Source organism: Crinia signifera, chromosome 12 (assembly GCF_055691185.1).
Source record: "Crinia signifera chromosome 12, ASM5569118v1, whole genome shotgun sequence".
Taxonomy (NCBI): domain Eukaryota; kingdom Metazoa; phylum Chordata; class Amphibia; order Anura; family Myobatrachidae; genus Crinia; species Crinia signifera.
Window position 1 is genome coordinate 20,361,760 of NC_139228.1, and position 103,670 is coordinate 20,465,429.

At 47.5% G+C, this 103,670-nt stretch overlaps 3 protein-coding genes, 1 long non-coding RNA gene and 1 pseudogene across 5 annotated transcripts; 3 read left to right on the plus strand and 2 right to left on the minus strand.

The window, feature by feature from the left end:
* The first annotated feature begins 9,139 nt into the window (after positions 1–9,139).
* On the plus strand, positions 9,140–33,670 carry LOC146050443 (acyl-coenzyme A thioesterase 1-like). 2 transcript variants are annotated; one of them, XM_083167453.1, is made up of 3 exons: positions 9,140–9,816; positions 12,761–12,963; positions 29,100–33,670. In XM_083167453.1, the coding sequence occupies exons 1-3, from the start codon at positions 9,360–9,362 to the stop codon at positions 29,700–29,702; spliced, it is 1,263 nt and encodes a 420-aa protein (XP_083023579.1). In that variant the 5' UTR covers positions 9,140–9,359; the 3' UTR covers positions 29,703–33,670. The 2 variants fall into 2 exon arrangements, with proteins under 2 accessions (XP_083023579.1, XP_083023580.1); XM_083167454.1 differs by lacking the exon at positions 9,140–9,816 and adding an exon at positions 10,900–11,013 and having other exon boundaries at positions 29,100–33,669.
* Positions 32,129–64,106, minus strand: LOC146050445 (uncharacterized). The gene is made up of 3 exons (XR_014466310.1): positions 63,357–64,106; positions 42,063–42,102; positions 32,129–33,060 (listed from the first exon to the last, which is right to left on the minus strand). It is a non-coding gene; the product is annotated as an uncharacterized LOC146050445 (long non-coding RNA).
* Positions 48,467–48,585, minus strand: LOC146050817 (5S ribosomal RNA; annotated as a pseudogene).
* Positions 63,392–67,363, plus strand: LOC146050442 (acyl-coenzyme A thioesterase 1-like). The gene is made up of 3 exons (XM_083167452.1): positions 63,392–64,156; positions 64,942–65,144; positions 66,532–67,363. The coding sequence occupies exons 1-3, from the start codon at positions 63,628–63,630 to the stop codon at positions 67,132–67,134; spliced, it is 1,335 nt and encodes a 444-aa protein (XP_083023578.1). The 5' UTR covers positions 63,392–63,627; the 3' UTR covers positions 67,135–67,363.
* Positions 67,364–71,818: 4,455 nt separating this feature from the next.
* Positions 71,819–81,148, plus strand: LOC146049393 (acyl-coenzyme A thioesterase 1-like). The gene is made up of 3 exons (XM_083165915.1): positions 71,819–72,478; positions 75,896–76,098; positions 78,367–81,148. The coding sequence occupies exons 1-3, from the start codon at positions 71,941–71,943 to the stop codon at positions 78,940–78,942; spliced, it is 1,317 nt and encodes a 438-aa protein (XP_083022041.1). The 5' UTR covers positions 71,819–71,940; the 3' UTR covers positions 78,943–81,148.
* The last annotated feature ends 22,522 nt before the right edge of the window (positions 81,149–103,670 follow it).

Here is a 103,670-nt window from a genome sequence, read left to right on the forward strand (position 1 = left end):
AATACATTTTTCTCATCTGTGTTTGCAGGTAGGAGCAGAAAGTGGAACCCACAGGCACCACACATAGGACACACAGGACAAGCTCACTAGAACTTTATATTGAATTTACTACAGAAGAGCTCTTAAAGAGGCCCTGCAAAATCCAAACAAATCACCAGGTCTGGATGGGATTCAGCCGAAGGACTGGAAAAATAGCAGAAGTAGTACCAATATTCAAAAAAGGAAAAAAAGGGACGGCCCAGCAAATTTTAGACCTATAAGCTTAACATCAATAGTGGGGAAATTATTTGAGGGAATTTAAGAGATGGTATCTAAAAACATTTAGAGATGCATAATATAATCCGTAATAACCAACATGGGTTTGTAAAATATTGCTTGTGCCAACCCTACTTTAATAAGCTTTTACAAGGAAGTCCAGAAGAACCTAGATAATGGAAATGCTGTAGACATGGTCTTGGATTTAGCTAAAGCTTTTTATACTATGCTGCGTAAAAGGTAGATTATTTAAATAGAGAACAGAGTGGTTTTACGTGGTGCAGCTTCAGGTTGGACACCAGTACAACGTGGAGTACCACAGGGCTCGGTGCTAGGGCCTCTCATTTAACATATTCATTAACAATATAGGGGTGAGATTACTCAGCAAATTTTCCATCTTTGCAAATGATCCAAAACTATGCAGGGTGATTAGAACAGACAAGGATGTCTTCATGCTTCAGAGTGATCAAAAAAAAAAAAGTGGAAGAAAAATTGGAAAATTAGGTTTATTGATGAATGCAAGGTTGCGCATATTTGGTGACAGTGGGGCATACACTGGGTGACAGAGGTAAATGCAAGTTTGACAGAAGGGTATATAAATGGATGACAGAGTTGTATAGACAAAGTGATACACAGATAAAAGAACATATACATGGGTGGCAGATGGTGAAATACATGGTTGATGGACATATACATGGTTGACCGAGGTATACGCAAGGTGACAGACCTATACATGGTTGACAGAGGAGTATACAGAGGGGCATATATATATATGGCTCAGGGATCCTTAGCTGGTGTGCATATGCGGTATTGCCTACTAACACAGTAATGCCCTTTAGTCACATTTTGCCACACAGTAGTGCCCACATTCACATTATGACACATAGTAACGCCCCTTATTCACATTATGCTCCTGTACATTAGGTTAAATGTTGCTGGGATTACACTCTGTGGGGGGGTAGGTGAGTACGGGAAGGATTACCCTCCAGCAAAGACCAAGCTCTTCTATGGGACACATCAGCCTTGGAAGGGGAACTGCAGGGAGCTCAGATTACACCCTCGGTAGTATACACAGTCCCCACCCCCATATTACACACCAGTACACAAAGTTCTCCCATATTACAGTGCAGTCAGGGCTGGTGCTAGGGGGTTCGGCGCCCTCCTGCAAACTATAAATTTGCGCCCACCCAAACTTTACAAAGGGACAGCGCACACCAAAAGAAAAACGTGTGATCTCAAAAGCAAGGGGAATGGCCACACAAGAGTACTCCCACTCCAAATTACACCACATAGTAGCACAATTTTGGTGCCATGAGTTTAAAAAAAAAGAGAGAGTTTGCGCTGTAAGCGCACGCAAAAATGTAGGAGTGTGGCTTCATGAGGAAGCGGTGTGGTCACATAAAAGTACCAATTACACCGTTATCCCCATAACCCATTATGCTTCACACCTCAATTCCCATTACACATTATACCACACACTAATGCAAATTATACATTATGCCACACATCATGATGCCCTTTACACCATATGCAGCACACTATAATGCCCATTACACATTATGCCACACACACCTTAATTGCCCTTACAAAATATGCCATGCACCATAACACCCATATGATATTGACACACATAATGCCCCGAGAACTCCTGCATATGCCCACATTTGAAGGGCTGCTTATTCATAACGCCCACACAAGTTGCCAAAAGTAGTTGCTCTACTTATACATAGTGCTCACACCAGTTGCCGATATTAGTAGCACTGTGTAACCATATGACCACACCAGTTGCCGACAGCAGTATCGCTGCCTACACATATGCTCACACCAGTTGCCGACATTAGTAGCGCTGTCTACACACATGCTCACACCAGTTGCCGACATTAGTAGTGCTGCCTATAGACGTGCCCACACCAGTTGCCGACATTAGTAGTGCTGCCTATAGACGTGCCCACACCAGTTGCCGACATTAGTAGTGCTGCCTATAGACGTGCCCACACCAGTTGCCGACATTAGTAGTGCTGCCTATAGACGTGCCCACACCAGTTGCCGACAGTAGCGCTGTCTACGCACATGCTCACACCAGTTGCCGACATTAGTAGCGCTGTCTACACACATGCTCACAGCAGTTGCCGACATTAGTAGTGCTGCCTATAGACGTGCCCACACCAGTTGCCGACATTAGTAGTGCTGCCTATAGATGTGCCCACACCAGTTGCCGACATTAGTAGTGCTGCCTATAGATGTGCCCACACCAGTTGCCGACATTAGTAGCGCTGTCTACACACATGCTCACACCAGTTGCCGACATTAGTAGCGCTGTCTACACACATGCTCACACCAGTTGCCGACATTAGTAGTGCTGCCTATAGACGTGCCCACACCAGTTGCCGACATTAGTAGTGCTGCCTATAGACGTGCCGACATTAGTAGTGCTGCCTATACACGTGCCCACACCAGTTGCCGACATTAGTAGTGCTGCCTATAGACGTGCCCACACCAGATGCCGACATTAGTAGCGCTGTCTACACACATGCTCACAGCAGTTGCCGACATTAGTAGTGCTGCCTACACACATGTCCACACCAGTTGCCGACATTAGTAGTGCTGCCTACACACATGTCCACACCAGTTGCCGACATTAGTAGTGCTGCCTATACACGTGCCCACACCAGTTGCCGACATTAGTAGTGCTGCCTATAGACGTGTCCACACCAGTTGCCGACATTAGTAGTGCTGCCTATAGACGTGCCCACACCAGATGTCGACATTAGTAGCGCTGTCTACACACATGCTCACAGCAGTTGCCGACATTAGTAGTGCTGCCTACACACATGTCCACACCAGTTGCCGACATTAGTAGTGCTGCCTATAGACGTGCCCACACTAGTTGCCGACATTAGTAGTGCTGCCTATAGACGTGTCCACACCAGTTGCCGACATTAGTAGTGCTGCCTATAGACGTGCCCACACCAGTTGCCGACATTAGTAGTGCTGCCTATAGACGAGTTCACACCAGTTGCCGACATTAGTAGCGCTGTCTACACACGTGCTCACAGCAGTTGCAGACATTAGTAGTGCTGCCTATACACGTGCCCACACCAGTTGCCGACATTAGTAGTGCTGCCTATAGACGTGTTCACACCAGTTGCCGACATTAGTAGCGCTGTCTACACACGTGCTCACAGCAGTTGCAGACATTAGTAGTGCTGCCTATACACGTGCCCACACCAGTTGCCGACATTAGTAGTGCTGCCTACACACATGTCCACACCAGTTGCCGACATTAGTAGTGCTGCCTATACACGTGCCCACACCAGTTGCTGACATTAGTAGTGCTGCCTATAGACGTGTCCACACCAGTTGCCGACATTAGTAGTGCTGCCTATAGACGTGCCCACACCAGATGCCGACATTAGTAGCGCTGTCTACACACATGCTCACAGCAGTTGCCGACAGTAGTAGTGCTGCCTATAGATGTGCCCACACCAGTTGCCGACATTAGTAGCGCTGTCTACACACATGCTCACAGCGGTTGCCAACATTAGTAGTGCTGCCAACACACATGTCCACACCAGTTGCCGACATTAGTAGTGCTGCCTATAGATGTGCCCACACCAGTTGCCGACATTAGTAGAGCTGTCTACACACATGCTCACAGCGGTTGCCGACATTAGTAGTGCTGCCTACACACATGTCCACACCAGTTGCCGACATTAGTAGTGCTGCCTACACACATGTCCACACCAGTTGCCGACATTAGTAGTGCTGCCTATAGACGTGCCCACACCAGTTGCCGACATTAGTAGTGCTGCCTATAGACGTGCCCACACCAGTTGCTGACATTAGTAGCGCTGTCTACACACATGTCCACACCAGTTGCCGACATTAGTAGTGCTGCCTACACACATGTCCACACCAGTTGCCGACATTAGTAGTGCTGCCTATAGACGTGCCCACACCAGTTGCCGACATTAGTAGTGCTGCCTATAGACGTGCCGACATTAGTAGTGCTGCCTATACACGTGCCCACACCAGTTGCCGACATTAGTAGTGCTGCCTATAGACGTGCCCACACCAGATGCCGACATTAGTAGCGCTGTCTACACACATGCTCACAGCAGTTGCCGACATTAGTAGTGCTGCCTACACACATGTCCACACCAGTTGCCGACATTAGTAGTGCTGCCTACACACATGTCCACACCAGTTGCCGACATTAGTAGTGCTGCCTATAGACGTGCCCACACTAGTTGCCGACATTAGTAGTGCTGCCTATAGACGTGTCCACACCAGTTGCCGACATTAGTAGTGCTGCCTATAGACGTGCCCACACCAGATGCCGACATTAGTAGCGCTGTCTACACACGTGCTCACAGCAGTTGCAGACATTAGTAGTGCTGCCTATAGACGTGTTCACACCAGTTGCCGACATTAGTAGCGCTGTCTACACACGTGCTCACAGCAGTTGCAGACATTAGTAGTGCTGCCTATACACGTGCCCACACCAGTTGCCGACATTAGTAGTGCTGCCTATAGACGTGCCCACACCAGTTGCCGACATTAGTAGTGCTGCCTATAGACGTGCCCACACCAGTTGCCGACATTAGTAGTGCTGCCTACACACATGTCCACACCAGTTGCCGACATTAGTAGTGCTGCCTATAGAAGTGCCCACACTAGTTGCCGACATTAGTAGTGCTGCCTATACACGTGCCCACACCAGTTGCCGACATTAGTAGTGCTGCCTATAGACGTGTCCACACCAGTTGCCGACATTAGTAGTGCTGCCTATAGACGTGCCCACACCAGTTGCCGACATTAGTAGTGCTGCCTATAGACGAGTTCACACCAGTTGCCGACATTAGTAGCGCTGTCTACACACGTGCTCACAGCAGTTGCAGACATTAGTAGTGCTGCCTATACACGTGCCCACACCAGTTGCCGACATTAGAAGTGCTGCCTATAGACGTGTTCACACCAGTTGCCGACATTAGTAGCGCTGTCTACACACGTGCTCACAGCAGTTGCAGACATTAGTAGTGCTGCCTATAGACGTGCCCACACCAGTTGCCGACATTAGTAGCGCTGTCTACACACATGCTCACACCAGTTGCCGACATTAGTAGTGCTGCCTATAGACGTGCCCACACCAGATGCCGACATTAGTAGCGCTGTCTACACACATGCTCACAGCAGTTGCCGACATTAGTAGTGCTGCCTACACACATGTCCACACCAGTTGCCGACATTAGTAGTGCTGCCTATAGACGTGCCCACACTAGTTGCCGACATTAGTAGTGCTGCCTATACACGTGCCCACACCAGTTGCCGACATTAGTAGTGCTGCCTATACACGTGCCCACACCAGTTGCCAACATTAGTAGTGCTGCCTATAGACGTGCCCACACCAGTTGCCGACATTAGTAGCGCTGTCTACACACATGCTCACAGCAGTTGCCGACATTAGTAGTGCTGCCTATAGACGTGCCCACACCAGTTGCCGACATAGAACACTCACTCTTAACTCTCCTGGCAGCTGCTCATCCTCTCCTGTGTCTTCAGTCTTCTTGCTCCCTCATAGCTCCGCCCCTTCGGTTCCATGTAGCCCCGCCCCATCCGGTCGATTAGCCCCGCCCCTTTTCGCACGTACTACTGCTGCGTGCTGAGCACTGCTGACCTCTGACCTGGCCTGATCTGCTTCCTGTCCTGTCATTAAGTGTGACAGGCGCAGCCGGCAGCCACAGAGATAGACAGCAGGGGATGCACAGCAGGGACAGCGCCTCTCCTGCCCGGCGCCTACCTGCTTTGCATCCTCTGCTGAGCTGGTAGCGCCGGCCCTGAGTGCAGTACACACTGCCCCCATATTAATATACAGTATACACACCCCCATCCCCATATAACAGTACAGTATACACAACCCCCATGTTACCCCTCAGTACACACAGTTCCCTCATATTAAAGTACAGTACACATAGTCCCCATATAATAGTACAGTATACCCAGCCCCATATTACCCCTCAGTACCCCAATATAACAGTATATTATACATAACCCTCATATTACCCCTCAGTACACAAAGCACCCCAAATTACAAAACCCACACCCAGCGGCGTAGCTAGGTGCCATGGTGCCCGGAGCAAGGTCATATTTCGCCTCCCCCGGTAATGAATTGGGGGCGTGGCTAACATGTGTTGGCATGTTACATTTGAAATATATGACACTGTGGCAGAATCTGCTGCGCTATATAAGACGCTGTAACGGAATCTGCTGCGCTATATAAGACGCTGTAACGGAATCTGCTGCGCTATATAAGACGCTGTAACGGAATCTGCTGCGCTATATAAGACGCTGTAAAGGAATCTGATGCGCTATATAAGACGCTGTAACGGAATCTGCTGCGCTATATAAGACGCTGTAACGGAATCTGCTGCGCTATATAAGACGCTGTAACGGAATCTGCTGCGCTATATAAGACGCTGTAAAGGAATCTGATGCGCTATATAAGACGCTGTAACGGAATCTGCTGCGCTATATAAGACGCTGTAACGGAATCTGCTGCGCTTTATAAGACAATGTAACGGAATCTGCTGCGCTATATAAGACGCTGTAACGGAATCTGCTGCGCTATATAAGACGCTGTAACGGAATCTGCTGCGCTATATAAGACGCTGTAACGGAATCTGCTGCGCTATATAAGACGCTGTAACGGAATCTGATGCGCTATATAAGACGCTGTAAAGGAATCTGATGCGCTATATAAGACGCTGTAACGGAATCTGCTGCGCTATATAAGACGCTGTAACGGAATCTGCTGCGCTATATAAGACGCTGTAACGGAATCTGCTGCGCTATATAAGACGCTGTAACGGAATCTGATGCGCTATATAAGACGCTGTAAAGGAATCTGATGCGCTATATAAGACGCTGTAACGGAATCTGCTGCGCTATATAAGACGCTGTAACGGAATCTGCTGCGCTATATAAGACGCTGTAAAGGAATCTGATGCGCTATATAAGACGCTGTAACGGAATCTGCTGCGCTATATAAGACAATGTAACGGAATCTGCTGCGCTTTATAAGACAATGTAACGGAATCTGCTGCGCTATATAAGACACTGTAACGGAATCTGCTGCGCTATATAAGACACTGTAACGGAATCTGCTGCGCTATATAAGACACTGTAACGGAATCTGCTGCGCTATATAAGACGCTGTAACGGAATCTGCTGCACTATATAAGACGCTGTAACGGAATCTGCTGCCCTATATAAGACGCTGTAACGGAATCTGCTGCACTATATAAGACGCTGTAACGGAATCTGCTGCACTATATAAGACGCTGTAACGGAATCTGCTGCGCTATATAAGACGCTGTAACTGAATCTGCTGCGCTATATAAGACACTGTAACGGAATCTGCTGCGCTATATAAGACGCTGTAACGGAATCTGCTGCGCTATATAAGACGCTGTAACGGAATCTGCTGCGCTATATAAGACGCTGTAACGGAATCTGCTGCGCTATATAAGACGCTGTAACGGAATCTGCTGCTCTATATAAGACGCTGTAACGGAATCTGCTGCGCTATATAAGACGCTGTAACGGAATCTGCTGCGCTATATAAGACGCTGTAACGGAATCTGCTGCGCTATATAAGACACATATGAGAGATTCACCCCCCCCCCCTCCTCCCCCACAAATCCCCCAAACCCCATGATTATTCACATAATTATTTATCTTTAGTGAAAAACTAAAATCCACCTTGAGAAGAGCAGGGTGGCAGCAGAAACCAGAGAGATCCCCCCCCCCCCCCCCCCCACCCCACCAAACCCCCAGACCCCATGATTATTTCCTTAATTCTTTATCTTTATTTAAAAAAAAAAAAACTAAAAAATCTACCTTGAAGAGCACAGCACAGCCATTCTGTGTCGAGGCAGGAGACTGGGAGGAGTCTTCCTTATTTTTGCTGCTCAGCGCTGCCCGGGAGTCGGCCCGAGCAGCAGCAGCAGCAGCTTGGTTAGGGACTGGAGCAGGGAGTCACGTGACCCCATCGTTTTCGCGGCGGCAGCCAGGCCGGGATCAGGTGAGCAGGGCAGACGGGCAGGCGCCGGACATGGCAGCCGCCGGCGCACGCTGCCCTGCGCGTGTGAAATAAATGATTGCAGGGCAGCAGCAGGACTCCACTTCATTTGCGGAGGGGGGCGGCCCCCTGCGCCCAAACTGCGCCCGGAGCGTGTGCTCCGGTGGCTCCGCCCTCCCTACGCCACTGCCCACACCTACATATTACAGTACAGTATACACATCCCCCTCCCCATATTACACCTCAGTACACACAGCCCGAATATTATAGTACAGTATACACAACCACCAAATTACACTACAGTATACATAGCCCCCACACCAATATTACCCCCAATATATACAGTACCCAAATATTACAGTACAGTATACAGCCCCCCATATTACCCCTCAGTACACACAGCAGCCCCATGTTACCCACAGTACCCCCATGGTATAATACAGCATACACAGCCCCACCCCCTAATACAACCCAGTACCCAGATATTACAGTACACAGTCTCCGCTCACATATTACCACCCAGTGTACACAGCACCCCCCCCCCCCCCCTCATTACAGTACACAGTTCACACTCATATATTACCACCCAGTGGGCCAGATGCACTAAGCTTCAAAAGGGATAAAATGGAGAGTGATCAACTATAACAGTTCCCCCTATTGTGCAGTACATTCTCTCTGTCATCCAAGCCTCACATGTCACCTGGAAATAAGTGACAGTCTGCAAACTACTTCCCACTGTAAAAGCGTAATCAGCAGAGCTTGAATACACCTGTCAATTGGCAGATAGTTTGAAGCCTGTCCCTTACTTCAGTGTGAGCTCTTGCAGCCTGGCAGAGACCTGAGTGACCGTGTCGGACAGACAGGAGACAGAAGAAAGGACTCAGCGCAGCTGTGACCCCCGGCACCCTCTCCTATCTGGCACCTGGGTCACTTGCTCCTTTGGCCCCCACTAGTTTTGGCCCTGGTTACATAACCCAGAGCAGTTGCTTTATTCCAGATTCCGTACAGTCTCCATACTGGTGACATGCCTGCCATCTCCCTGCACGTCTCCCCTGATCGCTGCCTCTTTGATGCCCCCCTAGTGCTCTGGGCATCCGGACTTACCCCCAGGCAGGACGTCACCCTTCACACCACGCTGACCGATGAAGGAGGGCAGATCTTCTCTTCCCTCGCCCGCTACAGAGCTGGGCGTGATGGGGAGCTAGACCCGACCTGCAGCCCGGCTCTGGAGGGCGACAGCTTCAGCGGCGTAGAGCCCGAGGGGCCGCTGTGGGCCTTGGAGCCCCGGACTCCACTTTGGAGGCTGATCAAGAAAAACGTGCTGACGCCCTTCCAGCTGCGCTTCTCCCTGCACCAGGCCCACGGGGAGCCGGGGCCTCTCCTAGCATCAGCCACCCAGGAGAGGAGCTTCATGGGGGAAGGGGTTACCCGGGTGCCGGTGCGGGAGGGGAGCGTGCGGGGCAGCCTTTTCCTGCCAGCCGGTGAGTATGAGATAGAAAAACAAGTTGTTTTCACCAGCACACTGAATGATATCAGCAATCACATTTAAAGACCATATGGTAGCTAGATTCAGAGATCCTGGTTACATACTGTATATTTGAAATTACATAGGTAAGCCTCCAAGCCATTCATCAAGGCTTCTCTGAGTATTGGGACTTTGGGAGTCTCTATTGCTATATCTACGTGCTGTGTGCGGCACTCCAATAGCTCAGCATAAGCCAGAAAGCCCAGAGCAGCACATCACAGAGAAAAGTGTTAATACGTGTTAAAAAGCCATAGCTATGTACAAAAAGTGATGAATGTAAAAAAATAGTAATAGTAAAGAGATTATAGGCCTAATTCAGACCTGTCTGCTAGGCTGCGTACACTCCCAGCCTAGCGAACAGGTCAGGGCTGCCCGCCACCCCGCAGAATGCCTGATCTACGACACCCCCCCCCCCCCCAAATTCCATCTCCGCTGATTCCCCTCTCTAACATGCGAGGAATGGGCTACAAATCATTTGATGGTTGCTGATCTCCACAGCCATCGCCACGCCTGCGTTCTCAGGGGAACACTCTGTCCAGAGCAAACGGCATCACACCCCAAACCCATGTTATCCCCATCTGGGTACTATAACTAGTATAGAGCAGCTAGATATAGCAATAGGGACAGTATAACTAAACAGGATCATTTTGACTTTTAAATTGTCAATTTAAGGGGCAATATTTACTAAAGTCTAGGGTTTTAGAAGTGATGTTGCCCATAGCAACAGCAAATCAGATTCTACATATTATATTCTAAAAGGTGCTATATATACAAGTATAATCTATAGCTTCACTTCTAAATACCTGCCCTTTAGTAAATGTACCCGTAAGTCTGCAGCCAAAATCCACCATTGCCACTTCTCTGCCCCCCCCCCCCCCCACTCCAACACCCCATTTCTTCCGCACTCCCTATGACATCACAGGCAAAATCTACACCTTTCACCTGTCTGTCTTTCTCTTTCTCCTGGATTCTCTGGCATCTGCCCCCAACATTCCCCTGACACAGCAGCCAAGAAGAGGGATTAATGATCTACTTTCAGCACAGTGTAAGGGTCATTCCTCTATACTGCCTCTCTGCTGTCTTCTACACCCGCTTCTTCTCTATGCTCATTGGGTCTTCGTGACACCAGATCCTGCCACTCCTATTATCTAAGGTCAGTTAGGGCTCTGTTCCTGTGCAACCCTTATATTGAGAACCTAATTTCTACAGTTAGGGGCCCATATATTAATGATCAAATATTTAATGCAATCTGGACACAATATTAGCACGCAGGATTGTATTGCAATATGCAAGCATGTCAGCTAGATGGCAGGGCCATAACTAGGGGGGGGGGGGGGAAGGGGGGTCCTAGGGGGTCATACAAAAGCTTCGACAGCTAATCTGCTACCTTCTGTGTTTGTGAGAGAATGAGATGTAGTTGCACTCTCTGCCAGCAGATGGCAGTGTTTCGGAGATGATAATGATATCAGGCAACGTTCGAAGGTGTTGGACTGTTGTGCGAGTCGCCCTTTATTTAAAGCAGCAATCATCTACAGGTGGGTAGGGGTCATATGGTAGACAGTCATTTCTCCGCGGTCGGAATCCCGACTGCACAGCGGGGGGAGCGCAATGAAGCCCCTTGCGGGCTCGCCACGCTGAGGGCACCGTGGCAAGCTGCGCTCGCCACCTATTTTATTCTCCCTCTATGGGGGTCGTGGACCCCCACAAGGGAGCAGTCGGGATTCCGACGTCGGAGTAATGACTGTTGGAATCCCGACTGTCGGGGAGCCATCCAGCACCCATCAGTGTACCGCGTGCGCTTGAAATGTTTTGGGAAATATTGTATTCGGTACTTGTGTATTAGCACAGTGCCCACTAAGCAAAATGCTTCTGCGTAAGAAAATCGTATCGCATGCGTTTTTTTGCGTGCAATGCGATTTTCCTATGTAATTTATTCACTGTTCTCTTGCCGCGGGGGATGCGATCGCACCGCAAGCAAAATCACATGCAATTTTATAGGGTGCGATGCCATTTACTTTACTATACACTTCTATGAGATGCAATGAGATTTAGGCACCCCACCACTATCCACGCCACCCCAAAGCGTGGGAGAACGCGTCCTCCCAACTTTTTCATACCCCCACTATCCACGTCGGTGTGGAGTTGATTTTATATAGTGTGGCGAGCCACCGAGCCCGAAGCGTGGCAAGCCCTGCAAGGGGACGCGGAATACTTGTAATGTAATCCACGTCCGCTCGCCACGCTTCAGGCTCGGTGGCTGGCTGCGCCTGCCAACTATATAAAATCAACGCCACGCCATCGCATTCTCCGCAGTGAATAAATTACATAGATAAATTGCATCGCATGCGATCGCATCGCACGCAAAAACCTGCATGCGATGCGATTTTCCTACAGTGCCGTACATATGCAAATAGGGCACCGTGATAATACACAAGTACCTTGTATTCTCCTCCTCAGCAGTGGCGCTGCAGATGTAGTGATATGTGAGGGGCGGGGGCTGTTTGGCACTGCTGTATGTGTGTCTGAAGGCAGCTGCGGCCTTCCGCGTATGTGCCGCGCCGCACCTTGCGCCCGCTATGCACAGGCCGAGCGTCGGCTACACAGGACTACACTGCACGCAGACGCCATTGGACACACATAAGCAGAGCCGAGCCGCAGGCCAGTCAAGAGCTGTTCCTGGGCCGCCTGTTGCCCACCCCTGCCCTACAGGTTGGTTTTGTCTTGCAAATGAGTGCTGCTTAAAAAATACGGACAAACTCTCACATTACATGTAGCCCTGCTGCATATTTATCAAATGCTCATCAGAGCCGGTATATTGTGAGACAGGTGCGTATTGTGATATACAGTATAACACCCCTGGGCAATATGTCAGATGACTCATTTGTGATTGATGCCTTCAGGGACTGGACCATTTCCTGGAGTTATTGAAATCCAAGGGATTGGCGGGAGACTACTGGAATACAAAGCTAGCTTGCTGGCTAGTAAAGGGTTTGCCACCCTGGCATTGGCTTACTATAACTATGACGACCTCCCAAAAGAACTGAACGATCTTCATTTGGAGTACTTTGAAGAAGCGGTGGCCTATATGTTGCAGCATCCCCAGGTGAGCCACGTGACAGGTCCTGGGCGCATTCAACTCAATGTGATTTATTTTTTAAAGCCTTGATTAGATCTAGGACAGATATGCCATTGTGTGGCTCCATTATGTATTCTTCATAGGGCTATCAGGTTGGTAGGATACAATTTAGAAATGCTCACAACAGGTTCTAGTGTTCACTCTAGAAATTTTTTAGGGCAGGGTGCTGACCACGGGAAGGGCACATTTTCCAATCGCGAGGGCACATTTTAATTTAAAAGGTCAAAATGGTGAGACCTGAGCTACAAACCATCAGCATGTTTATGCTACAGTATATAATCCACCTTGTGACACCTGAGCGTCACACCATCAGCACATTTATGCTATATAATCCATCTTGTGACACCGGAGCGTCACACCATCAGCACATTTATGCTATATAATCCATCTTGTGACACCTGAGCGTCACACCATCGGCACATTTATGCTATATAACCATCCTGTGACACCTGAGCGTCACACCATCAGCACATTTATGCTATATAATCCATCTTGTGACACCTGAGCGTCACACCATCAGCACATTTATGCTATATAATCCATCCTGTGACACCGGAGCGTCACACCATCAGCACATTTATGCTATATAACCATCTTGTGACACCTGAGCGTCACACCATCAGCACATTTATGCTATATAACCATCTTGTGACACCGGAGCGTCACACCATCAGCACATTTATGCTATATAACCATCTTGTGACACCTGAGCGTCACACCATCGGCACATTTATGCTATATAACCCATCTTGTGACACCTGAGCGTCACACCATCAGCACATTTATGCTATATAATCCATCTTGTGACACCTGAGAGCGTCACACCATCAGCACATTTATTCTATATAACCATCTTGTGACACCGGAGCGTCACACCATCAGCACATTTATGCTATATAACCATCTTGTGACACCGGAGCGTCACACCATCAGCACATTTATGCCATATAACCCATCTTGTGACACCTGAGCGTCACACCATCAGCACATTTATGCTATATAACCCATCTTGTGACACCGGAGCATCACACCATCAGCACATTTATGCTATATGGTATTTAGGATATAAATGCTTGAGCACAGGTGGCTTAACTATTACCTAAATTAATTTGATGTAACTAGTTATTTCCTAAGTTAATTTGATTCATAAGAATTGATATCAATAAAACATGGACCATCAGGGTGTCTTAAAGGAGTGAGTTTGGGAACCACAGGGGCAAACGCAGGATTTTCAGAAGGGGGTTTCCAGAGGTGCAGAGCAAAGTACGGAGATGGACACTTAGGTGACCCAGTATATGTTTTGATGTCCCGCGGGTGGTAGGGGGTATTATATCAACCGCTCAGCATGTAGGGCCTGGATCAGTAATTTCCACTAATTACACCTTTACTGCACAGATGGTGGGAGATGAGGTGGGAGAAGGGGGCATTGGGCTGAATGAAGGGGCCCTGATACATTACTTCCAGGGTGGTAGAGGATGTTTAATATGCAGAGGAGGGGTGTATAGTGGAGTGGGCTTATTATTCATAATTTCCTGGTGGGAGGACAACTTGCTTAACTGCAGATATCTCCAGTTCCCGGAAATAGTTTTTTTTTAAATTTTAATGGAATTAAAAACTAGAGAATCCCACCTACCAAATGGTGTTGGGGATGAGGGGATCAGAGTTCAGGAGGCAGAGCATTCTGCCAAGGAGTATATAAAACTACATACCAGGTGTGTGGAGCTGGAGCAGTAACCAGCTGCTTGAAGGCTGATATCTCTGGTTCTGGGAACAGTAGAGACAAGTTTCTAGTGTCATTCAAAGGGGGGGAGTCACAGATTTTGGAATATATCCTCAGAAAAACTCTATGTCAGACAGAACCTGAAATATCTGACTGGGAACAGCAATTAACAGGCTTGGATGGGGACCACTGCTTTGAAGTCAGATATCTCCGGTTCCCAAGGTCCGATTTTAAAAATTCTTGTACTCTTGGAAAGAGGTGACCCTCAGCTTTCAGACACTGGCCCTTATATTCCTGGGGGGGTTTCTGGGTACTCGGAAACCCCCCCTGCGTGCGCTACTGAACCACTGGACTAACCTAACCCAGACCCTGTCATATCAGCACCTATGGCTGTCCACTCCATCAGGCACCATCTAGTGGCCACAGGCACACACAACACATGAATTCCCCCCATTGAAGCAGCATTCACCTTTTTTTATAGGATGGTGGGGTCAGGTAGGTATCCTGCATCTACAGCAATAGCTGCAGTAACGGCCAGCTGTACCATAAGAGTAGGCATGTGCTGCGCTATATAAGACACTGTAACGGAATCTGCTGCGCTATATAAGACACTGTAATGGAATCTGCTGCGCTATATAAGACACTGTAACGGAATATGCTGCGCTATATAAGACGCTGTAACGGAATCTGCTGCGCTATATAAGACGCTGTAAAGGAATCTGCTGCGCTATATAAAACACTGTAACGGAATCTGCTGCTCTATATAAGACACTGTAACGGAATCTGCTGCGCTATATAAGACACTAACGGAATCTGCTGTGCTATATAAGACACTAACGGAATCTGCTGCGCTATATAAGACACTGTAACGGAATCTGCTGCGCTATATAAGAAGCTGTAACGGAATCTGCTGCGCTATATAAGACACTAACGGAATCTGCTGCGCTATAGAAGACACTGTAACCGAATCTGCCGCGCTATATAAGACACTGTAACGGAATCTGCCGCGCTATATAAGACACTGTAACGGAATCTGCTGCGCTATATAAGACACTAACGGAATCTGCTGCGCTATAGAAGACACTGTAACCGAATCTGCCGCGCTATATAAGACACTGTAACGGAATCTGCCGCGCTATATAAGACACTGTAACAGAATCTGCCGCGCTATATAAGACACTGTAACGCAATCTGCTGCGCTACATAAGACGCTGTAACGCAATCTGCTGTGCTATATAAGACGCTGTAACGGAATCTGCCGCGCTATATAAGACGCTGTAACTGAATCTGCTGCACTGTATAAGACGCTGTAAGGGAATCTGCTGTGCTATATAAGACGCTGTAACGGAATCTGCTGCGCTATATAAGACACTGTAACGGAATCTGCTGCACTATATATAAGACACTGTAACGGGATCTGCTGCACTATATAAGACGCTGTAACGGAATCTGCTGCGCTATATATAAGACACTGTAACGGGATCTGCTGCGCTATATAAGACGCTGTAACGGTATCTGCCGCGCTATATAAGACACTGTAACGGAATCTGCTGCGCTATATAAGCCGCTGTAAAGTAATCTGCTGTGCTATATAAGATGCTGTAACGCAATCTGCTGCGCTATATAAGACGCTGTAACGGAATCTGCCGCACTATATAAGACGCTGTAACTGAATCTGCTGCACTATATAAGACGCTGTAAGGGAATCTGCCGCGCTATATAAGACGCTGTAACGGAACCTGCTGCGCTATATAAGACACTGTAACCGAATCTGCTGCGCTATATATAAGACACTGTAACGGGATCTGCTGCACTATATAAGACGCTGTAACAGAATCTGCTGCGCTATATATAAGACACTGTAACGGGATCTGCTGCGCTATATAAGACGCTGTAACGGTATCTGCCGCGCTATATAAGACACTGTAACGGAATCTGCTGCGCTATATAAGACGCTGTAAAGTAATCTGCTGTGCTATATAAGATGCTGTAACGCAATCTGCTGCGCTATATAAGACGCTGTAACGGAATCTGCCGCACTATATAAGACGCTGTAACTGAATCTGCTGCGCTATATAAGACACTGTAACGGAATCTGCTGCGCTATATAAGACGCTGTAACGGAATCTGCTGCGCTATATAAGACGCTGTAAAGTAATCTGCTGTGCTATATAAGATGCTGTAACGCAATCTGCTGCGCTATATAAGACGCTGTAACGGAATCTGCCGCACTATATAAGACGCTGTAACTGAATCTGCTGCGCTATATAAGACGCTGTAACGGAATCTGCCGCGCTATAATAGACGCTGTAACGGAATTTGCCGCACTATATAAGACGCTGTAACGGAATTTGCCGCGCTATATAAGACGCTGTAACGGAATCTGCTGCGCTATATAAGACACTGTAACGGAATCTGCTGCGCTATATATAAGACACTGTAACGGGATCTGCTGCACTATATAAGACGCTGTAACGGAATCTGCTGCGCTATATAATACATTGTAATGGGATCTGCTGCGCTGTATAATACACTGTAACGGAATCTACCCCCTCCCCTCCCCCTGGCCCCACAAATCCCCCAAACCTCGTTTATTACTATGTTTACGAACATTAATTAGCTGTAAAAGTAAAAAAAATAGGATTTTGGGTACCTACCGGTAAATCCTTTTCTCGTAGTCCATATGGGATACTGGGTTCACTACTATGGGGATTGAGACCTCCGCAGGAGAGACAGGCACATAAAAGAACTTTCAGTGTGGGTGCACTGGCTCCTCCCCTCAATCTCCCTCCACTAGTCAGTTAGTGCAAAAACTGTGCCGAAGGAGAGTATGTGAGGAGTATGTGATAATGTACTGTGGTGAGATTCATCCAGCACACCCAAAAGAACAAAAACATCTAAGAGGTGAATCCTAACATCTTCAGAGGACACCTGTAACTAGAACAATCTATATACATATATATATATATATATATATATATATATATATATATATATATATATATATATATATATGTATTCCATCCTATAGAGAACAAGGCAACAAGCCTAACTGAATTATGAAGTAGAATCAGTCAGCAGAATAGCCGCACGAGGCGGGCTCCCAGTATCCCATATGGACTACGAGAAAAGGATTTACCGGTAGGTACCCAAAATCCTATTTTCTCTACCGTCCAATGGGATACTGGGTTCACTACTATGGGGAGGTCCCAAAGCTACCAGAACGGGCGGGAACGTGCGGAGTCTGCTGTAGAACCGCATTCCCAAACTGGGAATCCTCCCTGGCCAGGGTGTCAAATTTGTAGAACTTTACAAATGTATGTTGACCTGACCAAGTAGCGGCCCTGCAAAGTTGCATGGCCGACACCCCTCGAGCAGCCGCCCAAGAGGTACCTACCGACCTGGTTGAGTGCGCCTTTACTGAAAAAGGAAGCGATAAACCAGCTGATGCATAAGCCTGTTGGATAGTACACCTTATCCACCTGGCAATGGTACGCGTTGAAGCAGGTAATCCTTTCTTTTGCGCATCATAAAGCACAAAGAGACTGTCCGTCTTTCGGATCCTAGCTGTGCACTTGACATACCCCTTAAGGGTGAGGACCACATCCAAGGTATCTGGTATATCCGGGTGTGCCGCGCTAGAAGGGACCACAATAGGTTGGTTAAGGTGGAAACCTGACACCACCTTTGGAAGAAATTGTGGTCTAGTCCTGAGCTCCGCCCTATCGTTGTGGAACACAAGGTAAGGGCTCCGACATGATAAGGCCCCAAGCTCGGACACCCTCCTGGCCGAAGCCAGCGCCAGCAGTACAACCGTCTTCCAAGTAAGGTGTCGCAGCTCAGACTCCTCCAGTGGAACAAACCGGGCTGATCTTAAGAAAGTAAGAACTACTTCCAAATCCCACGGTGCAGTGGGAGGCACAAAGGGAGGCTGAATCCTCAGAACCCCTTGTAGGAAGGTCTGTACTTCTGGCAAGACCGCAATCTTCCTCTGGAAAAACACTGACAACGCAGAGATCTGGACCTTTAAGGATCCCAATCGGAGTCCCTTCTCCAATCCAGCCTGGAGGAAGCGTAGCAGACTGTCGAAAGATGGCCGGAGGCAGGTCATTCTTCTCGCACCAGGCAATATATTTACGCCATATGACATGATAATGAGAAGCCGTCACCGGCTTTCTGGCTTTTATCATGGTAGCGACAACAGAGGGATGTAGACCCTTGTGGACTAAGATCTGCCGCTCAACCTCCAGGCCGTTAAACGTAGCCGCTGTAAGTCCTGAAAGACGAACGGGCCCTGGAGGAGCAGGTCTTTTCTTAGGGGCAGACGCCACGGGTCTTCCACTAGCATGGCCTGAATGTCCCCGTACCAGGCCCTTCTTGGCCAACCTGGTGCCACCAGTATGGCTTCTGTCCCTTGATGCCGGAGCCGCTTTAGCACCCGTGCCAACAATGGGAGCGGTGGGAACAGGTACACCAATTGGAAATCCCAGGTCCAGGTGAGAGCGTCCACCGCTATCGCCCCTGGGTCTCTGGTCCGTGCACAGTACATCTCTACCTTGTGGTTCAATCGTGAAGCCATCAGGTCGATCTGAGGGAGCCCCCACAGATCCACTATGGCTTTGAACACTTGAGTGTGAAGGCCCCACTCTCCCGGGTGGAGATCGTGACGACTCAGGAAGTCCGCCTCCCAGTTGTCGACCCCCGGGATGAAAATTGCAGATAGGGCCTGGACATTCTGTTCCGCCCAAGATAGAATCTTTGATGCCTCTCTCATGCAAGGCATGCTCTTGGTACCACCCTGTCGATTTATGTAGGCCACAGTCGAGGCATTGTCCGACTGGACCTGGACCGCCTTGCCCTGTAACAATGGAGCTGCCTGTAACAGGGCATAGTAGACCGCCCTCAACTCCAGCTTGTTGATATGAAGGCCCGACTCCAGTGGGGACCACCGACCCTGGAGGCGGACTCCCTGTGTCACAGCCCCCCAGCCCCTCAGGCTGGCGTCCGTGGTTACCAGAATCCAGTCCTGGATCTGGAAACGTCGGCCTGCCAACAGATTGGATGAATCTAGCCACCACTGTAGCGAGACCCTGGTTCTTGTTGCAAGGCCAATCCTTCTGCGCATCTGCAGGGGGGAGCCGGACCATTTCGTCAGAATATCCAATTGCAGGACCCTGGAATGGAAACGGCCAAATTGTATTGCTTCGAATGAAGCCACCATCTTGCCTAGGAGCCTGAGGCAAAGATGGATCTGTACCAGGGGAGTCTGCAACACCTCCCTGACCAGCTGTTGTATCGCACTGACCTTTTCCATCGGCAGAAAGACCCTTTGTTCCGATGTGTCCAGGATCATGCCCAAAAACACCATCCTTTGGGTTGGAACCAGCGATGATTTGGACATGTTCAGGATCCATCCGTGGTCTCTTAGCACTTGCATGGACAGATTGAGGGCACTGCTCAAAACTTCTGCCGACCCTGCCTTTATTAGCAGGTCGTCCAAGTAGGGCACGACATTCACCCTTTGAAGCCTGAGCAGTGACATCATCTCCGCCATTACCTTTGTGAACACCCGAGGGGCTGTCGACAGGCCAAAAGGCAAGGCCCGGAATTGGTAATGGTCATTCCCTAAGGCAAACCTGAGCTAGATTTGGTGTGGGGGCCAGATTGGGATGTGTAAATAGGCGTCCTTGACGTCTATTGAGGCCAAGAACTCCCCTCTCTCTAGACCGGCGATCACAGACCGCAAGGACTCCATCCTGAACTTGAACACACGCAGGAAGGGGTTCAGTGATTTTAGATTCAGGATGGGCCTTACTGAGCCGTCTGGCTTCGGTACCAGGAATAAGTTGGAATAATATCCCTGGCCTTGCTCCGTGCTTGGCACTGGTACAATTACCTGAGACTGAAGGAGCCTGGTAATGGCCCCCTGAAGGAGAACCTGATCCTCCTGGGATGCTGGAAGGGCCGACCTGAAGTATCTTCTGGGAGGGGGTTTGTCGAATTCCAGCCTGTAGCCTAGAGAAATGAGACCCCTGGCCCAGGGATCCAGGCCGGAGGCGTCCCACACCTGGCTGAAATGCAACAATCGCGCTCCCACCGCGAGAGACTCTCGTGGCGGGAAAATCCCGTCATGCTGCAGGCTTAGAGGAAGTCGCGGCATTGGGACGGTCCTGGGTACTGGAGGTGTTAGGCTTCCTAAACTTGCCTCTCATGCCTCTGTTGGCATTGGAGGCGCCCCTTGCCTTGGAGCGAAACCTGTTCCCACGAAAGGACTGCTGGGAATTACCTGTGAAGGCGCGTTTTGTCACTGTGGGAGCTGATGGAAGGAAGGTAGATTTTCCCGCCGTGGCCTTGGAAATCCAACCGTCTAATTCACTTCCAAAAAGCCATTCTCCTGTAAAAAGAATACTCTCCACACTCTTTTTAGAATCCACATCCGCAGACCACTGACGTAGCCACAAGGCCCGTCTGGCTGAAACCGCCATGGCTGAATTGCGCGCGTTTATTGCGCCCAATTCCTTTTGCGCCTCACACAGGATCTTAGCGGTGTCCTGAATGTGACGCAGGCTGTCGCCAATCTGGGCCACAGTCATGTCACCTAACAACCCTTCCTGAATCTGGGTTGACCAGGTATGAATGGCCTTAGCCATCCAGCAGCTGGCAAGAACTGGGCGCTGAGAGGCCCCACTAGCCATGTATATGGACTTGAGGGTAGCTTCCAGCCTCCTGTCCGCCCCGTCCTTAAGGGTGGATACACCTGGGACTGGTAGCAACACCTTTTTGGAAAGGCGGGAGACGGATGAGTCCACTACCGGTGGCTCCTCCCACTTTTTCCTGCCCAAAGGTTCAAAAGGGTAAGCATTAGTAAAACGCTTTGATAGAGTAAACCTTTTATCAGGGTTCTGCCATGCCGCCCTGAAAACAGTTTCTAACTCTGCCTGCTCAGGGAAGTACACTGGTTGTTTCCTCTGAGTCATGAAGAAAGGATCTCCTTCTGAGGATGCTTCCACTGGGAGATCTAAAACATCCCTAATGGCCCTGATAAGGGGCTCAGGACCATGTACTGCTAACTCAGGGACTGGTTCCTGCAGAACCTGCTCCTCTCCTTCCTCCAATATGTCCTCATCGTCATCATCTGAGTCAGGGGCCATTGCAGCAGCCGGCCTCTTTTGGGGCTGTGCGGGAGGAGGAGGCACATTAAGGGTATGAAGAATATCCACCCTGGCAGATAACATGGACAATTCCCTCTGAACCCTCTGTGTTTGCTGAGTGTTAGTGGAAAGCTGTGAAGCCACAGAATCCAACAATGTCTTTATGTTGGAGGCCCAAACAGGCTCCTGCTCGTCTGCCTGAGATGGTCCCACAAGCTGTGGGGGCACCCCACTGATCTGAGTGTCAGCACTACTGGGCTGTGGTGACATACAAGCCTCACAAGTAATTGGGACTGTGATTTGGGCACAAACTTGGTGCTACACACCATGCAAGTAAACTTCTTCACCATGATGAGACAGTACCTCTGTGCACAGCAGTACAACTCAACCCCCACGCAGTCACACACGTGCACACACCACACCACTGGATGTTAACAAACAGACTATGTGCTTGTTTTATGTGTGTCTTGTAACTAATCAGTGGGGAAAAACAGAGCAATGGGGAACCGAGTGCACCCTTATAACCTGAACTCACAGATATGGGTGAGCTAGTAACGCTATACACAGTGATATGAGCAACACAGTGTCTACAAACAAGCCAGATAGCGCAGCAGCGCTAAATCGCTATAAAACCTGCTGTCTCTGCCGTGCTGCAAGGACCCGGATCCACCACGCCAGTGAGGAGCCCTCTGTAATGGAGTCTGGCAGCGTGAAGAAGCAGGAAGTGACAGCGCGCGCCCAGCAGAGCTTGGTCCCGCTCTGAGTGAAGCCCCGCCCCCTGTACACGGAGCTGGCGCTTCAATAAGTTTATACTGACGTGCAATAACGGTATAATATATAACATATATAACCTGAGGGGTATCCCTGGTGGTCCAGCGGCAGCACCCCTATGCCAGTCACCAGATGCGGGGTTCACGCGGTCCCTGCGAGAGGGCCGCCATTACTGCCCGTCATCCTGCCGCACCTGAAATGGCTGCAGGGTCCCCTTGTGGGACCCCCAGCCTGTACTCACCACTGAAGTCTTCAGACCTGTCAGGGGTGTGCGGTGGCTAGGGGGCTTGCTCGCCACAGCGCAATGCCGTGCGGTGACAAGCCCCACGCAGGACCGAATTGTCCTGTAGCAGGGTCAGCTCTGCACCTGAAGAGGTCGGGGACTGACCCTTCCCCTGACACCCATGAAGCAGGACAGCTGTGTGGTCACCACAGCGCCCCAAAATAACAAACTTTTAAAATAAATGTAGAAAAAACTCTGGAGCATCCAGAAGCACTGCCTCTCCTGAGGCATATTTTTCAAAACTGACTAGTGGAGGGAGATTGAGGGGAGGAGCCAGTGCACCCACACTGAAAGTTCTTTTATGTGCCTGTCTCTCCTGCGGAGGTCTCAATCCCCATAGTAGTGAACCCAGTATCCCATTGGTAGAGAAATAAAAACAAATCCACCTTGGACCAATAGAAATCCTTCTCCTTAAGGCTGGTGACTCTGGAGTGCTGCTGCGCTGCCCGGAAGCCGGACCGAGCAGCAGCCGGGCAGGAGGCAGGCGCCGGGCAGGAGGCGGCACATGCTGCCGCCGTTATGTTAGTGTAGAAACTTCCATGGATCATTTGCAGAGGGGAGGAGTGAGCTCCGGTGGCTCCGCCCTCCCTACGCCTCTGCTGGGCATAGATACTATACAGCCGCCATACCCAGCAACCAAATGAGGTGGGAAGGGCGGTCACTGCGAGTGTCATACCTGCTGTTGGTGGCTTCATGCGCCGCTATATACCGGGAGAGACCTGCGCCAACACTAACACGGCGGGTCCAGCATGTCCCCGCCCACTTCCTGATCGGCAGCGCTGTGAAACCAATGGCAGCGCTGCCTTGCGGTAAGACCGTAAGAGACGTCCCGCATTGACTGCAGGGCTGAAGGGAGGGGGGGGGGGGGAGTGTCCACTCCACACGCTGCCGCGCTAGAAGCTTACACTGTCAACGGGAGGAGAATTCTAGCGCGGCAGCAGCTATTAACTTGTGCAGGGCGGGCAAAAACGGGCAGGGCGGAAATCTGCTGCTTTAAAAGGGGCAGGGCGCAGCGCCCCATAAAATAAGCCGAGCGGGAACACTAGGTTCTCACCACTTAGTATGAAGAGGTGCTTGGAGAGTTAACAGCTGCCCAGGACCACTCTGGCAGGGACACATGAAAGTAATGTGGAAGATCCAGTCCAGGTTTTAGAGTTGCAGCAGTAGCAAGAAAACTGACGTGATCAAGGTTGGGCTGATTATAAGCACCTATGGCTTCCTAATAAAAGTGTTTCCAGGGCAGGAGGTAATTGCTCTTGATGCTGGACTAGCTGCCCAGGTGATAGGCTGGCGTGTGGGCTATTGTAGGGACTACTGGAGTATTCTAAAGAGAGTTTGAACTATGCTGGGATTATCTGTATGCTGCTTGCTGTAACTATACTTGCCTATGCTGTGTACCTGGTACGCTGTGACCTGCTACAAAAGTAAAGACCAAGACTTCATCTTGATCTAGTTCAGGCATGTCCAACGTTGGCCCTCCAGATGTTGTGAAACTACACATCCCAGCATGCTTTGCCACAGTTTTGCTATTAGAGAATGCTAAAACTATTGCAAAGCATGCTGGGATGTGTAGTTTCACAACATCTGGAGGGCCAACGTTGGACATGCCTGATCTAGTTGATCCTTGTCACACCACCTAATGTTCTAACGCTTAAATAGAAATTGTCTCTGGTATATAGGTTTCTGCATGAATGCTGTAAATATCAGGGCAGTACCCAACATCTAAAAAAGCTGTAGTACTATGGCCCTTATTCTGGTTGGTGCGGCCGGAGCCGCACACGGTGCTCCGGCCGCACAAACCAATCCCCGCCCACGAGACGGATCGCCACGGCCGTCCGTGCACGGACGGCTGGCGATCCGCATAAAAATGGTGGGGCGTACGCCTCCACCATGGTGGGAGCTGCCCCCTGCATTCGATGGTCGTCGACCATCGAAGGCAGGGCCGCACGCCACAGCAGCTCCCGCAAGCTGAGACCACACGGACAATCGTCCGTGTGAAAGCTTGTATGGGGGCTGAGAGCTGACATCCGGCGACGTCAGCTTTCCGCCCCCATCAGTGGCGTCATACCCTCATTAGCATGCATACGCCCCGCGTTTGCATGGGAACGCCCATGAAACGCGGGGCGTATACATAGGGAAATGAGGGTATGAAGCCCCTCACGCCCCTATACGCCCCCTTTGCGGCGGACGAAATACGTCTGCGGCGAATGGGGCTGCACATGCGCAGATTGACCTCTGCGCATGTGCAGACTAAAAACATCGGCGGTACGGCCGCACGCGGGCCGTACCGTCCGATTCAGAATAAGGGCCTATGTGTGTATGGTTACATTGGACTCGTATATGTTGGAAACCTTGGTCAAAGCCAGTTATTTACTATGCTTCTAAAGCAAACCTTCCTCTTCCATACAACTGCTAGAACTGTGCCGTGAACCATGCTGCTCCGAACATCCCGTGTCACTGATACTTGTATCCGTTGCTGTTGGTAATACCTGTATTTATAGTTATGATATCACTGCTTATGCCTGATGACATCACATCAGTGCTCATTAGGAACATTTAAACTGCAGCCTTGTTCTTTGATACGGACATAGAAGATTTGAAGGAGTTTTTATGGGATTGGGGGTCTGTTATAGCACACAAATGGACAAGACAATGTGCACTGCAGGTGGGGCAGATGTCAAATATGCAGAGAGAGCAAAGGGCACACCGAGAGATTTGTGGCAGAGATTCATAATGGGAGATTCCGTATGAGAGATTTTGCTTGAACGGAATCTCTCAGATGAGCCCATACACCTTCCTCACTGCTTCAGGGCGGCTAAATACTGTCACTATAAACTATTGTACAGAAACATTTGCAACTCTATTAGCTCCAAAATTAAAGCATTCATCCAGCTCAAACATATATGCAGTGGTGATATGGGGTCCCCCCCCCCAAACATATAAGCGTTGGTGATATGGGGTCCCCCCCCCCAAACATATAAGCGTTGGTGGTATAGCATTCCCCCAAAAAACATATAAGCATTGGTGGTATAGCATCCCACCCAAAAAAACATATAAGTGTTGGTGGTATAGCCCCCCCCAAAAAACATATATAAGCATTGGTGGTATAGCGCTCCCCACAAAAAACATATATAAGCTTTGGTGGTACAGTGCTCCCCACAAAAAACATATATAAGCTTTGGTGGTATAGTGCTCCCCACAAAAAAACATATATAAGCGTTGGTGGCACAGAGGGGGGGGGGGGGGATAACTACATAGTCCGGAGTCTTCTCCCACGTCCTCAGCAACCGCAGCTTGCACTGCGTGAAGACGGCTGGTGGGCGGAACAGGCCGGACGGGCAGAGAGGCAGGACAGATTCAAAGAACTTGCTCTGAAGGTCCTGCTCCCACTTCCTCACCAGCCAGTAACTTGGACCGAGTGAAGACAACGGGCGGACGGAGAGGCAGGTGGGATTCAGATCACTCGCTCAGAAGGCCCTGCTCACCGCCTGCTATGCTGGCGATGTTCTGAGCGAGTGCTCTGAATTTACCAGCGGGGCTGTTATTAATTGCAGACAGATTCGGGGCTGTGGGGACATGCTTTTGAATTGGGCCACACACACACACACACACACACACACACACACACACACACACACTGCGATTCTCTGCCATTTTCTGAGAGATTAATTGAAATTATGTACAATCACTCAGGAAATGGCTTAATATCGCCCCTGTGTGTGGGGCCCTTCACATATGGTTGGAGTGTGTTCAAACTGAAATCTAAATTGCATTTTAAGAATAAAGCACCCAGTATTTACTCTGCACAGAAACAAATTAACTAACCCAAATCTAAGGGTGGGATATAGGGGGTTATTCAGGTTGATTCGCAAGGCTGCGAATTTGCAGCCTTGCGAGTCCACCAAACCCCGCCCGGCGAACGACCGCCCCCCTGCCGCCCCCTCAAAGTGCGGCTTCGCCCCGAACAGCTGCGAATGGATGTTTTGCATAAACATTCATTTGCATGGCTCGGGTAACCGCCCACATCTTTCGATGGTCACCGACCATCGAATGATGTTTAGCGTGCACGCATATATAAGTGACTTTTCAGTTGCGTATATATGCATGCACGCTGGCGTGGATACGGCCGGGCAGCTGACATCCGGTGATGTCAGCCACCCGCCCCCCACACCCACGTCACTGCCTTATTACCATGAGAACGCCCAGCGTTCTCATGGGAATGCCCATGGAACGCTGGGCGTTTCTATATGGTAATGGGGCAGCCCGGCGCCCCCCGCCCATTCCCCCCCCCACGCCGGCATGGGTGCGTGCACCCGGCGACCCAAAAGGCCGCCGTGGGTGCACGCACCATACGCCTGCACATGCGCAGATACCCGCCTGCGCAGACGCACGTCGGTACTGCGTGCAAATGCACGCAGTACCGAACGGATCTGAATCAGGCCCATAATGCGTTGCAAGTCCGTCAGCCGCGCAGGATGCTGGCAGAACGGGCCCCTTTAAAACAAAACGGTACTTGTTACCTAGAACGGCCCCGCCGATTTTGATCCTAGGCATCGCACGGAAAAAAATCGCGTCGGTCGCATCGTATGCGGCCAAAAAAACGCATGCGATGCGACCGACGCGATTACCGCGATTTTACATAGGGAACAATGTTAAATGGTCCAATTGACCCGATTTCACATAGGGAACAATGTTAAATGGCCCACAGACCCCAAATAGCCACCCTGAAGTGTGAAATGGCCCCCCCAATTGTTAACGCCACCCCACGATCAACGCCAACCCAAAGCGTGGCGAGCGGCGGCGGTACGCGTCCTCCGACCTTTTCATACCCCCACTATCCACGTCGGCGTGGAGTTGAGAATAGAAAGTGTGGCGAGCGCAGTGAGCCACCGAGCCCAAAGCGTGGCGAGCGCAGCGAGGGGACGCGGATACCTTCACAGGTATCCGCGTCCCCTCGCGGGCTTCACAGGTATCCGCGTGCGCTCGCCACACTTTCTATTCTCAACTCCACGCCGACGTGGATAGTGGGGGTATGAAAAGGTCTGAGGACGCGTACCGCCGCCGCTCGCCACGCTTCGGGTTGACGTTGATCGTGGGGTGGCGTTAACAATTGGGGGGGCCATTTCACACTTCAGGGTGGCTATTTGGGGTCTGTGGGCCATTTAACATTGTTCCCTATGTGAAATCGGGTCAATTGGGCCATTTAACATTGTTCCCTATGTAAATCGCGGTAATCGCGTCGGTTGCATCGCATGCGTTTTTTTGGCCGCATGCGATGCGATTTACCTTTTAACTTTCATTTCTATGTGAAATCGCGGGCATCGCATCGGTCGCATCGCATGCCATTATAATGGAATGCGATGCCCGCGATGGGCGCCGTTCTAGGTAACAAGTACCAAAAAAAAAAAAAAAACATAAGTGCCAATTTTAAATTAATACCCTTAAGCAGAAGGAGGTACAAACATTTGGGAGGTTACGGTTTGAGTATAAAATGGTCTTCTGCCTCCGTATAACATATGAAGAATATCATTGCGGACATCAAAGAGCTTAGTATAGCGACTCAGAAGTAGGCCAAAAAAATTCCCTGGTATTCTATATATGACTGCATCCACTGGAAAGTTGAGGCTAAGGATTTTAATTATTCACCAGGCTTTGAAGAATTCAGTGAAGCGAGCCACTGAGCCCACAAGGGGATTCTTTGCGCTCATCCCCCAGTCGGAGCACCGGCAGTCAGGATTCCAACATCGGGATACTGACCGTCGGGATCCCCCCTGACATCCCACCATACCACACCCTCTCAAAGGCCCAAGACATTCTAATTTACAGAGCACCTCTATGTATAACTTTTGTTTTTGGTTTGGTGAATTTTGGTTTCCTGGACCCATTTAAACCTTGGCATTCATTCGCATTGCGGCTCCCACCCTTCCAGGCATCATTGCCCTAATTTCTGTTTCCATACCATGGTGCTAATACGGCTATCAGCTGGTTGGAAATGTCCTGGACCTATGGCACTGTACTGTACTGTACTTATGGATGGTTTGGGCACAAGACATTAGACACCTTTTGTTCTGCTTATTGGGGGAGAGGAAGAGGTTCATGATCACCTGCCCCATGTATAACTGTGTATCTCATATAATAATGCCAGTTGGAGTCTCATTCTGTTTTCCCTCTATTTTAGGTGAAGGGTCCAGGAATAGGACTTCTTGGCCATTCCAAAGGTGGAGACTTGGTGCTTTCCATGGCCTCATTCCTTAAAGGCATAACAGCCACTGTTGTCGTAAATGGTTCTGTAGCCAATATACGCACAACCCTTCACTATAAGGACATCACACTTCAACCTATTGGCAGGGATGCAAAGAAGATTAAATACCCGCAGCCAGGAGTGGCAGATATCAGAGAGGCATTACACAGCCCATTGGAGGAGGCTCACCGTAAAAGCCTCATTCCGGTGGGGAGAGCAGATTGCAAGTTCCTGTTTATTGTGGGGGAAGACGACCGGAACTGGAAGAGCGACTTCCATGCTGAGACGGCTTGCAAGCTTCTGGAAGAACAGGGGAAAGAAAAGCCAGAGGTTGTGTATTACCCCAAGGCTGGTCATTACATAGAGCCACCGTATTTCCCATTGTGTCCTGCCTCCATGCACAAGCTTGTGGGTATGCCCGTGGTGTGGGGAGGGGAACCAAAGTTCCATGCTCGGGCGCAAGTGGATTCCTGGCAGAAGATACAGGATTTCTTTCACAAGCACTTACACCATCAGAGTGACCTGGTTAACAAACTATGAGTAGTACAAGTGTATGCAAATATCTATCTATACCCTGCGTTATGCGGAGAGAAGGCCTTACACCATCGGCAGGAGATTCTGTCTCACTGTTATTTTTATCTGACTAATTCGATTTTTACAATCCATTGTGTGATATCTATGTCTTTAAAGGGATGTGAATCACAGGGTTAACATTAGGGTGGCCAATCCCGGGATCGGCGGGATCCCGGGATTTGGCCCCCAAAACGCCGGGATTTCAATCCCGGGATTGGAATTTCCAATCCCGGGATTTCGGGATTAAACTGCGCATGCGCAGTTTAATGCCGGGCAGCGTCTGAGCACTCAGACGCTGCCCGGCTTCTCCCATACCCCGCAGTGCGCAGCGTGACGAGGTCACGCTGCAAGGTCACAGCCGCACATCCGCCTCGGCCACCGAATCGCACGCCCACCCAGCGCTCCCGGCCACCCGCTCACCCAGCACTCTCGGCCACCCGCCCAGCGCTCCCTGCCACCAAGCCCTCCCACCCAGCACTCCCTGCCACCCCGCCTTATGAGACTTCCTACCCGCCCATTCAGCAACCCAGCTGCCGGCTACACCAGGGACCAGGCTACCGGCCGCCCGCTCAGCAACCTGTCTCCACAAATGTAAGAAAATATGCGGGCGGCCAGGGTGTTTTTTATTATTAGGGAAGCCAATCCCGGGATCCCGGGAATCCCGGGATTGAGCATTTTTCAATCCCGAATCCCGGGATTGAAAAAATGCCCCGGGATTGGCATCCCTAGTTAACATTGTCTACGTCAACAAAATCAACATGGGAAAAAGTTAGACACATGAAAAATGTGCGATATTGGGGGATGTTCTGGTTCACTTTCAAAGGCACATTCACTCTCTAATGGACAAAACTATGTGCACTGCAGGTGGGGCAGATGTAACATGTGCAGAGAGAGTTGGGTGAGAGGTGTTCAAACTGATATCTCTATTGCAGTGTAAAAATAAAGCAGTCAGTATTTACCCTGCACAGAAACAAAATAACTCGCCCAAATCTAACACTCTCTGCACCTGTTACATCTACCCCACCTGCAGTGCACATGGTTTTGTCCATTAGAGAGTGAATTTGCCCTTGTGGGTGAACCAGAATAACCCCATTGTCCATAGGAACTAATCTGGTCCTATATATTATCTGCTAGATTAATAAGAAGTAGAATCTGGTTGCTATAGGCAACATCCCATCTTCAATAGAATTCCTGTCTTAGTAAATGTACCCCTAATGGTGTAATTTCTGATTACAGACTCTACATTGTGGGAGTTATTCAGATCGGATCACATGGCTGCGAATTATCGACTGTGCAAGTGTACTGCTCACAGTATACATGCGCGAGACATTCCTGCAATAAAATCCAGTGTCTTTTTTTAAATCGCTGTCTGTACACAAGTTGATTGACAGGAAGCCGGTAACCAAGTGTTTTCTGGGCGTGTCAGGGAAAACGCAGACATGCCCATCCGTTCTCAGGGAAGTCATGTGACATCAGCTCCGGCCCTGATCAGCCTGATTCTATGGCACGAGATGAGTAAGTCCTGGGCTATACACAGACTGCACACACTGGGAGATCATTTGATGGTGCATGGCTTGCGTAGGAATTTGCAGATTTTTGCAGGCTTGCACTAGGTGGGATTTCACTGTGGCGAGGCGGTAATTACCTGATCACACCGCTCTGCAAATTAGCAGCCCAGTTCCGGTCTGAATAATCCCCTGTGTCTTGTATATCACCTGCTGATGTAAAGTCAAATAGAACTAAAACATGTAAAGGTAATATTAACCCTGATTATCCATCTAATATACAGAACACATGTTAGTAAATGTGGGTTTTTCGGGTTGGGATCATTTGGTCTACAGCATGATGGTCGACAGTCATTAGGTCAACATGGGAAAATGTCGACAATGTTTCTCGGTCGAAAGGTCATTAGTTCGACAGGTCATTAGTTCGACAATGTCTATGTCGACAGTGAAAAAACCCATGTCGATCTTTTGACTTTTTTTTTACCTGAATGTCAACACAATCGACATGGACACAGTTTCAAGTGCACCGCATCCTCTCAAATCGCTCGCTGCACTGGCGATGCGTCGGGCACTATTTTATTCTCCCACTACACCCTCATGGATGGTAGGGCATGAAATACCACCTGTCAGCACATGTCGGCTCAAAAAACAGTGAAAAACACCATGTCGACCTTTTGACCTAGACATTGTCGAACTAATGACCTGTCGAACTAACGACCTGTCGACCTAGAACCATGTCTACCTTTTCCTATGTCGACCTAGACCCATGTTGACCTAATGACTTGAGAATAATTTTGTGGTGCTGCGCTCCGTTAATGAAAATTCTACAGTCTGTTTTAAAATGAATAAATTGTTGTTCTTTATTTGTAATTAATAGAAAATGTGTATGCGGCAATAGACCTTTTCAATACAAACGCCTGACTTGAAAGACAGAAATATTGTATTCCTTCAAGGTTCTTACAATTGCTCGTGGTGAATAAATACAAGAAAAGAAAAAATGAAAAAAATCAATAAAAAAAAATGAAAATGAAAAAAAATTCAGAAAAAATCAACACAAGTGTGTCGTCAGTTATCTGTCCAATAAATTGGACGGTGTGTACACAGTTGTCACAATATTTTGCAATAATTGCAGTAAATTCAGGGTTCCTTGGTAAGAAAAAAAGGTGTGTTTGTACTTAGTCTGTGCTTTAGAACAATGTCAAGCGGCGTCCCGCTATTTGTATTCCTCCTGTCACTGAGTTACCGGTTAATGCTGGTACCTGTAGATTGGCGTTCGTGTTCGGTCACGGTTTTTCTCGTTTGGGAGGTGGCTTGGGATCGCAGGGTCCTGGACTTGGGTGCTGCGCCCGTCTACTACGTGGCACCGGCAGGTCCGTGCGTAACACGGCTGACCGGGCTGCAGTGAGGCAGACGCTGCTCCCTGTCTAGAGATGGAGCGGCTCACCGTTTCTGGATGGAGATCCTTCACGGTGACCGTTCGGTCTCCTTTACAAGACCCTGTATGACCTGCCTGGCTCACCCTCCTTCCGATACTCACCACTGCCGGTACACTTGGTATCCTTCAGTTTCGCTCAGGTCTCCGCTGCGTGGCGGTGTGTGCACCCACCGGCCGCTTCGACGTGGGATCCTTCCAGATGCTGCTAGCTTGGTTGCTAACAGGTATAGATGTGGTAGTAGTGTATATCCTCCAACGCGTTTCGGCTTCTGCCTTCTTCTAGGGAGATTGAGTGTGGAGTCAGTGGTGTCAAGGATACTAATGACTGTCGACTGCTGTAGACCAAATGACCGCATCCCGGATTTTTCACCCTGGGAACACATCACTGAAGTATACAGATTTTCATTAATAGGAATTGATTGGAAAAACCGGTACTTGTGTAGTTTCACGGCGCCAGCATGGCGCCGTGCATCTGAGTCCCCTTGCGGGGTTTGCTTCGCTCGCCCACGCTGCGGGCTATTTAAAGTCAACTCCATGCCAACATGGATAGTGGAGGTATGAACTATCCATGTTGGCATGGAGTTGTTACTTTTTTTAACATAGTTTGTGGCGAGCGTAGAATGCCATGCTGGCGCCGTGAAACTACACAAGTACCGAAAAGCCTTTTAGCGTACACACTGAACAATATCACTAACATTATGTGATGTCATCGGGTCCCCGGTCTGTACATGCAGTCGTGAACGATATAGTCAAATAGAGCGGCATGGCATGTACAGACGACGGGAGTTGTTAATGACTCGCGGGAGCGCGCATCATTTGTAGCATACACACTGTGCGATATTTTAAATGATATCACTCAGAAGGGCAAAAATGGGAGATATCATATACATGCATAGTGTGTAAGCACAATCAGACAGACATACAATCTCTGCACAATGCTTACTTATATTACTAATAGACAAAACACTATAAGGCAATACACAATATTTACTAAGCTGAAGTTGTGTCTTTAAAAAAAAAAAAAGAAAAACTGCTACAGTACAGAATAAACTGAAGAAAACAAACAACCATGGACATTTAATAATTATGCTACAAAGTGTTCTGGATCAGTGCTACAGAAGTGTTCTGGATCACTGTAATCATTAAAATTCCGTGACTTATCAGGTCATGTATAAAACATGGGCAATCATTTACACTGCAAAACAGGTCTGATTTTGCAGTGTGAAGGATTGCCGCTTTAAAAAACCCTGGAGATTTCTTACCAAATCTCTCACTTTCTGAATCTCTCATCCTGTTATATCTCACCCCTGGTGTCTGCTAATATCAGTATTACGCTGGGTACACAGATATATCTACAGACGGATCGGGAATTGTGTTCTCAGTACACACAGTGGCGTAGCTTTGTTTGGGGTTCCCCCCCGCCGTTAATGGGGGGGCGTCCCCCTCCCCCGGCTGCCCGTGCCCCCTCCCCCCGGCTGCCCGTGCCCCCTCCCCCCATTGCCGCATGCTTACCTGTCCGCGCGTCCCGGCTCCCATCCTGGCTTCAATTAATTCTATGCAGACGGACCACGATAAAATGGCTGCCCCCATACCGCAGACAGTTTCAGAGAACATTCTGCTTTATGGGGCGGCCATTTTATCGTGGTCCGTCTCCATAGCATTGATTGAAGCCAGGAGGGGACCTGGGACGTGCGGACAGGTAAGCCTGCGGGGGATGGGGGGCGGGGGGATTACTATAGCACCGCAGCCCCCCCCGGCGCCCCCATATGCACAGCGCCCCCCCGCGACCGCGGGGGCTGCGGTGCTATAGCTACGCCACTGCCTACACACAGGGGGTTATTCTGCTTGATTCGCAAGGCTGCGGATTTGCAGACTTGCAAGTCCACCAAACCCCACCTGGTGAATGTCCGGCAGCATGGGTTCAACCGCAAAGGCTGCAAATGGATGGTTAGCATAAACATCCATTCGTATGCTGTGGGTAACCTCCTACATCTTTTCGAAAGATGTGGAAGGTAGCTGCCAGCCCCCACACCCGCGTCACCGCCTCATTACCATGAGAACGCTTGGTGTTCCCATATGGTAATGGGGCTGCCCAGCGCTCCCCACTCGCTGTGTAGGGTGCGTGCACCCACTGAGCAAAATGTTCACAGTGGGTGCTCGCACCCTTTTTCTGCACATGCACAGAAACGTGCATGTGCAGACCCACAACATCGGTCCTCCGTGCGAATGCACGTGAATAACCCCCCACTGTCTGATCCGTAGGGACGGATATTACAATGCACCCGCCCACTGAGCTGCCAATCACCGGCGGCTGTTCTCAGCATGGCTGTACGAGCGGTTGGCAGATTGCCCATACATACAGCATGATGCGCCGATATATCTTTAGATATATCTGGCATTGACTGTGTTGCACAGGTGACGCAATATATCTTTCAATGCCGCCATTCACTGATATATCGCTTATACACACTGACCGATGGATGGTGCACCGATATATTGGCTGTTCAATCAAATGGCCAATATATAGGTCAGTGTGTTCGCACCTTAAGGCAGGTGTAGTACTGCCTTCCGATGTTAGTAGACCGACATCGGAATCCCGACAGCTAAAAAAACACAACTTAAAGGTGCCCTTCTCATTCGTTGTGGTCCATGACCCCTATAGAGCGAGAATAGAACCTGTAGCGAGCCCGCTAAGGGGTTCATAGCGTTGGCCTCCCTGTTGAAGTCCCAGCAGTTGGGATTCCGACGTTGGTCTAATGATAGAACCCCGACCAGGGCCGGACTGGCCATATGGCACTTCTGGCAAATGCCAGAAGGGCCGATGGCCTTGTGGGCCGATTTTGTGCAGCCAGATTTAGCTGCACCCCGCCAGCTGCACAACAATAGCCCCGTAGCTCATGTCACCGAGAGCAGAGCACACAGATGACCAGGAAGGGAGAGGAGAGGACGCTGAGGACGCACCACCCCAGTCAGTAGCAGCACGTTCTGCTTGACCAGTGTTGCCAACTCTGAAACGTAAAACAAGCAACTGATGACCAAAAAACAAGCCCAAAACAAGCCCAATCTAATCCTAAAAAGCCCCAAAACAAGCCCAACTTACATTTGACTATAGATAGGTAGATATTTTACGTATTATTTATACAATCTACATGTAATGTCTTTACAATGATATTTTATCAGCACAAAACTGGCTTTTAAAGAATACTATAACACTTCCTGCTTCGCCCCATTAATGAGGTGAAGCAGGAAGGGACATTGACAAACATCTTGTCTGCCGAAGCGGGCGAACACAAACTTGCGCGCCGACTCCTTCCCCATGGCCGGCTGTACTGGGCATGCGTGAGATCTCGCTACTACCAGCGCAGCCCGAAGCCAGCAGCAGGGACAGTGATGTCACTGTTTTGGGTATAGGGCTTCGTCACCCTGCAGCTGTTGAAGCAGATAGCGGCAGGGGGCGGAACAGTCAGCGCTGTGGACCGTTCATGCATTTACCTTACATAGCGGCCTGTGCACACCAGCTCCTTCTTACATGGGGGAGAAGCGGGATCAGTGCACATAACATGCGCTGATACCCCCTTCTCCCCCATAGAGCGCCTTCATACAACTGCCCCAATATGAGATATTTTACTTTCATTTTTTTCTCTAAAGAAAAATCTCAAGTGAACATTGTCCTTTGTACACACTGAGAGATATTTACCATACACGGTGCGACAGGCGATGTACGTTTTGTACTAGATCGCATGCGTTTTGAATGCGCTGCAATGCAATCTAGTGAGCACATACTTTTTGTGCTGTGCGATGTGAGCGGGATAAATTGTACCATGCGTGGACATCTTAAGAAAAGATAGAACAATCTTACTACAAGCATCATTGCTAAAATCAGATTAGCCCTATGTAATACCCTCACCAGTGACGAGGTGTTAAAATGCAGAGAATATTGAGCCCCAATGGAGGCATGGGATATTGGTTGGCTGGTGACAGAGACACCGTAGTGTCAACTGAGCAATAAAGTTTCCCCTCTTATGCACTGGGGATACAGGGTGCCCGCGGGGAAGGGAGGATAAAAAGGACTGCAGCCGCTGCTGGGGGTTAAACAGCCGACCGGGGGGAGAAAGACTGGAGAGCTGCGCAGTAAAGCAGCGGTGAATAGCGTTGCTGGGGACTGATTTACCGTGTGTGATTCCCGACGGGGAGAACCGGGTCCCAGGGGCGTCCTCTTCTGCGGAGACCGGAGGGAGTAATAGCTGCCGGTGACCGAGTGTCCGGGCCGTGACATTTCGGTCCGCCTGGAGGTGTGACCCCGCTTGTCGGGTGATCCCGGGACTGGCCTGGAAGAAAACCTATAGAGGCGGCGCAGAGCAGCGGAGGTGCGGCCTGCAAGAAAATTGACCTACGGTAGGCAAGCCCTGTTGGGAGGAGTCTGTGGTGACGCACTTAGGCCCTCCCCCCCCTGCCAATGGCTTGGGGAAAGACGATCAAGCCCTGCAACATAATAGCTCATCTATCTTCCCTTGAGAGGGTAATAAAACCATCCCAAGACTTAGTTTTATAGCCGCAGCTTCCAGAGCAGCGCCCAGCTTGAAGACGAGGTACTTATAAAGCCACCTATTCCAGTGACAGAGACAGTGACAGGCATAGGACAGGATGTATGTCACCCACTGTCATAGGACCCGCCTGCACTAGAGAGTGACATTAACTGCAAATAGCAAGGCTAAGAGAATTAGGTGGCGATATATAGAAGATCGGTCCACAGAGTGTAAAGATGCAGGAGCGCCCTATTTAATGTGATAGGGTTACAAAATGAAAGTACAGTCGCAGCAAAGAGCAGACATAGGAATACAGATAGAGGCAGTTGAACTAGTGATCCTTTCCTGTGAAGTATAACAAGTAGCTGTAAAATCCACAGGATATTTGCCAGACAGGAGTCGTACCCCCCCTGTGGGACACTGATCTCAGTTTCTGCAAGTACCAGTCAGGCAGGATAAAGCAAAGCTTCTCATACATTGGAAGGATATAAATTGACACAGGAAGGGTACATTGTTCCTCAACTGTATTTATTAAAGTCTAGCAATCCATTATACCCCGGATTACAGAAGTGTACACTGTAGCGAGAGTATTACTACTTCAGAAAGGAAATGCATTGAGGGTCTCAGCTTGTAGCGTGTGCCTATTACTTTGTTATTTATTGGACTATTCCACAAGACTTATGAGCATCTGTCCACAGAGTGTGTACTGTTATAAGTGTTTTTTTGAATGCATAGGTGAAGATTGTAATTGTGAGGTTATCATACTCACTGTAAATCTGTAATTACTATATTTTATTAGGTGTAGTAATTAATGTACTATTTTAGTCCGTCGGTACCCTCTTATTCTCCATAGATGTTTCTATCCCCCAAATCTGTGTGTATTTCCAGATCAGATCGCTCTTGCCCTAATATGGTCTGCCAGGAAATACCCAGGAAATAATTCACCAAAAGGTTATGTCCCATTACCATACTTTTGTTCCTGCTATCACAGGAGGGTGTTAGCTGAGGGACAATCTTCACAGGGGGTGATCCAATTCCCCTGCTACCAACAGGAAATGTTCACAGGGGGTAATCAGGACATAATGTAATCCGACTATGATTGTGTCTCTACCTTCAGCTCCTTTGTGTCAATACCAGACTTAGTGGAACCCGGCACCACAGGGGGTGATCAGCCCATAACGTAATCTTGTGTTGTATTGTATCTTGCTCTGCATATCCCTGGCCACTTCCAGACTTACTGGAACCGACCCAGCAGGGGGGGCAGCAGCAGATGTACAGCTGGATATTACCTGGGGGGATGTGTCTGACTCTTGAATCCACCAATCAAGATCCACTGCAAGCCCACTTTTGGTTTGTGAACCGTGGGAATTTGAGAAGTTTTTAAAATGACTTGCAGACTAGCCAGGGAGAGATTTGATGGACTGTCCTGGACTAAGAGGTTATGCTCTGTCTAGGTATCGTGTGGACTTATATGCTATCACTGCGGTGTGGGATAAGTGATAGTTTGCCCTGTGGAACTGATCTGGGACTGTGACTATACAAGGACTGTCTGTTTGGGCCTGCTACCCGACAACGTTTATATGCTACCTTTGCCTCTTTTTCCTGTCTTCATCTACTTTCGTGTGCTGTGATAAAAATAAACCATATTTTGGTTTCATCTGCTCGGTGTCTGAGTGATTGAGGAACTCGTACCCTCACATTTGGCGGCAGCGACAGTGGGATCATTCAGACACCAACCATCGAGCACAGAGGACAGAGGATCAGACCATATGTAAAGAAACGGAAAATGCAATAAGGTGATGTTCAGCAAGTGAGCAGGTGTCATTCCTGTGGAAGGGGAAAATGTTTCCAAGGAAAGAAAATCGATGCCTCAAGACCCCTGGAGCGGAGGAGCTCAGGGACGGAGGTTCTTCAGTGTATCGGCAGGCTGGGAAGCCGGATCTGTTATTTATTGTCAGGAAAATGCAGTATATCTGGGAGTACTGGGAAGAAGCTCAGCAGATGGTCAGCGGGTGGAGAGTATCCAGCATACAGGACAAGTTGTGTTACCTGGGGGATGCATTCCTGCACTGTAAAGGTCAGGCCACCTCGTGGAATCTGCTGGGGGAGCCAGAGTTTGTAGAATTCACAGAGGAAGTGATTGCTACAGTTACCCAGATGCTACAAAGAGGACAATATTCTGAGGCTGAAGGACAAGTCCAGAATAAATTGATGCCCCAGATAGAACCAGAGGAAGGGTCTAGAAGGGGGCTACTGCAATCTGGGCAGACAACCGAGGGGTCTGCCACGGAATTAATTGTTACCGCAAGAGAAGGGTCGTTGTCAGGGGGGCCCCTAACTGCCCTTGAAGAAATGAGTATGGAAGAGCTGATAGCAGAATGTCAGCTGCGAGGTATACCCATCCAATTCTGCACTCGCGGGGAAATCCTTCAGCAGATCCTTCTCGATCAGGGAGATCCTACAAAAGCATTTACCGATTATCGGGCATGTATCCTTTATTTCGGTGCACAGCTGAGTGTGTGGGAACAATTGGAGTGTCTGGAGGAGTGCTTTATTGTGGCAGAGGAAGAGGCGATTGATCGCAGGCTCCTGGATACCCCAGCATGGCAAGATCAGTGTCGCAGGGGGCGTGATGAAAGGCACCGCCTGCAACAGCTTCTCCCACAGCCTAGGGGAGAAGCTGCTCAGTGTTCTATACAGGGGAAGGTTATCCCCAAAATGAAGGAAGTGAGGCCTCTGAGCCAGGCACCCCGGGAGGAGCTGCACTACTGCTTCCCTTTTGCTGAGGTGGGAGATGCAGAATTATTAACCTTCTGCCAGGGGATCTATGAGGACTGCGTCCAGGAGGAGATCACCGTGGTTAGAGGAGTATCCGACAACATCCAGGCCACCAGCACACCAGTCACAGATGACGTCGTGTTTCGGGCTGCCCAGCATACTCAGCTGGGGAAGGAGGCTATCGCGGAGAAGGAGGTGTGCGCAGAAGTAGCTGCAGGTGAGCATCTGGCTTTTAAGGGGACAGAGCTGACACAGCCTGTCCTGCAGCCACCAACGGAATTGTTTGTGATGGAGGGTCCCTCCTCAGCCCTGGACATTGAGACCAAATGCTGGACTGAAATTTGCCATGCCCCTAGTTTGGGTTTGGGGGAGGAAGGACATGACGGGGTGGTGGAAGTGCCAGGGCCAGAGCCCCTATATTGGCCTGCTGTTTGGCCCCTGTTCCTTGGGCAAGAGGGGGAGGTGGAAAGTGGTCCCTGCCCCATTGTGCCCGAGGCAAAAGTATTAGTAGGTTACAATGTTGCAGAGGGGGGGTACCCAGAATCCGAAGAAGAGGAATCGCTACATCCCTTGTTAGTTCCAATGTATGACTTAGACTGTAATCATGCCCTTGCTGGTTCTGCAAACCAGCCGCCTTTTACAAGATGGGTTTGGTATGATGTCACCCTGTGGGACTCAGGTGGTAAATCCAAACCCCAGATTCTCTGCTCTGCATCCCGCTATTCCAGGTTGTTATTGGTTCCAGAACAGCTTGGTACCGGGACTACAATAGTAGGGGAAGGAATGTGAGGTTATCATACTCACTGTAAATCTGTAATTACTATATTTTATTAGGTGTAGTAATTAATGTACTATTTTAGTCCGTCGGTACCCTCTTATTCTCCATAGATGTTTCTATCCCCCAAATCTGTGTGTATTTCCAGATCAGATCGCTCTTGCCCTAATATGGTCTGCCAGGAAATACCCAGGAAATAATTCACCAAAAGGTTATGTCCCATTACCATACTTTTGTTCCTGCTATCACAGGAGGGTGTTAGCTGAGGGACAATCTTCACAGGGGGTGATCCAATTCCCCTGCTACCAACAGGAAATGTTCACAGGGGGTAATCAGGACATAATGTAATCCGACTATGATTGTGTCTCTACCTTCAGCTCCTTTGTGTCAATACCAGACTTAGTGGAACCCGGCACCACAGGGGGTGATCAGCCCATAACGTAATCTTGTGTTGTATTGTATCTTGCTCTGCATATCCCTGGCCACTTCCAGACTTACTGGAACCGACCCAGCAGGGGGGGCAGCAGCAGATGTACAGCTGGATATTACCTGGGGGGATGTGTCTGACTCTTGAATCCACCAATCAAGATCCACTGCAAGCCCACTTTTGGTTTGTGAACCGTGGGAATTTGAGAAGTTTTTAAAATGACTTGCAGACTAGCCAGGGAGAGATTTGATGGACTGTCCTGGACTAAGAGGTTATGCTCTGTCTAGGTATCGTGTGGACTTATATGCTATCACTGCGGTGTGGGATAAGTGATAGTTTGCCCTGTGGAACTGATCTGGGACTGTGACTATACAAGGACTGTCTGTTTGGGCCTGCTACCCGACAACGTTTATATGCTACCTTTGCCTCTTTTTCCTGTCTTCATCTACTTTCGTGTGCTGTGATAAAAATAAACCATATTTTGGTTTCATCTGCTCGGTGTCTGAGTGATTGAGGAACTCGTACCCTCACAGTAATATTCACCGGAAGTTAATTATAGGACCTATGAAAGTTATGTTGTGTCATGTAAAGGTGCAGTTTCTAGCTTAAACGGTTAAATGATATAAAGTCATTTTGCATAACCTGTGTACGTTGTAAGGTTATACCCTCTACCAACCTTTTATGTTCAAACATATATGTCGGTAAGAAATGTTAATGCAACATGTTAAAATAGTTTTGGCAAACTTCAATAAGATGCATTGTAGACAATAGCGTATTGTGATCTAACCTGTCAGTATTTAAAAGTCATTGTTGTTAGATTACCCTGTTTCCCGCATAATTATAATAAATCTTTAATTACAAGACCAACCGTCTGTACTTACCTGCAACGAGGAGAAGCATCGCAACGGTGATATCCAGAACCTGAAAAGAGAAAGGTAATCAAGTGTAAGAAGAGAATTGCAGCGCATTACACCTACTGAATACACACAAGCCGCAACATAGATAATGGGAGTCATTACCATTTCTATAAGCCTAGTTCTCACCACGAGGCTGAAGTTGGCTTCTTATTCGGCCAGCTTCTTATTCGAGCTCCAGCTTCTTATTCGAGCTCCAGCTTCTTATTCAGGACAATCACTTTTACAAGGGTTAATGAATCTTGGACCACAAATTTGACTGCAGAAATCAACACAGGGGGGTCACGTACATATGACCCACTAGCAATTTCTTTTGACCAACAAGGATTTGGGCAGAAAATGGGCACAAAAATGGGCATGGGTCCCAGATATAATTTTGAATAAGTAGCTGGTGTCCTGCAAGGGTTAAACAGCGTTGGTCAACAAATATTACACTGAAAACCCGCACAGGGGGGTCACTTACATATGACCCACTTGCCATTTCTTTTGACCAACAAGGATTTGGGCAGTAATAGGGCACTAAATTGGGCATGGGTCCCAGATTTCATAATTTTGAATAAGTAGCTGGTGTCCTGCAAGGGTTAAACAGCGTTGGTCAAAAAATATTACACTTGGAATCCACACAGGGGGGTCACTTACATATCACCCACTTGCCATTTCTTTTGACCAACAAGGATTTGGGCAGTAATAGGGCACTAAAGTGGGCATGGGTCACAGATGTCATCATTTTGAATAAGTAGCTGGTGTCCTGCAAGGGTTAAACAGCATTGGTCAAAAAATATTACACTGAAAACCCGCAGAGGGGGGTCACGTACATATGACCCACTTGCAATTTCTTTTGACCAACATGGATTTTGGCAGAAATAGGGCACTAAAGTGGGCATAGGTCCCAGATTTTATCATTTTGAATAAGTAACTGGTATCCTGCAAGGGTTAAACAGCGTTGGTCAAAAAATATTACACTTGGAATCCACACAGGGGGGTCACTTACATATGACCCACTTGCAATTTCTTTTGACCAACAAGGATTTGGGCAGGAAATGGGCACTAAAGTGGGCATAGGTCCCAGATTTCATCATTTTGAATAAGTAGCTGGTGTCCTGCAAGGGTTAAACAGCGGTGGTCAGCAAATATTACACTGGAAACCCGCACAGGGGGGTCACTTACATATGACCCGCTTGCCATTTCTTTTGACCAACAAGGATTTGGGCAGAAAATGGGCCCAAAAATTGGCATGTGTCCCAGATATCATTTTGAATAAGTAGCTGATGTCCTGCAAGGGTTAACGGCGTTGGTCAAAAAATTTTACACTTGGAATCCACACAGGGGGGTCAGGTACATATGACCCACTTGCAAATTATTTTGACCAACAAGGATTTGGGCAGAAATAGGGCACTAAAGTGGGCATGGGTCCCAGATGTCATCATTTTGAATAAGTAGCTGGTGTCCTGCAAGGGTTAAACAGCGTTGGTCAAAAAATATTACACTTGAAATCCACACAGAGGGATCACGTACATATGACCCACTTGCCATTTCTTTTGACCAGCAAGGATTTGGGTAGAAATCGCGCACTAAAGTGGGCATGGGTCCCAGATTTCATCATTTTGAATAAGTAGCTGGCGTCCTGCAAGGGTTAAACAGCGTTGGTTAAACAGTATGACACTTGAAACCCACACAGGGGGTTACTGACATATCACACACCAAAAATTTTCTATGACCTACAGGCATTGTGGCATCAAAATAGGCAGTAAAGTTGGCATGGGCAACAGATTTGTTTGAATGGACAAAGTAGCTGTAGTTTGCAAAGGTTAAACGGGTCTGGTAATATGTATACCATACATTAGTGTATAATCAGTTTAAATTTGATATACTTTAATATAAATCAGTGGTGCAAGTAATGGGGTGCGGCGTGGTACGGCGTACCTGTAAGAAATATATTGCAGGTCGCCGTACCACTTTCCCCCGACCCGCAGCCGATGCGTTTGCATGCCGGCTCACCTGACAGAACGGAAGCGATATGACAGCCGGGCAGAGAGTGGTGGGCTGCCCGGCTGTCTTCTGAGCAGTCCACGGCTATTTGAAATATTGCCAGCCAATAGGAGATCGCGGCCCGGCAGCCAATCAGGAGCAGCTCCTATTGGCTGGTGACCCAGCGCTATATTTCAAATAACCATGGACCTGATCAGAAGACATCCTGGCTCGTAACATGCCCGGCTCGTGAATCACGAGCCAATCGGACTTGCCGGCACGTCATTTTAAATAGCTGCGCCGTGGAGTCGCAGACAGATGGACCTGCTCTAAGAGAGACATCTGGGTTTCCACTGCTCTGCCCGGCTGTCGCCTTAACCACACAGTGGCGCAATGTATTTTACCCCTAGCACTGTGCATGTTACCCCTGGCACTGTGCATGTTACAACTGGCACTGTACATGTTACCCCTGGCACCGTGCATGGTACAATGCATGAAACCCCGGCATCGAGGAAGAAAACCCTGGCAACAAGCAAGAAACCCCTGGCACTGAGCATGTAAACCCTGGCAATGAGCAAGAAACCCCTGGCACTGAGCATGTAACCCCTGGCATCGTGCAAGAAAACTCTAGCAATAAGCATCTAACTCCTGGCATTGTGCCAGAAAACCCTAGCAATGAGCATGTAGGTAAGTGGCACTTATGTGGCATAATATGTAAGAGGCACTACCGTGTGTGATATATTGTGCAATGGGCATTACTGTGTGTGGCATAATGTGGAATGGGCATTACGGTATGCATAATCCCCTGTCGTACAAAGCCAGGCCCTAAATTCTTTGGTGCACACTATCCTGTTTTTTGGGGTATTGGGTTGTTTTGCACTGTGGGGCATAATTTGCAAAAAGGGTGGCATTATGTGGCCCGCATTATTCTTTTCACAGGTATGTGAGATAGGGCATAAATTTAGAGATTGCAGGGGGTGACAAACACCCTACCACCCACCCCGGCTGTGACATATTGGGGGGGGGGGGGGGGGGAGAGGCGGTGGGGAAGTGTGTTCCACCACATCACCAGGACCACTTTAAGCATTGGTGTGGGGCATAATGTGAAGTGTGCAATACTGTGAGGGACATAATGGGGGAAATTTACTAAGGCTAATACACCTAAAAAATTTGTATAGTAAAATACGAATTTTTAGGAGTATACGTATTTTCAGGATTTACTATCCTGAAAATACGTAAATTTATATTCGTATTTATGGCACATTCGTATTTGTATTTACAAATACGAATGTATACGCCATCGGAAAACCGAGATTTATGTCTTACCTGTTAAATCTCTTTCTTCGAGGACGTCAGGGGCCACAGGGATAACAATGGGTTAAGGAGTGAGGTCACGACCATTCCAGCACCAGAAAGGTTTAAAACTTCTGGACTGCCCACAGACAGCCCTGGCTCCTCCCTCCTATACCCCGCCTCCTAGGCTAGCTTACTTTCAGTTTTTCCCAAAGCCAGGCAGGAGACAAGATAGAAGGAAGAGAAACCCATACAGTAACACATTCAACAAATATATGTGTGTGTGGTTGCTCAACAGAGAAACCATAACTGTGACATGTATTGCTCAACAGAGAAACCATAACTGTGACATGTATAAGTACCTCAACAAAGGAACTTTTAACCAAGTTCACTCACGGAGGAACTATGAACTTCAATACCATGAAGCAGGCGCGGCAGGGAGGGATCCCTGTGGCCCCTGACGTATTCGAAGAAAGAGATTTAACAGGTAAGACATAAATCTCGGTTTCTTCTGCGGCAGACGTCAGGGGCCCCAGGGATAACAATGGGATGTCCTAAAGCAGCCACCTAAGGGTGGGGACGCGCCTGTGCCGCGGCCAGTATATTCTGGCCGAATGCTGAGTTCTGGGAGGCAAACGTAACAAACGCAAAAAAGCGTAAGAAATCGTTGGCAGACGACCAAGTTGCCGCCTTGCCAAGTTGCTCTGCCGTTGCACCACCTGTAAAAGGCCGAAACACACCCACAGATGTAGTGGAATGAGGCCGGACCCCCGCAAGAACCGGGAGTGAGGTGAACAAGGAATCCTGCTTGATAAACGACCACAGATATCGGCTGGCCATAGTCTGCATGGTAGCAGACCAGCCCCTCTTATGAATTCTCTAGTGAATAAAGAGAGAGTCAGATGGCCAAAGTATTCCAGCGTGATGAACATAGACGTGCAAAGCACAGACCATCTCCAGTTGATTGCTGCCTAGGAGAGACCCCCAGCCTACGAAGGGCAGGGATCACTATCTCCTGGATGACCTGAAATTCAGGAACCACCTTGTGAGGTGTAAAGTAACATTTCAAAGAATCCGTTCTATGAGAATGAAAGACCATGAAGGGCGATTGACCTGACAGAGCCTGCCGGGCAGACACTGTTAAAGTTGAGTTGCACACACGCCATTTTAGGATAGTATGGCCGCCATTTTGGTTCGCAGAGTTGCGCAAATAAAGTATACATACCCGAGTCTGTGTGACAAAGTGGACCAGAAGCGCAGCCATACTATTACACATAAATTCATAATACCATACTTACCCCAAATAAAATATAGTTAATTAAAGGTTTAGAGCACTACACATAGTTTAATGAACATTACATACTTCTGTCTGTATAATGTTTGGTATCGTTACGTTATGTTTCTTATGCGCAGTGCTCCGGTCATTGCAAATAATTCGCAATTCATACGGTCCGATAGTTACGGACAAAATCTATATTCCAAGGACTATTTCTGTTAAAATGTGTGTGACAAAAGAATCTAGATATAACTGGTTCTTGTTGCTATTTACAACCCCCGACGACGATGCCAACACACAAAGGACTCCAAAGTTCACTCCCCCTGCACCTATCCAAACCAGGTGTAATACTTTGCCCCAATCACTGAGGACTGGACATTCGAACCCTGACCAATGGGAATGGCCTCTGACCTCCCCATTCTGACCCTATAAGATAGCTGACCCTGGGCGGCCTCGGTCACTTTGGCACTGCTGATATCCCCTCACCAACCCAGGCTATAGTTCTACTTGAATAAAGCGAGCTCCGACCGGACTGCGCTGCGCTATTTCCTTAACGGTAACATTTGTATTCCCCTTTTATGTAATGTGGCTGATTATAATTGTATCTGTTTCTGATTCTTTGTAAGTGTTTTAAAGTACTTATTATTGTTAGACAATTGTATCACGTGTTACCCTGTATTTTCTTCTTTCTGTAATCCCCCTTTGTCCGCTAGGGACTAAATACACTATTTACGGAGAATCTTATCTCCTCACTTGTTATACCGTGGTCTCGTCTATTATTCGCATCTAGCGATAAGGTGTATTACGGACATTGTCCTTAAAGTGTATTCGCAGATTAGAGACAAAGTACTGCGAAGGGATCTCCTATTATTGCATTGATTCATCCGTGTATAATACACGGTAAAGGTACGCTACGCTGCGCTACGTTTTGTTCGCATGTAGCTAGGAGTAAAGGGTACGCAGGTTACGGACAAAGTAAGTAACCTACGCTTTTCACTTATTGTTCTTTGATCATATAAATATCGATTTTAATAACACCCAGCAGCAACGGTCACAGGAAAACCTTTGTTTCAGTTAGCCTCTAAAGGGCCTAAAGAATCAAAGAAAGATCCTATCAAACCACCATGTTTGTAACAACCAGAGGTTGGATCTGCAGGACCCGCTGCCAGAGAGAGCGGAGATCGTACCACAAAGCTCATAGCCTGTGGAATACAAAGGAGAGATCCGAGCCCTGTCCCTTTAAAGAAAACAGGCAGAGGCCAGCCCCCACTACTTCTACCGAAAGGACAAAACCCTAGACAAACGGTAAATTCTGGGAGACGTCATGAAGAATAATAATCACGCCAGCTGCGATAATAACCAGCCAAAGAAGGCGGATGGGCCCTGAGCATAAGTGATATGACCTTGAATTCAATCCCGTGGCTCTTAATAAGGTTGTCTTAACAGCCCTGTGAGCGGTTCTGGCCCCAGAGGCAGACAGATGAGAGATACCCCTGACAGGGTTTACAGATCCGAGAACCAGATTCTCTTGGATTAAGGTGCCCCCACCTCTACTTTTAATGTACAAATTACTTTGAGGAGAAGCAAAAAATGGGGAAAAGCCTACCTCCGAACGAAATGCCAGTGGACTGACATAACCTGCAGTGTCTCGAGACCTGGACCCATACAGGGTAACCTGGTAAATTTGATGCAAAGCCATCAATCCACCATTGGTCCACCCCAATGGCCTACCAACCCCAGGAACACCTCCGAAGGAAGGGTCCATCTGCCGGTATAGTTTTGCCATCAAGGCCGGGATCTTGCGCTGCACCCATTGGAAGAAGCGGGAGGCCTAAGCCTACAGCGCCTGGTATTCCCAGACGGTCTCCCATGCAAGTACTAACCAGACCTGACCCTGCTTAGATTTCAAGATCAAACGAGATCAGGCGTGTTCAGGGTGGTGTGGCCATAGGCTCATAGCCGGCCCATTCAGAGTGTCACCCTAGTGACTGATAAAAACTACCCTTTTTGCACCACCCGACTGGACCTGCACAAGGTGACCTTGAAACCAAGGTTCTGCCTGGCAGAAAACCCACAGGACTGTTACCTTAAGATGTACTGTTGCTTGTATAAAACACGGATTTATCAGTTTAGGTTATAATGTATGTGTATGTAGATACATTAGAAAACAAACAGGAAACTATATCGAACCGCTGTTTGAATGTAAGAAGCGAGAATGTTGGCCCAGCACCACTATATATATCCACATATATATATATTGTGTATGTACATGTATATATATATATACACATGTACATACACAAATGCCTACAAACATAAACATATGCATTCATGTACCCCTATACAATAGGTCGTACAGATAAGAGGCAACATATTGGTATATAGCATATGGTGGCGCTGAAATGAACAAGGCCGTCAACATTGGCAACCAGTAAAACTTCTACCAAAGTGAGATTGCGTCCCTGAAGGGATGCGTAGTCAAGGCCATATTAGCTTTTAATTATAAAAGCTACAGCCAGTGTTACTCCGCTAACATAACTTAAAGGAGAACCATAAGAAATGACAAACCGAATTGTTTGTGGGAGAAAACGGGAGTACCTGGAGTAATCCCACGCAATTACGGGGAGAATATACATAAACTCCACACAGTCAGGGTAATGGCGTTGTTTGAATGGAACCCATGTTATCTACAACAGCTGGTGATCCCATGTAATCTCAAACGAGATTGGGCATATCCAATGTGGTATGAATATAGATTGACATCAGTGCCGTGAGGTAGTAATGTTAACCATTACACAGTTCGTACTGCACCTCAACAGCTGCATCTCCCAAAAATGCTACCCCGCTGGGGTGCAAGGCTACTAGAGGCCTGGAGGAATACTAAGTCAAATTATCTCAAATGTGCGATCTACATGTTACATGCATGTGATCCTAATGTAAATCCGACTACATAGTCAGATCCCACACTGGATTGTATTGTGTGTACACACCACAACCAGCTCTATATGTGACAGTGCAATGTTCCAACTTCCAATGACCAGGAATACCGAAGGTTATCCTGTGGAGAAATTACACTTCAGAGTCCACAGTTGGTGACGTTTGCCATAGTGCCCTGTCAGAGCATGAAATAACCCCTGGTATTGTGGGGACTGAATCATTATAGCCGTATGTTTGTAAAACAGGCCTGGATGTGCCGACAGGGTTTCAAAGTTAGCAAAGGTGTCTTACACAAAGTGTCTGGACCAGAACTGTAATGGCGTGCACACACTGTTCTAATGACTTGCTATGGAAAACTTTGCTAACTCATGAGTTAGTAACATACAAGTCATGCTATCTGCATTAGACATTGCTGCCCTTGCCTTCGATTAATGGAGTGACCTCTGTGTCACTCTGATAGCAGGTTATAAGACTTCCTGCTGTCCTCTGTATGACCTAGCTGGCAGCAAACTGTCCCCCCATAAACTGTAATCTGAGAACACAGTATCTTTCTGGAAGAAAGCAAGAAGGGGTTTTTATTTTGTCAGCCAGCAGATACACATTGCACAATTAGAGGCTTTCACAGAGGAAAAATACATCAGGGAAGGCAACAGGGACATGCCTCAGATGACAGTGTAAACGGAGTTATACACTTTCCACCTGCCAATATATACAACACACACACAGAGAGTAGGTATAGGTAACCAGAGATAGAATAACTGGATAAGAGAGACAGTATAAGGAGATGAGCTGCCCAGGCCATCAACAACACCATGGTATATATCACAGGAGTGCTATGACCTAATTTACATACAGCCCAATACTGTCCCACTATGCTCTAAACCCCACTGTCTGATCACAGAACCTGGGGGAGCTACTGCATTCAATACGCAGTTAACCAGGACAAGCTTGAGCACAGCCCTGGCATTAGCAGTCAGGAGCCTCCAGCAGCATGCAATGGCGGCAATTTTTTTTATGTTAAAATGACCGCCAGAACCGTGTGATAGCTGGGAAATTGCCATGGTCTCTGGGAGCTGTTAAAGTCGAGTTGCACACACGCCATTTTAAGATAGTATGGCCGCCATTTTGGTTCGCAGAGTTGCGCAAATAAAGTATACATACCCGAGTCTGTGTGACAAAGTGGACCAGAAGCGCAGCCATACTATTACACATAAATTCATAATACCATACTTACACCAAATAAAATATAGTTAATTAAAGGATTAGTGCACTACACATAGTTTAATTAGAAATACACGATTGTTTCTGTACATGTTTGGTATCTTTATGTTCAGTGTCCCGTGCGCAGCATTCCGGTCGCAGCCAAATATTCGCAAGTCCTATGGTCTGATAATTACGGACAAAATACCTTTTATATGTACTTTTATCATGTGTCCTGTGTGAGACAAAGGAATGCAGTTGTAACAAATTCCTGTTGCTGTTTACGACCCCCGACGACGATGCCAGCAAACAAAAGGACACCTTCCCCCCCCCCCTGCACTTCTCCAAGCCAGATGTAATACCTTGCCCAATCACTGAGGACTGGACATTTGAACCCTTGACCAATCGTAAGGGCCTTTGACCCCCCCTTCCTGGACCCTATAAGATAGCCATCCCTGAGCTGGCTCGCTCTCTCTCCTTGGAACTGCTGAGTATCCCCTCACCATTAACCCGGGCTATAGTTCTATTTGAATATAGCGAGCTCCGACCGGACTGCGCTGCGCATAATTTTATGACGGTAACATTTGTATTCCTCTTCTGTGTAATGTGGCTGGTTATGATTGTATTCTGTAATTGTTTATCTTTCCCCTAGTAGTATTTGACTTGTATTAGTATTGTTAAGGACATTGTATCACGTGTTATCCTGTATTTCTTCTTTCTGTAACCCCCTTTTGTCCGCTAGGGACTAAATACACTATTTTGAAGAATCTATCTCCGCATTTGTAATATCGTGGTCTCGTCTATTATTCGCATCTAGCGATAGCGTATATTACGGACATTGTCCTTAAAAGGTATTCGCAGATTAGAGACTAAGTACTGCTAAGGGATCTCCTATTACTGCAGTGATTCAAGCGTGTACAATACACGGTAAAGGTCCGCTATGCTTTGTTCGCACGTAGCTAGGAATAAAGGGTAAGCAGAGTTACGGAATGAGTACGTAAACTGCACATTTCACTTATTGTTCTTTGGCTATATAAATATCAACATTGATAGTTGGGGGCTCGCGTCCGGGCCACGTGTTTTAAAGTATATTAAGTGTTTAGTAAGCTGTACTTCTGCCTGCCACAAGTAGTTTAACGGGGTATAGTGTCTTGAGTTGCTTGTTCATTACAGTATATGTGCCACGTGCGATAAGGTTCGCACACGTGGAGGCAAAGGCCTGTGTTTATTATAGTACATAGAGGATCCCTTCTGTGCAAAACTATAACTTTTATTGTTAGTTACTGAATGGCCAGGGACTCCGCCACGTGGCGATAAGTTCTGGGCCTTTTACAGTAACGTGAAGCGTCTATTGTGTATTACGCAAGGTGCGCACGCACGTGCTTACGTTGGGAAATTTTCGCATTTTTGTACGTAATTTACGGATTAAGTGCGGGATTTATTTCGCATCTTTATACGTAACTTTCGGACTGAGTTAAGGGATTTATTCCATATTTATGAGCAATTACTGCGTGTAGCGAAACCCGAGCGCGACCTTGCAAATACACTGTAGAACACGTGGGTGGCCGATTCATCGGCGGCCTGTGAACAGGTTTAACAAAACGCACGTACATACGTGGCTGTTCACTGGCACTGCGCATGCAGCACACATAGGAACCCAGAGGTGAATAGTATTAAATCACTAGCTTTATTTAAAACAGTATAGTAACATACTGTGGATAAAGCGGTAATTAATAAGAGAAAATTAGTTTTTCTTTTATTGTTCATTTTTCCCAAAAACAAACAAATCAAGCATTACTTTAATAGATTCCTATAGCCATTAAAAGGGATTTATACCTGCATAAGTATCTAGTGAGAAACTACCAACCTGGGAAGATTTTCTGTACAGAAATATTGCAAGTTTAAGCGTAAGACCAAGGTGTAAGTAGCACCCAGTGTGAAACAATCATTGGGTGAACGGGTGTGTGATGACACGACTCAGCGCAGTCCAGAGTAGGACAAGGTTTAAGATATAGAGGCGCACGTGACGACGTGCCCATAGGAACTGCCCCTTCCGTGGACCTACCTATTTTGATCCCTTGGAAGGGTACAAGAATCTAAATCGGAACCCAGTGATCTGATTAGCCACTTTAGAAATATACCAGTTTTGAGGATACAGGAAAAACAAGTTTTTTTGTGTTCTGCAAAACTCAGCCGCACCCCGCAAGTCGTGTAGTTATGCGTTTCTGACCGTAAGCGAGTAGTGATTGAGTACATAACCTCGCAGAGTGGGCTTCACGCTTAAGTGCGGAATAGTGTCACTCTGTTGGGGAGGAGTGTTTTGGGAGCTACTCAAGGACAAATGACCCACCGGTTTCTGCTAGCTGTGAACGTTTATTCCTGTAACAATGGGGAATAACGGGTCACACAGGGATGCCGTGCTAGTTAGGGAAGAATCAAGCCGACCTAATGGGTCGGCAGCATTCATAATGTGCAGGAAGCACGGTGAACAAGCAGTTGTTTACCAAGAGAAATGGAAAAAGATGACACAGGGCAGCAAGTTAGAATTTCCCAGTGTTGGTAGTTTCGATCCAGAAGTCTTATCAGCAGTTAGAGATCAGATATGTTTGCTCTTGCCACTCGAAGAAAGAGTTGAACAGAATGAATGTCTAAAATTGTGGCAGAAGGAAAGTACAATTCAAAGGGAACATAGTTATCTGTCAGATGCAAGTGTAATCAGCCACAGGAACACGAATGTTTCTACCCCCCAATATGTAAAAAAGGGAACAATTCAAGTCCAAAGTGAAACCAAAAATAACCTGAAAATGAATAACCTGTATACTGTTTTTACCCCCTATAAGCAAGATACAGATCCACAGGAGGGATTCCTGACATCAGCCATCCCTTGCGAAGCTAGCGGAAAGGAGAGAGAGGCTGAGACAGCCCAAGCCGCTGCTGCCATCCTGGTCGAGGAGATGGCTGATGCCAGGAACACAATTGGAGACACAGGTAAGTACACACAACACAGCACAGAGATAGTTATTCCTGGGATGTTGTCCAATGGTGCAGGGGGGGATACAAATCCACCCTCTGCACACAGTGGAACCTCCTTGTGGACGGGGAGGCAGGGATGAGGTAATGCCTGTAAGGGATCGCGACATGCACAATACGTGGACACGATTGGAACGTCGTTCAATCATCAAAAATTTCCCTGATCCCAGCAAAGATCTGGCAAAGTGTCAGAAATTTGTAAGGGAACGAGGAAATTCAGATGAGCCCACCAATAAAGATTGGCGATACATGTTGAGAGCTTGCCTCCCTTCACACATAGATGTCCCGAAATTCATTTGGGACAGTGGTGTGGAGGCGATAAGATTTTAACTGAACAGGGCAACCAGGAAAATATACGCCTAATAAATATACAATTGGGTGTATATTTCCCAGCGACGGTTGAAAATACTCTGATGTTCACCATCAAACAAAAAGATGGTGAGTCTACCAGCGGATATTTCAACCGTGCTTTACAGGCGTTGCCAAAACACTCTGGTATCCCCGACCCCAGGGACAACATACATCTTAAGGGAGTGATTGTCTCTGTGCTGATACAAGGTCTTAGGGAAAATTTGAGAACAAGCATAGAAACCATTTTCCCCAACTGCAGACAGATGACAATACATACTTTAAAGAAATCTGCTGTTGATCTAGACAAACGATTTATGACAGAAATACAGACAAACGGCATGCAGAAACTGATAACAGCCGATAGTCACACTTTTAGTAAGGATCCAACCAAAAACATACAACACCCAAGGCAAGACACGGTAAGACGGAAACAAACCGTATGTTTCAACTGTGGAAACAAAGGACACCTAGCCAGACATTGCAGGGTAAGTAACCATAGGAAACATAACACATATGTAAGTGACTGGGAGACACAATGGGAGGAGACAGGTAGGTCTCAACACATAGCCGTAGCCCCACCTAGTAGCCAACGCCGCCCTAAGCATGACACATATATGCAAGCAGGGAATAGGACATACATACACCCCACAACCAGGTAACATGACACAATATCTGAAGGAGGAGCCTCAGATATGGGTAAGTGTAATGGTTTAAACGCAAACGTTTTTTTTAATTAAACCCGTTAACAACATTCCCTCCTGATCTAGGTTGTGCCAAGCAAATGGCAGTTACAATTGGGGTAACAGGAAAAGTGCAGCATTACCATTGGTAAAACAAATAGAGATCATAATCGGGCCCTTGCATATCAAATACTCTGTCTTATTGACTGCAGTGGCTGCGATTGACCTTCTAATTACAGAACTACCTTGAAAAAAAGAAGTTATGTCTGCTTCTTGGCTCCAGAGGATTCATAACGTAGAGACAACAGGACCAGTATGCACGAACTAGATGCAAAATCGTTAGATATACCCCCATGACTAATGCTGCACTGTACTGTTATAGATTTTTTTTAACCCATCTAAGAATGGGTTAAAAACTACAGCACAAATACCGAGTTCCCTTTGAACTAAAGATGGGCAGGACACAGGATTAATGGCAACGATAGCTTCAATAGAAACCCATTTAAAAACAGAGAGCATAGCGCCCCAAAGTACAGCTTCACCATTTGAAACCGGAGGTCGAGCTGGAAAAATACCCAGTGAGATAACAAGGTTCCCAAAAGAGAACTTTTTAGCTAATACCCATAGACACAGCCCATAGTCACAACCCCACTGGGTAAGAGAAAGGAGGGAGGGCTTACAAATCAGAACAGGAGTTGAAAAGGGTGAGAACCAAATAGTTGAGAGCCAATTCCCCCATAGTGCCAAATCCTGGTGTCATCAAAATAAAAGAGAAATTTCTGTTGCAATAAATGTACACATTGTTGTCATTAATTTTTCTACCCTTTTGATTTTTTTTCTCTCTTTTTCCATTTTTTTCCCCTACCCTTCTGTTCCAGAAACTTTAGAGAGCCACAAAGCCCCTCCCCCGGGTCTTGCGGGATTGCACACTGTCCTTACAGCCCACAAATGGTTTGATACCGATACAATGGGTCAATGATCTATTGTTATGTCCTTTCTCATCCACAACACCAGCAGATGGCGATAGACAACTTCTGGTGTATCCTCCTGAGGCAGGACATAAGGTATCTCAGGACAGATTGCAGTTGTGCCTGAACGGGGGGGGGGGGGGGGGAGGGGGGAAATCTGGGACACATTAGTAACCACAAACACACAAACGATAGAAAAGTAGTTCGAAAAATCTGTCGCACACCCAGCAGAGAAATACCTATTATGAATATGCAGTACCCCATAAAGCAACACGAGTGGACAAGAGAGTAGTCACAATATTTTTCAGTAAATTTTGAACAAAGTCCCAGTAACTTTAAGCATTGCTCCTTACGTTACCCAGGGCAACCACAGCCACCATCTTGTGAAAAGCAGTCCAAGATGTGCACAAAGCATTCCCCTTCAACAGAGAATGAAAAGGGTTGTAAAACGCATTTACATATGAATAGGTGCAATCACAAAACCCATGTCCTCACAGACAGATGTGGATAGTAAAGAATGAGAAACAGGCCTGATTACAGCCTTTGCCCTGGGTATGACTGACACAAGAGACCATGTGATTTGGAATACTAGACATCTGTTGAGTGTGCGACAGATATAGTGACGTAAGAAACCTGGTGATGCCAGCCTGACCAATGTCGTACTGCAGTGTACAATTAAACCCAGTTACTCGAGCACTTCCTACTTGTCTACACAGTGTAGTTGCCATAGCACTACCGGTAAACAAGACTGAGAATGTGGTGTTGGGGTGTGTTTTAACTGGTTATGCTCCTCATATAGTCTGGACACTCCTAAAATTCTGCCTAAACATGAGAAAAATATTCAACAGCCAAGTTCACTAAATGGGAACTTGCATTAATGAATTTTATAAATGTTACCAGTAACATGGGTAATATTGTAAACCCAGCAACACTCTTACCAGGTGTGCCCTTCAAGGCACAAAGGGTGGGGGGTTGATGCTGAGGTTGCTGGACTGGTGGAAGTTAGTGGGAGCCGAGACGAATATGATTGCATGACATGTTTGAATCAGACCTTTGCAGCATGCCCCCAAAGGGTGGTAACAACCTATTGGAACAGGTAATTCATTTTATTTTATTTTTTTCCTCCCTCGTTCTTTCCACAACACTGAGATTGGAAAATCGTACACTGGCTATACCGTAATAGATGGAGAAGGCACAGTAGAGGCTGGACCCCTTGGACGTCTCACTCAGCAACAGCAGCCTCATTAGTAGTGCTGCGGGCTGAGAGAAGAAAAAAAAAAAAAAGCCAATATTTATGCCGACTCCAAGTATGTTTGTTGGGGTAATGCAAAAGATTTTGGGCCCTATGGCGCCTCAGAGATGTTTGTTTCAGTAGCTGGCACTCCAGTGGCGCAAGCGTTGTAAGTTCGAAAGAATCCTGACAGCCACACAGCTGCCGGACAGAATGGCTGTTATCAAGTGTAAAGCCCACACCTTCGATAAGGATTCAGTGTCACTTGATAATGAACATGCTGGCAAGGCAGCTGGGTGAGCCATGCGCTCTGCGGATGTTTGTGTTCCCCCTGTAAATGTCAGTGTATTCACATAGAAATGCAAGATTTGTGTCCCCTGCAGGAGAAAGCAGTCTGGAAGCCGAAGGGATGTCGACAGGAATAGAAAGATGGACAAGGAAAACCAGTGACTCTGAGAACATGCCAAACTGTCAGGGCAGAGATAGCCTATGGCCTGACTTGCCTTGGCAGGGAAGGTATGTGGAAATTAGTCCGAAATTACTGGTGTGCCCACAGACAGGTAAGACGACAGGGTCATGCCTTACTAGTCTGGGGAAAGATACTGGAACGGCTGTTCCCACAGAGCCATCTCCACATCCCTCCTCCAACAGGATCCTCTGCAGGTAATACAAATCGACTTTGTACAGTCCACTCTAGAAGCGTCTTAGTTATTGTATTTACTTATATTTTTTATATATATATATATATATATATATATATATATATATATATATATATGTGTGTTGATGTTTGTGTGTATAGATATGGTAGCCCAGAAGCACCCCTGAGTACGCAAGTGTATATGAAAGGTTTTAAGTCATGTGTAAACCTCTAGGGACTGATGGTACGCCCCACAACCTCTTTTTGTAGTAGTAGAAACACTCTCAGAACTCCACCTCAGTTGTCCCCATCGAAACATTGCTTGGCGGGCAGCCACACGTTATGGTAATCCCACAAGAAGATCCTAGACCACACCACGAACTGACCCATGTTTCAAATATAATGCAAATGATGTATCCACACCTGGAAAACTGCAGCAAAAGGACTTTGTTGACACCTGTTGTGAAATGTCATAACCATGAACCAGGAGATGTTGTTGTTTCCCATGCTTTGCCATATACAGGTTGCTTGATAGACCTTTGAAAGGAACCACCCCAAGTCTTGTTGACCAGCACTACCTCAATAACAAAGTCGCAGAGAGAGAGATTCGGGTACGTTCGTCATACTGCCAGAAGACCAGAAACCCAGAAGGTCCTTACATTCAAGAGCGAAAGAAAGAAATCGCTAGAGGCACCATTTCGGGAGGACTGGAGAGCAGCTAAGGTCAAGCAACCTGTACAAGCTACAAAAAGGACTGTGACACACCCCACTGGTAACAGGTTGGAAGGATCACTAACAAGTTTTTTTTTTCCTTTCTCAGTTTTTCTCCATTATTTTGGGTCCTATTTTTGTCTTTCCCCCCCACTATCCGTTCTTATCCCCAAAGTCAAGGATACTGCTTTCGCACTGCTGCCAGGTATTGGGCAGACGATACAGAGTTCTGAGAGTGTGTTACCCGTCCCAGTTTAGGTCAAGATAGAATCTCTAAGCTTGACACGTTACCCAGGATCGGATGTTTGATAGTAATAATACCAGCATACTTAAAAGTATACCAAAAAGAGAGACAACAAAGAATTCAAGGGTCTGTTGTCACAAACAATGCCTACCAAAGGATGCCATATCTGAAAAACAATTGTATATAGTGTAACCTCCCCTGTTTTTATTTTTATCCCCCCAAAAAAATTGTATATTATCCTTCGTCACCCTGAGTAGATTGTTCGATAAATGTGGCCCCTCATTTATCCATAATCCTGGATTGGCCTAGCGCAGATGGTTTACTCCCCTTCTATGTAAAATTCAAGGATCCCAAAATTATTGTTAGGATTATGAATTTCTGTGTTTTAGGAAAAAAAAAATTTTTTTGTACTGTGACAGTTTGTATTTACTGTCAAAGGGTGGACTGTTAAAGTCGAGTTGCACACACGCCATTTTAGGATAGTATGGCCGCCATTTTGGTTCGCAGAGTTGCGCAAATAAAGTATACATACCCGAGTCTGTGTGACAAAGTGGACCAGAAGCGCAGCCATACTATTACACATAAATTCATAATACCATACTTACGCCAAATAAAATATAGTTAATTAAAGGATTAGTGCACTACACATAGTTTAATTAGAAATACACGATTGTTTCTGTACATGTTTGGTATCTTTATGTTCAGTGTCCCGTGCGCAGCATACCGGTCGCAGCCAAATATTCGCAAGTCCTATGGTCTGATAATTACGGACAAAATACCTATTATATGTACTTTTATCATGTGTCCTGTGTGAGACAAAGGAATGCAGTTGTAACAAATTCCTGTTGCTGTTTACGACCCCCGACGACGATGCCAGCAAACAAAAGGACACCAAAGTACCCTTCCCCCCCCCCCTGCACTTCTCCAAGCCAGATGTAATACCTTGCCCAATCACTGAGGACTGGACATTTGAACCCTTGACCAATCGTAAGGGCCTTTGACCCCCCCTTCCTGGACCCTATAAGATAGCCATCCCTGAGCTGGCTCGCTCTCTCTCCTTGGAACTGCTGAGTATCCCCTCACCATTAACCCGGGCTATAGTTCTATTTGAATATAGCGAGCTCCGACCGGACTGCGCTGCGCATAATTTCATGAGGGTAACATTTGTATTCCTCTTCTGTGTAACGTGGCTGGTTATGATTGTATTCTGTAATTGTTTATCTTTCCCCTAGTAGTATTTGACTTGTATTAGTATTGTTAAGGACATTGTATCACGTGTTATCCTGTATTTCTTCTTTCTGTAACCCCCTTTTGTCCGCTAGGGACTAAATACACTATTTTGGAGAATCTATCTCCGCATTTGTAATATTGTGGTCTCGTCTATTATTCGCATCTAGCGATAGCGTATATTACGGACATTGTCCTTAAAAGGTATTCGCAGATTAGAGACTAAGTACTGCTAAGGGATCTCCTATTACTGCAGTGATTCAAGCGTGTACAATACACGGTAAAGGTCCGCTACGCTTTGTTTGCACGTAGCTAGGAATAAAGGGTAAGCAGAGTTACGGAATGAGTACGTAAACTGCACATTTCACTTATTGTTCTTTGGCTATATAAATATCAACATTGATAGAGCAAACCCTGCGGTAAGCTCCCCTCCTGACTAGCTCCGTCCTTACAATGGCGTCCCTTTTTGAAAGGGTAGCCGCGCCATTAGGCTATACTCATATGCCCAGGCTGGCTGGACTTGCAATGAGTGCAGGACACCAATATAGGAGTCCCTGTGTCACTATCGCTGTCCTCTAAGATTGTCCAAGAGGCAGCTAAACTGGTACAGCTAGCACCTATACTTCTGACATGATGGTGTTAACACAGTTATGAGACATAGCACAATGCAAATACTAATGAAAGTGGCACTGAGCTCCGCAAAGCACAAAGGCCGGCAGGAGCATAAAGTACTGTACCCTGTGCTCCAGTAGGAGAGGTACAGGGGAGATTTGCCCAAATGGCCTGGCTGTGAAGAGGTGGGCCCCGGACTGGCAAAGTGCTCTCCGTGTCCCTCTATCACTATGCAGCAGGCAGGCAGGAAGAGATCAGGGCTGGAAACCACGTGGGTATATCCTAGCTCCTGTCTCCGGGGGAGGGGCTGTGTGAGGAGAGGCTCCCTCCCCCTACTAGCAAATGGCCGCCGGGATTATATGACTCATGTGGCGCCGGTAAAATGGCGGGGATCCGGCGTTTGCCGGGCGGCCCCGCTTACCGACGCCACTGCCCACACTCAAAGTCTCCCTGGTGGTCCAGCGGGACAGAGTGCACAACACTATGAGAGGCGGCGGTTCTGCGGCTTGCTAGTGCAGCCCGGCGATCCCCCTCGCCGAGCTGCTCAGCCGCCATTAGAAATGCGCACGCGCGCGCTCCCAGCGGGGAGCGCGTTACCTGTAAGCGGTGCTCACCGCTGATGTCCCGGTCCCCGTCGCGGCTGTGATCCTCAGTGCTTCAGAGCCAGCCAAACACCTCCGCTGTGGGAGCCACGTGGGTGGTGTTTGGCTGCCGGGTCCCGGGTGATGGAGCGCAGTGCAGGGGTCTAAAAGACCCCCGGCGCTGCTGCTCTGTCACTGACTCCAGTCAGTGTAAAAATAAGTAAAAAAAAAAAAAAAAAATTAAAAACGAAGTTTAAGCTGCTTTAATAGCAGCCCTTTCAAAATGCGTGTTGGCTCCTGCCAGCACAACTAAAACTGAAAGTAAGCTAGCCTAGGAGGCGGGGTATAGGAGGGAGGAGCCAGGGCTGTCTCTGGGCAGTCCAGAAGTTTTAAACCTTTCCGGTGCTGGAATGGTTGTGACCTCACTCCTTAACCCATTGTTATCCCTGGGGCCCCTGACGTCTGCCGCAGAAGAAATACGAATAGGAATCACCATTCAAATGAATGGTGATTCCTAATTTACTATTTATGTAAAATATGGCCGCTAATTAGCGGTAAACGGCCGCTAATTGCCGACCAAATACGCCAGGAAAATACACTTCATTTTCCTGCTGTATTTGGCAGACGCCTGCATGGATCAGTCCGTGAGCCCCGTGAGTATAATTTGCTTCCACAGGTCTCCCCTTGGAAGAGCAGTGGAAACCCGGCTGTCTCTCTTAGAGCAGGTCCATCCGTCTGCAACTCCACGGTGCAGCTATTTAAAATGACGTGCCGGCAAGTCCGATTGGCTCGTGATTCACGAGCCGGGCATGTTACGAGCCAGGATGTCTTCTGATCAGGTCCATGGTTATTTGAAATATAGCGCTGGGTCACCAGCCAATAGGAGCTGCTCCTGATTGGCTGCCGGGCCGCGATCTCCTATTGGCTGGCAATATTTCAAATAGCCATGGACCTGCTCAGAAGACAGCCGGGCAGCCCACCACTCGCTGTCATATCGCTTCCGTTCTGTCAGGTGAGCCGGCATGCAAACGCATCGGCTGCGGGTCGGGGGGAAGTGGTACGGCGACCTGCAATATATTTCTTACAGGTACGCCGTACCACGCCGCACCCCATTACTTGCACCACTGATTTATATTAAAGTATAACAAATTTAAACTGATTATACACTAATGTATGGTATACATATTACCAGACCCGTTTAACCCTTGCAAACTACAGCTACTTTGTCCATTCAAACAAATCTGTTGCCCATGCCAACTTTACTGCCTATTTTGATGCCACAATGCCTGTAGATCATAGAAAATTTTTGGTGTGTGATATGTCAGTGACCCCCCTGTGTGGGTTTCAAGTGTCATACTGTTTGACCAACGCTGTTTAACCCTTGCAGGACACCAGCTACTTATTCAAAATGATGAAATCTGGGACCCATGCCCACTTTACTGCCCTATTACTGCCCAAATCCTTGTGGTCAAAAGAAATGGCAAGTGGGTCATATGTAAGTGACCCCGCTGTGTGGATTCCAAGTGTAACATTTTTTGACCAACGCTGTTTAACCCTTGCAGGACACCAGCTACTGATTCAAAATGATGACATCTGGGACCCATGCCCATTTTAGTGCCCTATTTCTGCCCAAATCCTTGTTGGTCAAAATAAATGGCAAGTGGGTCATATGTAAGTGACCCCCCGTGTGGGTTTTCAGTGTAATATTTTTTGACCAACGCTGTTTAACCCTTGCAGGACACTAGCTACTTATTCAAAATTATGAAATCTGGGACCCATGCCCACTTTACTGCCCTATTACTGCCCAAATCCTTGTTGGTCAAAAGAAATGGCAAGTGGGTCATATGTAAGTGAGCCCCCTGTGTGGATTCGAAGTGTAACATTTTTTGACCAACGCTGTTTAACCCTTGCAGGACAACAGCTACTTATTCAAAATTATGACATCTTGCACCAATGCCCACTTTAGTGCCCGATTTCTGCCCAAATCCTTGTTGGTCAAAAGAAATTGCTAGTGGGTCATATGTACGTGACCCCCCTGTGTTGATTTCTGCAGTCAAATTTGTGGTCCAAGATTCATTAACCCTTGTAAAAGTGATTGTCCCGAATAAGAAGCTGGAGCTCGAATAAGAAGCTGTCCGAATAAGAAGCCAACTTCAGCCTCGTGTTCTCAGCTGTGTTTGTCCCTTATCTCTGTGCTGAATAACTGAATACAGAGAAGCCCAAAATAAAACAAGCCCAAAACAAGCTACTAAAAAAAATTATAAGCCCAAAAACAAGCAACAAGCAACCATCAAAAAAAATAAGCAACTCACGAAAAAAACAAGCCCAAATCCGCTTGTTTCAAGCTGACTTGGCAACTCGCAGAAGCAGCTCTTCTTATACGTGTTATCCCATGACATCTACAGGCTTCACACTGCATGTTCTCATGGTGCAGGACTTGTAGGGGGAGCCGGCCCAGAGAAGAGGTGCCGGTGAGGTGCCAAACCCCGAGCTCCCATACATGTCTCATGCGTGCAGCAGCGTGCGTCCTCCCAGTCACCTCTGCGTGTGGCTCGGTGCCCGGGGCAGCAGACAGAGAGCACAATGCTGCTGCGCCCTCTCCGGCCTGGGATCCGCCTGTTACCCCGCTGCGTGTCCCACCGCTCCAGCCGCCCCATGTCTGCCGTCTCCCTGCACCTCTCACCGGGCCGCTGCCTCTATGATGCTCCCCTGAGGCTCCAGGCAACCGGACTTACCCCCGGGCAGGACGTGACCCTCCACACCGCACTGACCGATGAAGGAGGGGAGATCTTCTCTTCCCTCGCCCGCTACAGAGCTGGGAGCGGCGGGGAGCTGGACCTGACCCGTAGCCCGGCTCTGGAGGGCGGCAGCTTCACCGGCGTGGAGCCCGAGGGACCACTGTGGGCCATGGAGCCCCGGACCCCACTTAGGAGGCTGGTGAAGAAAAACGTGCTGACGCCCTTCCATCTGCGCTTCTCCCTGCACCAGGCCCACGGGGAGCCGGGGCCTCTCCTAGCGTCAGCCGCCCAGGAGAGGAGCTTCATGGGGGAAGGGGTTACCCGGGTGCCGGTGCGGGAGGGGAGAGTGCGGGGCAGCCTGTTCCTGCCAGCCGGTGAGTATGACATGGGCCACACATGACTTATTACATTATATGGCCCCCTGGTAGCCCACCATGCCATGTTACTGTCATATCTGCTGCAGCTACATGCATGCCAGTCACACAGGATGGCAGGCAGGACCCTGTGTAACCACAGCGACTACACGTACCACATACTCTGCGGCTGGTACACACCAGACGACATGTCACCTGAACCCACAGATCGCAGCACCTACTGGGCACATCATCTACTATGTACCCATGATACCCACGCTCTGAAGATAGAATACACCAACCTAAGGTCCCTGAGACAAGTCACCCTAATGGGGATACGGTCAAGAGGTTGACATGAGTTTTTCACGGTTTTTTTTGAGCCAGCATGTGCCGACAGGCGGTATTTCATGTCCCACCATCCACTAGTGTGTGGTGGGAGAATAAAATAGTGTGCTGAAGCATGGTGAGCACATCGAGCCATGCGAGGGGACGCGGTACAAAAAAACATGAAAAACCTCATGTCGACCTTTTCACTGTCAACCTTGCCATTGTCAACCTAATGCTTGTGTCGACCTTCCAACGCTGTCAACCGTATCCATATTGACCAATTTCAAGTGTCATCCTTCAGTGGTCAACCTAAATAGCATTGACCTCGCGACTGTATCCCATTATTATACTACAGGTATTGGTTTATCAGGCAGCGATAGTCACAGGTGGTATATTATACATAGGTTGATCAGAGCCAGCATAATGTGTAACACCCCATGGCAACGTGTCAGAGGGCTGATTGTCAGTTCTACCTTCAGGGACTGGACCATTTCCTGGAGTTATTGAAATCCAAGGCACTGGCGGGGGACTACTGGAATACAAAGCTAGCTTGCTGGCTAGTAAAGGGTTTGCCACCCTGGCATTGGCTTACTATAACTATGAAGACCTCCCAAAAGAAATGAAAGATTTCCATTTGGAGTACTTTGAAGAAGCGGTGGCTTATATGTTGCAGCATCCCCAGGTGAGCCACGTATAGAATTACATAGGTACCGATAGAGCAGACTGCTATGTGTTAGGAAGCTTCATTAGACAGTGATTGTCATTTACTGGGTGACCTTCCTCCCCACAGACAAGTACTAGGACGGTGGGATTCTCACTGCTCCTTGCGTTCCCCATCTATAGTGTGCGTCTGGAGACTTAGCAATTCCAATGGCCCTGAGACTTCTGTCTGTTGCTGCTTAAGGTGCCCACCCACTAGAAAGATCTGCGATGGTAAGACATGCACATAAATTAGCCTTGATATCTTTTGTCCATCCTGGACAAAAGATTTCAGGCAAGTGCATATCTTTACCAAAAATTTCTCTTAAGATCCCATGTGCGTTCCTGTGGATCTTTTGCAAAATTTTTGATCTTTCATGCAGCATGTAAGATCAGAAGATTTAGCAAGATATCCGCGGTAGCACACATCCGATCGAGATAGGCCGATTCTGAGTGATCGTCCGGTTTTTACAGCAAAATCGACCTATCAGCAAAAAAATCGTTCCAGTGTGTGGGCATCTCTACCTTTTTAATAGACCATTAGTTATGACATCATTACTCATAGCTGTGAGTTCTGATGTCATCACATCATTGTTAATTAGGAAAGTTTATAACAACAGTCATGGCTCGGCTGAGACTTCCAATATCCGTAAAATTTAGAGCAGAACATGCATTATTACAGTTACAGGAAGACCAACATCTTCTAGTTAATAATATTATGTTCTCCGCGCTAAAAATAAGGGCAAGACTGATATTTCAATGCAATATTTTAATAAAAATGAATAACATAAAAATTAATAGTGGCAAGATCATGGAGGTGTTTGGGGGCTTTGGCTGTCCGATGTGGGCAAACAGGGGCTGCAAGCGGCAGTGTCATGGAGGTGGTAGTGGGCTATGGCTGTCCGATGTGGGCAAATAGCGGATGCAAATGGCAGTGCCAACAGACCCATTAATTAAGCAAATGTACTTAAAATTATAGTATAAATTGGCTTCAAGGATAAAAATAAAATAGTGTGGTCCACACTATCACCCTCCAGGCCCAAGATACACCATATATAACTTTTATTCGGGGCTTGTTTATTTTTTTAAATGAAGTGAACTTGCTATTCATTCTCGTTACCAATGCCACACTTTCAAGTTCTGTTTTCCATACCTTGGTGCTTATATAGCTATTGGCTGGTTGGAAATGTCCTGGACCTATGGCACTGTACTGTACTTATGGATGGTTTGGGCACAAGACATTAGACACCTTTTTGTTCTGCTTATTGAGGACGAGGAAGAGGTTCATGATCACCTTCCCCATGTATAACTGTGTATCTCTGATATAATAATGCCAGTTGGAGTCTCATTCTGTTATCCCTCTATTTTAGGTGAAGCGTCCAGGAATAGGACTTCTTGGCCATTCCAAAGGTGGAGACTTGGTGCTTTCCATGGCCTCATTCCTTAAAGATATAACAGCCACAGCTGTTGTAAATGGTTCTATAGCCAATGTAGGCGCAACACTTCGCTATAAGGACATCACACTTCCACCTGTTGGCATAGATCTGAATAAATTGAAACACCTGCAGCCAGGAGTGGCAGATATCAGAGAGGTATTACACAACCCATTGGAGGAGGCTCACCGTAAAAGCCTCATTCCGGTGGGGAGAGCAGATTGCAAGTTCCTGTTTATTGTGGGGGAAGACGACCGGAACTGGAAGAGCGACTTCCATGCTGAGACGGCTTGCAAGCTTCTGGAAGAACAGGGGAAAGAAAAGCCAGAGGTTGTGTATTACCCCAAGGCTGGTCATTACATAGAGCCACCGTATTTCCCATTGTGTCCTGCCTCCATGCACAAGCTTGTGGGTATGCCCGTGGTGTGGGGAGGGGAACCAAAGTTCCATGCTCGGGCGCAAGTGGATTCCTGGCAGAAGATACAGGATTTCTTTCACAAGCACTTACACCATCAGAGTGACCTTGTTAACAAACTATGAGCAGTATTAGTGTATGCAAATATCTATCTCTACCCTGCGTTATGTGGCAGGAAGGCCTTACACCATCTGCAGGAGATTCAGTGCACCTAACTGTCATTTTTAAATGACTAATTACACGTTGCTGTTCTACTATTCCAGTGTCTGATTTTTAGCTCTTAATCACAGCAGATTTACAATAACTTTTATTTGTATATTTATAGAAATAATATATATGCATTTACTATTCGTCTCCAGGTTGTAGTAATTATTTCTAGTACCCATACTGTAATCAGAGACACCCAGCCGCTGTTATGTGACCACCATAAAGGCTTGGGGGAAATAGATCTGGTGCAACGTTAGCAAGTTACTAGCAGATTACTGTATATACCATTAATTTCTGATGATAAAGCATAGGCCTCAGGGTTTGTGGACTGTATTAGCAATGCTGGAGTGTGTGTCACAGGTTTCATATGTATCCTCTAACATTGGAGCACGAGGCCCTTATTCTGAATCGGACGGTACGGCCCGCGTGCGGCCGTACCGCCGATGTTTTTAGTCTGCACATGCGCAGAGGTCAATCTGCGCATGTGCAGCCCCATTCGCCGCAGACGTATTTCGTCCGCCGCAAAGGGGGCGTATAGGGGCGTGAGGGGCTTCATACCCTCATTTCCCTATGTATACGCCCCGCGTTTCATGGGCGTTCCCATGCAAACGCGGGGCGTATGCATGCTAATCAGGGTATGACGCCACTGATGGGGGCGGAAAGCTGACGTCGCCGGATGTCAGCTCTCAGCCCCCATACAAGCTATCACACGGACGATTGTCCGTGTGGTCTCAGCTTGCGGGAGCTGCTGTGGCGTGCGGCCCTGCCTTCGATGGTCGACGACCATCGAATGCAGGGGGCAGCTCCCACCATGGTGGAGGCGTACGCCCCACCATTTTTATGCGGATCGCCAGCCGTCCGTGTACGGACGGCCGTGGCGATCCGTCTCGTGGGCGGGGATTGGTTTGTGCGGCCGGAGCACCGTGTGCGGCTCCGGCCGCACCAACCAGAATAAGGGCCAAGGAGAGGAACGTAATTTCGCCCACATTGCAGCTACAGAGGAAATCTATTTGTATGCAGAGGATGCATCTCTATGATCCCATTGTCCATGTTCGTACCTTTAATTTCATAGTCCTCATCATTATCAGAATAAGAATCACTTTATTATCCATGTATACTCTCGTATACTAGGAATTTTTTGTGGATACAGTGCAGCTTCAAGTAGGGTACAAGAGGGGATAACAGGACACATTGCGTCAGTTGCGCATACAAATGACAATTCACATGTTATGATTTATAAGGTTAGACAGAGCAGTCAGGTGTTTAGATTAGCAGTATCTTACAGTACATTGTTCAATAGCTGAATAGCTGTCGGGAAGAAGCTTTTTGCGGTTCTTGACGACTTGGCAGGGATGGACCTGAAGCGTCTACCTGATTGAGGAGAATATCAAACAAGTTATGGACAGGGTGGAGTTTGTCTGCCATGATTTTCCCAGCGCGCTTCTTGACCCTGCTTATTGTTCCCTTACAGGGCGAGGTCCGTCCCAATAATCTCTGCTGTCCTCACCACTCTTTGCAGGCTTCGTTTGTCAGATTCATTGGCCCGTCCATACCAGATTGTAATAGAGGAGCACAGAACGGACTCCACGATAGCAGTGTAAAAGAGCTGCAGCAGCTCCTGCGGAATGTTGAATGTTTTCAGTTGCCTCAGGAAGAACACAATAGTGCACACTTGGCAAGCCCTATCATTTGTAAAAGCGATCCTTCTGTAGAGTTTGCACACTACAATTCCATTAATATGCCCTCTCTATACTTGGCTTATGTGAAAATTGGTGCTGTATCCCACTTACCACAACCCTTATCTGCCAACCAGATGGTTGCCTTCGCTACAGTACTAGAAAAGAGACCTAACAACTGGTAATCCCACTTTTTGTACATTTCTACTGTGACCACTTCTGATCAAATATTAAGAGTAAAATTTAATAGGATAAGAGATTGGTAAGAAATCTCCAGATTTTTTTAAAGCGGCAATCGTTTACACTGAAAAAAAAAAAAAAAACAGTTTGATTTTGCAGTGTAAATGATTTCCGCTTTAAAAAAATCTGGTGATTTCTTACCAATCTCTCACTTTCTGAATCTCTCATCCTATTAAATGTCACCCTATGTTTTGTTCTTTTAATCTGTCCAAGCTGGCGGAACGCATTTCTAAGGAAACATAAAAGTCTAATCTGAGTACCGGGTCTACATTGTGTCCTGTATGTACTAAGGTGCCAGAAAGCGCTCAGACTTAATCATTCAATCCAAGTGTATCTTCTCACCAGAACATCCAGTATTCTGGTTCTGTTTTTCTTCATTGACTAAGTTAAAGCCATATTGTAAGGAATTAAAAATAATTACATACGAATAGCAAAAGCAAACATATTGGCATATTAAAGACAAAAGAGAATAAAGTAGCGCTTACAGATGAGGAATAAAAAAATCACAATTTATTATACATAATCATTGCAATAAAAAACATGAAATAAGATTACTTCAGGAATAAATGAAAATGGGGGAATAGGTTTAAAAGAGAAATCTCTATCAGAGCCCTCTGGTTGCCACTGTTCTGTGTGGTTTGAGGATCCGCTCCTATGTAAACCCCTGGATGATAGAACATGTATAGGAAACTTTTCAAATTGGGAAATCAGCGCCCATCTGACCACCCTAGGGTGGCCTTGTTCTTTCACCATATTCCCATATTACATCCGTCTTCAATAGAACGGTCATCTTTGTAAATATGGCATCCGGTCACAGCAGTCCTCAACTGGGGGTCAAGATGCTCAATATCTCCAAACTGCAGTCTGCAGATGAGGAATTAAGGTGGGTACATACCATACAATATATTAACCAATGTTACAAACTGCTATCAAATTTCAGCAGTCATCTAGTCATGTGTACCCTCAAATACATCTAAATTATCAATTGACGAATTGAGTGGTCGCAACATCACGTCTGATGCGCTGCACATTAGAAGGGATTATGCTGCAAACAATGCATGTAATTATACAGTATATTGTGTAGTGTGTATTGCGATGCAATATATTTAGTTACATCATGTGGATGGGTTGCACCATCATTCAGGCGTGCACATTGTTTAAGTCAGGGTTCCCAAACTCAGTCCTCCCGACAGCCTGAAGGTCCAAGTTTGAAGAATATCATGCTTGCACATAGGTGGTATAGTCACACTGTCTGGGCTACTGGTTAAGTCACCTGTGCTTAAGCACGGGAAGCCCTAGAACAGGCATGTGCAAACTATGGCTCTCCAGCTGTTGTGAAACAACAAGTCCCATAATGCTTTGCCACAGGTTTGCTATTAGGGAATGCTAAAACTATGGCAAAAGCATGCTGGGATATGTAGCTTCATAACAGCTGGAGGGCCAGTTTTGACATGCCTGCCCTACAACCTAGACCAGGGGTAGCCAACTCCAGTCCTCGGGAGCTACCAACAATTAACGTTTTCCAGGGCTCACAGAATCGTAAGAGAAGTAATTAGCTCCATCTGTGGATCATTTATAATGTGTCAGTCAGTAATGAGTGCACCTGTGTACCTGTGAGGTGATCTAGAAAACGTGAACCATTGGTAGCTCTCAAGGACTGGAGTTGGCTAAACCACTGATCTAGACTGTATGAGTGCCATAAGGAACTAGTATGGGATCCGCTGCAGTTAGTGCTGCACGGGAGAGGGAGCAAAACACGAGACAGATGGGACGAAAATACTGCAGCTGCTGTCACTATAAAACTGACCGGGCGAATGGGAGAGCCTATAGCAGTGGTTCCCAACCCTGGTCCTCAAGTACCCCCAACAGTGCACATTTTCCAAGTCACCCGGCAGGTGCACTCATTATTCAGGCACATTTGAAAAGATCCACAGGTGGAGCTAATTGTAGCACTTGTGATTTTGTGTGGAGACCTACAAAACATGCACTGTTGGGGGTACTTGAGGACCAGGGTTGGGAACCACTGGCCTATAGTAATGGTGGTGTATTTCTATAGTAATACAAGGGCATACTTGCCTACCTGACCCTCTCCATGCAGGAGAAAATGCTCTGCTCCTGGACTTCCCTGGTAATGTATGATTGCCATCACCTGTGGTGAAACACCTTTACCTAGCTCCCCACAGGTGATGGCAATCATACATTACCAGGGAGGTCCAGAAACAGAGCATTTTCTCCCGCATGGAGAGGGTCAGGTAGGCAAGTAAGCAAGGGGAAAAGCTAGAACCTGTTGCACAGAATGTGATGGCTCTAGATGCTGCAGGTGCTAATTAACTAATTAATTACAAAATAAAAAGTTGAAATCATATAACTATATAGTATACTAATGTGATACACACGTCATTTATAATGCAATAATGGTTGCATTGTGTGGGATACACACATAGTGTTACAACTTCTGCTCACAGCAGTACAGGCAGCACAATGTAGCCTGCAGCAATGCAGTGTAATGAAAATACCACCTAACTGGATTACAATTGTATGTGCTCTGCTATCGGCTGAGTTGGCCTCTCTGTGTGTCACATGACTGGCTGCAGGATGACCGTTGTATGCGCTCTGCGATCGGCTAAGTTGGTCTCCATGTGGTCACATGAATGGATGGCAGCGGGATGACAGGTGTATGCGCTCTGCGATCGGCCGAGTTGGTCTACTTGATAGTCACATGACTGGGTGACAGCTGTATGCGCTCTGCGATCGGCTGAGTTGGTCTCCCTGCTGCTAGCCTTTTGCTGCTGCACTAGCGTAGGGAGTATGCTGTGTCGTGCGACCCTCTGGGCTGCGGGGCTCCGGAAAGGGCCCCATAGTCACACAATTAGGCGGCAAGTGTCAGTGTGTGTGAGCCCCCAGGCCGGGCTGGCAGATGAGAAGCTGCAGATCACGGTGCAGGGTCTTGGACCCCGAGAGCCGGTGACAGTGAGGGCAGTGGTGGAGCAGGACAGCTGCCTGTATGACTCTTGTGCCCACTATCAGGCTGACAGCTCGGGCACAGTGCAGCTGCACAGGGAGGCTTCCCTTGGCGGTGACTATACAGGGGTGCTGCCCATGGGACTCCTCTGGAGCCTGGCCCCCTCTGTCATGGAGAAGCCCTACCAGAGACTGGAGCACAGGAGTGGGCATAAGTCTCCCATGGGCATGGAGGTGCTGGTTCACAGGGGGCACCTGAGTCCTAGAGCTATACCCAGGGAAGTGGCAGCTAAGGCAAAAGTCCAGAGATGGTTCTGTGCCCCTGGGGTGAGAAGGATCAGACTCAGAGAGGGGGCAGTCAGGGGCAGCCTGTTCCTCCCTCCAGGTAACTGCATCTGCAATGCTAATTACTTATTTCATTAATTATGTTATTTCTGCATTGTAGATTAGAGCAGAAGAACAAGCAGCATTTGTTTTACTTGCTGGTGAAATAGATGTGCAAGTATAGCAGATGTTCAATAGACATAAAGGTGCATAGAACATAAAACACAAAAGTGACAACTTTCTTTTCAATTGTATCACTAATACTTTTAATGATGGTTTCTGATTGTATTTCTTTCTAATTTATTCTTTGCTTTTGCAAAAATATTACATTTCTGCTATTGATATGAAAAGCTTGGCTTTCTTACTTCAAACGTGGAACCAGTAGTGGCTCCCAGGACGGGTCTAGGCCTCCGACAGGTGACCCACCACTGCTTCCAGTATATTTAAGTGTGAAAGGTGACATTTGTTACAGTAGTCATTTACTATGATTGATAGGTCATAGGGGCGACTCATCAAAGTTCGACATACAAGGTCAAACACTAAAGGTTGACACCTGAAATAGGTCGACAGGGTTGGAAGGCTGATACAAGCATTAGGTCGACATGAGTTTTTTCAAATTTTTGGTCCCAGATGTCGACATAGTTGACATGGACACAGTCTAAGTGTACAATGTAACCTGGCATTTCTAGCTGTGCACTATTATATTCTCCCACCACGCTGTAGTGGATGGCAGGGTATGAAATATCGCCTGTCAGCACCAGTCTGCTAAAAAAAGTGAAAAACTCATGTCAACCTCTTGTGTCGACCTTCCTATTGTCAACCCAATACTTGCGTCAACCTTCCAACCCTGTCAACCGAAACCATGTCGACCGATATCAGGTGTCAGCCTAATCCCTATCGACCTTCATAGGGTCCACCTAGTGACCATATCCCAAGGATATGGGCGGTGTCTAAGCTGCTGCTCTGGAGGGAAGTGTAACGACCCTCTAGAGCAGGGGTGTCAAACTCATGGCCCTCCAGTTCTTGTGGAACTAAACGTCCCAGCATGCCTTGCCACAGATTTTATATAATGGATTGCTAAAACTGTGGCAGGGCATGCTGGGACGTGTAGGTCCACAACAGCTAGAGGGCCATCAGTTTGACACTGCTGCTCTAGACAAAAAGGAACAAGTATGAAATTGGAGAGCAGCACTGGGTTTCACTGAGGACATAAAACAGGCACATGTATCTTTTAAGCAATATTTAATAGTTGTGAAAAAAACAGATACTGTACGTATAATATCTGAGCTGAAATAGACACATAAGAAATAATATAAAACATAATGCGATAATAAAAATAAATATTGGATCCTGAAGCCATGATTGATTAAGTATATGGAGCAAAATCTTGTTTTGGGTCAAAATGGTATTGCAGTCTCTTTATAATGTACTCTTTGATGTTATCAGCAATGGGCACATAAGCATTTGCCAATATTATAAAACTCTGATATAATACCCATCTTGGGGTGTGATAGTTACCCTGAAGGTATTTCAAGTCCGGCTGAAATGGTCCATGTGTAAGCAAATGGTACTTCACAAAGCAAACAGCAGAGACAGTAGGGTTCTCATCCACAATAATGGTGGCACTGATCTGGAGTACGGTAAGGTTCAGAAAAAACGAAAAGCAGGTTTGGTGTCTAGGGCTGCTGAGGAAGGTGTTAGCCCTAGACACCGAAACGCGTTGATATTTTCTATTAAGGATCCAATATTTATTTTTATTATTGTATTGTGTTTTATATTATTTCTTATATTATATGTGCAGTATCTGTTTTTTTATAAACATTAAATATTGCTTATAAGATACATGTGCCTGTTTTATGGTCTCAGTGAAAACAAGCCCTGCTCTCTAATTTTTTTTTTTGTTTTACTATTGACCGTATCCCATTTGATCTTCAGTTGCAGCCTGTTTTATGTCCTCCAGGTGGCGCTGTTGTTATAGTTTGGTCAAATGGCAAAACGTTTGCTTTCTGAAAACACGCCAGTATAAATCATGAGTTAATAATTAATATTGGTACATAGACCATACATTTTACAGGGTATACTTCTGGGACTGTAAACATCTGGGATCTGGAAAAAGGGAGCATGAGTCTGTGTTAGCTATGGAAAAAAAATGTATTAAGACAAAACACATTGTAAATCAACAGAAAACTGCAGTCAAATCCTATTTAATTTACAAATATTCTCAGTATAAATTGATAATAGGCCACACAAATAACTGCCTGGCATTAGGGACTAGGTCTTGGTAACTGCTGAATTACCTGTTCCCAGGTTGGTAACAATGTATTTAATCAAGTGATTCTTGGGTCTGCAAATCAGAAAATCAGAAAACCAGCCAGCAGACATAATCCTGCTGGCTGGTGAGTCATCTGGTGTTATTTTCGAGAACACGGAAAAAAAGAACACACCAGCCAGCAGGTTTATTCCTCTGTTAAAAATAAGTGCCCATCTCCCTCCCTTATTCATTTAACTATGTTTGGGATGGGTGCAGATTCCACCAGGGCCATCTTAACGTATAGGCTTAATGGGCAGCTGCCCATTGGCCCCCAATTTTGGGGGGCATTCAAGCAGGAGTGAATTGGGCTCTTTTGGCAACTGCCTCCTGAGCTTCTTAGAAGGCAGTGGAGAATGATTGTGAATTATACCTCTTTTACACCAAAATGCTGGATTCGACCCGATATTACCAAGCCAGGTCAGATCAGGGATTTGCTCCGTTTACACTGCGGTGCCAACCCGCAGTGTAAACAGGGGTGGTGCTTGGAGATGACATCATCTTCAAGCGCCGGGACCACCGATCGCTGTGCTGGGGGCAAGTCCAGCACCAAGGTAAGCTGCTGGGCTGCCCCCAGCCCCCGTCTGGGTAGTGAATGGATGCCGCACACAGGCATCCATTCACCTCCTCCCTGCCCTCGCTGCGGTCTACCGGTTAGATTCTTAGTGTTCATTCTAGCACTCTGCATCTTTCAAAACCCATGCAGTTCCTCTTCCCTGCCTGGCGGTGTCCCCTTCAGCTGTGGTGTAACACAGATCTGGTCTGCAGATCAGTGCTGAAATACAGACCCAGTGCTAGAAGCTCCACAGCAGAAAGCGACACCCCAGGTAGGGAAGAGGAACTGCACAGGTTTTGGAAGATGCATGGTTCTAGAATGAACTCTAAATATAGTGTAAGTGTGTGTTTTAACCTGACCTGTTTTTAGAAGAGTAAGTGATGACATTATTTTATACACAGTGACCATTGTTTCATACTAGTAAGCCCGCTCGATGCTAATGCTTCGAGAGCTAGTCTGCTACCTTGTACATGCACAAACACTTGCCTCTGTGTTTGTGCATGTGTGAGAGAAAGAGATGTAGTTTCACTCACTTCCAACAGATGGCAGTGTTTCCTAGACACACTATATATAGAGGATAGGTGGCTAACAGCAAGTTTTCATTCTGTTGCTAGGTGAGGGTTCCTTTCCTGGAGTGATTGACATGTTTGGGGATGAGGGTGGCTTGGTGGAATATCGATCCAGCCTGCTGGCCAGCCGTGGTATTGCATCTCTGGCATTACCCTATTTCGCCTTTGAAGACCTCCCACCTGCAATGACGGAATTCCACCTGGAGTATTTTGAGGAAGCTGCTAAATTTCTGTCTCGGCATCCCAAAGTAAGTGTGTGTAGCGCTAATCTGTTACCGTCTGGGGGCCTTTACACTAATTTGAGGTCCATGTTATGTAATCTACAAATTGCTGTTGAAACTTTGGTATTTCGATGACGCAGCTCAGCTCACTGGTCTTTATATACTTCTTATGTGTATATGACAAATTACATTGCATACTAGTATCCTTCAGTAAGGAAAATAATGAAAAGGAAAGAAGACCATCGTGTTCAAACTCTAAGATCTCCCAAGGGTTAAATGACCCGGATGAGGTTGCTGCCTAATTATAATAAATTAGGATCCCCATACCTCCCAACTGTCCTGTTTTCCATGGGCTGGCAGTATCCCGGGGGGAGGGGCAGTTGGGAGTCCCCCCCAGCCTGAAGGGAATAGTCTATTCAGCGACGCAGAGGGTGAAAAACGAGGGTGTGGCTCGATTGAGCCCTCATTTGCATAGGACATGCCCTCATTTACATAGGGCACTCCCTCTTTCAGACGCGCATGGCGGAGCCACACAAGTGTCCCTCTTCTGCAGATTAAGAAGTTGGGAGGTATGGGTCCCCAATGACCTGAAATAGTTATCCTATTTACTGCTGAGTACACTACCGTTTACTAATGCATTATGGTTATAACCCTGTATAATTTTTTATTCTGCTAGAAATTTGTCTGACCCTTTTTTAAACGTATCCGTTAAATCTGCCATCACAACCTTCTCAGGCAGAGAGTCGCTGGGTACTGAAATTCATCTCCTCTAATACCCCTTTTACACCAAAATCCCGGATCAAACACGGGTCCAAGCCAGGTCAGATCCGGGATTTTGGTCCATTTACACTGCTGTGCCAACCCACAGTGTAAACGGGGGCTGCGATTGGAGATGACATCATCTGCAAGCGCCGGGAACCGCCGATCGGAATGCCGCCCTGGGGGCAAGCCCAAGCACCAAGGTAAGATGCTGGGCTGCCCCCAGTCCCCGTCTGCGAGGTGAATGAATGCCGCACACAGGCATCCATTCACCTCCTCCTTGCCACCGCTGCTGTCTGCAGAGTACAGCAGCAGCAACGGAGGCTGTTTGCACCCCCACCCCACCTCCATACTGACCGCAGGACACTGCGGTCCAGAGATTGGGCTTCCCCTATTGCTGTAAATGGGAGCCGGGTCGATGACCCGGCATACCCGTTTACACTGCCCACTACCCAGGTCCTGCCCATGTTCTACCCTGGTCAGGACCTGGGTAGAAGTTCAGTGTAAAGCGACACAGGTAAACCTCTTTTACACTGCAGCTGACCCGGGCTTGGCTAACCTCACAACCCAATGACTCCAGACCCTTTATTAATTTATTTGCTCTTCTATTAACCTTTTCAAGTTCCAAGATTTTTTATTTTTTTTGGAATGGAGCCCAGAATTGTGCAGCATATTCTAGATGAGGACGTACCAACGATTTATAAAGTGGCAAGATTACACTGCCTTCCTTTGCCTCTATGCCCCTTTTTATGCAAGCTAATACCTTGTGGAAATATTAAAGGATATTCTAACAGGCGCTAAGATGGGACTGATCTCTCATCCAGCGGTTGTAAAACAAAAAGGGGTAGTCCCAGAAATGTAAATAAACGGCGCTACTTTGAGGATATATTTAAGAATTAACCAAACGTCGGTCTATAGATTATATAATGCATTTCATTAAAATACAACACACAAAAATGAAAAATATTAGAAGAGAAATAAATTAATGTATATGCTCCTATTAGGGCAAGGCAGACATTTAGGGGTGATTCAGGCTGTTTTGCAAAGGTTTGTTAATGGACAAAACCATGTGCACTGCAGGTGGGGCAGATGTAACATGCAGAGAGAGTTAACTTTGAGTGAGTTATTTTGTTTCTGTGCAGGGTAAATAATGGCTGCTTTATTTTTACACTGCAATATAGATATCTGTTTAAACGCACGCCACAAAATCTAACTCTATACATGTTACATCTGCCCCCAGGGCCGGCGCCACCACTAGGCAGCTCTAGGCATTTGCCTAGGGCGCCGGCACCTGGAGGTGCAGTTCGCCCCTCACCCCCAGCGAACTGTATAAAAAATTGCTGCCCCGGCGTCCCTGCAGTGCTGGGGCGGTCAGGGGTGTCCGTGCCGTAGGGGTACCTGCGGCGCCGTCATGTGTATAAAGCTGGCTGCGGCCGGCGGGGTCCCTGTAGTGAATAGCAAATAACTAGCGCTATGTATAAAATGTTGAAACCCGTCACCTTTCCAAACCTGTGCTTGTCTCCATTCTCTGTATAGGTGCGAGGGCCTGGGATTGGCGTCATCGGGACAGGAAAGGGAGCTGACCTGGCTCTTTCCATGATCACGTTCTTACCCCAGGTGGTGGCTGCAGTTAGCATCTCCGGCTGCTGCGCCAACACAGCTGCCAACTTGACCTACCAAGACTTCACCATCCCGGGGCTGAGATACAACATGAGCAGGGTCAGAATTTCAGAAACGGGAGTGTTCGATGTCTCTGAAGCTCTTGATGATCCCTTGGATCCAGCGAACAGCCAGTGCCTCATCCCTCTGGAGAGGGCCCAAGGCTCAGTCCTGTTTATTGTTGGGGAAGATGATTTGAACTGGAAAAGTTCTGTCTACGCAAAAGCAGCCGTAGCGCGCTTGCAGGAGAGCGGAGAGACTCAGTGTACTCTGCTCTCTTACCCTGGGGCTGGGCATAGGATAGACCCCCCATGCACCCCCTTCTGTCCGGCTGCCATTGATAGAGTTCTGGGGGTGCCTATTTTAGGAGGCGGAGAGATGAAAGCTCACTGTCAGGCTCAGGAAGATTCCTGGCAGGAAATTCAGGATTTCTTCTACTCGCACTTAACATAAGACACAACTAAGTCTATTGCTGTCAGTAGGGAGAAGTACCTCTATGAGGTAGCACTGTACAGGGCAGGGTCAATACTGGCTGTTTTATTCTTACACTGCAATTTAGATTTCTGTTTGAACACACCTCACCCAAATCTAACTCTCTCTGCACATGTTACATCGGATCCGCCTGCAGTGCAGCATGATTTTGCCCATCTGCAAAGATCGCAGCCTCGCTAAAGCCCTATACACACTAGGCAATATTGTTCGCAATATCGCTCAGAAAGGTCCTAGTGTGTACACGCTCTTGCGTGTCGTTAATGACCCCCTCTCTCTCACCCGGAAAGGGAGTCCTTGTTAACGACGGTCATGCTGCAGCCATAGCATGACCGTCACTCCCTTTTCCCCCGGCATGGGCAAGTGTGTATGCACTTGTCCATGTCGGCACCTCGCCGGGTCCCCACCGCCAATATCGGGGTTGGCGGGAACTCGTTAAGTGTGTATGGGGCTTAACAGGTCTGAATAAGGCCCAATAGCCCCTGGACTGTGACTGGTCTGTACTGTACGTCTCGAGCCTGATTCTAGTTCACTCGCAAATTCTCTCTCTAATGGACAGAACTATGTGATCTGCAGGTGGGGCTGATGTAACCTGTGCAAAAAGAGTTTAGCTATGTACACACACTTCGTTTTGCTTTAGATTTGATGTTAGATTCGATTTTCTATTAGATCTGGCATTAGATCTTCCCATTCAATTTGGCATTAGATCTGTACTATTGCATTAGATATCGAATTCGATATCAAATTCGATTTACATTCATGGTACATTGTACACATTCGATTTACTGGATCGAATTCAATATTTCCTTGGCTGCACAGTAGATTTTTCTGTTCGATATTGAGAAAATGGAAGCGCGCATGGAATCAAAAGCAGATCGAAAGTGTCCTAAAAACCATTCGATGTGGATTCGATTTTGATTCTATAAGCAAAATCGAAACAAAAATACCCAAAAATCGATGCATGTGTACACAGCTTAAGATTTGGGTGAGTTATTTTGTTTCTGTGCAGAGTAAATACTGGCTGCTTTATTTTTACACTGCAATATAGATATCAGTTTAAAGTACAAACCCCACCCAAATGTAACTCTCTTTGCACATGTTACATCTGCTCCACCTACATAGGCTTGCGCACATTGAGTGTTAAAGGTGCACAGGCACCCCCTAATGCTGTGCCCACACTTATGAACATCTCCCTGCCGCTAGCAATACCTTTTACCAAAGACTTTTGCGATTAAATCAATCAATTATGTGTGTTTTGCATTGTTAATTGTACTAGACCGTACATACCTGCGTCATCCATATATGTTTTTGACTTTATTTGCATGCACTGTTACACAGAGTAATTCAAAGATTTAAACTGAAATAGGCAGGAGATTATGGTAGACACTCCTGATTGGCGGGGTTGGACACACCCAATGTGCGATTTTAGACATGTACAATAGGTGGTTCTAGCCACACCCCTTTGACGGTGCACCCCCTAATAAAATGTGCTGAGCACACCTATGCCCACCTGCAGTGCACATGGTTTTGTCCATTAGAGAGAGAATTTGCTTTTGCAAATACCAGACAAAATAACTGAATCAAGACATAAAAGTATTATTGAAATATGCATTATACATCACATTAATACATTTCATCTAATTTCTGTAATTAACAAAAATATTTAATATCCAATAGACTGCTAGGAAATCTACATCAAATTGATGCATGCCTAGAAGCCTTCAAAATGTGTCCCGCTAGCGAATGTTCCTTATCAATCCCTGTTGGCCTACAAATCAATACAAGTGTTTCGGAGTTCCAGCAAACCGCTAGGGTGGAGCCAAATGTGATAGCCACAGTTTTTTTGAGACTGACACTTTATTTCTGTAATTTGATTTAACGCAGCAATTTTTTTTAGGACAAAACCAGGTTGGTTAAGTCTTTAAAAAAATGCTGCTTTAAATCAGCAAAATTCAAGATGTTGTGGTACTTTAACTCCATGGCTTTTGATGCTTTATTGCTAACTGGACAGCGCAACCTTGTGAATGATCTCAAATTGCCAATTCAACTATGTACTGGGACATAGTCTCATACCAGACAATTTGTGCTTTTTTATTATTGTGGATGGTTTATATTTTATATCTAATGCAATGTTTATTGCTCATGATTTCTTATTAAATCATTTATCTTCCACATGACTCCGAGCAAAGTGATAAACATGTATCTTGACTAAATAACATCATGATGCCAAATATGTCAATTTAATGGAATAAATTTGAAGGTAATGTGACAAGGAACCATATACACTGGATATAGATGAAGTCTGGCTCTTTATTTATTAAAGGGCATAGCAGGATAACAGCTTGGCAAGCAAGGTTACAGCATCACAGTGTTGCCCAAAGACTTCACAGTCAGGGTACACTTCAAAGCACCTTATGTAATATTACATTACCGGCCTATCACCCAGCTGCTTTTCAGCATTGGGAGCAATGACCTCCTGCCCTGGACACACATATATCAGGAACCCACAGGTGCTGCTAATCAGCCAAACCTTGATCACAGCAGTTTAGGAAACCTGGACTGGATCTAATTTTCCTGCTGCAACTCTAAAACCTGGACTGGATCTTCCACATTACCCTCATGCGGAAATATGCTGTCCCTGCCACAGTAGTATTTGGATAATAGTTACTGTATTTGACTGTTGCCAGTGGTTTAGTGATCCAAGGTCACTGCATAGACTGCAACCGCAACAGGGCCTGGCTGTAAGAGAAGCCTGGCAATTATGGGTCCCCCTTCTGTGGCCCCTTCTCCAATCGCAATCCAGTCTTTAAATTGCTTCCCCAGACCCACCCATGCTCAGAATTGGCTCCCGTTATCTGAGACAAGCACAGGGAGAACCTATATCGGCATCTCTGGATCCCCCCCCCCCCCCCCCCTGTTTTGCTGTGTGGAGCCTGACCATACACTATCCAGCCTCTGAAACATAAAAAGAAAATAGTTTTCAAAGTTGCAGAATCATCCTTTAGTTTCCATGGTTACGGAGGTAGCCATAAATTGCAGAGGCATCCTTTTGTTTCCACGGTTACAGGGGTAGCCGTGAATTGCAGAGGCATCCTATTGTTTCCACGGTTACAGAAGTAGCCATAAATTGCAGAGCCATACTTTTGTTTCCATAGTTACAATGGTAGCCGTGAATTGCAGTGGCATCCTTTTGTTTGTTTTCATGGTGACAGAGTTAGCCATGAATTGCAGATGCATCCTTTTGTTTCCATGGTTACAGGGGTAGCCATGAATTGCATCCTTTTGTTTCCATGGTGATGGAGGTAACCAAGAAGTGACTGATATATTTACATGGTCACCCTTTTAAAGAATCAATATACAACAAATTTTGGGGTGTGGTATGAGTGCCGGACAGTCAGTAGTCCAACAATGGAATCCCAACTGCCGATACTCAGACAGCGGGGCGAGCGCAAAGAAGCCCCTTGCGGGCTCGCTGCCCATGAGGGAGAATAGCCCCTCCAAGACAGGATCCCGACTGCCGGGCTTTTAACAGTCGGAATTCCGAAGTCTGTCTATTGACCATCGGAATCCCAAATGTCGGGGGGTCATCCATCACCCCAAATTTTGGATCTATAGAATAAATATATCTGCACAAAAATGTAATATATTTCCAAGTTATGATACTGTTCTGGTCCAAATATGGACAATTACTATAACAGGAGACTTATTTCTGTACAGTTGCCTAAAACTGACTTTCGTTATGACTGGACTCATTGCAGGTAAATGAGGGGTATAGTCATAGGGTCGACATGCATTGCATCGATCACTGAATGTTGACACGGGCCTAGGCCAACACCTCAGAAGTTAGACACAAGCATTAGGTCAACATGGAGAAGGTTGACATGGAGTTTTTCACATTTTTTGCCCCATATGTCAACACAGTCGTCATGGACAGCATATTGGTGCACTGCGTCCTCTCACATGGCTGGCTGTGCTCGCCATGCTTCGGGCACAGTGCTTCGCTGCGCTTGGCACACTATTTTGTTCTCCCACCACGCCCTAGTGCAGGGCTGAGAAACACCAGCCCTCCAGATGTTAATGAATTACACATCCCAGGATGCTTTGCATTAGTTTTGCTATGTGGCCATGCTGAAACTGATGCAAGGCATGCTGGGATGTGTAGTTCATTAACATTTGGAGGGCCGGTGTTGCCCAGCCCTGCCCTAGTGGAAGGTAGGGCAGGAAAATACCGCCTGTCGGCTCATGTCAGCTCAAAAAAGAAGTGAAAATCCCCATGTTGACCTTTTGACTGTTGACCTTCCCCATGTCGACCAAATACTGGTGTCGACCAAATTACCCCGTTAACCTAAGCCCACGTTGACCTTCTGAGGTGTCGACCTAGACACATGTCGACCTTCTGAGGTGTGGACCCAGTGCATGTCGACCTTAGTGCTTTCTACCTAACAACCATATACCTAAATGATGCATGTGGGGTCACCCAACACATTTGCAATGTTTTCCATAAGACAACAAACTATGCATTGTACATACTTGGAACTGTGGGGCAGATGTCGGGCCTGGTAAAGTGATAAAGTTGAAGGTGATAACACACCAGCCAATCAACTCCTAACTGTCATTTTTCAAACATAGCTGATTGGCTGGTGTGTTATCACCCTCCACTTTATCAGGCTTAATACACCTGCCCCTGAGATACTTATAACATCATGACCATCCTGCTATCGCTACAATGAATATCATTGCAAATGGAACCTTACATCGATTCCGAGCCACTGTTAATATCTACCCTTTTCAAGTCATGTCTGAAATGACAACAGAGCTGATATTCTTACTTGCGCTGAAACTCCACACCCCATTCTGCCCCTTTCTCTCTAAATCTGGTCAAACCAGTCCTAAGCGACCAGCAGGTGAATTAGGGCGGGATGTATTAAAATACATCGCCGCCCTTTGCGCCCCCCCGCCGCGATGCCGCCGCATATGTACTAACATATGCGGCTGGCATCGCGATGCGGTGACGGAGGCCCCCCGCGATACCTGTACTGTGGTCTGCGGGGGGTCTCCGTCACCTCCCAGCCGGCTTCTGCAGCTTTCACGCCGGGGACAGCTAAGCAAGCTGTCTCCGGCGCTTCCTCCTCCCCCTGCAGCCGGAAGGACGTCCGGCTGCGTTGCTAGGGGGAGGAAGGGCTTACCTTCCGGGGTCCAGGAGGACCTGCAAGAAGGTAAGCCCAAGGGAGGGGGGAAAGGGGGGGTCGGCGAGGCGGCGGGTTGCGGCGACGCGGCGGGCGGCGAAAAGAAGCCCATAGGCTTCTATAGGGTATCGCCACCCAAAGGTGGCGATACCCTGCCCTGCGAAACCGCTGCGAACGGGTTTTAGTACATAGGAAAATGCGGTAAAACGGGGGTTTTACCGCATTTTCCCTTTAGTACATCTCGCCCTGAAGCCTAAATCGGTCAGGTTGCTTCATTTGCTCCTCAGTGGCTGAAAGCAGAGAGTCTAATCCGTAGGCTGAATGGCTGGTTCTGCATTATGCTGATTATATAGGCCCTTATTCTGGTTCACTCGCAAGGCAAATTCCTTCTCAAATGGACAAAACCATGTGCACTGCAGGTGGGGCAGATGTAACTTGTGCAGAGAGAATTAGATTTGGGTGGGGTTTTACTTCAAAGTGAGATCTATATTTCAGTGTAAAAATAAAGCAGTCAGTATTTTCCCTGCACAGAAACAAAATAACTCACCCAAATCTAAATCTCTTTACACGTTACATCTGCCCCCCCCCCCCCCCCCCCTGCAGTGCACATGGTTTTGTCCATTGAAGAAGGAATTTGCCTTTGCGAGTGAACCAGAACGATAATGCAATGCTGGTACAGTATGTTATGCAATCAGCATAATACCTGGATGCAAGCCTACACAGGCTCCATTCAGTAACCATAACAACAGCCCCATGCCACTGTATACACTACAGTCACATGGTATCATACTCCATGCTGTGTTTAGTAAGCAGTGAAGAGATAATTTTCAGAAAACATTTACTGCTTTACTCATTCCTGTAGCTCAGCTCATCAGAGCGAGGGTCCCAATAATACCCCTTTTACACCGCCGCAAATCCCCGGGTCTTCGGCGGGTCAGACCCGGGTCAGCGGCAGTGTAAATGGGACACGCTGTGTCCATTTACACTGGACTTCTACCCAGGTCCTGAATATGGCTAGGACCTGGGTAGAGTGCGGTGTAAATGGGTACGCCGGGTCATCCGACCTGGCTCCCATTTACATCAATGGGGGACGTGCAACCTGCACACCGCAGCTTACCTTGGTGCTGGGCCGCCCCCAGCATGGCGATCAGCAGTCCCGGCGGTGATGACCACAGTCCCGGCGCTTGGAGATGATGTCATCTCCAGCACCGCCCCCGTCTACACTGCGGGTGGGCACCGCAGTGTAACTGGTGTAAATCCCGGATCCAACCCGGCTTGGATCCTTCATCCAAATGCCAGGTCGGATCCGGGATTTTTGGTGTAAAAGGGGTACAACTAACATAGGATTCTAGTCATGATGCAGAGTTTCGAAGTTGCCCATGGCAGCCAATCAGCTGCTCTGTATAATTTCTAAGAAGGCCCTTGATAAATGTTACCTCAAAGCTGATTGGTTTCCATTAGAAACTCAGTTTTCCACTCGTTTCACTGCTTCATGACTAGACTACATAATCTTTAGAAGCAGTTAGCTATCCTTATAGGAGAGGGATCCCCACCTGACAGACTACGCTGTGTATATATGTGGTCCGATGGCACCTCTTGCACAAGTAAGTTAAATCTGATACCATTGATATATGTGATAATATATCATATAGAGTCCCCATAACTTTCTGTGAGGACTGCGAACCTGCCCTCATAGAGCTGGCATCCATACCTAGCACTATCTTCGTACGGATGGCTCGCGCTTATGCACAGCAAACCTTGCACACACATGGTCGGCCGCTAATCGCTCGTGCTTCGAATTCGCAGCAGAGCGAGCAGTTATGAATCGGACCCATAGTGTGGTTATATTACAACCATGAACAACTATCTAGCAGGAAAGTTTTTATATTTTGATACAGTCGTGGTTTAACAGAGTTGGGGGCCATTGTGCAGAGTCCGGGTGGACCCTCCCCTCCGCAGTTTCATAGACATCGTGACACTAATGCGGCCATTTTGTCAGTGACTGTTGCAGCAGATGCAGCTCCTGGCACGGGTGCAGTGTGCGAGCTGTGAGCCCCCCTAGGCTCACACTTTGCCTCATTGTGCGCCTGTGGTTTGATACCTAAAAACTTGAGTATTATAGTGAAATGCAGGGATGGTCTGAATCTACCAATCACTTCCAGCAGTAATTCCATACAGAGTTCCAGGAGGCGGAGCTTCTTGGCCAGGCCCCCAGGTGACTGTGCTGGCCCATCACACCATTGGCCCTTCTGACTTTTGCTACTCTCATATCAGTTTAGAACAGTGTTGTACAAGGCAGAAGGATAATACGATTTACAGCACACGTGTATTAAAAAGGGCGGTAAATCAATGTTATGCAGAACTATGCATGAACAATAGATTCTCAGTTTGAGTTCACTGATTTAATCTGGTATCCTACAGTAATGATATAAACCACCTCCACATTACTGCTAGAGAGATCTGGCCCATCCTGTACAACCAGTTTGTATTTTACAGTGTAGATAATGGTAACTAAGAGGAATTAGGAGTAAATATCAGTTGAATTCTTTGTCTGTTAGATCATCAGGCCCAAAATAAATCCATTATTATAAAGCCAGGATACATAAGTAAACATAGAATCCTACTGATCCGTTGCGCTTATGTTTGATCAGTGTTGTTAGTCTATTGCACAAGCTCAGCCATTGGTCACTGTCACTGTTAACAAATGAACGTGGAAACTCCTAAATGGAAATGTTCACTTTTATGAGACAACGTGTATTTAAGATATTTATCTGCACAGTTACAGGGGTAGAAGAGACTGTGAGGATGATTCAGGCCGGCTCGCTGGAGTGCCCTGGAAAATTTTGGCGTTGGGAGGGAGGTGTGGCATCACGTGATAGCAAATATAGATTGTAAGCTGCATGGCATAGACTGATGTGAATGACAAACATAGGGGGTGATTCTGATTCACTTGGAAAGGAACAATCACTCTCTAATGGACAAAACCATTTGCACTGCAGGTGGGGCTGATGTAACATGTGCAGAGAGAATTAGATTTGGATGGGGGGTGTACTTCAAACTGATATCTATATTACAGTGTAAAAATAAAGCAGCCAGTATTTACCACACACAGAAACAATAAAACACCCAAATCTAATTCTCTCTGCACATGTTACATCAGCCCCACCTGCAGTGCACATGGTTTTGTCCATTAGAGAGCGATTGTGCCTTTCCGAGTGAATCAGAATAAGCCCCCATAGTCTCTCTAAATTATGCCTATTGCATACTTCCCTACTGTGCTGTGGAGGGGCAGCATACTAGTTTTAAAGGGGGTGTGGCTGGGTTGGAAGGTGGGCTGACCGGAGGTGTGGCTCCACAGTTGCATCAGTGTGGCTCCAGTCCACAGTTGCATCATTGTGGCTCCACCCCATGCTATGCAGTGCTGGAGATCAGTCACTATACAGTGGAGGTGGGAGTCTACGCGTCATTGGTTCCCTCCTTAGACTGCCCACTTGTGACCTGTTGTGGGCGGCTAAATTGGACATGTCTATTGCACAAATCACCAAGAAAATGGCCACTGCTATCTGCAGCTCTAGCTGTGGTGGGTTTCCGGACGAGTAAGTCTAGCTTTATGGGTGCAGGGGGTGCAGTGTCCACCTGTATGCACAGCACACCTTGCACCCATCTACAAATGCGAATGCTTGAGTACTTATAGAGGGATATGCCTCAAGCTGCCCATAGACTGGACCAGGACATAGACTGCCCATAGACTGTAGTTGTGAAACTACAAATCCCAGCATGCCACACATCGGGCTCCACTGTAACTACGAACCCAACAACCAACTCCAAAGGGTGAGATAATTTAAAAACATCTTATAACGTGCTGTATTCATTTGCACCGACGGGCCCACGGACCTGCGTGGACTGTATACATGCTAATTTGGCCAGCAATATAAGGCTGCTTGATAACTACTGCACATTTGTGCCCCCAATCTGCTTGGCAAATTCATTTATCAACATCCACGTCTAATGCAGCCCACACACGCGCCGTTGCCGGCGGTGCGATGCTGTACGATGGGGTGCGCGCTCCCGCGGCACCTCATCGTACAGTACAAAAAGTATGTGCAGCACATACTTTTTGTACTAGCTTTTTCTAGCACAGCATCGCATCGCATGCACATCGTATGCACAAGGCATACGATGCGATGCTGTGTGTGCTAGTTAAGCCCACAACGCACGCTGGAATCGGTGCGTGTGTGGGCTGCATAACAGTGATTCCACACTGGATAAACGTATTTAAATCCATGGAGTAGTATTTAACGTGCTTAATTTATTCTAATTCATTATTACCAATTTGCTACATTTGCAATCCATGTATTTGTTTTGCTTTCATTTTATTATATTGTATCTTTACATGTTACCTTTTATAAATGTATAACCTTACAGTGTGTCTAGTGCACATGTTATTCAGCAAGGCAATTACACTTATCCACTAAGCAGCACATGGTGTTATTCCTTTTCCCATTGTTTTACATTTCTTGTGTGGGTACCAGCAGACCCCTCAGAACACCTGCAGCAGCAGTGGACAAATATTATAACCACCGGTTTCTAAATTTAAACTCATAACAACATTTAAGCGCTGGATTCTGCAGCTTTGATAGGTAGCTGTTTTAGCTACCTTCATCCTGCAAACCCTTGTTCTTAGACTGAAGATTATTATGTTTCCAAACATGAGGTGATCTCACAAAGCTTCTGGCAGCCTTCTCTCTGCTGAGATGCTAAATAATACGTGGCTGTATGCTCGGATGTCTATTGATATCATTGTGCACCATTTGTGTAGTTATATGAAAGGGCAGGAGGGGGGTTAGCCTTTTACATATAGCATTGAATATTGGGGCGGGACCCTGATGACACAATCATTCCCCCACAACACCCAACCTATTTGACCGGCCAGTCTGCCCCCTCCCACATGGTTCAGACAGCCAACCAATCTGTCCTAGCAATCCCAATAGAAATCCCCAGTCTCCTGGATGACCACAGAGTGGCAGGAACCCAAGAAATTATGAATATCCGCCATTATTGTAGTGTTATATATCTGGCCTCATGTCTTCACTGTGTACAATCATTGGTGAAAATAGTTTCAACCTATTTGCTATTAATTTATCAAGTGATGTTAACATGAGACAGGTAAATGGATTGGTAACTAGGCAGAGGGACTGGAGCCTTAGGCCCCATACACACCAGAACGACCAGGATCGTCTAACGATCGGCTACCGATTTGGCGTGCACTTTCCTGGTGCGCTCTCCCGCTGCCAGAATACACCAGTAATGAATAGGCCAGTGGATACACATTACAGGTGGGGTGGCCTGCGGCGGCCTGTTTACATTGCTGCGCCTGGCACACTGTGCAACCTGCGGTGGGGCACCATTGGTGGACAGTGGGGACACATACAGGTGGGGTGGGCTGTGCTGTGACCAACAAACAGTGGTGGGCAGTGGGGACACATTACAGGTGGGCACCATTGGTGGACAGTGGGGAAGGGCTTTTGTAGAGGGCTGCGTGCAGTTCACATACCTGTTTTTTGTTTTGGCAGCTTCCCACGCCGAGAACCTCCGTAGCTGTGCTGTCTGCGGCATCCACGAGGCAAAATGGCTGCGGTGGGAGTGTCTTTATAAACAAGCCGGATTGGAACGACGGTCCGTACGACGGGAGCACACACAATGTGCTTCAGATGTGCATACAATCAGCACCCGACCTGCGGTCGGATTGGAGATTCTGCTGCAGGAGGCAAAATCTCCAATGCGACACACGACGTGACGGGAGCGCGCATCCCGTCGCAAACGATCCTGATTGTGAGTGAAAAACGAACGATTGACCCACAATGCATGCACAACCGTCGTTACAACGGTCGAAATTAGCCCTAATCGTGAGCTAATCTTTCTGGTGTGTATGGGGCCTTACCCTCATTAGGAATGACAGTGATGTATGCCTTTAGCAACAGGAAACCCCCTGGCCTGAGACTGCTTTGCATACCTGTAGAAGGAGTGGCGCAAGCTTGTCATTAAAGGCTTTGTAACAGCTTATTGTGTAGCGGTCCTGCCCCGAGCTCTGTGGTTTCCTCCAGCTCCACAAATGGTTGGTCAAGGATGGTCCCTAACGCCCTGCCCTCTGCAGAGATCAGTGCAAACTTCTTTCTACTCACAGATGTATGGGTGTCCCCTAACTGGGCCCTGAGGGGCTCAGATGTTGTAAGCATGGCAGTTCCTACAATGGTTTATAAAGGCACTGCCTGGACACCAGGACATGATAAGGCCCGCTTGGTTTCCTGGAAGGGAACTTACTCGCACCCCCCTCCGGTAACCCCTCTGGGCCTGGTCACATGTCCGGCTAACCGTACTTATAAGTTTAGTGACATCACAGGATGCCCTGAACCACACAATGCTGCACCCACTCATCTGCCCTTCCCTGTTCTGCAACGTTCTATCTGCCCAGGCAGAGCAGGAGAAACACAAGAAACATGGACTGGAACCTGGTGACTGGATAGCAGCTCTGGCGGTACCAGGGAGGTGCATTGGGAAAAGTGACAGTGCTGTCACTCACTAGGTATCATTTATGAACAGATAATTAAATATTCAGTATGCAATGTACATGTAATATCAAAGCACGGGTGCTATTATGGTCACTGTGCTCAGCAGTAGTGCAGTGGGTTATTATCACATTGCATGAAGAGTGATAAACAACTAGCCAATCAGCACCTACCTGCCATGTTACAGGCTGGGTTTGAAAAAAAATGACAGGTGGGAGCTGATTGGCTGGTAGTTTATTGCTCTCCATTTTATCACTTTTTGAAGCTTGATACATCTGGCCCTAAAGTCTCCTAAAAAAATGGTTATATCATATATATATATATATATATATATATATATATGATATATGTGGCACTCAGGATAATTGGTAAATATGTGCCTTTGTTTAATTCATTATTCAATAGATGCCTCCATGATGACGCCAGGGAAGGGACACCAATGAAAGGAATATATAGCACGTCACAGTTACCTTCAATTCCATGCATCATTACACCAAATCATTGCGCCTGCCTTTGGTGCGTAGTCTGAGAGTGTAATAAAGAGTTTAGATTTTTTTTAAATGGCGTGGGGTCAGAGTCTGATTAAAGGTTCCATGTGCCCCCCCCCCCCAGTCCTGGCACCCTAGGCTGCAGGCTAATCAGCCTATTGGTCAATCAGGCACTGCTTGGGGTCCCCCCCCCCCCCCCCAAAAGCATAACCAGCATGGGCTCTGTGAGCCAATAATAACACATACAGTGGGAAATGGCATTGGGATTCCCCATATTTCATTGACCCATCACTGGGCTCTTAAGTGGATCATGGTTTTGGAAATACAGAGGTAAAATGCTAAAGGGAAGGGGGGGGGAATACAGTGTGATAGACCTTCGATTATACCTAATACCACTTTTGCATTGTACCCAGCTCCTACCTGGGTGTGACCCGGCTTGTGACCCCTTTACACTGGCGTCCCTGCACGGGTGGGTGACATCCATGCACGCGGGGCCTGAGCAGTTTACATTGCCCTAAGTGTTGGTTTCAATGTGTTTTCAACCCTGCTTGCTACCTGGGTTGAAATGCTGGGTCGCTCAACCTAAAGGTGCCTACACATGGGGGCGATTTTGTACAATATTGCGGGAAATATGGTCACACTGGGCCTTATTCTGATCTGTGCGGCCAGATCAGAATATGCGGCCAGGACCGTGCAGGCGAATCCCCGCCTTCCATACGGATCGCCACCTCCGTCCGTACGCGGATATGTGGCGGTCCGCATGAAAGTGGACGGGGATACGCCTCCTCCATCTTGGGAGCAGCCCCTGCATTCGATGGTCGCCGAACATCGAATGCAGGGCCGCACGCTCCACCAGCTCCCACCACCCTAGACCACACGGACACTTGTCCGTATGAAATCATGTATGGGGGCGGGCAGCTGACATCCGGCGATGTCAGATGCCCGCCCCCTACACATGCGTCACGGCTTTATTACCATGCATACGCCCAGCGTTTGCATGGGAACGCCCATGAAACGCGGGGCGTATGCATAGGGTAATGAGGCTAAGTAGCCCCTCACGCCCCTCTCCGCCCCCTGTGCGGCGTCTAAAAAAAACGTACGGCGAAACCGCTTGCACATGCGCAGACGAAAAACATCGGCGGTACGACCGCAAGCGGCAAACACCGCACCAACCAGAATAAGGGCCTAAGCGACCATATTGCCCACAATGGGAGTGTGCACCAGCGATATATCGCTGGGTGCACGCTCCCGTTTTTACCCCTGTAGTGATCGCTGGTCGCAGGAACATGCTCCTGCGACCAGCTGATTACCACTGCCTGGCTCCCCCGGCAGTTTCTTTTTCATCAGCGACCATCTCTGGTCGCTGATGAACAGGAGAAACTGAGCAATATATTGCTCAGCCATATATGGCTGAGCAATATATCTCCCCCGTGTGTACGGGGCTTAAGTCATTTCCACCGGGGGCTTTCACACTGCACAATATTCCGGGTTGCAGCGCATTCATGGGCAATAACCAGGGATATTTAGGGCAGCGTAGGGGTACATTTACCAGAGCTTCTTAGAAAACGATAGAAAGAATCTATAACCCCTCCCCAGTTGCATGGGTCAATAAGAAGTCACAGTTTGCAGCTTATACTCAGGGGCAAACGCAGGATTTTCAGAAGGGGGTTTCCAGAGGGGCGGAGCAAAGCACGGAGATGGACACTTAGGTGACCCAGTATATGCCGGGTCAGTTAAAGTATTATAGATAAACCAAATGTATATACCGTATATACTCAAGTATAAGCCGACCCGAATATAAGCCGAGGCACCTAATTTTACAACAAAAAACTGGGAAAACTCATTGACTCAAATGGGACCCTCACTCGAGTATAAGCCGAGGGGGGTCTTTTTCAGCATACAAAATGGTCTAAAAAGTAGGCTTATACTCGAGTATATATGGTAAATAATAATAATAATAATAATAATAATAATAATAAAAAAAATATATATATATATATTTATATATATATATATACAAGTCTTCTATATGCCGGCACTCCCAGTCAAATTCTCAATAGCTTGGGTGCACTCCAATAAATAAGTACAAGCAGTCCAATAACGGAGGCACACAGGAGGTAAATAGCAGAAAAACGTGTATTTAGCAAATGATCATTTGCTGAATACACGTTTTTCTGCTATTTACCTCCTGTGTGCCTCCGTTATTGGACTGCTTATATATATATATATATATATATATATATATATATATATATATACACATACACATACATACATACATACACACACACGTATATATATATATATATATATATATACATACAGTACATATATATACATACAGGGGCGTCAACAGCAGTGTAGACCCCTGGGCATAGAAATGTATTGGGGCACCTACCGTTCCTCCAGCGTTAGGGGTGGGGGAAGCTTTGATGTCCCACGGGTGGTAGGGGGTATTATATCAACCGCTCAGCATGTAGGGTCTGGATCAGTAATTTCCACTAATTACCCCTTTACTGCACAGATGGTGGGAGATGGGGTGGGAGAAGGGGGCATTGGGCTGAATGAAGGGGCCCTGATACATAACTTCCAGGGTGGTAGAGAATGTTTAATATGCAGAGGAGGGGTGTATAGTGGAGTGCATACCTCCCAACTTGTGTCCGGATGAAATAGGGACACTCGCGCGGCTTCGCCGCGCGAGTGCCCGAAAAGGGGGCGGGGCGTATGCAAATGAGGGCGCGGCTTATGCTAATTAGCCGCGACCTCATTTTCAGACGAGAATAGACGCTGTGCGCATGCGCACAGCGTCTATTCTACTAGATTGGGGGGTCTCCCAACTGCCACCCCCCGCAGCGGGACAATGCCTGCCGCGGGTGGGACGTCGGGACAGGACCCGAAAATCGGGACTGTCCCGACGGAATCGTGACAGTTGGGAGGTATGGGAGTGGGCTTATTATTCATAATTTTCTGGTGGGAGGACAGCTTGCTTGACTGCAGATATCTCCAGTTCCCAGAAATAGATTTCTTCAAGTTTAATGGAATTAAAAACTAGAGAATCCCACCTACCAAATGGGGACTAGGAGATCAGAGTTCAGGAGGCATAGCAATCTGCCAACAAGTATATAAAACTACATACCACGTGTATGGAGCTGGAGCAGTAACCAGCTGCTGGAAGGCTGATAGCTCTGGTTCTGGGAACAGTAGAGACAAGCTACTAGTGTCCCTCAAAAGGGGAGAGTTCCAGATTTTGGAATCTACCCTCAGAAAAACTCTAAGGGGCCCATTTATCAACTAATATTTGCGGCTAAATCCCCGAAAACACCCGTTTTCGGGGGTTAACCGCAAATATTAAGTTTCACCTAAATGTATCAAAGGGGGACCACAGCAGGGATCTCCGATCCCTGCTGCGTTCCTCCCTGCAGCGCCGCCGGCCGCATCCCCCATAGGTTTCTATGGGGGATGCAAAGCTGCCCGATGTATCAACATCGGGCAGCCCGGCATCGCAGCCCTGGGCTATCGCCAATCTGGGATGGCGATAGCCCATTGTAGCCTATGGCTACACTTCGCACTGCCCGAGCAGGGCAGTGCGGTAAGAGGGGTCGGCGGGGGTCAGCGCATAACTGCGCATGCGCTGACCTCCCGGCTTCCGGCTCCAGGCATCGCAGGGACGGGCTCCTTTCGGAGCCCTGTCCCTGCGCCTGCCAGATGATACATCCCGACGGTATTGCAGGGTACCACAATGCGATGTCGGGCGATGTCACCACCCCGGCATTGCATTCCAATGATAAATGCGCCCCTAAGTCAGACAGAACCTGAAATATCTGACTGGGAAGAGCAATTAACAGGCTTGGATGGGGACCACTGCTTTGAAGTCAGATATCTCCGGTTCCCAAGGACCGATTTTTAAAATTCTTGTACCCATGGAAAGAGGAGACCTTCAGCTTTCAGCCTAGCGCCCTTAGACACCTGGGGGGGGGGGTTCTGGGTACTCAGAAACCCCCCCCCCTGCGTGCGCTACTGATACTGGTCCTCCACCCGCTCTCATCTCAGAGTAATGGATTATACATATATCCATGGCTGGTGCAGCAATTGAGCCACCTGTAGAAGATCTCTCCACGTGCAGTTGCTGGGGACTCCGATTGGGGATTTTCTCAACCGCTCCTACTATGTGTTATGTTGTTATGTATATAACCATGAGAGTTCTCAAGCTAAGGAGAGTTCAGTCTTGTTTGCTGTAATAACAGAATTGCTTCTTATCTCCCCACCCAAAAGCACATTCTCTTATCTTATTGGACAAGCTTAATAAATGTGTGCAGGCAGGGAAATGTGTGTATTAGTCAGGCTTTGGAAGGGAAATAAAGATATCTGCCAATTCTAGCTGGAAGGAGACATGCGTTACTACGAGCCAGTAGTACAGAGACAAAAGGCCATTATGTTGACTGGATTAGAGACGTTTGCAAGTGGGGATTAAAACATCCATTTAAAAATGCAAAGTTTCTGAATGATATTCGTAGCGTACCTGGGACTCCACCTGCAGAGCGACGGGTGACTCATGCATTGTGTAGTGGTAACTACAGGCACTAGGGCCTGGTTCAGGTGCTCTCACTAGGCAGTGTATGTTTGTTGTCTAGCCAACGAAGCCCCCCCCCCGGCAGCATGCAAAGCGTTGTGCACACAAATGAATCCCCTTGCATGCAAACGGCCGAAAAACATTCGATGGTCGCTCACTATCAAATGTTTTTTTGCCGTTCGCAGCTAAAAGTCAGTCTGAACTGACTTATCGTGCCAGCTGATCGCCAAATTGCCTACCCCTGGCCCTCCCCTTATACCCCATTCACACCAGCATAATAGCGCAGGTGTGAAAGGTTCCCGGTCCAAAATCCCGGCAAAAATTGCCAGGATTTCAACCCTGCTATGGAGCAGGGTTGTTCCAGGGGACCTGGCCGGTGTGAATTGGGTAGGGGATACTTACCCGGGTTGCTGGTCCTCGGTGAGCTGTCCAGTCGGGGATCCACACAGGCGGCGGGTGCAAATAACGGGACAGGCGGCGGATGAAGATGAAGGCAGTGAAGGCACCGGAGAGCTGCGTCATCTTCATCCGCCGGCTGTCCCGTCATTTGCGCCCGCCACCGGTGTGGATCCCCGGGCCTGTACGGAGGACCAGCAACCGGGGTGAGTATTCTACACACCTCCTGCCGGCCTCCACCGCCATCCCGCCGACTGTCCGCCTCCTCCCCACCTCCTGCCGGCCTCCTTCCCGCCCCCTTCACACACCAGAAAATGCAGGGATTTTTCTGGTGTGAAAGGGGCCAACCAGGGAATGGCCCGGCATGATTCCTGGGCCATATTCCCGGGTGGGTCCCTGCATTTTCTGGTGTGAAAGGAGTATTAGTGTGTGAACACCTCGGTGTCCCCTTCCGAACAAGCCTGAATCAGACTGTCAGTGCCATAGGTTACAGGATGCATCGCACCTGCTAATGGTATTAAGGGCACACACATACATACATACATACATACCTACATACATACATACATACATACATACATGCATACATATTTCTAAAGCACGATACACCTGAAGCCCGGAGATATAAAAATGTTAGTGCGGTCCGTATACATTCATTGCATCTTTTTCTAAAACTGTGGCCCTTAGGTACAGTATTGCTCTCTGCAGGGCTGGGTGCACATTATTGAGACCTGACTCACGCAGCCTTCAGTAATAGCAGGACACATTCCGAAATGTTTAATGACACACCTCCGATAAGTGGCACTGATGGGACAGCTCTACAAGTAGGTAGCGTTAGGCAGCTGGCTAGGGGCTACAGAATCTGGGGTGCTGCTCAGTGCTGTGTGCTGAGCTGGGGTGAGAGACAGCTGCTGCAGCAGCCTGTCCTCTCTCTCTCTCTGAGCAGGTGTTCCACCTGCCGGACAGTCTCCGCCCATACCCTGCCTGCACCCCCTACTAATTTGTTTTTACAGGGGCGTGGCCATGCCTCTCCCATTGACCATGCCCATTTGTGTTATCGGGGCCCAGCAGCGCTGTCAGCGACCCTGGTGGTGCCAGTGAGATGTTAGTGAGGGTGGGGAGGTATGCCTCAGTATATGAACTGTGGCAGTAGATATTTCTCATAAGTGCAGGTAAACCTGGAGAGTTCAAGACATAATGAAGACAATGCGTGTCATTATATGAGTAGACTAGAACGCCAGATATATGCACCCAAACACTGCGATTGTTATTTCAATCAGGGCCGCCGACAGGGGGGTCTGGGGGGACTTGAGTCCCGGGCCCTGCCGGCTCTGACCGAGGGCAGGGCCTGGGCAACTCTCCCCAGCAGCAGTCACTCACCCCCGCGGCCTAACCCGTCCGCCCGCCGCCCGGCTCCAAGTTGGCTCCAAGCTGATTAGCCTGGCGGCCACAAGGGCACATTGTGACTGTGCGCACTCACTGTGCAGTCACATGATGCACAGCAGCATCATTTCACAAGGCAGCCGCCGCCGGGACTCTGCAAAGGAAGGAGCCCCGCCCCCAACCAGCGGCGTGACGTAATGAGAGGAGAGAGGACCTGCCAGACCCGGTCCCCGGCCTTAAGGCACCAAAAGTAAGTTAAAAGGCCCGGGGGGGGGGGGGGGGGGGGATGCAATGGCGGTGATTTTGCGTAGTCCCTGCTGGGGGAAGCATCACATGGTTTCCTAGCTCCCCCAGCGGCACTACGCTAATAGCGTACATGCCGGACTGTCATGGAGGCCGGTACTGAGTGCCGGAGCCGCCGGGGACATCGTGGATGGTAAGTATCATGCACACTACACACACACACACATTACGCACACAACATGCACTTACACAATCATATGGCCACTATCCACGTCATAATCCAAGTGTCCACGTGGGCATGGAGTTAATTTTATAAAGTGTGGTGAGCGCAGTGAGCCATCAAGCCCGAAGCGTGGCGAGCGCAGCGAGCCCCGCGAGGGGACGTATCTGCGTCCGCTCGCCACGCTTCAGCCTTGGTGGCTCGATGCGCTCCCCACACTTTATAAAATTAACTCCACGCCCACGTGGACACTGGGGTTATGACGTGGATAGTGGCCATATGATCCTTTGTGTGTTAGCAGGGCTCCAGTTACGTAATTTGCGTAACTTACATAGTTTACGTAGCCAGCATAGTGGTGTATGGGTATTCTCAATACACCACTACGTAACGGGCGCCCAACTAACGTATAAGTACCGATTTATATAGCGCTTTTGGTAGCCCGTTTTAATTGCATACACTTATAAGATATGAGGCCAGATTCTCTAAGCTTCAAAAGTGATAAAATGAAGAGTGATAAACAGCCAGCCAATCAGCTCCTACCTGCCATGTCACAGACTATGTTTGAAAAATGTCAGACAGGAGCTGATTGGCTGGCTCTTTATCACTCTCCATTTTATCACTTTTGAAGCTTAGAGAATCTGGCCCATGGCCTTTTATCAAACAATTTCAGCCCATCAGGCTGATAGTGTGAGAAGTGCCATTCACCCCAAATTCCGATCCATGGTCCCGTCGCATAAGATATGGAGATAGTCATGGCTCCCCAAGGATTCGTCATATCCTGCAGTCATGACTTGGATCGCATACTATACATTGTATGCAAAAGGTGGTTGTCAAGGTATCGCATGCAAAGCTCCTCGCACAAATTTTTGGGGCCTTTACAATGGGTGGCGGACAGTTTCCTGACAGTCGGGACACCGACTGTCATTACCCCGACATCGGGATCCCGACAGTCAAAACCATGACACTCGGGGTCCCGACGGCCACCGGCTATTCTCCCTCGTGGGGGTCCACGACCCCCATAGAGGGAGAATAGAATAGGTGGCGAGCGTAGCGAACCACCGCGCCCGCAGCGTGGCGAGTACAGTGAGCCCGCAAGGGGCTTTGTTGCGCACGCTCCGCTGTCTGAGTCCGGCCAGCCGGGATCCCAACATCGGGCTAATGACTGTCCGGATCCTGACTGTCGGTACCATATACCACACCACTTTACAATGAATACTTGACATATATTGTTATGTCATACCGGCCACTCAAACAGTCATATTTCTTTCATCTTCCCTTTACTGGAACTCACAGCAACTCATTGACCCAAAGAATTTGGATACATATGCAAACTTCAGACTTTGCATTTATCTGCAAGAAACAGTACCTCCTCCCCCCCGAGTTTCATCTGCATATGCAGCGTGCTTGCTATGTCGTTTCTCTAAGTCAGGGGTGGCCAAACCGGTCCTCGATATCTCCAGACGGTGCATGTTTTCCAGACCACCTAGCTGGTGCACAGCTGTAGTCATTACTAACTGTCACATGACCCAAGTCACCTAGCTGGTACACAGTCATTACTAATAGTCACATTACTAACTGTCACATGACCCAAGTCACCTAGCCGGTGCACAGTCATTACTAATAGTCACATTACTAACTGTCACATGACCCAAGTCACCTAGCCGGTGCACAGTCATTACTAATAGTCACATTACTAACTGTCACATGACCCAAGTCACTTAGCCGGTGCACAGTCATTACTAATAGTCACATTACTAACTGTCACATTTTCAAACCTGCTGCATTCATTCCTACTATAGAGCCACAGGCGGCCTGAGAGACATGAACTGTTGGTAGATCTTGAGGACAGGTTTGGCCACCCTTTGTCTAGGTCTAGGAGTCAGATGTGGCTAGTTATGGCCCTCGTGATATAGGGGGTTATTCTGGTTCACTTGCAAAGGCAAATTCACTCTCTAATGGACAAAACCATTTGCATACCTCCCAACATGTCAGTGCAAGAGAGAGGGACATTGCCATAGGCACGTGGGCAAATTTTGGGGGCGTGGCCTAGCAGCAAGGGGGCATGGTCTATACTCGCGATGCTCTCATAAGGCCATGCCCCCGGTTCTTCGCCGCTATGGGGGCCTGGCCAGCGGCTCTGCGAGCTGCTAGCCAGGCCCCCAGTCTCTCTGGCTGCAGGAATAGACACAGCGTCCCCGGGTGGGACGCGGGAATGCCCAAAACAAATGGGACAAAAAGTGGGACGGCTGGGAGGTATGCATATGCGCAGCAGGTGGGGCTGATGTAACATGTGTAGAGAGAGTTAGATATGGGTGTTATATTGTTTTCTGTGCAGGGTAAATACTGGCTTCTGTATTTTTACACTGCAATATAGATTGAAGTACAAACCCCACCCAAATCTAACTCTCTCTGCACATATTACATCAGCCCCACCTGCAGTGCAGCATGGTTTTGTCCATTAGAGAGTGAATTTTCCTTTGCGAGTGAACCAGAATAACCCCTATAGGCCGCACTACATCTATCCTGCTGTTGTCAAACCTGTTCATGCAGGCACACCGGTTTGCTAATTGTAATTCACAGAAACCTGAGCTGTGGGACACTGAGCTATAAGCCGGTTGCTTGATGTAAGGGAGCTACAAGGTAGCGCGGGAACAGAACACACCATCGTCACCCACACAAGCAAAAACATTGATTCATGAATATAAAAGCAGAATGCGAATCCTTACAGCCAGTACTGCAGTTTGCTATATTCAACTGTCAACATTTTGACTCATTAAAGAACAATTCTGAATATAGATATAAAAAGAGACTCCATTGTGTTGGCATACCGTTAGGTCCATATATATTTGGACACTAACACAATTCTTGTCATATTAACTGTTTGTTTACCAAAACCTATTTATGTTACAGTTATATAAAGCATTAAAGTATAGACAATCAGCATTCATTTTAGGTTATTCACATCCAAATTGGAGCAAGGGTTTAGCAATAGCCCCCGTAGACCCTTCGGTGGCTATGAGGCGCTGGGTGGCTTGTGGGCACTGGGGGGGGGGGGGGGGGGGGTCTGCGGGGACTTTTTCTAACACTGGTTCCTGCTAGTTGGCAAGGAATTCCCCCTCCCTCCGCCTGCACCCATTGACAATATCCCTCACAAAATGGCCACTGTCTTAGAAAGTTATAATAAAGAGGAGGCGGCAGCCATTTTTGTAAGGACATTTTTAAAGGGGGTAGATAAGACAGACCCCAGCAGCAGCTGGGAGGGAGGAGGATTCCCCTGACCACAGGCAGGCACTGTGAAGGGTTTTGCAATTTTTATAATTACCCCACTACATAGGCCCAAAGGTAATTATAGAATTGACTGTGCTATCCCTGCTCTTTATTTATCAATGCACTTGCATTTGGAAGCTGCTGCTGTGAATCCACCACATGCCAGCAAAGGATATCTCAGTGCAGGAAAAATCGCAGCATCCAGGCAACTGAAGAACTCTCCAGGTGGTAGGTACACTTGTTCAGACGATATACAACTGTATATCATTGTCCAAGTCTACTATAAAGAGAAGACTTTACAAAGGCAAATACAGAGACTTCACCACAAGATGCAAACCATTCATAACTCTCAAGAATTAGCCCAGATTAAAGCCCAGTTCTGAAACCGCATTCTCTGTAAACACGGTGAAGGCAATGTTATGGTTAAGTTTCGGTACTTATGAGTTATCTGGGCGCCCGATTTCTAAATCGGGTCGGATCGGGCACATCGCATCGCATCGCATGCGACCATCCGATGCGATGCGATGCGATGACCCGATTTTTCCATAGGAATCAATGTTAAAATGGACTGAGTCCATTTTAACATGGAATTCAATGGGAAAAAGGGGTCCTTTTCATACCCCTACTATCCAAGTGGGCATGGAGTTGGATATAAACCTGTGGCGAGCGTAGCGAGCCACCGAGCCCGAAGCGTGGCGAGCGTAGCGAGCCCCGCGAGGGGACACAGAATACCGTCCCCTCGCGGGGCTCGCTTCGCTCGCCACGCTTCGGGCTCGGTGGCTCGCTACGCTCGCCACAGGTTTATATCCAACTCCATGCCCACTTGGATAGTAGGGGTATGAAAAGGACCCCTTTTTCCCATTGAATTCCATGTTAAAATGGACTCAGTCCATTTTAACATTGATTCCTATGGAAAAATCGGGTCATCGCATCCGATGGTCGCATGCGATGCGATGCGATGCGATATCGCATCGCATCGCATCTGATTGTATGCCTTAACTTAAGGCATACAATCAAAAAATCGGGCGCCCAGATAACTCATAAGTACCTAAGTTTCTGCATGGCTATCAATGGCACTGGGTCATTAGTGTTACTGATAAAGGGGGAGATTCTCTAAGAATCTCCGCCCCCCTTCGCCGCCCATCGCAATTATAATTATCGCATATGTTGTAACATATGCGATAATTATAGCAAAGGACAGCTCTTGCGTTAAGAGCTGTCCTTTGCGGTGAGAGTCGCCGGGTCCCAGCAGGTCCCGGCGGCTCCCCCTCCCTCCCACACCCGGTGCTGCTGCTGCGCCAGGCTCTCCTCCTCCCTGCATCCGGAAGAGGATCAGTGCAGGGAGGAGGTCACAGGTCCGGGCAGCACAGCTCTGTGCTGCCCGGACACAGGTGAGGGGGCGATGCGGGGCGGCGGGGTCCGTGCGGGGCGGCGGAGGGTTGCGGTAGAAGCCCATTGGCTTCTATGGGGCATCGCCAGATTTTTCTGGCGATGCCCCCCGCCGCGGTAACCCGGCGGAGGATGCTTACAGCATCCCAAAATGCGGTAAAAACCCTGATAACGGGGTTTTTACCGTATTTCTAGCTTAGAGAATCTCCCCCATCGTGAGAGATTAATGAAGAAATCGTGGCGTCCTTCAGGAGGGGGTGGGGCCTAATTATGTGTCTCTATGGATCAACAAAAGTTTTTGCCCCACCCCTATGCAAATGTGAGTCAATCGCAGTCATTTTCCCATGAAGAGGCAGGCCTAATTATGTGACAGGTTGGTGGCGTGCAGCAGATCCATGCACTGATACAAGTGGACAACCCAGGGACAAACGCAGGATTTTCAGAAGGGGGTTTCCAGAGGGGCGGAGCAAAGCACGGAGATGGACACTTAGGTGACCCAGTATATGCCGGGTCAGTTCAAGTATTATAGATATACCAAATGTATATAAATAATAATAATAATAAATAAATATATATATATATATATATTTATATTGGAGGGGTGCTGGCACTCGATTCCTACGGTGCTGATCTGCCCCGTGCCTTCGGATGGGACCTGCCGAGGTAGGACCCGAAATGTATGCAGGAGGGGATCGCGGCACTCGGAACTGACGTACAAAGAATCGACTGGAGCCAATTAATATGGTTGACGTTTCAGCCTTTTTAATCAAGGATTTTTTCAATTAATGTAAGCTGTTTTGAAAAAAGCCTTGATTAAAAAGGCTGAAACGTCAACCATATTAATTGACTCCAGTCGATTCTTTGTACGTCAGTCCCGAGTGCCGCGATCCCCTACTGCATATATATATATATATATATACAAATATATATACACACACATATATATATATACAAACATATATATACATACAGGGGCGTCAACAG

Coding starts and splice junctions, on each gene's coding strand:
- LOC146050443 (XM_083167453.1), top strand. CDS start 9,360: ATGCCTGCCATCTCCCTGCACGTCTCCCCTGATCGCTGCCTCTTTGAT. Junction 9,817..12,760: donor CAGCCTTTTCCTGCCAGCCG/GTGAGTATGAGA, acceptor TGATGCCTTCAG/GGACTGGACCATTTCCTGGA. Junction 12,964..29,099: donor ATATGTTGCAGCATCCCCAG/GTGAGCCACGTG, acceptor CCTCTATTTTAG/GTGAAGGGTCCAGGAATAGG.
- LOC146050442 (XM_083167452.1), top strand. CDS start 63,628: ATGCTGCTGCGCCCTCTCCGGCCTGGGATCCGCCTGTTACCCCGCTGC. Junction 64,157..64,941: donor CAGCCTGTTCCTGCCAGCCG/GTGAGTATGACA, acceptor TTCTACCTTCAG/GGACTGGACCATTTCCTGGA. Junction 65,145..66,531: donor ATATGTTGCAGCATCCCCAG/GTGAGCCACGTA, acceptor CCTCTATTTTAG/GTGAAGCGTCCAGGAATAGG.
- LOC146049393 (XM_083165915.1), top strand. CDS start 71,941: ATGCTGTGTCGTGCGACCCTCTGGGCTGCGGGGCTCCGGAAAGGGCCC. Junction 72,479..75,895: donor CAGCCTGTTCCTCCCTCCAG/GTAACTGCATCT, acceptor TTCTGTTGCTAG/GTGAGGGTTCCTTTCCTGGA. Junction 76,099..78,366: donor TTCTGTCTCGGCATCCCAAA/GTAAGTGTGTGT, acceptor TTCTCTGTATAG/GTGCGAGGGCCTGGGATTGG.